The sequence below is a fragment of the Equus asinus genome, chromosome 7, assembly GCF_041296235.1.
Source record: "Equus asinus isolate D_3611 breed Donkey chromosome 7, EquAss-T2T_v2, whole genome shotgun sequence".
Lineage (NCBI taxonomy): Eukaryota > Metazoa > Chordata > Mammalia > Perissodactyla > Equidae > Equus > Equus asinus.
Window position 1 is genome coordinate 83,032,473 of NC_091796.1, and position 144,179 is coordinate 83,176,651.

General features: G+C 39.3%; 3 protein-coding genes across 8 annotated transcripts in view; 2 read left to right on the top strand and 1 right to left on the bottom strand.

The window, feature by feature from the left end:
• Positions 1 to 11,686: 11,686 nt before the first annotated feature.
• Positions 11,687 to 54,551, bottom strand: AREL1 (apoptosis resistant E3 ubiquitin protein ligase 1). 5 transcript variants are annotated; one of them, XM_014835692.3, is made up of 20 exons: positions 54,317 to 54,551; positions 39,109 to 39,429; positions 34,149 to 34,209; positions 33,021 to 33,247; positions 31,840 to 32,077; positions 27,333 to 27,502; positions 26,904 to 27,084; positions 26,451 to 26,698; positions 24,707 to 24,784; positions 23,817 to 23,958; positions 23,563 to 23,684; positions 22,502 to 22,577; positions 21,862 to 21,971; positions 21,003 to 21,182; positions 20,706 to 20,831; positions 18,812 to 18,941; positions 18,666 to 18,724; positions 16,200 to 16,289; positions 15,601 to 15,776; positions 11,687 to 15,493 (listed from the first exon to the last, which is right to left on the bottom strand). In XM_014835692.3, the coding sequence occupies exons 3-20, from the start codon at positions 34,162 to 34,164 to the stop codon at positions 15,391 to 15,393; spliced, it is 2,472 nt and encodes an 823-aa protein (XP_014691178.1). In that variant the 5' UTR covers positions 34,165 to 34,209; positions 39,109 to 39,429; positions 54,317 to 54,551; the 3' UTR covers positions 11,687 to 15,390. The 5 variants fall into 5 exon arrangements, with proteins under 5 accessions (XP_014691178.1, XP_044629950.1, XP_044629951.1 ...); XM_044774015.2 differs by having other exon boundaries at positions 26,493 to 26,698; positions 54,317 to 54,497; XM_044774016.2 differs by lacking the exon at positions 33,021 to 33,247 and having other exon boundaries at positions 54,317 to 54,541.
• Positions 54,552 to 54,580: 29 nt separating this feature from the next.
• FCF1 (FCF1 rRNA-processing protein) lies at positions 54,581 to 68,765 on the top strand. The gene is made up of 8 exons (XM_014835695.3): positions 54,581 to 54,667; positions 54,987 to 55,054; positions 56,252 to 56,323; positions 57,156 to 57,304; positions 61,382 to 61,454; positions 66,397 to 66,484; positions 67,708 to 67,802; positions 68,496 to 68,765. Exons 1-8 carry the CDS (start codon positions 54,665 to 54,667, stop codon positions 68,542 to 68,544), a joined length of 597 nt encoding a protein of 198 aa, XP_014691181.1. The 5' UTR covers positions 54,581 to 54,664; the 3' UTR covers positions 68,545 to 68,765.
• Positions 68,766 to 87,751: 18,986 nt separating this feature from the next.
• Positions 87,752 to 144,179, top strand: part of YLPM1 (YLP motif containing 1) — a 62,714-nt gene continuing 6,286 nt past the window's right edge. The window contains exons 1-19 of one of the 2 annotated variants that reach the window (XM_014835690.3): positions 87,752 to 88,811; positions 98,009 to 98,245; positions 99,164 to 99,343; positions 100,114 to 101,108; positions 116,409 to 118,529; positions 121,109 to 121,226; positions 125,964 to 126,384; positions 126,498 to 126,590; positions 126,808 to 127,003; positions 127,490 to 127,608; positions 128,502 to 128,656; positions 131,128 to 131,190; positions 131,482 to 131,601; positions 131,847 to 132,023; positions 132,111 to 132,194; positions 132,477 to 132,560; positions 135,055 to 135,135; positions 138,292 to 138,343; positions 143,442 to 143,572. In XM_014835690.3, coding sequence (XP_014691176.1) covers positions 87,939 to 88,811; positions 98,009 to 98,245; positions 99,164 to 99,343; positions 100,114 to 101,108; positions 116,409 to 118,529; positions 121,109 to 121,226; positions 125,964 to 126,384; positions 126,498 to 126,590; positions 126,808 to 127,003; positions 127,490 to 127,608; positions 128,502 to 128,656; positions 131,128 to 131,190; positions 131,482 to 131,601; positions 131,847 to 132,023; positions 132,111 to 132,194; positions 132,477 to 132,560; positions 135,055 to 135,135; positions 138,292 to 138,343; positions 143,442 to 143,572 — 6,300 coding nt within the window. In that variant the 5' untranslated portion in view covers positions 87,752 to 87,938. The remainder of the gene's footprint in view (positions 88,812 to 98,008; positions 98,246 to 99,163; positions 99,344 to 100,113; positions 101,109 to 116,408; positions 118,530 to 121,108; positions 121,227 to 125,963; positions 126,385 to 126,497; positions 126,591 to 126,807; positions 127,004 to 127,489; positions 127,609 to 128,501; positions 128,657 to 131,127; positions 131,191 to 131,481; positions 131,602 to 131,846; positions 132,024 to 132,110; positions 132,195 to 132,476; positions 132,561 to 135,054; positions 135,136 to 138,291; positions 138,344 to 143,441; positions 143,573 to 144,179) is intronic. The other variant, XR_011504678.1, reaches the window with a different exon arrangement.

Here is a 144,179-nt window from a genome sequence, read left to right on the forward strand (position 1 = left end):
CTTATCATTACCTCATCTCCCTGGGGTCTTCCTATAACCCTGGGCCAGGGCAGCATCAGTGCTGACTCAAGGATGTTTGAGCTCTCCCATCTCCTGGTAGAAGCCATGTCCTAAGGCAGACCAGGGGAACCCAAACTTCCACTTCCTTTGAGAAGATTTCCATCTCCCTTCTCCAAAAATTCTGCGGAATTTACTGTCTAATCTACTTCATCATGCTGTCCTCTAACTCCTTTCATGTTAACTTTCACTCAGTATAAGACTTGCCTTTTGACTGACTGGTGTCTTACTCTGCTCAGGCCGCCATAACAAAATACCATAGACTGGGTGGCTTAAACAATGGGAATTTATTTCTCCCAGTCTGGAGGCTGGGAAGTCCAAGATTAAGGGGCCAGCAGATTCAGAGTCTGGTGAGAGCTCTCTTCCTGGTTTGCAGAAGACTGCCTTCTTGCTGTGACCTCACATGGCAGAGAGACAGAACTCTGGTTTCTTCCTCTTTTTATAAGGACAATAATCCCATTATGGGGCCCCACTTTCATGATCAAATCTAAACGTAATTACCTCTCAAACCCCACCTCCAAGCATGTCACACTGGGGATTAGGGCTTCAGCATACGAATTTGGGTAGGGGGTGGGGGTGGGGGACACAAACATTCAGTCCATAGCAACTGGACGGTAAGCCGAACACAGTGTTCAGTGAACACTGAATGAAGAAACCAGTGGTTGAAGAAATGAATTATTGAATGAATGATGAAAAAAGTGAATGAATAAATGAATAGACTAATGAGGAAAGGCAGGGATAGGACAGGGATGGAGTGGCAGAAGGGTCAAAAAGCCCCAGAGGAGGTGAGGCTTGGGCCCAGGGAGTGGAGGGCCAGGGAAAGATGGACAGGAGGATGGGGCAGAACGGCAGGGGGGAAACAGGTGCCACCAGATCCCTCAGCCTTGTGTTTACGTAAAAACCTGGGGCTTGGGCCTGAGCTCTTTTACAGAGCCTATTTACTAGCTTTTATAAACTTTTTTTTTTTTTGCACAAATGCCGTTTGTCAAGGACATTGTGCATTTTGCTTTGATATGGCCAGTCTTGATGGCTGAGGGCTCTGCTCCACCCCCAGATGCAGGAAGGACAAGCTGGCCATGATGCCAGCACACCAGCTACAGCCTCTGGGGAGTGGCCCGAGAGGTCCAGTGGACTTGGGGTGCCCCCGGAAAGCCCTTCAGTGAAGATGCCAAGTCGTCTCCGGGTCAGAGCCAGAGGGCCGCTTTCTCCCTTCCAATGGCTTCCTTTCTTCACCCTCTGCCACCCACTCCCCATCCCTGGTTCTGCACTGGCACTGCCAGAGCCTGTGGGGCCCCACACAACCCAAGAGAGCCACAGATGCCTGCACGGATTTGCAGCCGCAAATGAAAAGCCATGGTTTGTTTTGAATGGATTGTGGCTCGGGAGAGAAAGCACGGGGATGCAAATCTGCCATGAGTGGGATGCAGATGTGAAGCAGATGTGGGGATGTTGAAGTCCTGCTCCAGCGCCTAAGGCCCACCTTGGAGAACTCATCCCTTTCCCTGTAGAAGGCTGATGGGCAAGCTGGGCGTGGACCCCATGTGAGCCCCAGCTCAGGGCCCTGTCTGCCCAGGTGTTGCCCCTACTTCTCTGTCTTTCATTTGACTTTCTCTTCCATTCCTGCAGGATATGTCTGTCCTTCTAGCCTCTACTCTGTCTCTCTGCTCCTCTCTCTTTCTCTGTCTCCCAGCCTCTGTTCCTCTCACTCTGTCTCTTTGTCTTCAGGTCACCGCCTGTCTTACTCTGTCTCTTGCTCTCAGACAGTCTCTGACTCCACGTCTATCCTCGGTCTCTGGCTCTCACTCCCTCCCGCTTCCTGGCTGCTGCCCAAGGGCAGTGCTCCTACCCTCCATGCTTGGATAAGTCTGCCAATCAGCTTGAGCCCCTGGGGTGAGGAACAGGAAGAACAGGCTAAGGGCAGACAGCAGCCTCGATTCCATGAAGGAAGGCAATTTTAAGCCAGAGAGGCATGGGCAGGCTGAGACCAAGAATTTCTCACTTTCCTGCAGGGCTGGATATTTAGTCTGAGTTGGGGCGGGCAGGTGACAACCAGCCTGGAGCTCCCAGGCCTGCAAGAGCAGCTCTGTTGCAACCCCTCCCCAGCTTGAGGTCCACTTCCATGCGACATCTCTCTCCTCCTCTCCTGGACCCTGCCCACTCCAACACCAGGGAGAGGCAGCACTGCTGGGCACCCCAGTCACCGTTTCCCCCAAGGACATAGGCCCAGGTGAAGGGCAGGCAGGCCACGACGGGGTGTGTTTTGTATCCCCCACTGTGCTCCCAAGAGCAGAGAGCTGCCTTTCTCGTTCAACCCGTGTGGGGCCTCAAACACTCTCCAAAGGCAAATGCGTTTTTTCTTTGGCTTGTGTACAGTCTAAATACTTTATCCAGTTGATATGGGCTCCACATCCAGTTGTCTTATTTTCCTTTATGGGTCTGTCCACAGCCCTCTGAGCTCTTAGGCAGGACCTCGAGACACATTCCAGAGGCCACTAGTGATCTCATACATAACTTCAAACTCATGTGCAGGCTGTGAATGCTACATAACTTTCAGGAGGAACTTGAGAGACACACTGTAAGCCATCCCAAAATAGGCTGCTGTCATTCCCAGGAGACTGGACCGCTTAGAGGGCAATTTCACAAACGCTTCTGTGGATGTGATATGAGGATGCTATCAGAACATAGCTGGGGCCCATCACCCTGGCACTCTCCAAGTCTCTGCTCAGGGCTGCCTTATCCTCCCAGCAGGCATCTGTTCCAGGACCCAGGGGCACCCTGCAGTCCCTAGCACTGGGCTGGCACTGAGGGGGCATCACCACAGCGCCACATCATGAGTCGTGGTCCCTGGAGGTACGACATCTAGTGTGTGGCTGAGCCCTTGGTTCTGGAATCCTTCATGCATTGACCAATTACACACTGATGTTGTGCTAGGCAGTGGGTGTGACTGGTGAGAAACCAGACAAGGTGTCTCAGCTCATGGAGGAAGGAAACAGGGTGGTGAGACCGGGGTAATGAGCAGGGAGGACCTGGCGGAGAGGGTCGCAGCTGGTGCAGCTCACAGCAGGTGTCTCTGACTTTCAGGTGCTTCACCCATGAAATGGGGGCAGTAACAGGGCTGTTTTGAGTATTCAATGAGATAATCAACACATAGTGACTAGTGGTGATAACAAACCACGAGTAAGGACCAGGGAGCTAAGCAGTTAACAGCAGCAGACAAGGCATAGGTGTAACAGATGCTGTCACTACTCTACTCACGTCTTCAGGTCCTCGTATCATTTCAGGACCCCCGTGCCAGCACCTGTCCCCAGCTGCTGGAACATGCTTTGGCCACCTGAATGGATGTTAGAGAAGTGTCTGGGAAGTTACTTCCCTCAGCCCCTATGGGCAGCCCCTAACCAACAGCTCTGCATGTGCGGTATAAACAGCTCCGTCTCCCTGCACCTGACATGAAAAGAGGTGTGACAGAGGAGAAATTGAGGTGGAGACAGCGGTCTGGACTTTTCTGTGGGTTGGGTTTCAGCCACGCCGTGTGTTTGTGTGTGAGAGTGAGGGAGGAGGCTGGCTCACTGTTGTTCCGGGCTCTCTTTGTCTTTGGTGAGCCTCAACCCTGAATCCACCAGGCAAGGCTGAGGAAGGACGGCAAACAGGGCCTGTGGTCAGAGCTCACAGTGAATTTAGGCCCCCAGGTTGGACTTCAAAGCAGGAGACATCAGTAACCATAAGCCCCATTGCTCCTCTTCTTTTGCATTTTTGTTTAATTTACCCCTTAATTTTTAAACCAAAGCTTCTTCTGAAAAAATTCCAGGTTTGTGTTTGCTGAATAGAAGGGCAAAGGGATTTAGGTACACGCAGGCCAGGCCAGTGGCAGGGATCAGATCATCCCAAGGGGTGGGCATGGTGGGGGCAGGAGCTTTGCCAATGCCAGAACCCGGCATGAACCAGTGGAGGTGGGAAAGGCAATGCCAGCATTTACAGGAGGTTCTATGATTTACAAAACATCTTTTACATCCATTATCTCATTTGAACTTCACACTCCCTCTGTGGGGTACACTGTGTAGGTGTTAGAACCAATCTTTTCTAGTTAAGAGAGATTAAGCAATTTATCTAAGAGTATTCAACTGAGAAATGGCAAGGTCAGAATTTGAACCCAGATCTTCCAAATTCAAACCTACAACAAACCAAAGACAGCTGTGGATACTGGTTTACGACCGTTAAAAATACTAGCGATGATAATATCTACCGTTTTTTAGGCTTAATATGTGCCAGACTGTGCCAGAACTTTTCACGAATTCTCTTATTTAATCCTCACATCCTCTGACTTGAGCTGGGTTTGAAGGATAGGGAGGTCAGATGGACCGAGATGGGCAACATTCCTCGTGGAGTGCACAGCATAAATAAAGGCTCAAAGGCAGGCAGACTGGGCTTGTCCAGACCACACTCCCCATGCCTGCAGAGCGCTGTCCTACTAGTCAGGTAGGCTCCTAGGCCCTCTCCCCAGCACACTCTTCTCTCTTGGTGGAAGAGCCTGCTCTCATATAAAGTGGGCTCTGGCATAGCTCTCACAGCAGCATCTGGAAGAGGCCTGCAACCTGTTACTACCCATATAGTTGCTTCTCTGAAGACAGAGGCTGGCCAGGGCAAGCTGGTGTGTTACTGAGGCTCCAACTTTCCAGCCAAGTGATGGGCTTGGCTCCCACCCCCCTAGCTTTGAGGTTTGGGGTGCCTGGAAGCCCATGGGCCTTGGCCAGCTCTTGCCCTTGAGCTCCTCTTCCATTCCCCACCAGGCACCTCCCCCAGCTGATCTGGGTAGGGAGATGGAGGGGCCCCTCCTGTCCTGGAGGTGGAGGTGGGAAGCACAAGCTCTGCCCTGACCAGCCGCAGAAACTTGAGGAGGCCCAGAATGGTGGGACTGGATGAAGAAGTGCCTGCCAGACTGGCTCCCCATGGTCCCAGAAGTCAGAGGCCCACACAGTCTGTCTTTGGTTTGCACGAATAGAACACTAGCAGCTCTCTTTCCAGCGTTCTCTGGATTTGACTGTCCTGTCCCCAAACTCCCCCTCCTTTGAGCTTGTGTGAGATGAGATATCAAAGGCCAGCTTGATACCTAGACTCATCACTGGACATGTAACCTGTGCCTCAGTCTCCTTATCTATAAAATAGGAACAGTAACCATCTTTACCTTGTAGATTGACGTGAAGATTAAATGAGTTACAGGCAGTGCTTAGAATAGGGGGTGGCACAGTATTAGACATCGGCTATTTCTATCACGAGTTCTGAGATTGCTTCCTTAGGCTCCCAAGTATTTTCCCTTGGGGTGCTTCTGTCACTTCAAAAGGACTGATATTTCAAGGCAAGTATTAGACTTTTAAATTTCTCCTAGTGAGACTTTGGAGGCTCCTGTGACTAACGGCTAGCATTGGCTTTTTCTTCTCTCCTTCCCAGGCTGGTTTCATCACTCTGGCTCACGGTGTCTGTTTCAGCTCACAGGCAGCTGCTAGCTGGAGAAGAGGTGTTTACTACCTCATTAGCACCTCCCGACTGCTCATTGTGGGCACTAATCACTTCAGTTTGCTCCCTGTGGAGTGTCTCTGAGCTGCCTTTGAAAAGCAGCCATGTGATGGCACAGACTTCCCCAGCTGGTCCCAATTCCCTCCCTTAGTTGTTCCCTCTACCCAGAAAGTGAAACAACTTACTGATTAGATTTTGGTGATATACATGCAGATTTTTAAAAAATAGGTCAGACCCTTAATCCTTCTGTAGCACCTGAAACAAAACCTTTCAGCAGCTTTTCCCAGAGCCTTCCTCCTCCTCTTCTTCCTCGGCCCACACCTGCAGACCTGTCCCCTCCGCCTTCCCACCCACGGTCTGGTACAGGAATCAGGGAGAAGGCAAGGGCCCAAATCTGAAGCAGATGTTTGGGACGATGAGAGAGGTTGGGGTGGAGACAATAGGAAGGATGTGGACCCTGCTGGAACTGCTTGTTGCTCTGACCTACTGCCAAGGCTGAGGAAAATAGAGTGACTGTTCCTGGTTAAATACCCAGATTTTACTCACGCCAAACTTTCCTGGGCCTCAATCCTCAGAGTCTCTGGCTTTGCTTCCAAAGTTCTCCATATCCTTGTGCCAACCACTATCTTGGCCCCCTTCTCCCACCACGCTAAGCCCCTAAACCCAGCCTGACTCCCAAAAGTCAGAACTAGAGTTTTACTTTTTTTTTTATCCCCCCATAGTTAATCCACAATGACATTGGTGGAGACAAAACTGAAGACATAGTCTGACAGCAGAGTTTTGTGCTGCTTCTGAGTGTGAGAGGCTGTCTGGAAAATATAGCTTGCATGTCAAAACAATAGAATTTTCAAGGTGTAAGGGGATCGTAAGTCAGAATTGTTGAAACCAGAACCATCGTGGAACAGGCAGATGCAATGCTGCTGTACCCATACCCACCTCCAGACATCTCCAGAGCTGCACACACGAGCCTGCCAGGATCCATTATGTCTCTCTAGCCTGACTGGGATAGCAAGTGCCAGATCTACAGAATGCCCAATTTTATTCTGTTGCTTTGACTTTTTTGAGGAGACACAGGCTAGCATCATTACGAACAAGGTATTAGAGGAGAAATCCCTCTGGGAAGAGCCTGAAGGTTTCCCTAAAGGCAATGGCCTGACCCCAAGGCACATCCAGCTGCGATCCAGCTCAAAAGCTTGGGGAATCACCTTTAACATCTGCTTAAACCCCAGAGAACAGGCATCAGCTGCAGCCCACAGCAAAGAGATGACCAAGGACTCCAATCACCCAAGTTTGATTAAGATCAAAGAAAATTGTAGCAAAGCTCAGTGTTTCTGCCCACAGTGGTCACTCCCTACCAACCTCATGGCCGTTCATGAACTTGATTTGCCTCTTCATGCCTCTGGGTTCATTGGAATGGCATTACTGTCTTTCCTCTGCCATCCCTTATCATTCTGACCATGGTACGGACCCTTCTGATTGCTGTTAGTGTCGGAGATACCTCCCTCTCCCCATCCACTTAAGATTTTAATTTCATTTACCGAGCTGCAGGCTACTGGCCAGTCCCCAGCTGCCAAAGTCAACAGCTCAGGTCTGCTTTGTCTGGGAGAGGAGGTTAAAGGGGGAGTAGGTCCAAAGATCCTGGAGTTCCTTTTCCCAGCCTTTCCCAGGACCTGCTCAGGTGACGGCATATTTAAGGCACAATGAGGGGCTTGCTCCTTGGGTCTCTTGGTTGGAATCTATCTTTGTAAGGGTTCTTGCTTCTCTGAAAATCAATAGGGAGAGTAATTTCCCTCCCTTTGTATATGTGGAAGGAGCTAGACAAATTTCACTTGCAGCTGTTACTCTATACTATGGAAAGTCTCCAAATGCATAAACAGAAATGTTCCCCCCAAAATTAAACAGGAATGAGAAGCACGGGGGTGGGTGGTGATAGGTTTGGGTACTCAAGTCTTGGGGGAAGGAAACTCTAAGGAAAACGGATTGTTTATATGTCTGTCTCCCTTAACAAGACTGAGCAGCTCAGAGGCAGGGATCACATGCTATCTTGTGTGTCCCTAGCTCCCTGCACAGTGCCTGATACACAGGAAATGTTTGCTGAAGTGCGGAGATGCAAGAAACTAAAGGGAAAAGGCAGGCCACAAACCCAGCGATGGAACTGAAACATCAGATTTTTGGGGTGGGGGAGGTACACTTATAGGAAATGAAATGACAATCTGGAGTAGGATTAGACCTAGGACTTACGAGAATGAGCACAAAATGATGACACACACATAATCTTCCTCTTACATAATAACACAACATTTTGTTTTGAACATAACATAAAAGCCATCAAAGGCTCTCCAGCTGGCTTGCAAACACTCTGATATCCCTGACTCTGCTAACGGGCAAACAGAGGAATGTCTTGGCAACTCCTTTGAGTGGGAGTTCTGAGGAGAGAGGGAACATTGTTAGTCTGTAGAAAGAGGATGGGAAGATTCAGAAAGATTCCTTCATGTGCAAATCCATAATGCAGGTGAAGTGGGGGTTGCAGAAATGGTGACCTCATCCGAGAGGTGCAGGACCCCACACCCTAGAGACGATGCTATGCTTATAGTTCCAACAGAATCACAGCCTTGTTTGAGGTGTATGTCTCCCTTTAACCCTGGAATTCTCAAAAATATTTGCCTTCTCAGTGAGATAACCACCAGAAATTTGGCCTTTGCCAAATGGTGCTGTGTTTCACGTAAGGAGAGTTTAGAGACAAAAGATTTATTTAAATGAGCCTTTTTCTGCAGACTCAGTTACCAGAGATAAACATCAGGGTATTGTGTGGCATGTCTGACCTCATTCTAATTATTTCATTTCTATACGACCTATGGATTTTCCACCGAAGTGGGATATTAAAATTTCAGGATTTTTCCCTCAGTTATACACTTAAGGGTGTCTTGCATTCTTTATGCAGGATTCATTTAAACTTGGAAGTCATTTCACTCAAGTCATTAATTGGTATTCTATTAAACTTTCCACATGCAAAAGATTTTAAAGCCATTATCAATAGCTGTCTCTTAGAGTAGGGCCTTCTCGTAAATTCCAAATCCTGAAGTGACTAACAGGTAAACAAAGGTATAGTGTTCATCTGTCACACAGAGTCACCAAGTGAACGTGAGGCAGTAAGTGAGCACTGGTGGCCCAGTGCCTGGGCTGTTTCTTAGTCTAAGCTAATCTGAGACAAACCAGCAATGTGGAAAGAGTTTGGGCTTTGACATGAAACAGACCCATGTTCAAATAACAGCTCTGCCATTTACTAGCTAAGGAACCTTGGCAATTACTTACCGTCTCAGAGCTTCAAGTGCATCTTGTGTAGAATGGAGAAAACAAGACCTACTTTGCAGAGTCACTGTCAATATAAGACAATATATATCACATTTCCTAGCATAAGGCAAGAGCTCAAAAAATGGCAGCTATTATCATGATTCAGAAGTCAGGTAGGTTAAGGAAAGTCAAGGGTAATTAGGTTGCCTATCACTAGGCTGCCTACCACATGACAGGATTGAGATGCAGTCCCCTCAAACACCTCCTCCAGCCTTTGAAGGGTCACATGAAGGAGGGACATGTCTCTTCTGACCTGAGGCCTTCTTCACAGGTGTTTGGACTAAGTGTCTTCAATATCCATTGTCTCTGTTCTGCCTGGACATGGCAAGATGAGAAAAGAGCCACCATCCCACACCAGTCATCCACTCTAGCATCCTCTACTGCCTCCAGGTTTTTATAGCCTCCCACTATGGAAATTACCAGGGCCCCAAGCCATAGTCAATATGGTATCACATACACTACATATACAAAAACTTTTTTCCAAGAGCTCCAACTTAGCCAATTTTCTTATTTAGTTAATAGCATCGTTTTGCAGGTCAGGAAACTGATATTGAAAGACTGTCTTGCCTAAAGTTGAACCATAGGAGTGAAATATCAATGTTCAAGCTCATCAATTCATGGCTCTCTATGCTTTGAGGGTCCCATTCTGCATACACTTGATGCAAAAGTGTCCAAGGGCATCTTCTTTGAGAAAAGGTCAAATTACAGGAGATGCCTATGCTGCAGGGGAGCCTGGAAACATAGGATACAAGTAGGTTCCTGTCATCAGGATGGGCCACCTAGTCAAGGACACAATGAGGTTTGTAAAAGAAATGTATCTTCTCACTTAGCTCCTTGAATAGTCCCAAACCGACTTCTTCCTAGAGTCATCCCTAAAAGATGAAGACCTAAGACCTTGCTCACTCAGAAAGTTGCCTGGTTTGCCAGATGAAGCAAGTCTAAGGCAGTCACAGCCATGAGAGACTACAAGGGCCATGTCGGCCTGTTAACTGGGAACCCTGAGGAAGTAGCAATCACATCCACAGGCTTCATCCTGCATAAATGATCCATCATCTCCTTGAAGAAAGGCTACAGGGGGAACTAGATGGGGAACCACACTGTTCTTGTAATGTGACTGGATGCTGTGGTTCTGTGCTGATGTGTTTGATCCCTGCTCCTAGAGGTACCAACAGTGTTACTATTTCATATTTAAGAAGCTGCTGCAACTGGCTGGTATTAAGCCAGGGCTCTACTGATAACCAGGACAACTTTGTTAAAGCTACCTCTGATATCTTATCATAAACCTACAGCTATCATTCCTCTTACTTCTAGTAAGAAACTGTGTCCTCCACATCTCCTTTCCAGGAATTCACAGACCATCGTGCATAGACCACACCTGAGTCCACATCTCCTTTCCAGGAATTCATGGACCATCTTGTAAAGACCACATCTGAGTTCACGGCAGAGCACCAGGTCCCTGCTGTGGCTACCACAAAGTGTTTTTATATAGGCAAAAGTTAAAGTGAATTGAATGGGAGTGGGGGGAGGTACCCATAACAAGGCATAGCCCAACTCTAGACAGCACCACTCCATCACGTATGAAGCAAAATCATCACACTATCCCCTGCAGATTTCTAAATCCAATGCGTTTGCATTCCAAACAAACAAAAAAATTAAGCTCTCCAATAGCTCTGGGATGGCTTTCTGTTAAGGGAGTGCACAGATTCAGTACACCGAGTCAGAAATATTGGCTCATTCCACAGCTTTTGAGACAACTTAGTCCTGAGTTATTTTCAATACTACTACACTTATATGATACTCAAGAAACTGCTACTGACCACCAAGGAGAATCACGATCCTCTCAGAGCCCACAAAACCTGTTCAGGGTATAAAAGCAAAAAAGCATCCAATTTAGAACATCTGGGGAAAAGTCTTCTCAGAGAGACCCTGTAGTCTTTGAATATGATTCATCAGATTCAGCATCAGGAATCTGAATTAGAGTCTCATGGGGCAATGATGGTCTCAGAAGACTTTTGTAACTAATTGTGAGGTGTAGTAATTACTATGGAGAAACTGACCATGGTTAGCATCTTATCAAGAGACCACACGGGCTCTTATTTTTTTTGCTGATGAACATTAGCCCTGAGCTAACATCTGTTGCTAATCTTCCTCTATTTTATATGTGGGTCACTGCCACAGCACAGCTGACGAGTGGTATAGGTCTGTGCCTGGGATCTGAGCCCACGAACCTGGGTCACCAAAGCAGCATTCTGAACTTAACCACTAGGCCATGAGGCCAGGCTGCCAACACATGGGTTCTTTTTTTCTTTTCCCCACCATGACTTTTAGGACAGGCTGTTTGAAAAGGGAATTGGTGAAATGATTATCATAAAAGTTGGGATAAGAGTTCCCTCTGGAGGTGTGGGATGACTTGCTCTACAGTGCTACAATGTCTTATTTCTTGACCTGGATGGTGATTACATGTTTTGCATCGTGGTTACATGTGTCTGTACTTAATAATTATTAAATTGTACATGCTTGTATGCCCTTTTTTGGGGTATCTATGTTCATCTCAAAAAGGAACTATTCATTTTTAAATAAAAGTATTACAGGATACCTAGAGCTGGTCTATTATGCTTGAGGGTCTAAGTGAAGCCAAACTAGAGGTAAGGAGCCCTCTGGTTCAAGCCACCTGGGGGAGAACCTCTACTGTGGTGCTAAGAGAAGTGTGGCTGGGCACAGGTCTGAGAGTTGTCTCTAAGACGGTTGAGAGATGTCAGTGCACGAGAGGTTGAAGTTAGTATTTATTGTCTTAATTCAAGAACAATCCCACCAGCCTCTTGAGTCTTACAAATAACTTCATGATGGACTGAAATCACTCAGTGATGAATGTTCAGTGACCCATTCAAAGCCACAAGAGCAGCAAGTGTAAACGATGTAGAACTGTCAGTAATCTGAAAATGTAAAAGTCAGAGGGATAGAATGTTGTTTGGTTTTTAAGACCTCTCATATCCCTCAGGAGCTTAATGAGGTAGGAGTAGAATGAATGCTCTTCAAGAGTAGTTTTCAAGCTAAGATTCCAATTCACTTTGTCTTGCGGGGTGTGGGGGGGGGTGTAAAAATCTGTATTTTATTTATTTTATTTTTTTAAGATTGGCAACTGACCTAACATCTGTTGCTAATCTTTTTGTTTTTTTCCCTTCTTCTTCTTCCTAAAGACCCCCAGTACACAGCTGTATATTCTAGTTGCAGGTCTTTCCGGTTGTGCTATGTGGGATGCCACCTCAGCGTGGCCTGATGAGCAGTGCCATGCCTGTGCCCAGGATCAGAACCAGCAAAACCCTGGGCCGCTGAAGCAGAGCACGCAAACTTAACCACTCCGCCATGGGGCCAGCCCCAAAAATCTGTATTTTAAAGTCAGTTCCAAAGGGGATGTTGTTTTGATTTTCCAGATTGGGAATTAACGTACAGGACACCATGATTACTTCCCCAAGAAAGGTAGTGTCCCTAATACTTTTCCTTCTAGGCCAAATCAGGGGTCTTCCTCTCTCTGCCAAGCTTATCTTTGGTTGGAAAAGAATTGGTCCCACCTGCCACCCACAAACCTTTGAGGAGCAGTGCTTTTGTCTGCTACATCCAAAGCCCTTGTGGGACGGTGGAAGGAATGCTGGGAAATAAACATGTGATTATATGCAAATCAGAAGGCTATACATCAAAGTGTTCACAGTGGTTACCTCTGGATGGCAGATGACTTATTTCCCGCATACTTTTTTATTTCCCAATTTTCTACACTGAGTTTCTTACCTAGTAAAACAACAACAGATGAATGTTTAAAAGATTGATGAGAACAAACATCCTCTGCTCATCCTCATTCCACCCTGAGCTAACTGTTTCTGGAGGAATTATTGGGGAAATGCAAAAACATTTCTAAATTTTTCTTTTCCTTCCCCACTTCCAATTTAAGTCCTGAATCACCACTTAAAGTAGTCATTTGCTCCTCAGTCCTTTTAAACATTTATTTATTTACTGTACAAAATATTTACACTATCAATGCAACTGTCTGGCCCTTTTTTCTGGCCTGACGAATTTGCAGCAGGGCTTGGTCTCTGCTGAAGTTCTAGAAACACACTGACACTCTCCTTGGTGTTCACTTGGTGCCTGATCTCCTTCAAAGACACGAAAAGCCCAGGTGGTTTGCTGGGCCCCGCCCCCCCCAAGAACCTGCACCACAGGGCATAAATAAAAGAACTGGCCAAAATAAGAAATGTGAATAGAAAATTACCCAAGAAGTAATAGCCACTCTTCCTTCTCTCCAACATACTGTACCTTTTCCTCACACTGGCTAGTACCAAAGCAGGATTAGGGAAAAAAAGGTGAAAGGCCAAAAAGAGCAAGGATAGTTTTGAATAGAGTTAGGAGAGAGGGAGTAAACTGGAAGAATAGAAAACCACAACAGTACCAAAGAGGTTTGTTCAACAAAGACCCTGGGGCTAAGGACCACCGCATGGACGCAGTTGCTACAGCAGGGCTGCAGTGGTGCCCAGGATGCTCTGAAAAGTGCTATGACTAGAGTTCAAAATGACAGATCTAGCCAAGAAAATCAACTCGAGCTCCAGCATCAGTCTCTGGAGGGCTGCTGGAGAGGAGAATGCAGAATCTAGAAGAGGAACAACTGCCAAAGACAGCAGAACCAGCCCATGTGCCCCCAGCTGGAAACCCCTCTCTGGGCCCGAGGGGCAGCATCGTGTTTCCCAGGTGAAACTTGCCTGTACATATCCCATGGGAAAACATTGGGGCAAGCAGCAGCACCTTGTCCTGGTCCCTGAGGAGTGCAGTGACCATGTGGCATGGAGGACCCCGGGGGTAGAGAGGCCCTGATGCTAGATCCTGGACCCCAAGGATGAGTTAGGTCAGCACCCATGCCAAGGACAAATGACAACTGCGAAGAAGTGAGGTCAGGCAGGAACGGTAGCAGCTCAGGAAGGCTTGTTCCTCATGATCCCTGGGAACAGGAGGGCTCAGACATGCTTCTAGGAGGCCAAGGCATTGCCATAATAAGTCCTGCCTCATCTCTGTACTGTGTACTTGCTGGTTTTGGCAATAAAGATGGCTTGTAATATTCTCAGAGTTGAATGCCCCATTGGGAATGGTAGCTTGCAGCAAAGCCTTCTTAAAAACAGAAATTTGGGAAGTTGATGAGATTTTGAATCTTGAAAATGTTTTCATTCAAATCGTAATGAAAAACGTTGTTGTCATCTTCCATGAGACAGCTGCAGGTTCTCTTCAATCATCACATAATAATGAACCAAATATATCTTTCTCCTCCTTAGTTCCCCTTGCTGGTATGGAGTGAAGAGAAGTAACTGGGACAGCTGGACGTTTACTGTCTGACATATCTCTTCTATGTATGTTCCCAGTGTCCTGACCCCAAGGACCTGTGATAAGCCCTTAAATTACTGATCCTGTTTCCCTTGCCTCAGTGCTGCCAGAGAACACCAAGCAAAGAGAGAATGAGGGATCACTAGCATGCTAATCGTACTGTCCCAATTCCTTGATCCAAAATTTTCTTCAGTAGAAAGCTAAAGAATCCCCAGCTCTTAGCAGACAGCATAACTTGCAGACAAGTGGCCAGGCCCAGGCACACCTCAGTGTAAAGAACAAACTCAGGGACAAGCATCAGTAGTCTTCAAGCCAGCCATGTGCCTGGACATGCCCACTAACCCTAAAGGAGAATCATATTTAGCACTGGAGGCTACAGCCCAGTTATCTTTCACATTCTTAGGTCTGTTTTTCTTACTGGCTCAAACTCAAGAAAAAGCTTAGAGAGTTTTTCTTTATAGATTAATGATCATTTCCAGAAATATCTGCGGGAAAGCTCCTTTCCAGTTCTGACACCACAAAAGAAGATCCTTTTGTGCTATCAGTCTCCAGTAGAGGTAGTCCAGTGCCATGGCCTGTGCCTGACATTGTGCAAAGGGACAAAATCAAAGACTGCTCATGTGGGCTGCTTCCTATCTGTGCTTCTCCTGGTTCCTGGTGACAAGAGGCAATCACCCTGCCCTCAAGAAGGACTTGCGTACCTTAGGTCAAGCAGTGAGGGCCACAGAGGGGATCTCTAAGGAGCATCAGCAGAGGAGGCTGAGCAAGGCAAGGACACCAGCTTTCCAAGGCTGAGTCCTCTGTGTGATCTCCCTCAGCTACTGAGGCAGCTCCTGCTGCTGAGATCTTCTAAGAACCAAGTGAAATTACAACAGCATGGTCCTCTTCTTGTGGCTGAGCACATGGCTCTGATTATGTACCATGCCAAAGAGGCCTGTTGGGGAGATGGGCAGGGAGGGTGTGAGTGAAGGACAAGACTTGTAGGTGACCAAATACTCCAGACACTGAGGAGCATGCAGCAGATTCTGGCTGATGATTATGTGTATGTTACGGTCAGTGGTTATGTTTGTTACGTGCACCCAGATGCTCCAGAAAGCACGGGAGCCAAGTGGATGGTCAGAGCATGCCAAAGCCCTCACAGCCCTCGCTGATGGCCAGCTGCAGCATCCTGTGTACTTCTTCATACGAGTCATACGTAGGGAGGCACAGCTGGTTAAAACTGGAAGGGCAAGGGAAGAAGTGATTAACTCACACCACCAGAAACACTGGTAAGGGCTGGAAAGACAATCTCCCATGAGAGCATGCATCGGGCAGTCAGACACCTACCATGTGTGTGCAGTTGGTAGCGTGCTATGGGTTGGAGCGGCAATAATCTGGAAAGAGGGACAGAGGGCAGCAAAGCCTCCAGGTGGTAGCTGAGAGGAGCCTGTTGTGAACTGAAGCAGCCGAGCCAACTCCTCCTGGGTCAAACTGGAAACCACGGTCCAAAACCACCTCATGACCTGGCGAGGAGAGCACAAGGCTGGGGTCACCCCAGGTCTGCAGCCTTGGATTTGACCCCTGGGGAAAGGACAGGATACCCTGAAGTGGGGGCATGCCCCAGTTACCATTCTATGAGGACCCAGGCAGGAACGGTTAGAGTTAACAACCTCTTTAGGAACTGACATTGTCACACAGTCAGGAGGGTAGTCATTGATTGCTTGGTTCTATTCTTTGCCTCTCCAATGTACTGCTCCTGTGGCGGTCAGCAAGACAGCCCCAGGGATGAGGGCTCCCTGCTGCCTGGACAACCACGTGTCTTTCCCACATATATCATCTTTCCCCAGTCAATACGTCTACTTCTCTGACTCCTCGACTTTTTTCTTCTGAAACTTTTTCCTTACCACACTGCCCAAATCCAACCAAAAGAAGTCTGGCCAACTTACCTTTTCTCTAAAATGCCAGGAGCCGCCAACCACCACTGCATGGGCTTTGAAGTCAGACACACTGATGTCCCCGGTCCCACACATTAGAAGCTGAAGAAGATAGTCAGGTGTTACTAGGACAGTCAGAGGGACAAAGACCCAACATATGGTCAAAGTTACCTATGTTAACATGCAAAATGTGGAATAAAGAAACCACGATGGGGGGGTGGTGACCTGGTGGCATAGTGGTTAAGTTTGTGCACTCTTCTTTGGTGGCCTGGGGTTCACCGGTTTGGATCCTGGGTGTAGACCTACACACCACCCATCAAGCCATTCTGTGGTGGCGTCCCATACAGAAGAAGTAGAAGGACTTACAACTAGGATGTAGAACTATGTACTGTGGCTTTGGGGAGGAAAAAAAAGAAAAAAAGAGGAAGATTGGGAACAGATGTTAGCTCAGGGCCAATCTTCCTCACCAAAAAGCATACCTTAACAAAAAAAAAGAAAACACCAGGAAAAAGACATGAGGTGAGGTCATAATGTCAGCACACTGCTTTAGGAAAATCAATTACGATAGACCAGTGATTCCTAATCAGTGTGGTAAAAAAGCACATAGCTTTTTAAAAATACATATATAGATACCTATGGCCTTACCCCAGACCTATTGAATCAGAATCTCTAGGGATGGGTTACGAGCTTGTCTATTTTGAAAAAGTTTCCAAAGTGTTTCTGATGTGCACCCCTAATTAAGGATTGCTGCTGTGGATTATTTTGAATTGAAACAAAACCAAAAAGGGAACCAAGTGTTTCCTGACAATCTGCCCTGGACCTGGCCTGGGAATACTAAGAGAAAAGCAGGCGTTTCCTTTTGATGAAGACCCCCAGCCCCATTTAGGAATTTGTCAGATGGCCTTTCCTTTTTCCAGGACCCATCCTTCTTTTGTGGATTGAACTTTTACTACCTTCTCTTTAGCACTGCCTCTACTTGATCAGATAAATTAAAAAGTATGCCAAAAAATGAGAACATTAATGACATCAGAGCCCTAAACATCTTGTTGATGTCCTATTTTGGTTCAGCATCCAGCATGTTACTTAGCAGTCTGTGAGTACTCATCCAACAGCTCTAAAGAATGATACATCCTAATCGAGAGACCAAAAGGGCCTAAATGAAGCCTGAAGAGCCTTGGCTTCTTCAAAAAGAACTTGCTAAGCTAACAAGTAACTAAGAGCAGGCTGTGGAACAACTTCTTCCTTCCTACTCACTGTCACAGACTGTTACAAATGCTTTGCTTGATGGTAAGACAATATACCAATAGCTTTCCTCAGCCAGAGAAATAACAGCACTAGGTGACAAGTCTATCGGAGATAAGAGATGGAGAGTTCATTTTGTTTGGATTTCATATATGAAGGTACAAAGTGTCATGAAAATTGCACAAGACTTTGATTCTTGTTCTCAAAGCCAGTTCAGTGAATAAGAATAAAAACTGTACAAGACTACCTAAAACAACGTTTTTGTTTCTCCATTTTTAAAGAACTTCCACCCTACAGGAAACAGTTTGCAGAAACACACTCCTCATAAAGGCCATGGGAAGTTAAAATTAATAATTTACATTGTATGTATCAACTGTAAGAAGCAGGTAAAAACAAACTGATTTTATTTCTTGCCCACACTTAATATGAACCTCAATTTTGCTAATTATACAATGGTATTTACCATCTTATAGCCATTTTTGGTTGTCACAAGATCTGAAATAAGAATATATTAACTATACAGTCATGCATCGCTTAACAACGGGGAAATGTTCTGAGAAACACATCATTTAGTGATTTTGTTGTTGTGCAAACAACATAGAGCATACTTACACAAACCTAGATGGTATAGCCTACTACACTCCTAGGCTATACGGTACTAATCTTAAGGGACCTCCTTTGTACATGCAGTCTATCAATGACTAATGTCATTATGCAGTGCATGAGTGCAAAGTGTTACAGCCCAAAACCTTGAAATATGTCACATCTTTTGGTTTGTCTCCTTCACCAGAAAGTAGCCCCATGAGGGTGGGGACTTGGTCTTATTCATTGCTATCTCCCCAGTGCCTCAACCACACATGGCATAAAGGAGACACTCAATAAACAGTCCCTGAACAAATAAATTCTATTATTCCCTTACATCAACCTTGAACGTCATAGGATTTGCAAAGACTGTAAAGAATACCAACATTCTACTCAACCAGTATCAATAATATTTGATGAGTAAGTGAATATTAATTATTACTCTTTATAAATAGTTATTTGCTGTTTTTTCATATTCTAATTTTTTAAAAGTTGGTGAAAGGGTCAATGCATGGAAAAGTGACAAAAGTGAAACCAACCCTCTCTAAAGGGCTCTCCTACCATGTCTCGTAAGAGAAGATGCACTTAGCTGGTGTCTGTGAGAATACTAAAACACTGAGTCAAGACCAGGGGTTTGCAATCGTAAGCACTTACCTCAAGCTCATTCTCATCAAAAATAGCCAAAAGGTTCTCAGGGACCAACTCATTGAGGCCTGAAACAAAGCAGTCAAGTTAAAGCCATACCCACACTGTGGATACAGGTATTTTCATCTCAAAGCCAAGAGGAGCCAAGATCTCACCTTTTAGGAAATGTTCCACCTCCTCTTTCACTTGACTGGCCAGCCGATATTGGGCCAACAAATTTAAATAGAAGATTTTATTTGCATTGGTGACTGGGGTTTGAGCTCCACCTGTCATGAGTTCTACAACCTGAAATAAGACGCAAAAGACAGACAAGGAAAGGCTGTGGATGGGAATTTATAAAAAGATACTTGTCTGGTATGTCCCAATAACACAGCATTATCGAGCTCCATCATAGTCTGCTGTGCATTCAGCTTCTCAATACACTTGGCTTTATTTAGTTACTAAGCTTCAGGGTTCCCATCACTATTGTGGTATTCTACTAGCTACTATTTCTGAAGTGGGTATCTGAGTGAATCTTCTCTGACCTGGGCAAATATTGGTGATGCAACAGGAAGATATTATGGTTCCTTGTTAGCAATATTTTAAGATCTTTATGATCCAAAATTAAACCACTACTTACCCTTTCTCTTAAATCCATGAGCCAACTGAGAATAAATAAAGCCAGACAAGCAGTGAAGAAGTCTGTTTAGGTCTCAGAAATCTAAGATGGGAACAGATATTCCCTTACATTCTTCTATTTCCAATATAAGTCAATGGAAAAAGCCACAGCTCAAAACTCAGAGATCCTGGATTCTAATGCCAACCTGAGACTACCTTGCTATAAGACTTCAGAATCTTAGCTATTTGGGTCCCCAATTTTCCTATCTGCAAAGAAAAAGCTGAACAAGCTGTACGATTCTTAAATAGAATTGGCACCCTCCCCGCCCCCAAACAACTCCTCAGGGAGCTTTCAGGAAGCCCTGAAGCACAGTTTAAAACCACCAGCTCAGAAAATCTGTGCACGGTGACCACAGTTGTCTCCACAAGTAAATGAAGGCCTCCATTTAGTTATAAAATCAGATTTTAAGGTCTTGATGACAGCATGGTAGGGATGAAAATTTGCTCCAGAGCAAGGATTCTCAATGGATCTAAATATATAAAACTTTTTCTCTTATCATTATGCACAATTCTGGGCATTTATTTTATGTGTGTAAGCATTTCTATCTAATAGCCTTACAAGTAAATTACTAAGATTTAGTATTCATATTAAATCCAATTAAAATCAGCATTCCCCGAGACTGCAGACCCTAATTCAGTACTCTATTGACTCTAGCTGCCTTGCCACACTGGGGCAGGAATATAGGCTCTGCCCACATGTGTGCAAAGCACAACAGCTGGGATTCCCAAAGTGTTCACAAGGATATCTGATTATTAGTACAGCAGTATCAGCAGTCACAATTTTTCAGTCATTGCTATTTTGCTTTCAATTATATATTACTGCAACTTTAGCTTCATCATTATCACTTGATAGTATGTGACCCCACGATGAAAACAGAATCACATTTGCATCAGAAATACTTCTGGCCAATAATTTTCTAATAAAAAGTTTTAAAATATATAGCCACAGTGTGAAAAGAGGAGTCATCTATATCACCACCGCTAATGTTGAGATAGACACTGTCACCCCTTCCAAAGCTGCTTATGCAGTGACACTTCATTATCACTTAGTTCTTTTTCTACTGGAAGGTATGAATGTGTGGGATAGACAGGGACATGTGTTTTTTGCTCCACTCAAATGGACTAAGATCATAAAGTGTGGGATACAGTGCCCTAAAGCTGTCCTGTCCAATATGATCGCCACTAGCCACATGTGGTTATTTACAGTAAAATTAATTACAATGAAATAAAATGAGAAATTTAGTTATTTGGTCACACCAGCCACATTCTGGGTGATCAAAAGTCAGCACAAATAGAGAACATTTCCATCATTGCAGAAAGTTCTATTAGACAGCACTGTTCTAGAGGAGGTTGGGAAACAGGGGACCCATAGGCTTTGGTCCTCTTTCTCACCTTATCCAATTGACCTGATTTGTTATATTTCTCTTCTGCAAAGACCAGCTCCATCTCACTCATGTCATTGTTGAGGATGAAACAAACTTTAGATTTGTAGAATTCTGGGTCATCTGTTTCAAAGTACTGAGAAGACAGAAAGACACAGAACAGAACATGACTACTCTTATCCAGAAATGAAATTTATAACTGCTTGGAACCACTTACACTTTCAACCTTAGGAATAACAAGCTCAGGGTGGAAAGATTTCAGAATTAATGGCCAACAGCCTTAGAAAATGTACACCTAAGATGTTACCTTATAATGCATACGTAGTCCTATGATTTGGGCCAAGAAAGAACGGGTGAAGCGAGCTCGGACCAACTGCTTGTACGCTCCTCCTAGAGAGGACTCATAGAGACACTTGCCCACCAGCCGCCCTGCAAACTCATACATCTTCAGGCGCAGATGAGCAGGGCGATTAGGGTTGGGGTGTACCTGTCAAAGAAAGAGATGAAAGGGCCCTGCGCCATTTTTCTTCAAGCCTAGTTCTGGAAAGACTCTCCCTCCCCAACTCCATCCCAAAGGATCAAGAATTTCAGTATTAGGATCAAAGAGCCCATTCAAATGGCATTAGTCTTTTGGGAGCCACCATTGAGTAATTCAAAGTGACAGAAGGATAAAGGGAAAGATGCACTTCCATTAAGTTGAAGAATTTTATATGAAGTTTGTGGTCCCTGGCTAAGTACGGAAGTTAATCGGTGGATGATGTAATGCCTTTTCCCCAAGCCAGAACTTCTTTCAGCCAAAGTCTACGTGTTCACTCCTGACACCTCTGCCTTGTCAAAGATCTAGTACAGAACTCAATTGCTTCAGGTATGCTTTGAGAAAGTGGCTTCATTAGTAAAATAATAATGAGTAGAGCAGCCACTGTATTATGATGCTTTTTAGTCAAATATTCCTTTGTCTGCACTTTTCTCTTATGTTACAGATAAAATAATAAAGGGAAAGAGGAAGGAGGCAATTTGATTAGTTCATATTGTAAGTATCAAAATTAAGAATAGGGCATAGGCTGTCAGACTCCCAGGACAGTTTCAGAACCTCACACCCTTGTTAGCCTATCCATTATAACATAATCCACATTTTCCACCCACCCACGTGAAAGCCGCGGACTCACTAATGCCTGGTTGTTGTCACTGAACCGGGTGAAGAGCTGATTGGTGGTATCAAACAGTGCTTTGCAGATTAGCTCAAACCATTCCCGGCGAGGCCCTCCCCAGTCCAGAGCTGAAAAGCATAATAAAAATTAAAAGTGACTATGGCCTACCACCTCTTACCACTTTTGTTCATTTATTTATCATTATAGACTCTCCACATTCCCTCCCTTCCACTACCTTAGTGTTTCCCCATTCCAATCCACCTAAACTTTGGACTTTTTTGAAATCCTACCACTTTCTGTAGGAGTAAAGGTATTCTGATCACTAAGCTAATGCCCCCCAGTGTGGAAACACAGGTGATCAGAGATTCCAGGAGATGGACATTTTTACTTGTTCTACAAAGGTTACTTTGCCTTTTTGGTTCAAACTCTTAGAGCTCCCCCTCCATGTCCCTTCTGTGCTCAACAAGCTCTACCAAGCCATCTGGCCAGTAAACACCACTCTTTGTCTTGATTCATGACTTCTTTTTCCAAAGGAAGTTGGTGGGGGTGAGATTTGTGTAGGGGGGTTGTTTTTGTTCTTTGTAGATGGGGGTAAGGAGGAGGGGAAGAGTGGGAAGGAGGGTTAAAAAAAAGATGAACATGAAATTTCAAAACTGACCTTCTTCATCCTGGAAAACCACTTCAAAGTTCTTGCTCCAATCTGAGATGGAGAAGTTCCGAGTGGCTTTCAGAGACTGAGAAGCAGGGAAAGGAAGGAAACTGTCAGAACACTGGCTGGCATCTCTTGGGTGTTAAAGACAAAACACAAGAATATTGCCATTGTCCATTTAACTCACCACCAGTACTTGAAGGTGATACATTACTCATAAATAAGCCTTAATAATACCGTCCTATATTTTAAATGCATATGATTCCAGAAGAAAGTTAAGATTTTAAAAAATAATCTAAGCCATCTTTACATCATTGCTTTATTGGAAACTTGAAGCTTTTTTTTTTTTAAACAATCCTCATTTTTTTAATGAGAAAAGTCTTGAATAAAGAAGCAAAAATGGCTCAAATTAATAATCTGTAAGCAAAAGAACCAAGGAATCCTGGTTTTCAGTAAAGTACGGTCTATCCACTAGAATCTTTATCCACAAGGCTAGGTTCAGACAGGGAGCCACGCCACAGGGAGAATGTGGCTAAGAAAAGGGGTTTCCAGTCACACCTACCAGAGCCAAACATCACAAACACTTTCTGGACAAGGACCAAGCCTTCTCATTCCCGAGGAATGTAAGAACTATGCCAGTGTCTGTGCAGTGGAGACAGACACACATCAGGTGTTCCTTTTCCATCAGACCAGAGTGACAACAAAAATCACTTCCTTTGAATCCAACAAGAGCCCTTCTATTCCTTGGATTCAATAACAACAACTTTCTTCTGTAACAGCTACTTACACCTGCCTTACATAGGAGTTCCACGAGATGGTTCAGGAACTAGTTCAGTACAGATTTTAAAGCCAATGTCAACTAGTTTCTCCCCTCAATAACACATCATAACAAATCTGCCCCAAATTTAGTATAATCGAATGCACAGAACAACAGTTTTTAACAGATATGTTTAAAGAGGAGAGAAATTTGGGTTTCATGAAAAAGATAACCTGCAGAACATAACCAAATACCAAAAAGATTTCTAGTTGGAAAATTTTGACAACTGTTGACCGAGATGAACTTTACGCACCGATTCCAATAAGGCATGTCTGCTGACCTTCAGGGTGACTTTGGAATGTGGTCTTTTCATATGTACCTGCCGAAGCTCTCGCTGGAAAAAGTTCACCTTGTCCTGAAAGGTCTCAGACCCTCCTGAGGAGCAATAAGATCCATCATGATTACAGCCTTATTACAAGACATCTGTGCAGGCCACCTCTACACCCTCAGGCACCCAGGGCAGCTGGAGTCGCTGCCTCCCCTATCAGAGTCCCTGTCTACCCTTACCTATGTTCTTATGGAGGGAGCGGATGAAAGTGGCCGCTAGGATGTTCCTCTCCTTACAGCTGAGCTCCACGGGGGGCTGAATGCCATCATCCACCACCAGTGTGAGGAGCTTATGGACAGGGTCAGGCCCAAGGTATGAAAACTAACAAAGGGAAAAAAAAAAGGAGTTAATCTATAAAACCCTCAAATTCAGCAAAAACCCTCCACATCTCTACCCTTCTGTACCAACCAACAAAAACAAGTTAAGCCTGTTTTCTCCAAGTGAGTACCAGGAGTACATCTCCTTGTTTCTCACCTCAGTACTCTACAATTCAAATTGCATTTTAAATTATTTGAGTCACAGAGACTGCCTTTAGTAAGGATCACAGGAAACACTACAACACCTTCCAACATAAAATACAAGAAGGATGAAACCAGTAAAGATATATAAAATAGAAAATGATTACCTGAAGAGGTCAGGCAAACTGGCTGGAGGAAAGTGATTTGCTTTAGATTCCAAAAGCTCAGAAAAGTTAAAATAAAAAAATTTTTAATGTACGAGAATACCGATTCTAAAAGAGTTAGCTTCAGCACACTGGGAGACCAAGCCTGGGCCAAGGTTACCAAACATGCTCTCCATTAACTTAGTCTCAGGGGCAAAAGGACACTGCTGAAGTACTCTGACTTGCTACAGACTCCCATTTCTGTAAGCACATGTCCTTCCAGAATTTCTAAATTCTTCATGCCATTTCGTGAGGAGATAACAACTCTTTCTTTATTTGGCAATGAATTCTATGTGCACAATGAGAACTTCCAAAAATACCAAAAGCCCTTCTAGGAAAAAAGAAACGGCTGAGACATTCGAGAGTTGAAGCCTGCTCGGCAAGAACTAAACCTGAGGTTCCACTTACTTTTGTTCCTGGGCACACTCGGAAGGTGTACAGGCGCCAGGGAATGATTTTCAGGTAGAACTCCTTCACTGAGAATTGCTGCAGGACCAACAGACAGAAAATAAAGTCATGATAAATAAAAAGGCTCTGTTTGGGCAGTATAATTCAAATATCAGAGTCCCCTAGCTACATAATGACCTTTTCCCTCTATGGACAAAGAGGGTAATTTAGTACTGAAATCAAATAAATAACATCAACTTTACCTTAAAACAGGTAAATTAAAAATATGACTCTGACAGGGGCTGGCCCCGTGGCCGAGTGGTTAAGTTCGCACGCTCCGCTGCAGGCGGCCCAGTGTTTCGTTGGTTCGAATCCTGGGCGCCGACATGGCACTGCTCATCAGACCACGCTGAGGCAGCGTCCCACATGCCACAACTAGAAGAACCCACAACGAAGAATACACAACTATGTACTGGGGGGCTTTGGGGAGAAAAAGGAAAAAATAAAATCTTTAAAAAAAAAAAAAAAAATGACTCTGACAATGCAATCTCACACAGAGACATTTCATAATCTTAATACTCAAAACCTCCTTCTGACAGGTGGGTGCTATTCAGACAGACTTCCTCCAAGTCAATGGACAGGGAGCACCAGTGGCCCATACCTACTGCTCTATCCCTATTTGAATGGTACCAAGGATTTGCTGGGGAGAAGGGGGTGGGGACAGGAGGGTGAGGGGAGTAGGGTGGAGTCTCATACAAAAAAGTGAATAAAAATCCCTTATGTAAGAAAAAAGAAAGGTCTCTTTATGCCATTTACAAAAAAGGAAAAGAATGCAATAATCATTTTTTAATTAAAAAAAACTATTGTCTGAACATGTAGTAGGTCAGATTTTTCCTTGATTTTTAAAAACTCTTCATTAAAGAAAATTTCAAACACTAAAGAATAAAAAACAATATAATGAACCCAACACCAGTTTCAACAATTATCAATTCATAGCCAACCTTGTTTCATCTATACCTCACCATTTCTCTCATTTCCATTCCCCAAGGCCAAATTAAGGATAGATTTTTAAATGATGAATGGTACACAGCAAAATGTTCTGAAGTAGAACAGAATTAGAACTCAGTTTTGGTTATGAGATTAAAGGAATGTAATGGGATGTTTCAAGAGTCTTATTTTTCTGAGGTCTGAATGAATAAGCAAAATACAAATACTGAGAAGAAAATCCCTAACACAAAGCGCCTCTGAGCTCAGGGGCCTTGGGAAGTTCACCTCCTTGTCTCTGCCAAAATTCTCTATTCCAATCCTGTAGCCTGATGGTGACATCCATTTACTACAGTTTCACAAATTACAGAATGAAAGATCAAATTGTTTCAAAACAGCACAAGGGGCCAACAGTAATTTTTATACTAGTGAGAAATTTTTAATGGTTAAAAGTAGCTTACTTTAAAACTCTAAGAGTCATGCCTTGAAAAATGTTCCCAGAAGCAATCAAAGGGCAGAACGCCACAGGTGCTCTAAAGTACCATGGCACACAGAATCTCGAGACAGAGATTTCTTCTAGTCCAAACCAAACATTTGCAGCAGAAGAGTTGGCACGATCTTCTGCTCAACTTTAAGCAGCCTCTCTTAGTATTCTAGAAACCCTCCAAGTCAATGATCTTGCCCTGATTCTCAGACTATTACTTTGTGGGTTCTGTTACCAAATACCAATTGCAAGCAGGCTCAGGAGGGGGTATTTTGAGGCAAGAATGGGAGTTCTAACCTTTGGGGACACATAGCAGTATACTTTCTTCGGTTTCTTCACCTTCTCAGGGGTGTGACACTCAGAGGGTGAATCTTCATCTTCTTCCTCAACAGCTGTGGAAGGCCGGCGCTGGGAAGAGCTCATGTGCATGGGTGGAAGGTGCCACGGTGTGCTGGTACAGTTGGTAGCATTATAAAGATAAGCCTCAAAATAAATGCTCACTCCTGAGGTGGACACATTGCGTTCAACAATATTCTTCTCATTCTCTGAAGTAGAACAAGGAATAAGGTTTAAAGTAGGAGTCATAGGAGAAAAAAAAAATTGCCCACCACTAGACAGTTAACCCACAGGACTCGAAGCCAAGTTTGGCTCAAATATCAAATGTCTGTGAGGTTGGTCAGAAGACTGCAGACACGCAAAGAACAAGTGACCTGGGAATAGGTCTAAATCACAGCTTTTCTTTCAACTTACCACTTAGGACAATAATGTCAAATTCGCCATTATTGATTGGCTGATTTTGGTATGAAATACAGGCATGGAAACAGCCGCGAGAATGCAGGGTGAGTCTCAAGAACACCTGGCAGGTCTGCCTGTTGGATGTCACTGACTTCTCAAATGAGACACCAGTGCTCTCTTCTTCTTGAGGACCAAGCTATAGGAGGAAAACAAAGCAACACTAAACATATATAATTTTCCCCATTTGCATGGCAATTTACTCTTTACAAAGAACTTCTCTATCTATAAGCTAATCTAACTCTCACAGTTACTAATGAGACAGTGAAGGAAGGAAGGAAGAGCAGCACAGAAGTTAGGGAGAAGGAAACAAGAGATGGAAGTGAATTAGGAAGGGTGAGAATGACAGAGAAAGGAACACACAGAGAAAGAAGCGAGGCTGCTTACCTCATGAATGGACAAACTGTAATTGTGCTCATCTCTCAAGGATGTGGAATTGTTGGTGGGGTTGTCATATTCATCTCGGGGCACTATTTGAAGGGTGTGTGGCTGCCCACAGGTCAACACAAGAGTAGAAAAATGGCACACTATTTTGGTCTTGGAAGGAACCACCATTCCTGGAACAAAGACAATGGAATTTAACGTTTAGAGAGGTGCTTTTCAGGGCACAAAGATCTGCTCAATCAGTGAGTCCTAGAGAGCTGGGTGCCTGCCCGATTCCTAGGGATAAACACCATTTGACGCTAAGAGAAAGAAAGAAAACAAGGAGATTAATTCAAATGAACTTTGGGGACTTATTTTAACAAATTCATAACCACTGGAAGCACTAAAAAAATGAGAAAAGAACTTGGAAAAAACAGAACTAAGAGTTACAGCTATCGTACCTCAAGTCCCACTGGGAACCTACAAGGGAGGCAGGTCTTAAAAATAAGTGCTGAACAATCGTAAAACAAAGAAACAAAAAACTCCAAAATATTTAGATACAAATCTAACAAAACATATACAAGAATTGTATGTTGAAAACTACAAAATGCTGATGAAAGAAATAAAAAAATGTCTAAATAAATTCAGAGGTGCACCATGTTTATGAATTGCGAGACTCAACACAGTAAAGAAGTAAATTCTCCCCAAACGATATACGGGTTTAATACAATTCTTATCAACATTTCAGCAAGATTTTTGTACATTTAGAAAATATTGTTCTAAAATTTATATGGAAAGGCAAAGGATCTAGAATAGCTAAAATAATTCTGAAAAAAAGTAAAGTGAGAAGAGTCAGTTTATCCAATTTCAAGACTTACTACATAGCTACAGTAATCAAGACTGAGGCATTGGTGGAGGGATAGACACATAGATCAATGGAAGAGAACAGAGAACCCAGAAATAGACTCCTACAAATATGCCCCACTGATCTTTGACAAAGGTGCAAAAGCAATGGAATGGTGGAAAGACAGCCTTTTCAACAACTGGTGCTGGAGCAACCAGATATCTGTAAGCAAAAAAATCACGAATCTTGGGGCTGGCCCTGTGGCAGGGTAGGTAAGTTCCGTGCACTCTGCTTCAGTGGTCCAGGTTCATGGGTTCAGATCCCAGGTGCAGATCTACACTACCCATCAGCCATGCTGTGGCAGTGACCCACATACAAAGTGGAGGAAAACTGGCACAGATATTAGCTCAGGGCTAATCTTCCTCAAGCAAAAAAAAAAGAAGAAGAAGAAGAAGAAGATTGGCAACAGCTATTAGTTCAGGCTGCATCTTCCTCAGCAAAAAAAAAAAAGAAAGAATGTTAACCCAATATATAAAAATTAACTAAGAATGGATTATGACCTTAAATATAAAATGTAAAACTAGGAGACTTTTAGAAAAAAAAAACACTGGAGAAAATCTTCAGGATCTAGGATTAGTCAAAGAGTTCTCAGATACCAAAAGTATAATCCATAAAAGGAAAAATTAACTGACTTTGTCAAAATTAAAAACTTTTGCTTTGTAAAAGACCCTATTAAGGGGATGAAAAGAAAAACTAAAGATTGAGAGAAAATATTTGCAAACTACATATGTAACAGAAGTCTAGTATGTAGAATACATAAAGAACTCTCAAAACTCAATAGTGAAAAACAAAAAACCCCAATTACAAATGGGCAAAAGACATATTACCAAAGAGGATACACAGATGGCAAATAAGCACAGGAAAAGATGTTCAACATTGTTAACCATCAGCGAAATGCAAATGAAAACCACCACACACACAGAATGACTAAAATAGAAAATAGTGACAATATCAAATGTTAGTGAAGATGTGAAAAAACTGGATCATCCAAACATTTCTGGTGAGAATATAAAATGCTGCAGGCACTCTGTAAAAGAGTTCAGCAGTTTCTTAAAAATACTAAGCGTGCAACTACCATATAACCTAGCAATTGCATTCCTGGGTATTTATACCAAAGAAATGAAAACATGTTTACACAAAAACCTGTACATGAATGCACATTGGTTTATTGATAATAGCCAAGAACTGGAAACAACCCAGATGTCCTTCAAATGGTGTATGGTTAAACAAACTATGGTACATTCACACCATGGAATACTACTCAGTGATAAAAAGGAACCAACTGTTGAAATACTCAACAACCTGGAGGACTCTCCAGAGAATTAGGCTGAGCGAAAAAAGGGTATGTAATCTTTGGTTATAAACTGTATAATTCCATTTATATAACATTCTTGAAATGACAAAATTATAGAAATGGAGAACAGATTAGTGGGCTGCCAGAGCTTAAGAAACAGGTGGGTTTTGTTGTTAGTGCTGTCAAGTCGAATCTGACTCCTAGCACTCCTGTATACAGCAGAGCGGAATGCTGCCCAGTTGGTCTTTTTGCGCCATCCTCTCACCTTCCAGCACTATATCAGACAATGCTCTGCTGCTATTTAGAGGATTTTCATGTCAATTTTTTTGGAAATGGGTGGCCAGGTGCTTCTCCCTAGTTTGTCCAGTCTGGAAGCTTCACTGAAAACTGTCCACCATGGGTGACCCTGCTGGTATTTGAAATACTGGTGGCATAGCTTTTAGCATCACAGCAACACACAGTCACCACAGTATGACAATGGACAGATGGGTAGGTGTGATGTCCTGACTGGGAAACAAACCCAGGCCATCAGGGTGAGAGCACAGAATCTTAACCACTGGACCACCAGGGCTCGCTAAAAGGTGGGTGGGGGAGGGAAAATGGATGTGGCTTTAAAAAGGAAACATGAAGGATCCTTATGGTGATGCAAATGTTCTGTATCTTGATTGTACCAAGGTAAACATGGCTGTGATATTGTACTTTAGTTTTGTAAGATGTTACCATTGGGGGAAACTGGGTCAAGGCTACACCAAATCTCTGTTTTATTTCTTACAATTGCATGAGGATATACAATTACAGTCATGTGCTGCATAATGACGTTTTGGTCAATAAGGGACGGCATATATGACGGTGGTCCCATAAGATTAGTACCATATGTGGCCTAGGTGAGTAGCAGGCTATACCATCTACATTTGCATAAGTACACTCCAGGATGTTCACACAATGACAAAATCAACTAACAACGCATTTCTCAGAAGACAGCCTCATTGTTAAGTGATGCATGACTATATCTCAGAGTTTAATTTTAGTTTAAAAATATAATAAATAGTTTAAAAATAAAAGGGCTGGTACATATTGTAAGGATATGAACTGTTCTCCAATGGTGGCAACAAAGTGGGGAGATGATAATTCATGTGTGAAGGAATCTGTGAGTGAGTCACTGGAGCAAAGGAGGAGACACATGAAGAAGGAGCTGGGTTGGGAGTCACCTTGTCCAGAGCCTTCCTTCCTAAGAGAAAGAAAGCTGAGGACCACTCAAGCAACGATATGCAAATCTTCATAAGGCCCCTCTCATGATGGTTTGACTCCAAAAGGTTCCCAAAGTCTTCTCATTTCTGTGGATACCAACCTGGCCACTATCTAATGACACCCTCAAAAGGAAGCCAAGGCAGGGCATACAGAGCAGACAGAATCTCAACAGACTAAAGAGATACGGTGCAGAAGCAGAAGTCAGATATTATAGTTTTAGGCTTTGAAGTCAGTGAGCATCTATCATCTGGCATAAAGGATATGAGGCAGGGAGAAAGTAGAGATAGAGGGCTCAACTCTTAGATACCAGAAGCTTAGGCAGACATTCTTCAGTGAGAAGTAAAATACATATTGGTAGCCAGGGTGGGATAAGGGTCAAGGTGCTTCTACTCGAAAAGGTTTCAAAAATCAGTAGAATTTACTTTTTGTCTATTCTGGCACCCTTACCCCTTAAGAACTTACCAGGCTGATGACCCAGCAATTCCACTGCTAAAGAAATGAAAACATATGTCCATACAAAAACTTGTACACAAAGGTTCATGGTAGCATTATTAATAGTAGACAAAAATGAAAATAACCCAAATGTCCATCAGCTGATGAATAGATAAATAAAATGTGGCACATCCATACAATCAATGCAGTATTATTTAGCAATAAAATGAAATCAAGTAGTGATTCATGCTACAACATGGATGAATCTTAATAGGACTATGCTAAGTGAAACAAGCCAGTCACAAAAGGCCACAGATTTTATGATTACACTTACATGAAACGTCTGGAGTAGGTAAATCTACAGAGGCAGTAGATTAGTGGTTACCTAGGGCTGGGGGGTTTGGCGAAAATGGGGAGTGACTGCTAATGGGTACAGGAATTCTTTTTGGGGTGATGAAAATACTCTAGAATTGACTGTAGTGATGGTTGCACAACTCTATGAATTTTAAGAAACATTTAACTGTATATTTTAAATGGATGAATTATATGGCATGTGAATTAATCTCAATAAAGGTGTTACTTAAACAAAAAAAGACAAAGGAAGGAAGGGATGAAAGGAGAGAAAGGAAGAAAGAAAGAAAAAAAGAACATACCAGGCTGAAAAATCTTGTAGTAGGGACTGTAGGCCACGTTTAATCCACCAAGCTTCACTGAGATTTCATAACGCCCAGCCTTGCGCACAGTGAAGGCCACCTTGACCACGTTGGAACTGGGCTCCTGCAGGACTTCCTGGGTCACTGGAATTTCCACTGCTAGTTCAACATGAGAGATGTGAACTCTCAGTCCCACAGGCCGATGTGCAGGGAAAGGCTGCCCGTTTTTGTAGAATAACTGCAGTGGGGAGCAGAGGGGCGGCACCCATTAGAGAACAGAGAGAAAAAACTGCTTCCTGTCTAATTCGAGAGAGTGTGGGCACACTGGAGGGAGCTGGCAAAGCCCAGTACCTGCCCGTTCCAACAGGCCTGCTCACAGACACAGAGAAAAACAAATTCTCTCCATGCTTCAAAGAAAACCATTATATCATGAACAAATTCTTAACCTTCTCAGAGGACAGAGAGAAAATATACATTGAATCAATTTCAACTTGACATTTTTGGAACCACAAGTGCTGCCTGCTCTGTCTCACCAGCCCTTTGTATTATATTATCACTGTTAACCCAAATGTAAAGGTAAGTCAGCGGGTCACATTGGCACTGAGTGAACCAAAGCACCAGGGAAGATGAGGGGAGTTCAGGCTATTGAGCCGAGCAGAATACTGCAGTGGAGAAGTCATCACAGGGGCGGCAAACTTTTCCTGTAAAGTGTCAGAGAGTAAATATTTTTGGCTTTGTGGGTCACACACAGCTATTGAACTGTGGTTAACCAACCACTCAAGTATGAAAGCAGCCATAAGCAATACAGGAAGATGAATGGGTATGGCTATGTCCCAATAAAACTGTATTTACAGAAACAAGAGGTGGGCGTGATTTGGCCCTCGGGCCAGTTTGCCAACCCCCATTCTACAATACCTAGTCTTTTCAGTAATATTTTTCTTATTTTGAGAAAGTAACATTAAGCTTTTATACATCTTCAAAGCTAAGCACTTATTAAACCAAAATGACAGAGAAATTCGTGACTCTTCAGATACTAACGATTCCCAAGTCCCTGGGAGAGACTGAAAAACCAGGGAAAATGTTAATATTCCTGGCCAGCACCACCAACAGACTGAACTGGGCTCTGGAAAGCAAGTGACTCAGAAACCCCAATGGGTATGGAGACAGAAACATTCCCTTACATGCACTCGGAAGGCCATGCTGTGGCCCACCTCATAGGGGTCCTTCCAATCCCAGGAGACTTTGCAAGACCGGGGATCCAGGTAATTTCCCCGCACGTAGTCATAAATAGTCCGGTCCCCTCGGCGCTCACGGTCCTCATTCTGGAGGAAGCTGACTACACGTGCGGCAAGCTCAAAGAGGAACTTAATTGTGAAGAAGAACGCAACCACAGACACTGTGATTCCACCTATGTAAAAGAGAGAACACATGTACCACCTGCCAGTTACACACTACAGCTTATGGAATAGGCTAGCCATCTCTCAAAAATTAAAGGAAACCAGGTTGAGATGGCAAAACGTCCAAAGACACACTAGACTGGGTCACTACCTCTGTGGGTGAAGAGAGGAACGTCTACACCAGGGGTTAGAGACTGTAGTCCTCCGGCCAAATCCCACCCACTGACTGTTTTTGTAAATAAAGTTCTACTGGAACACAGCCCCACCTACGCATTTACACCCTGTCTAGGGCTGCTTTTTGCCCTACAGTGGCAGAGTTCAGTAGTTGTGACAGAGACTGTACAGCCTAGGAGGCTAAAAATATTTACTATTTGGCCCTTTACAGAAAAAGTTTGCCAATGCTCATTCTATACCATGGACCACATAAAATGGCCCGCCCCCACCTTCCTGCACATGCTGGGCCCTCACAGTGGTAGCAAAAAGAATGCGGCTTCTAGTCACTCCATTTGAAAGTCTTCCCTTCCCTTATCCACTTGGCAAAAGCCCTCCCCAATCCCCACCAGATTTAAGGGTTCCCTCTTCTGGGCTCCCTCAAAGTCCTGTGCATTCATTTACTATAACTTTTCTCCCCCTCGAGAATATCTCCCCTCATGTTATGAACTTCCTAAAGGCAGACTTTTGCGTTATTCGACTTTGACTTGGCAGGAAACACTGTCTGGCACTGACTATAATTACTCAGTAAATATTTCCCAAACAAATGAATTCCACTGCCAGCTATGTGAAGGTATATTCTGGCATGACTGGAAATATTTCTAAGTCTATTTTCAAGGGGAAAGGGGGAGGACACGGAGGCAAAAGGGATGTAAGCAACCCTAATAAAAAGACAATAAAGAGAGCTCACTCATAACGTACCAATAACGTAAAACATCAGGTCCCTTCAACGCCGACAGACAGCCCAGGATCACAGCTGCAGCTGCAAAAGAAAACTTTGGTTTAGTTTTTCCTCCCACTCTCCTTATAGCCATCTCAGAGAGAGAAAAAGGAGAGCGTATGGCTTGAGCCAACTGTCTCCAGCCTTACTATCCCTGTCCTCTCTCTCTAACTTGACAGGTGCCCTACAACATATTTCAGAGAAAGAGAATGCATCATTACCCCTAAAGACTTCCAATCTACTGACCACCCTAGGAATACCACAAACAGCCACTTGCTTTATTGCTAATTACAAAACACAATAACATGGTTTTCATCTTCTTAGATCCAGGGCCCCAAGACAGTTTCCCTCCCCCACACAAAGTGGTGCTAATTAACACAAGCCAAGAGGATAATGGAGTCGCTCTCCCTGTATATTTGCCTTCTGGAAGTAATTCATCTAAATAGAAATAGTTATATAAAATGTGGATTTTTAAAAGCAAGTATTATTACCATCATGTTGGCATTATGTAATTAAAATGAACTCTGGGTCATCCCAATAATAAGCAGTGGGCATATAAGAGAAGTCATTTCTGCTGTTACCAGTCAGACGAACTAATGAGCCCTGTGGAAGATGAACTTAGCAGAAAGGCCAAGGAGAGGAACAAAAGGAGGAGACTGTACTTCTCATCCTAAGTGATACCTGCCAAGGTCAGAACAATTCAAACAGGGGCCAAAGTTTGAGGGGAAACTTTCACCGTTATTAAACTTATTTCCAGAATGAGATTTCAATCTTCATTACCCATTTGAACCACCCAAGGTACTGCCAAGGAAAACTGCAGTGTATACTGATGTTCATATCTAATCATTGAGTTTTGACCTTAGTATAGGCTATACAGGTTCTCCATTCTACACTTCACTGAATTCATTCTTTCTTTTCAAGTTAATATATATTAAGGTATCAATGTTATCTCAACTCAGCAGCTTTTATCACTACCAGAATATTACTTACAGACAAGACAGTTGAAAATTTCTAGGCTCAGATTTGGGAGGGACCAAAACAACTTTTTTTTTTTTACAAGGTGTGCTTTTATGTCTAATAGTGCCAGAAAAATTTAAGAGGGAGACAGAAAGTGGCCATTAGTTCCCTTGATAACGTACCCAATGGAATTCATAGAGAGTAGGTAATTTGAGGAATGACCATGCCAAGTTTCATAGAAATCCCTATTTAGCCTGGTGTCTAAAGTCCAACCAGAAAGGAAATCCACAGAGCAAACATTAGCACTGTCAATACACATGGATTAAGCTGCTCCCCAAAGGGTCTATTATAAAGAGACAATATACAGACATCAAATTTGGGATTACAACTACTGAGCCTCCTTCCCAAACAAGTATCTCACCTCCTGGGACCCTACACTGAAAAGCTGCTATCATGTCTCAAAAAGCATCTGTCTGTGCCTTACTGGATGTGCTGGATGACTTGGTAGGAGCAAAACCGGCAGTTCAACTATCTTATGGACTCCCTCAGTTGGATGCCATCCAATCTGATCCTGGATGTGAAAATTTGATCCTCAGCGAAGTCAGCATTCAGCAGAAAATGAAATATATGTGGCTGATGTTACAGGACTTGTGGTCTCAAGTCTCTCGCTCATTGGAGGAAAAAGAGCAATGCTGAATTTATGGTACATGTCATGAGGGCTGGGAAAATTCCTATGTGTTATCTCTGACAACCACAACAACTTCTTCTGAGGGGCAGCTGACAAGCAGTAAGGCCCAGGGCTACAACTAACTATGTGACCAATCTGGCTTCAGAATCCTCATTGCTATAAAGAGTTGAGATTTAATAATTTCTATGGCACCATCTCCTTTAGTGTGATAGGACTTCAATATAAGTTCCCACAGCCATCAAGACCCTAAAATCAAACAGTATAACAAAGAGTGTAATAAAGAAGATGAGGGCATGGACTCTAGAACTAGACTACCCGGGTTTAAGCCCATTCTCCACAACTCACAGTGTGAGCCTGGACTAGATATTTACCATGTCTATAAAGTGCCAGCTTCCTTAACTGTCAAATGGGGATAATACCTGTATGTATCTCATAGACGTGTTGTGAGGATTAAATGAGTTAGCACACGTAAACAGGCCAGAATAGTGCCTGGCACACAGTGAGTTCTCAGTTTTAATTATTATCATAATTATTATCAATACTAACAGCAGCATCACTATACTACTCCTTCACTTCAGAGGCAAGGAAACAAGGAATCTCTCTACTGGCCCACACTTTCTTCAATGGGAAATGCATTAGAATTATAAAAGGCATAGCTTCTCTTACAGTACTTCAAATCTCTGCCTGTGTGGTAGTTCTCTACAGTATTCTAATTTCAAGTCTGAAAATTTTTATAATGAAGAGTTAAAATTCATCCTAAAATAATTCATCCAACAAATATTGAGTACCTCCTTAATGTGTTAGGTACTGAGGAAAGTGTCAAACAGCCACAGTCTCAGTCCTCATGAAGCTGGCAGCAATGAGCTTGACATTGTTGAGTCCTTGTCCATTTTTTCCCACCCACTTAGTTCTCAACCAAATCATCAATACTAATCTAGATCACCTAGCCCTTTTCTAATAGGTCAATTCTACATTTCTACTCCAATTCCCTTTATTATTTAAAACTCAGCATACCAATTACTACTTTTTTCCAAACAACTCTCCTCTTCTCCTTGAAACCTCCTTGTGACCAGGGAATTAGCTCTGTCAATTCATCACTCATTGATTTGACCTTTACAAAATGTCCCACTTCTCTACAATAGCTCTCAAAAACCTCCCCAACAAAATTTACTCATCTCTCAATTTTACCCATGGTCACATTTTGAACTTGCCTTCCTTCCACATTTTCCCCTTTCTTATTCTTCCTGAATGATGTCACAAAGCCTCCCTATCTTTGGCACTCAAATCACTGTTATTCTAGATTTCACTTCTGTTCTGTAGGCATTTTCTGTCCTCTTACTGACCCTGTCGGGGCTCGCTCTGCTCTGTCTCTGCTCCCATCCCCAGCCACAACATTCTCCTTGGCCCCATCTCCCACCTTACCTTGTTATTCATCCTATGATCTATGCGAATCAGATCCTTTACACTTTTACACAAAACCTCTGAAATGTCCCATCTCCATACCTTTGCAAAAGTCATTTCCTCTGCCTAGACTATCCTCTCCCCTCTCAGTCTCTACCCACGGAAAATCTCCTAACCCTAAAGTCTAGGCAAGATCCTATATCTCCCCTCCCTGAAATCATCCCTGAGCCTCAATTTAGAAATTCCTCCCCTCCTCTGAATTCCCACACTGCTTTGTTATGATGTATCTTGTAGCACTTTCATTTCAGTCCCTTGTTTGTTTTATTTTCCATTTCAGAGTGGTAAATAACATGAGGCAAAGGCTAGTCTTAAAAATTCTCCACAGCATCCAACATAACTATATATAGTAATTGCAATAAATATGAATAAAATATCTGAATGGATATGGTCAAACGTCTGTTCTTTTCTTTGCCCAGCATGCCTACAAATCAGGAATTTTTCACATGGGACCTTCCTTTTAGATACAGTTTTTAAAGACTTCTCTAATTAGCAGTATATTCACTGAGCCAAGGGTTATAAGCTCTTCAGACCAATTCAATTCAACAAGTATGTATCAAATACCCACGCTAGAGTCATGGGTTCTCATGTACCACATGGTATCCAGTTTTATGGTCCTATCTTTCTAATCTTGATCTTTAATTTTTTTACAACAGTTTCTGTAGCACTCTCCACTTTCGGTTGCTCACACTTCTTCATAAAATTATTTTGGAACTCTTCCTGAGTCTAAGTCAAGCACAAAGAAGCCTCTGCCATACTATTTCACGCAATTCAGCTACATGAGTATTTTGTTTGTTTTCAAGTTCATCTCTTTAGTGTTCTTGCCCTTATATAATTCAGCAGATGTGATATTCTAAGCTAGCAGAATAAATGTAGTCGTAGTAAAGTAATACTCACTACCCCCTTATTGAGCCATTTATGTAGGCAAAACACTGCACTTAGTGCTTATATAAGTTAGCCTAAATAACTGCCACCATAACAACTTGGTGAAATAAGCACTGTTATTCTCATTTTACAGATTGAAAAAAAAAAGCTGGGCACGGAAAAGTTAACTTGCTGAACATCTCCCAGCTGGTTAAGTGACAGAGCTGAGACTCAAGCCAGTGTCTGACTCTGAAGCCCAACGTTCTTAATCTCATACAACACTGAATCGTGAAAAAGAATGGAGTCACAGGGATACCGAAGAATTTGGGAAGAGAAAAGATTTAAGAAAAGAGGTAAAAGAATGTATGAAAAACATTACCCAATCTTACTGTGAGGAAACTCACCATGAGGCTAAAATTAGAAAGATAAACGCCTATGGCCATTTTTTTAATCTTTTGAAATAAAAAGAAAGCATGACAAAGGAAAATGGAATGCAGTACCAATTATCTAAAACGAAAATATCACTTGCTTACTAAAAGATCCCGGGCAAGTTGCTTAACACTACAGCACTTTGGCTTACACTGCCTACAAAAGGGGAGAGGAAGGCAGAAGTACTTGAAAACATCTGTCTCAAGGGAATGTTAGAAAGTGGACCAACATACATATTCTAAAACTTTTTGCTTTTTTAGGAGTATAAAGATTTAAAATTACAATATGAAATAAACTTTAGCCCTAACATTGAAGATCAGTTGTGAAAAAGTCATTTCCCAGAAATGAAGAATTGATTTCTTCATACTCGAAGCTGTCCTGCTGGGCAGGGTGGGATGGGGTAGGGTGGGGAGAAGGGAATCCATTCTAACTCAACTGCACACTTCAACAGCTATCCCTTGCTAAAAAGGCTTAAGAACCAGTTACTGAGTCCATGTTCTGCACATCCCAATAACAAGTGAGTCTTAACTAGTCTATTGCCTTACCTTTAAACGAGGGCCCATGTTCTGAGGACGGAGTGCAGCACTCCTATTCACCAAAGCGGGTAATTTTTGGCCCCTTTCACGTTGTCTTCCAACTTCCACAAGAAAGAAAATAGCCACAAGGTCAACAGAAAGTGTCTGTCCATCAGATTTTCAGTGATGGTGTGTCACAGAAGCAGAGGGTCAGTGTTTCTGGAGTGAACTGGATGAATTCCAAGGTGGAGAAACACGGCCCCAAAATATATCATCCCTGGACTTCTCTCTAGTGCAGGGTGCAATCAACTGCCAAAGGACCCATCTGTTCTGCTGTCTCAGGAGCCTACCCTACAAAGGAAAAACGAGTCAGTGGAAGAGGTTTTTATTTCTCAAAGAGAATCCCCAGGAAACCACAAAGAAGGGGTAGAACTGGCAGTGGAAACCCTGGGACACTAAAAATAACTAAGTGCAGGTACATTGACCAAGTTTTCTCAATTGTAACTCCACAAGGAAAGTCAAGTGGCAATCTCACTGCCTTAACTGTGTCCCCCTCCAGAAAGAAGCTCCAGAATTTCAGTTGGTTCCAACCCTTCAGTAGAAGCAAACTCGAGCACAGATTTAGAGTAAGCCTCATCAAAACCACATGCTCAGTTTCAGTTTAATGGGGCTGGAGCACAGGGTCTGGCAACACGGTGAAGAGAAATGAGACGAGGACAAGTGAGGCCAGGTTACAGGGCACCTTGTGTGCTATGATAAGGAATTAGGACAATATTCAGTTGCAAAGGGGAAACCACCAAAGAGCTTTTAAAATCTAATCTATCAGCCTTTGCAGTCTGCTCCCTTTGTGCCCATGTATGCACTTCCAAGACACAGTTAAACAATGCTGATTTTATCTTTAAACAGTAAAATTTGTACTATGAGTGAGGGAAAAAAATCTGACCTTTCAAGATAAAGTCACTAAGTAATAAAGTTCAGTAAAGTCAGGCTGTAACTCAAAGATATTCATGAACTAAATGTAGCAGAAAGGGGGTCATGGCAAGGCATACATAAACAGCTACCATAAAATACATGAGAAGAGACTAGTAATCACGAAAAGAGACAGCCTCTTTCCACACGGCAGGAACTGTTCCCAATGCTTCATATGTATTAACTCACAATCCCAAGACATAGACACAATTTTCCCTATTTGACAGATGAGGAAACTGAGGCACTTTCTCAAGATTACGCACAATAAGTAGTAGAGTTGAGTCAACCCAGACAACCTGAACCCAGAATCCATGCTTTCTTTTTCTTTTTCTCTTTTTGTGAGGAAGATTGTCGCTGAGCTAACATCTGTGCCAATCTTCCTCTGTTTTATGTGGGATGCCGCCACAGCATAGAGTGACAAGCAGTGCAAGGTCCACGCCCAGGATCCAAACCTGCAAACCCCAGGCCACTGAAGCGGAGCACGTGAACTTAACCACTACACCACTGGGCTGACCCTCAGAATCCATGCTTTTAATAACTCCTCTACTGCCTCTCTACATGGGAAAGTGAGAATAAAAACCACAGAAGGCTAATAAGAGCAGAAGAGAAGAATAAGTAGAGGCCAGCAGATCAAACACGTTGGCAAACTTTTATAATTAAAAATAAATAAGTGTATGTATTTATTTTAAAATATGGTGACAGACTTGCCAAGTACATGAGCCAAAACCTGGGTCAGCTAGCAATTGGAACCAGCTTAAAGGATCCACAAACAAGAGAAGACTTACATAAACTATAAGAGATTCGTTAGAATGCTATATAAGCATTTTTAAAACGACACTTTTAAAGAATAACAACAGACGGAATTGCTCACAAATAAAATGTTACATGAAAAAACAAGCACAAAATTATTTGCATAGCATAAGCCTAATTTTTTAAATATTACATTACATAAAGAAGACTGGAAGAAACAACATAAAAATGTTAATAGTGGTCATTTCTTTGTGTATGGAATTGTAAATAATTTTGATTTTCCACCTGTACCTTTTAGTGTTTTCCAAATTCTTCATGATGCAAGAACATATAAAAAGTTCCTATTTCTAAAGAATATTTTTTTTCTAAAAAAGTGACAGAATAGGCAAGTTATCCTTTTTTCACATACGGAAACAGTATTAAAAAATTAGCTAAAGACACTAGAATGTACAATTTTTATTTCTATTTATTGTGATCTTAGTGGGTCTCCAACCCTGCGTTGAGCCATTTGATTATTAAATCAAATAACTCTAGTTCTAAATTCATCTTGACTGTGCCCCACCATGAACTACCATGCTTACCCGTCCCCCCACCCCCACAAAAATTTCCGTGTCTCTAGTGAGCTTCAAGACTCAACTCAAGTACCACCCTCTTTCCTGGTCCAATTGCCAGGCCCCTCTGAGGGCTCCCCCTACACCGGGCAGAACCAATCACTTCTTCATTTCTAATAATTCTATGCTGAAGATCCTCTATTAGACCATTTATTAGTCTGTATTGTAATTATTTGTTTATACAGTATTCTCTCCTAATGGACTGTGGGCTCCCTGAGGACACTGACTGGCTCTTACTCATCTTTGCCTTCTAGTGGCTAGTATCTGGTGTTCAGAGTCTCTCTCAGAGCCTGTACTTTCACAAGTTCCCCAAGTGAATTCTAATGCATGTTAAAGCTTGAGAAGCGTGGTCTAGACTAGAGCAGTCCGCCTGAGAAGGGACCCAATATTCTGCGTCTCTATCAAGCTCACAGATAATGCTGATGCTGCTGGTCTGCAGACCCTGCTTTCAGGAGCAACGGTCTAGAGCAGGAGTTGGCTAACTACAGCCTGCTGGCCAAATCCAGACAGCCGCCTGTTTTTGTAAAAAAAAAAAAAAAAAAAAAGAAATTGTAAAAAAAGAATGAACACAGCCAATTCGCTTGTTTACATATTGTCTATGACCGCTTTTGCACTACAAGACCAGAGTTGAGCAGTTGCAGCAGAGACATATGGCCTGCAAAGCTTTCCTACCTGACCCTTTACAAAAAACGTTAACCAATCTGGCATGGAGGTTTTAGTCTTAAAGCTATATAACTGCTTTGTATAAATGAACTCATTTTTATGAATCAAAAAAGCATAAAATCATTTTCTTCCAGTTCTATCATCCCCTCTTAGGAAAAGAGCTACAAAACCTGCAACATTATGCAAATATTTCTCCTGGCTAATTTCAACTGTTATTTAAAAGCTTTATGCCTCCCATACCCTGAGTAGGAATTTTATACAATCATTTCCCAAAGTACGTGTTTCATACAATCATGCTTGCGTTTCATCAAGGCTATAATTTCCTAAAACCAGTACCTCAGTGACAAAACACTATATTTGGGTTTCCAAAATTATTAGAATACATACCACTGACTGAGTCTCTACTTTTAAAGTGCTATTGTAAAAAGCCATGAAAAAAATGACGTGAAAGTCCACTTCAGAACTCTGGTGAACAAAGAGGTAGTGGCAGCACATATGAGTTCCAAATATCACCCACTGAGTTCCACAAAACCAGAGAGGACAAAAGAAAGACGTTGGCTTTGTAAGACATAGGCTCCAGAGTCTCTCCAGAAGCACCAGCCACAAGTCCAGGAATATCAAATTTAAAAAACAGGTAATTCAATTAGGAAAAGCCCCACAGGTTAGAGTGGTCTAACTAAGGAGGTTCCAGGAAATAAAGTGCACCCTCAGATACTTTAGATATTAAATAGTTTACATTTTCCTGTGCTTAATTTCACCCTTGGTTTATTCTCCCCACTCTAAAATCTCAACATAAAAGACTACCTCCCCCATCAAGTTTATGCTCTTGAGATATTTATACAGTTGTGTATTCCTGCTATCTCGGTTCAGCCAAGTTATACGGTTTCATTTGTATTCTTTTCTCATCAGTCAGCCCCTCCAGTCTCTTAATCATTCCTGTGGGTCTTCTGTGAACTCTCTCCAGCTGGTCCCCAGTGATCTGGTAATGAGGTGCCTCCAACTGACTGCAGCCTTCCAGAAACAGCCTTGTTAGTCAGAACAGGATGAGCTCACCCTCCTCGGTTCCATGACATAATACTCCTTCGTAGACAATCCTCCAAATCACAGAAAGCTACAATGCTGCCATATTAGACTATAACCCCATTCCACGCTTCCCAGATTTGGGCACTGGGGCATGCCAGAATGTGCTAGATGCCAGAGGATAAATGACACAGGTTCCTGCTACAGCTAGTTACTAGAGGATGAGGTGAGTGAGGTGAAAAAAGTATTTTCATGTTAAAACAAACTCATAGATAATAAAATGGAATGCAAAATATGCATGAATTTCTAAAGATAAAACATGGGAACGTTCAAAATATTCATGGATATTTTGTAATTAAATCAGAAAGGCTGCTTGGGGCTCTGCTCCCAGCTCCCAAGGGTTACATACCCATTATCCTCTAACACTAGCGGTGTTTGAGCTCAAAAGCACTACAACTCCCACTCAACTACTGTTCTATTAACCCCATTATCCCCATCCCATAAACTCACATTTTAAATAAAACTTTGCTTTTCTATAAAAAACTTTATGTTTTAGCAAATTCACTATCAACATCTTTAGGTTCTTCTGTATCATTCATTATTCATTCATTTCATATTACTTGAGCATCTGCTGCATGCCAGAATGTGTGCTAAAAGCTAAAGTCACAAGGATAAATAAGACAGGGTCTTTTCTTAACCTTGATGAACTATGTCCAACACGGGAGACGGACAATAACAGGTGGCAAGCAACACAAATGAGGAATAAATGATGTGTGGAGGGGAAGGAAGGAAAGCGGTAACTGCCTGAGAGAGTGGAGAAGTCTTCACAGAAGAGAGAACAGTGTTACTTAAGAATGAGTAAGCATTCGCAAGGCAGAAAAAAAAGGACTAAGATCCTCGGCAGAAAGAACAGCACAGGCAAAAGTACTGAGTCAAGAAAGGGAGTGATGAGAAGTTCAGCATTATGAAAGCAAAGTGTTCAGAAAGACCATCTGGGGCCAAACTAGGGTGACTGACTCTAAGTACAGTACAGTGTAGCGGTCAAGAGCATGACCTTCCTACTGAGTGATCTTGGACTAGCTACTTCTCTGTAGCTGCCTCAGATATAAAATGGAGATACACTGAGAAAAGGAAGGAATTCAGCTGCTCTTGGGGAGCAAGACTTGGAGTTTAAGGGAAGGGAGGGCTGGGTGAGACTGGAAACTAGACCCAGGTGGCTTGGTACTGCAGGAGTTCCTCGGGGGAGACAGCTCTATGTGCAAACCAGGCCCCTGAGTAGCTGGGTTATGATGGTGGTTTGTACCCAGGCCACGGCAGCTCAACCCACAATAAATGAGGAAGATGGCCGTGAGTGCATTTGAGGGACAAACTGGATTCCCAGAGAAATCCCATGTGGAAACAATGACAGCAACAATCCAAAATACTAAGTTTCCTGGGTTTTTCCAAGTACGTATGATGATAAGAACAAGAATCCACCTTTACTGAGAACTTACTATATGCCAGAACTATTCGAAGTGCTTCATGTACTATCTCATTTAACTCACATCAACCATATAAGGTAACCACATTATTATCCATACTTTATAGATTAGGAACCAGAGGCGCAGAGAGCTAAAGTAACTTGCCTATAGTCACTCAGCTGACAACTGAAAGAGCCAGGCAATGTGATTCCAGAGCCTACACTCTTAACCAGGAATACTGAGGTAACAAGAACCTCAAAAAGGAACAAAAGATATTCTTGGGATAGGAAGAATGACAGCTCAGCAATACTGAATTTGGAAATTTAAAGGAATATGACTTCACTTTAGACTTTAAGTAACAACAGAAAAACAAGAGATTATTTTTAACTAAGGGAGTAAGAGGATCACACATTTTAAAAGAAGTAACTCTAAGGACAATATGACAGAGACTCTGAAAAGGACAGACCAATAGCTGAGAGAGAGGATACTGGTCCAAGGGAGCAGCGAGACGCTGCCACGATGGAGCAGGAGAGGCTAGAGTGTGCTTCACTTCTATCAGAAGTCACAGGACCAGTGACCTGTGAGGCCGAAAAGATCAAAGAGAACAAGAAGCCAAGGACAAACCACTTGGGAGCCTCATGAATGGTGGTGGAGAATTGAGGCAGAGCAAACATGGAGGGAAAGATAATGAGTACAGACTGAACATGTTAAGTTTACGGTGTCTATAGGATATCCAGGTGAGTATATCCACAGGACAAATGGAAATAAGGATCTGAAGCCATAGAGATCCCAGTATCCTGGGGTCAGTTAAGACTTGCGGAATGGAAAAAGACTGCTGTGGAAAGCAGGTAGACCAAGAAAAGGCTAATTATAGAACCCTGAGAGGATCAACCTTAAATGTCCTGACTTCCCCCCAGGAAAAGAGGAGCTAGCAAAGAAGAATGGAAGAAACAATGAGAGACGAGGAGAAAAATTGTAAAAGTAGTTTATTGGAGCCAAAAGGAAGTTTCTAGAAACTGGTGGTCAATAGTATTAGATTGGGTAAAGATTTAGCCCAGATGGGGGATTCAAAATCAGCCCCAGTTTTTTTCCCTTAGTTAATCAGAACTCTAATTCTCTGATCTAGCAACTTCTTCAAATAAAATGTCTCATTTCCATCAATTTTCATTAATATTAACCTAAACTTGACCCAACACTGATAACTATGATAACTAGTAAGCTCTTTGCAACTCAATTCAGTGATACTATTATTTCAAATTTATTTTTTAATTTGTTTGCTTGTTTTTGGTGAGGAAGATTGGCCATGAGCTGACATCTATGCCCATCTCCCTTTTTTTTTTTTTGAGGAAGATTAGCCCTGAGCTAACTGCTGCCAATCCTCCTCTTTTTGCTGAGGAAGACTGGCCCTAAGCTAACATCCATGCTCATCTTCCTCTACTTTATACGTGGGACACCTACCACAGCGTGGCTTGACAAGTGGTGCCATGTCCGCACCTGGGATCTGAACCGGCGAACCCTGGGCCGCTGAAGCGGAACATGCGCACTTAACTGCTGTGCCACCAGGCCAGCCCCCATCTTCCTCTATTTTTTTTCTACGTGGGACGCTGCCACAGCATAGCTTGATGAGTGGTGTAGGTCTGCACCCGGATCCGAACCTTCGAACTCTGGACCACCAAAGCAGAGTACGCCAAACTCAACCACTACGCTGGTCCCTATTTTGAAATTATTTTAATGCCTATAATAATGTCAGATCTAAACTAATATGAATCCACTCTCTAATCCTGCATAAATCACTGGCAAAAAAAAAAAAAAAAACTTGTCAAAATCAGCTTTATTGAGGTATAGTTTATACAGAGTAAAAGTCACCAATTTAAAGTACACAATTAGAGTTTTGACAACTGTATAAGGTTATGATACGAAACACATGCATGATACAGAACATTTCATCATCCCAAAAAGTTCCCTCATGATCTTCTGCAGTCAGTCCCTCTCCTCCAACTCCCTGCACAACCAGTGATGTGCTTTCTTTCACTATAGTTTGTCTTTTACAGGACACCATAGGACATCATATACAAAATTGGTCTTCTGTGTGTGACCTAACACTTTTGAGCTGCATACATGTTGTTACATGTATCAGTAGTTCATTCTTCTTTATTGCTCAGTAGTAGTCCATTATATGGACATACGACAATTTGTTTATCCATTCACCACCAGATGAAGGGTGTTTGGCTTCTATGCAGTTTGGGGCTGTTACATAAAGCTGCTACGAATGTTCAAGTATAAGTCTTGAGCAGACACAAGTTTTCATTTCTCTTGGGTAAATAGCTAAGAGTAGGATTGTTGCATCATATGGTAAGCATATATTTAACTTGTAAGAAACTGACAAACTGTTTTCCAAAGCAGCTGTAGCATCTTGCATTTCCACCAGCAATGTATGAGGAACTCCAGTTGCTCAACATCTGTCAACACTTGGTATCATCAATCATTTAAATTTTACCCATTCTAATAGGTGTGAAGTGACATCCCATTATGGTTTTAATTTGCATTTCCCTAAGGACTAAAATATTCAGTATCTTTTCACATGCCTATTGGCTATTAGTAAAGCTTCTTTGTTATCCAAATCTTTTGCTGTTTTTAAAAATTGAGCTGTCTTTTTACTATTGAGTTGTAAGACCTTTATTAGATATATGTTTGGTACATATTTCCGTGGCTTGCTTTTTCACTCTTAACTGTGTTGTTTAAAGAATAAAAGTTTCTAATTTTGATGAAATCCAACTTACCAATCTTCTTCCTTGATAGTTTGTGTTTTTTGTGTCCTATTTTAAAATATCTTTGCCTAACTCAAGGTCACAAAGATTTTCTTCTGTTTTCTTCTAGAAGTTTTATCTAAAAGTTTCACATGAGAAAATCTCTCATCAAACTTTTAACAAGATTTTTTTTAAACTCCTGCATTCCATTTATCTCATAATTAGTCACTCAGTTTTATTATCCCTTTGTTTCTTTCAAGTTCAACTTTCCACATTACCAAGCACTATTTAAGCTACAGTCTATTTTAGAATTTGGAAAGATTTTTATCTTTTAACAGATTTTCCCCTTCTTCAACCTTTTAAATGGCATTTCTAAATGCAGACAAGGTTTTATTCCCTCAGATCTCCTCAAAGTGACATAAAACCTCTGGATCCCATAAAACCTCTGACATAAAACACCACCGCCAAAATTCAAAAACCCAGAGAATACACCTTCTGGTTAAGACAGGGACAACGAACTATTTACCTTTCTGGTTTTAAAGATAAGCTTTTATAAGATCATTTTTACCATATTGAGTTACTCTAACCTGGGAGGAGGCTAGAGAAAGTTATCTTATTCACTGGTTAAAAAAAAAGTTTAGGCTTATAAAAGTTAAGCTGATCAAGAGGATATGAACAGACATTTCTCCAAAGAAGATATACAGATGGCCAAGAGGCACATGAAAAGATGTTCGACATCACTAATGCTCAAGGAAATGCAAATCAAAACTACACTTAGATATCACCTTACACTCATTAGAATGGCTATAATCACTAAGACAAAAAATAAATGTCAGAGAGGATGCGGAAAAAAGGGAACCCTCATACACTGCTGGTGAGAATGCAAACTGGTGCAGCCACTATGGAAAACAGTATGGAGATTCCTCAAAAAATTAAAAATAGAAATACCACATGGCCCAGCTATTCCACTATTGGGTATTTATCCAAAGAACTTGAAATCAACAATACAAAGAGCCTTTGCACCCCTATGTTCACTGCAGCATTATTCACCTTAGCCAAGATGTGGAAGCAACCCAAGTGCCCATTAACTGATGAATGGATAAAGAAGATGTGGTATATATATATATACAATGGAATGCTACTCAGCCATAAAAAAGACAAAATGATCCTATTTGCAACAAGATGGATAGATCTTGAGGGTATTATGTTAAGCGAGATAAGCCAGACAGAGAAAGACAAACACCCTATGATTTCCCTCATATGTGAAAGATAAACAAATACGTGGACAAAGAGAACACATTAGTGGTTACCAGAGGTGAAGAGGGTTGGGGGTGGGCATATGGGGTAAAGAGGCACATATATATGGTGACCGACAAATAATAATGTACAACTGAAATTTCATAATGTTATCAACTATTATGACCTCAACAAGAAAAAATTTACTTAAAACATTTTTTAAAAAGTGAAGCTAAGACAAAAGTAATTCTACATTTCTTAACTCAATTTGGATTCTCTCTATAGCACCTTTTGAAACAAGCCAGAGTTCTTCAGACTCGAAATGAAACGAATAGAATACACGAAGGCATAATTTAGATTCAATTGCCCCCTGGAATAGTTTGCCGTTGTCAGCACAGTCCAGAGAAAGTAGCAGAAAGGTATTCAAAGCTAATGTGAGCAAAACAGGGAGAAGTGACAATTATCACTGCTCATTTTGTAACTTCCTGAGATGTGTGGAGAAAAACAAAATAGGCAACTAGCTTATCTATGCCCCTATCACAGTCTTTACTCTAAATCAAGAGAATAGCAGCTTTGATTTACAACTCTTCCATCTTGATGTTTTTTCTGTTTACCAAACTGACTTTGCTGTGCCCAATCCACAGAATTAGGACAGGCCCCTGTGTTCCCATACCATGGCAGCTTTTATGCTTAGGTGACCCTGGGCCACTGAATCTTGGCTATTAAGGAAAATTTTAAAACTAATTCTCTGAATCTGACAAGCCGTCTCCCTCAATAAGTCTAGGAAGTTGTTATTTCATTAACTGTGCATGAAGTGGCAGGCAAACGGCCAGATCGACAGCCCAGTGGGGTAGAATTGGAATTGTCACCCACGTACTTAAAAAGCTAACAAAACTTCTACCTCTACTACCATCCATACTTTCTATTCTACTCTTATTTTAAAGGAAAACAAATTATATAATCAGAAGGAAGAACAACCTTAAATGAGCATTTTATAGTTCTTTGTTTATGATTCCAGGAAGAAAAACTCAACTAGCCACGGAAACGGCAACCTAAGACAGCTCACTTTGAAACCCAATACTTATGATATTCAAAACAAAACTTCTGTTGATCTAATAATCAATGTTACCAAACAAGGATTCATTAATTTCTTCATATGTGTATTAAGAACCTATTATTATATGCCAAGCAATACGTTGGGCCCTGAGGACTCCAAAATGAGTAAGATAGTCCCTGACCCCTTAGAAACATACAGTTTAGTAAAGAAGACAGATAAGTAAATAATTGGTGATAGCTTCACATAGCAAAATCTATGAGGTGAGCACAGGGTGTTAGTGGAGCCCAGGAAGGGCCCCTCAAACAGGATCAGCTGTTAGCTTTACACCAGCCTCTTGGGAGCAAGGCCAACTCTTCCACGGAGTTAACAGTGTTTTGGGAATTAAGGCGTACAAAACACTACCAGTACTGCTTATTCTCATGGTCAACGGCTTTCTTCAGCATTGGTCAGAGATTACTGGACCACATACATGGCAGAGAAAAAACTCACTGGAACCCCCAACCTATTTATCGAAATTACACATGGTCTAGATGCAATGTGTTATCCTGGATTGGATCCTGGAACAGAAAAAGATTATTAGTGGAAAAATTTGTGAAATCCAAATAAAGTCTACAGTTCAGTTACCAGTATTGAACCAATGTTAATTTTTTAGATGTGACAAATGTACTACGGTTATGTAAGACGTTAACATTAAAGGAAGAGCTGAGTAAAAGGCACACAGGAACTCTCGGTACTATCTTCGCAACATTTCTATAAATCTAAAATTATTCCAAAATAAAATTTGTCTTAAAAAAATTACATACGGTTCCCCACTTTACACTGTCACTCCTCCTCAGGATTCTGATCATGCCTCCCTAGTCACTGCCCCAATTCAGGTAATGCTTGGTTAAAACATTTTTTTTCAAATCCTTTTCGATTCTTTTCCAAAAACCATTTATGCAGCCCAGCTGGGTTTCCTTCTTCACCAAGACATGAAAAACAGATCCCACTGGAGAGGTTTTAACTGCTTTCTCTTTTTTTTTTGAGGTTTTATTTTTCCTTGTTCTCCCAAAGCCCCCCAGTACATAGTGGTGTATTTTTAGTTGTGGGTCCTTCTAGTTATGGCATGTGGGATGCCACCTCAGCATGGCTTGATGAGCAGTGCCATGTCTGAGCCCAGGATTGCGAACCAGCGAATCCCTGGGCCGCTGAAGCGGAGCACGCGAACTTAACCACTCAGCCACGGGGCCAGCCCCCTTAGCTGCTTTCTCTTACTAATAGCTTCACCACGTACACCAGGGGGTATCATTGGAGTTGAACTTCCCTAAGTGGACAAGAGAGGGGTTAAAATAACTTAGGCTAGAGCAAAAGCAAGGGGACACTACAGAAAAAGTATGTTCTATATTATTAGATTACCTTTACCTGATCTCTGACCAAAAAGGATAATGGATAGAACATGCAATTAACAGATGCCAACTATTAGCATCTGAACACTAACAGGCAAACTGCATTGCAATTAATGTTCAGCGACAAGCTCTGAAAAACATGGTGCAAATTCCTCAACTATTCAAGGTAACAAAAATTTATATTAAAATCATATGGTACTGTTCAATTCAGGCTAAACGACAAAACATATATCTACCATGACTGGTTTCTGATAACAAACTGAATATTCATCTCTCTCTATTAAACCATAATTTACAGAACAGGATTCGAGAGTCCTACCAAGAAAACACCATCAAGCTGATATAACACCATACGGAGGCCTCAGCCACACATACAAACTGCAACAAGGCTAAATAATCTCAAAAGTTTGAAAACTACTACACAAAAGAGCATGAGTGAAGGCTAAACGTTCATGAACCCTTCAAAGAAAAAGAAACCAATGGGAGATAACTGAAATTTAAACCTAAGCTATTTAATGCCTAAAGTCATTTAAAAGATAAATGATATGCTAGAATCCATTTAAGTCATAAATTTGACCTGTGATATGGCGTGTTATAGTATTAAACATTACACAATAGTACTCTGACCTGGACCACTTACAGAAAGATGAACAGGTAGAGTAATTCCTTTAAAATATTTCCATGTGCATACCTCTCTCTGCTCGAACACCTACAATAACTTATCTGTTTACAAGTCTCTCGCCAATACAGGACTGAGCTCTTGAAGAGTAACTAGCACATTGCCTGGGGCAGGATGGGCCCTAATAAACACCTTCTGAATGAATGAACATGCAGTGGTAATGTACCTCCGAGGTATCCTTAAAAACCAATTCAATATCAATACCTTAGGAGCAGAGCATGCTGTATACCATGCTACCACATTTAGGAAGCAGTCAAGCTAATTGAAAAATAATTAACAGCAACTAATGTTTGTTGGGAAAATGACTCACATCACATGAGACACAAAAATAAGTGTAAAACTATAACTTGAAAATGAAGAAAATATCCGTGAATTTTTTTTCCCTTGATGGCCACAAAAGTGAATCTCTCTTTAACTTTCTAATATTGAAATACAAGATGTTTTTTAAGGAATCTTTCATTATTGACAATTTTACAAAGAAATTTATCAACTTAAATTAGTAAGTTAGACCAATTAGTGAATGGATGAAGTCCAAGCCCAATTATGTGTTCAAACTGTGGGTCGAATGCCTTGAGCAATTCTTTCTCTTCAAGACTGCAGAAAAACACAAAACAATCCTCTTGACTGCTGAGAAGGACTAAAATCGTTTCTTTTTCTTACAAGTATGTAATCAAAAGCAATTACTTTCTGCTCCCATCCAACACAAAGCAACACCATGTCCCCCCTCCCATCACCATGAAAACATGCTATAGAATTTGAGGACTTTCATCTTACACTGTAAGAATCTCAAATTGTAGTAAAATTACAATGCAACAAAAACATATTTTTCTAAGTATGTTCTCATCCCCCATGGTGTTCCTACATAATTTAGCTCCCTATCAAGTATTAACAATCAAGGAAATCAGAAAACTCTCAGAATAGATACTACAAACTGCTTGTTTTTTAAATTTGTTATTGTTCATGGATTCCAAAATTCAGGGTACACATTACCAGTGTTTTTCTGTCAATGCCTGAATTTAAATGGAAATTACTATTTAATTATATGTAATTTTCCTCTGAACCTATATATAATAGTAATCAGTCTCTAAATGTTTAAAATAAACAACTGATCATGTTTACTTAAAAAGCTTATTGTCTAATCACCAAAAGGTTCTAATGCATCGAAAAAGTGGTTACTGTCAGCTCTACCCATGAATGACAGCTTGGCAGACAAGCTGTTCTGAAAAGATTAGGAACTCCCAGTGACCATAAATGGGGTAAAGCAGAAGGCACACACAGGATCTGTAGATGCTTCAATAATAAAACTATTTCAACATCAAATATTCAGACCCAACAAAGCCAGATACGTCAACCACAAAGCTATCTAAATGTATGCATACCTATAAGAGAAAGGAGAAACAGGAAAAAAACTGTCTAAACTCAAATCAACATGAGAAATCACCCTGCGATTGAGCTTTCCAAGAACTGAAAACTTAATAAGGTTCTTGAGATTATCAACACATTCAAGTTCCAAAATAGAGCAACTATATTAGAATACAATTGGCATGAAATTTCAACGCCACCACATACTCTATGTTGGAAGACACAAAATGATAACGACAGAAAACACTTTCATTGGGGTTACCTGTGGTGGATACTGTTCTAGGAACTTTACATTTCAACTCACTTAGTCCTGATAACATCCCTGTAAGACAGGTACTATTGTGATTATCTCCATTTTACCAATAAGAAACTGAGGCACAGATAGATTAATTTACCCAATGTCATGCAGCTAGTATGAGCCAGAGCAGGGATTTTAACCCCATCAGACTCCAAAGTTCATGTTAACCAATACACTGTTTCAAATTAAGGGTCATGCAATGGTCAGCTTTGGTGTTTTTGCTAATCAAATAGCCTTTTTGGATTTCAAACACTAGGACAGCTTCACGTAATAAGAAAAATACAGGCTTTGGAATCAAACAGACCCAAACAAACCCCTGAACAAAGTCTGAGCCTCGCTTCCCCAAATGTACAATGAGGGTACTTAAGTTAGTGTGAAGGTCAAAGAAGGTAAATAATTAAAGCGCCAGGTACAGTATACAGGATAGAGGTTCTTAACTTTTAAGTTCACAGACACCTAGAGGGTCCACGGACGGGCTTCAGAGTCCATGAGTCTCATAAACTGTATGACATGTGTACCCATTTTTTAAAGAATTGTCCCTGGCTTGCCACAAACTTTCAAGGGGTACGTGATCCCTAAAAGGTTAAGAACCACCTGCGTACATAGCAGGTAAGCTATTTTTACCCTCTTGTTCTCAAAAACTCTTCCTTTTCCATTTAAGGACAACACACCAAGGCTTCACAATAATTATTTCCCACCATTTTCCTGGCTTGGTAACTAGTAACATACGCAAGTTTATGCCCCAATTTTCCACATAGTCTAAAGAAGGCCCTCGAACGCTGCTTTATCCCTCTCTCCACCGAGACGAATACAGGGTATTCACTCAGAGAGAAACCTGAGAATCGTCCACCTGGCTGCACGAAGCACCATGCCGGCTAGAAAAACCAAGCAGCAACCAGAGCCTCCGAGTTGCACGATAGAGACCTGACGCCCCAGAGCTGAGGGTGAGGAGTATATGTTTCCCAAAACTACCGAGCAACCCAGAATTCCATCCCCCCTACCCTTGTCCTCTCTGTCTGGAACTCTGGTGCCGGCAGGTCCCCTGGGCTCTGCCGCGTGGAGTGCTGGAGGAGAGAACGGTTCCCCGAGCCGGGAGGGGCGGCGCGGCGAAGCCCCAGCTCTGCTGCCCCGGGAGGCGGCTGCGGCAGCGCCCGGCAGAAACCCGGCCCTCGGCCCTCCCCCGGATACTCCAGTACAGCTCTCAGCTCAGAATGGGAACCGGCTCCGGGCGTTTCCGTTTCCCAAAGCGGCTTCCGCTTCCGGGCTATCCTGTGCCGGAAGCAGTATGCGCATGACGCATAGACTCGCGCTGTCGGCGATTCCGGAAGAAACAAGAGTGCGGCGTGGACATGGTGAGAGGGCAGGGTACCTGGAGGGACGTTGTCTGGCCACGTTTTGGGCGGAAATTGAGGGAGTCAGCCCTTAGCCAAATCTCGTCCACATTCTCCTTGCTTATTTTCATTCTGAGCTTAGGTTTTAAACTGCTCCGAGCGGTGCCTGTTACGCCCTGGCGGGTGGGGAGAGGGGCGAGTTGAGTCAGAGAGGATAAGAGGGGGCTAAGAGAATAAGAGGAGGGAAGAAGAGGAGGGAATAGACAAAAGAAAAAAAAAAGGATATCAGGAAGAGGCAATGTATTTCCAACTGTTTTAACTCTAAAATTTCTGTTTCAAGGGGAAGCAAAAGAAAGCAAGAAAGTATGCGACCATGAAGCGAATGCTTAGTCTCAGAGATCAGAGGCTGTGAGTGTCTGGAGTCAGCTGGGTTCATAGACTGCCCAGAGATATACGAGTCACGAGGGGATAAGTAGTGAAAGTTTTTGTTGTTATCTTGTGGTTACTTTTACTATTATTGTGTCTTGGATTTGTATAGCATGGGATAGTTGTGAAGTGTATAAGGGTCATTTAGCTCCTGAGCGAGTACGCTGGTGAATGGGATGGGAATTAAACATTTAAGTGTTCACTTTGTTCCACCGTTTTTATATACTTTTTCTACCGTATCACATTTAAGCCTCCTAACAGTCCTGTGGTAGGTCGGATTATCTTTATGTTCTTGCTATATTACACTACTACATTTCCCAGGAAAAAACGTGTTTGTTATAATTGTTGAAAGATGGTGAGGTCAGAGACCATGGTTCCCTTGTGTCTCCTGCACCTGACACTCAAATATTTTTGAAAGAAATAGTGGGAAAACACCTAGATGTCTCCATTCTGTAAATCTTACAAGAGTCTGATGGCTGTGGGAGAAGAGTGGAATCATATTCCCTACTATAAGGAGGACCCAAACATCTTCCCTGCTTTAGTGAAGAATGGTGGAAGTTATTAAATAAAGACTTGTCTTCATTTTGATTAAGAGGCTCAGAACAAAGGAATGGTGGTTAAAGCCTTCAGAGTTATTAAATGGTATTCTCAGCCTTTAGTATATATTTGTCATGCAATTTTTAGGAAATTTTCCCCATTATTAATGTTTTATTCTAGGTAAGGGTTAAATTTTGTACATGTGTTGTTTCATTTCAGCCCTTTTTAAGAGGCATATGGGGGAACCCTACGGTTAAAACATCTGAGTCTTCAGAAGATAAATGTCAGCCTATTTACCCACTTTTTGGAAGTGGATTTTGATCCTTGATATGAGAGCTTCTGGCTAAGAAAGAAATGATAGTATAACCAATATTTATTTACCCATTTATAATTTTCATAAATTATTGGCTAGGGAGTTTTAATTTAATCATGTTTTATGGATTAATTATGTTAATTCCAGGCTACTTCCCACACAGTTATTTGTGCTCAAAAAGTATATGCTGATGTTAACATAAAGAAGTCACAAAGTAGGGTTTCCTCTATACACACACACCCCCAAAAAAACTTTTAATTTTGAATGAGATTATAACTGCTATGGTTTTTTCTTCTCCCTTGTGTTTAATTTACTTTTTTTTTTCCTAGCAAAGAAAAGGATAGATTAAAACCTAAAAAAAAAGAAAAGAAAGATCCCAGTGCACTCAAGGAAAGAGAAGTGTGAGTAATCAAGAATTTCATGTTTTCCTTTAAAACTTAAGAAGAGATATTCTTTTTCTTCTTCTTTTTTTTTTTTTTTTTTGCCCTGAACTAACGTAATGTCTGTTGCCAATCTTCCTTTATTTTGTGTGAGCCACTGTCATAGCATGGCTACTGATACACAAATGGTGTAAGTCCACACCTGGGAACTGAACCTGTGCCACCAGAGTGGAGTGTGTGGAACTTAACCACTTGGCCACGGGGGCTCGCCCTAGAAGAGACATTCTAAAACCTTGGACCTCTTAGAAATCCAGGCTTGCCCTGAGCTAACTTGCTCAGTCATTTGTGAATAAATCTGGCACAACTATGCAAATGAAAGTGATATTGATGAGCATATATCAGTTCCAAGGATTTGAAGGTTTTTGGATTTCATGGAGCAGTAAAATTTCCTGTAAAATCCTGGGGATTAAATCTAGAATCATTAATTTTTTCTTTGCCAAGAATCTTTCAGAAGAAATAATTGCCATTGTTTAATACACCAGCGTTTCATAAAAGAAAGAATGTATCACTAAGAAAATAATGAGGACATATTTTCAGAATAAAGATCATTCCTTGTAAATAAATACATTTAACTTTATGAAACTTCATCACATTTTCCTTGTTTTTCTTACTTTGCCCTAGATTGATGATGGATATATAATCACAGGATTTATTAGGATTTATTTCCAATTAACAAGGAAAAAGGAGCTTAATCTATAGCAAAATGTTACAAGCAGAGACTCCTTTTTTTGTTGTTGATACCAAAGTATCAATGTAGACGTTATTTTGTGTTTTGTTTCTTTTTTACACTCAGCCCCCAACATCCTTCCTGCTTATTCTTCCAATATAACACACAGCTCGGCCCACCTTACCACATCCTGGTTGATACCAACTTTATCAACTTTTCCATTAAAGCCAAACTGGACTTAGTACAGTCAATGATGGACTGTCTGTATGCCAAGTGTGAGTACCTTTACATTTCTGTGACATTTGTACAGAATAATCGTATTTATCCAAATACATGAGAGGAATGAGGTTCTAGTTAACTGAATTGCTGGTGATTTAATTTGCTCACCATAGCAATAACCATTTTCAATGAATTGAAATATAATGCAGACTTGACTGGGAATAATTAAACTTTCACGATTCAGAAAATAGTGTGCTTTGACCATCTTTATGGACGTCAATTTTGAACATAGAAGGGGAATTTTCTGTTTTAGAATTCTGGATTTTAAAATTCTGGGTAGATGAAAATTTATTACATGTTTATTATATATTCAGTATGTATATTCGTTTACATCAAGGAGGGAACATTTCTCCATTCCACTCCAGTGTGGAAGAGCTAAATAAGACATTTTGCCATTTACAATTACAGAACCAGAAGTGATGATGGTCAACAATTTCTAAGTTTATTCAGTTTGGTATTTATTTGTACCACAAAAGATCTGAGGTAGTTTATTTACACCTAGGTATGCAATTTACCATTAATAGATTTCCCTTGTGTATTTGGATGTCCCCTCCTTCAAATGATCTGCCCTCACTGTTGTGAGTAGGAAAAAGAAAATTTAGGCCCTGTACAAGGGAATAATTTCCTGATAGTGAGATCCATTGCATTTTTTGGTGGATTTATATTCATATATTTTCCAGTCATCTAGTTAAAGGTACAAATGAAAATTAGAATTATACTTTGCCATAAAGAATAAATTATTGGAATCAAAGGAAAAAGTTTGCACCTCCTTGAATATTTAGAAGATATTCTATAATGAACAACATTTATAGAGTGTTAGTAATGTAAATGTTGTTTATTGATTTATTAAAACTGGGAAGATGGGGTAAGGGGTGTGTGATGGTTAAGAGCTAAATTCTTTAAATGCCTAAAATTAATAGATATAAAAAGTGACTGCGTAAGTTTATTATATCAAGATATGAAGGTAACCACCAATTGAGAAAAACAGCTAATGGAGTAAAATAGTCATCTCTAAGGACCAGAATTGGTGGGGTGGGAAAAGATCAGGGGACGGATATTTTTTCATTTATGCCTTTCTGTATTTCTTTTTAAAGCCATGTATGTGTAATACTTCAATTTTTTAAAATCTCTTAGAAATAATAAAGAGTAGCCTGAAGTTGGGGTACTACCATGTGTGTGTGAGTGGACTAGGGTGACCCTGTGTGAGGGAAGACACTAGACTTGTTTAGGTAGACTTTTTGTATTCCCATGGTGTTTCTTACGGTTGTCTCAGCTGCTTCTCCAGGAATGCTGTGATCTGTTTATAAATGAAATGGACGGAGGGTGCAAGCATGACCCCTTGGAGGTGAATCGTTTCCTTGACTCTAGCTCCACCACTATTATGTAGATGGCAGCTGTTTAGGATAGTTTTAGTCCTGCAGTTAGCCTTTCTCCAGGTGTGGATACCTTAGAGTACAGCTATAAGGCATACAGCCTAATGCTTACTGTGCCTTTTCTAAAAACAAGCTTATTAAGGAAAATACCACTTTCTGCAGTCTTCTGTGTAACATAATACCTCAAAGCAAAGGTTGAAGAAACATGCAAGTACAGAACAATCTCAGTTACCTAGGATATTCCTTAACTGTTTAAGCTCTGCTTGTTTAACTTTTCTTCACTTGACTTTATACTTAAAGGAAGGCCTTTATCTTTCTCTTGCCTTTAAGATGCCCTGTTGACCTTTTCATAGCTCCTTAGTTCCTTCTATTTTCATCTGATTTTCCAACAAGGGAGGATGGTTAGCTTCCCATCAGCTTTTTTTCCTGCCCATGTGTCCTCTTCCCTGTTGCTGTCCCTTTTTTACGGTGATCTTCCCCGGCCCACTTCCCTGCTCCAGATGTAAGCCCTTTCTTGCTTCACTGCTGTGTGGCTCTGAAATTGATCCTCTTAAGGTGCATATTGCCCTCTGATTTCAAGACTGTCTGATCTTACTGACTTCATACCTCCATCTTACAACGCTTTTTCTTCTGAGCGTTGTATTTTAGTTCAAAATTTGATAACTTTGTCTGCTTTCAAAAGTATTAATGTACTTGTAAGAAAAAATCTGGCATTAAAAAAATGAAAGTTCCCTGTCATGCTTTTTCTCAGAGGGAAAGTTTTTTAAAATTCATATACAGTCTCTGTGGGGTAGAGGTTGTTTTCATTTATTTTATTAATGAAAATGGGTCATACATTATTTACTATTACTCTTCGTGCTTTTTTTATAACAGCTTTGGGTATAATCCACATACCATACAATTCTCCCATTTAAAGTTTATGATTTAATGGCTTTTAGTGTATTCACAGTCAATTTTTTTTTTTTTTTTCCTTTTTCTCCCCAAAGCCCCCCGGTACATAGTTGTGCATTCTTCGTTGTGGGTTCCTCTAGTTGTGGCATGTGGGACGCTGCCTCAGCGTGGTCTGACGAGCAGTGCCATGTCCGCGCCCAGGATTCGAACCGACAAAACACTGGGCCGCCTGCAGCGGAGCGCGCGAACTTAACCACTCGGCCACGGGGCCAGCCCCCACAGTCAATTTTAAAACATTTTCATTACCCAGAAAGAAACTCTGAACCACTTGGCTATCATCCTACAACCCATCCCATTCACCCCACCCCTAGGTAACCACTAATTTTCTTTCTTTCTCTATAGATATGCCTATTTTGGATATTTCATTAAAATGGGATCATATAAAATTTGGTCCTGTTTCATTTAGCATAATATTCAAGCCTCATCCATGTTAAAGCATGTATCATACATCATTTCTTTCTTGTACCAAATAATATTCCATTGTGTGGATAGATCACATCTTATTTATCCATTTCTCCTTGCTTTTTATATTGAACAAATACATCTTGAACGTTTTTTTGTGTCAGTATATAAAGATGGACCTCATTATTTTTTTAAGTTACATAGTATCCTATTGTTTAAATATATAATTCTTTTAAACCAATATCCTACTAAACATTTGAATTATTTCCAATTTTTACCCTATTATAAATAAAGCTGTAGTGAATATCTTTGTGAATATGTCTCTTTGTTAGGATGGAATATTTCTTTAGCATACATTTTCTAGAAGCTGTATTATAATATCAAGGGATGTATATATATTTTTTATTTTAATAGGTATTACAAATTTCTGCTCAGTTATACAAATTTATGTACCTTCTAACTTAGTGTGAGAATACCTGTTTCTTTAATATTGGGTATTTTCATCTGTTTAATCTTTACCACTCTAGTAGATAGAAAATGAAATCTTGTTTCAACTTACATCTCTTTAATTAGGAGTGGGATTGAGCATCTTTATGCTCATTGACCATTTGGCTGTCTTCTTCTATGAAATGAAATGTAGTGTGTTAATTAAGAATGCAGTCTGTAGCCAGTTCAAATCTTGGCTTCACCATTTGCTATCTGGTTACTTCTTTGTGTCTCAGTTTCCTCATCTATAAAAAGGAGATAATAATAATAACAACCTTACCTGATAGGAGTTGTTCTGAGGATTAAGTGGGACATTCCTTGTAAAGTGCTTAGCACAGTGTCTGGCAAATAGCACATAATTCTAAGCTACTATTATAAGCTCTTTGTATAGTAAGGAAACTAGTCCTTTGACAAATCTGTAGAACTATTTTTCCCAATTAATTTTTATTTCACTTTAATATGACTTTTTCTTTGATAGTTGTCAGAAGTTTTATATTTTTATGTGATCAAATTTTCATTTTCTGGTTAATTTCATAGTTTCTTTTGGTTCACATTTACATTTTTTCCTTCTGGAACTTATTGTAATGTATAGAGAATGATAGGAATCCAGCTTAATTTTTTCCCCAGATGTATTTATCACAGATACTTTATGGAATCTGTGGTGTGGGGTTGGGACAGTTTCCTAGTTTTGGGGATTTTATTCTCCTCTAGTTCTTAGTGTTCATTGCAGTGTGCTTATTCTGCTGTCATTCCAAGAGTCTCATGGGTCTTTTAAAGACTCTCAACAGGATATAATTCAGAGAGAGTAAAAGCAGTTTCTTCACAAGTTCTGTTACTAATATGATTTTTTTTCCTTGGTAGGTATCCCTTGTATAACTGACTGTGTAATGGCTGAAATTGAGAAATTGGGGCAGAAGTATCGAGTGGCTCTAAGGTAGGGAGTAGCTGGTCTAGATTTGTTCTGGATTTGCATACTGTAGATTCTTTTGACCCTTCTTCATCTATTTGCTGTCCAAAAATTTCTTGTCCGATTAGTTTAAATAAAAAACATACAAAACTAGTTAACCATTTGGGATTAAGCAAGCAAATGTTTGAAGGTTAGAGATTTTTAAGCTGAAGCTTTTTGAACTAGGTTACTTAGTAATATTGGTCTTGTGGGCCTCCTTTTTAAGTTCCTCTAGGTTTTCAATTAGGAAATGTTTTACTATCAGTTTGTAATCTAGATGTCCCCTTCAGAGTCTCACACTTAAAGGATTCTAAGTTTTGAATTTACTCTAGAAAGTACTCTTTTTTTTTTGTTTTTTTGTTTTGTTTTGTTTTGTTTTGTTTTGTTTTTGGAGGAAGATTAGCCCTCAGCTAACTACTGCCAGTCCTCCTCTTTTTGCTGAGGAAGCCTGGCTCTGAGCTAACATCCGTGCCCATCTTCCTCTAGTTTATACGTGGGACGCCTACCACAGCATGGCTGCCAAGCAGTGCCATGTCCGCACCCGGGATCCGAACCAGCGAACCCCGGGCCGCCGAGAAGCGGAACGTGCGAACTTAACCGCTGCGCCACCGGGCCGGCCCCTAGAAAGTACTCTTGAGTTTAAAGTAGCAGTTCCCAAAGTGTGGTCTGTGGACACCTAGGAGTCCCACAGACCTTTGCAGGGAGTTTGCAAAACCATTTTCATAATAATACCAAGGCATTGCTTTTGTCACTGTGCTGACATTTGAACTGATGGCGGAAATGCTGGTGCCTTATTACAAATCAAGGCAGTGGGCCCAAATAATGCTAGTAGTCTTTGTATTCTTCACTGCTACCCAGTGGCAGTTAAAAAAAAAAATACTGGAGTCTCAAGCATATCCTTGATGAAGTAGTAAACTATGTTAAGTCTCAACCCTGGGGTACACATCAGTATTCCTTGTGATGAAGTTTGAAGTAGACATACAGCGCTTTTGCTCCATACCAAAGGACGAAGATTGTCTCGGTGAGAAGCATTTGTGTGCTTGTTTGAGTTGTGAATTGAACCAGCTGCTTTTTCATGGAATATCATTTTTATGTGAAGAACAACAGACAAACACTGATTTTTCAGACTTTGGTATTTAGCAGATATTGTCTCAAAAATTTATGCAGTCTACTTGTCACTTCAAGGAAAACAACTTACTGTATTAGCTACCAATGATAAAATTCAAGCTTTCAAGTGAAAATTACAGTTTTGGAAAATGACGAGTTATCACATTCCCAATACTATGGATCTTTCTGTTGAGACCATGAAGATATTAATGAGTATGATTTTTTTTTATATTATATAATGAAATGTGTCAATATTTGGAAGATCTTTGTAACTCAGTGAATCAGTATTTTCCAGATGATCAATGCATGGTATCACGGAATCATGCATGGGTAAAAGACCCATTCAAAGTAAAGGATATACCAGTGGATTTTTGTGTGTACGTGTTACCTATAAGGAGATGTAACTTATGTGCTATAAAATGCACCAAGTTTAATTGTACAGTATAATGGGTTTGGCAAATGTATACGGTCATGGGACCACCATCGTCATGAAATAGAACATTTCCATCACTCCAGAAATGTGATTCCATTTATATGAAATCCTAGTTCATATAATAAACTATAGTAATAGAATATAGATCAATGGTTGCCTGGAGCTGAGGATGGAAAAAGAAGATTAACTGCAGAGGGACACAGGGAACTTTTTGTAGTAATGGAAATGTTCTCTATCTGAATTGTAGAGGTTGTGACATGGATATATAAATTTGTCAAAACTCATCGAATTTTACATTTATAGTCAGTGAATTTCATTATATTTCATAAATACTTAATAAAGCTATTTTAGTAAAGGCAAAAGGAAAAGTGGGAATCTAATGTATGAAAGTGGTAACATTATTTAGGTCAATGGGAAAGTGATAAACTATTAAAATATTGATTATCCCTATGGAAAGAAATAAAATGGGCTCCTTATCTCACTTCCTTCAAAATCAATTCCAGGTAGATTAAGTAACTAAACTTTTATAGAAAATATAGAGAATATCTTAGTGATTTTGGAGTAGGCAGGGATTTCTTAAGAAGTCCAAACCATAATGAAAAACTAATCGATTTGACTCTATTGAAATTGAATACTTCTGTATAACAAAAGACACCATAAACAAATGAGAAGACAAGCCACAGATAGTGAGATCTTAGTAACACATGTAATCACCAAAGGGCTTATTTTCAAAATATATAAAAAACTACAAATTTGTACAAAAAAGACAAATTCCTTAAATTTCACAATAAGATATCATTTCATGCCCAGCAGATTGGCAAGAATTAAAGCCTGCTTGACAGTGCCAAGAACAGTTGAGATTATGGAGCAATGGAAATTCTCATATTCACTTGCTAAGTGTGTAAATTGGACAGTCACTTTGGACAGCAGTTTGGCAATATCTGATACAAATGAGGCTGTTCATACTCTTACAACCCTATGTCTTTCAACCTGAGGATCACAAATCTATAGGTTGTAAAATCAGTTTAGTAGGTCACAACCAGTATATCTTTTTAATGAAATAGAATAAACTATAAAATATTGACATATATTGTATATAGGAAAGGTTGAGTATTGTATCACAGAACTTTTTTCACTTTTACATGTGTGTATATATGTGCTTACTGTGTCCTAGATAAAATGCATTTCATACTGTGCTTCTGGTAAAAAACAAAGGGCCTGCCACAGAGAAGCTCACATACATATATTGGAGACAAGTATTGGACTTTTCTTTTGTGTATGGTAGCAAAAAATTGCAGGCGGCCAAAAGATCCATTAAGAAGAGAATGGATACATTATGGAATGTTCATGAATAAAATACAGGAATGAAAATGACTGAAGTAGAGTTGTATGTGTCAATGTGGCTAGATCTCCAAAACAATGTAAAACAAACGAAGCAAGAGCATATGTGAAGCATACCATTTATGTAAAGTTTAAAAACATGCAAACTATTAGTTCATTGTTTACAGGTATATATGTGTATAATCTTACATATGTAGTAAAATGTGTGGGACTGATAAATACCAAATTTAGGATATAGTTACTTGTGGGGAGGTAAAAAGAAGTTGGGATTGGAGAAGGGGCTTCATTTTTATTTGTAATGTTTCATTTCTTTAACTAGATGGTGGATACAAGGTTTTCATCATTCCTTATGCTTTTTTGTATACTTGAAATACTTCAGATAAAAAGGGGGAAAGAAGCAATTATTTTAAAAATAATAATAAAGAATAGGAGGGGAGAAAATAAAGGTACCGAGTGTACCTCTAATTTCAAGTTTGGTTGTGAAGAGAAGCAGAGAAATGGGTTGTTGAGGGGGGTAGTATAAGTAAAAAGAAGGATTTTTTTTTATTTTTTAAGATGGGGGAGATCCTAGCGCATGTTGGTATGTTTCTGAGAAAGAGCCAGCAGGAAGGAGGAGACCAATGATTTTAGGATTGAAGGGGTAACCAGAAGAGCAAGGGCCTAGGCTATTGCCTGCCTAGTTTCCAAGCAGCCAGTCTGCCTTCCTCCTAGTGTGTGCTCCTCACCACAGCCTGCCTGGTCTTTCTGGGACAAAGCTTTGCTCATGTCGCTCTGTCACTGAGAAATCTTTAACCACTCCCCATCACCAATGTCATGGAGCTCACACTTCTCAGCTTGGCGTTGGAGACTCTTCCCAGTCCACCCTCAACCTGCTTTCCAGCCCTGTTTCATCTCCTCTGCGTGAACAGCCTTCTCCCCACCAGAAAGATGTGCACACTCTTCCCTGAACACCACCAAACCATTTTACTGATGGGTGGTACCCTTTTTGGAATATGCCTGCCTCCACTTACTTGGAACATTCTTTCATCTTCATTTTATTTCTTCTCTGTGTAATTTTTTCTAAATAGACCCAACCCACATTGACCTAGCTCTCAGCTACTGTGATAGATGGAGTATTTTTGTTGCACTTGGTACCTATGTGCTGCCTTGTGTTTCTGTTCATTTGTGAGTCCTGATCATTGTGTAATAGAAACAGCATTGGCTCTGGGAATCACAGACTTCAGGGTTTTCTTTTACAAATTTGTATGAAAATAATACATGTTTGATTTGTTTATGGCAAACAATATAAATGTATACATTCAATAAAAAGTAAAAGTCCTCCTCCATATTCACGCTTTGTCCATTCTCCTACCCAGAGAGTGACACCTGAGAAGGGTTAATATATATTTTTCCACACCTTCTTCTGAATAAGTGCAAATCTAGAGAAAGAGAATCGAAGAAAGAGATTTGTATTTTCTTGAGTCATATATGTATATATAGTTCAATAGCTTACTTTGTTTATTCAACAGTTTAATATAGGTCCTTCCACAGTGGTACATACCTCTTTTTTTTTTTTAATGGGTTAGAGGCACCAAAATATATTTAGCTTTTACCTTGCTGATGGGTATTCAGATTATCTCCAGTTTTTCACTATTATAAACTATGCTGTAGTGACCATCCTTGTCTCTATATTTTTTTACTTTTGTCTAAGACAACTTCCTAAAAGTGAAATGGTTGGGTTAAAATTGGTTTGATTTTGAATCCTGGCTTTTTCCAGCTGTGTAGCTTTGAACACATTAATCTTTATGAATCTGTCTCCTCATCTGTAAAATGAAAATATAATAATTCAGAGTTTTGTGAAGATTAAAGGACCTAAGGCACACAAGCTGTCAGTCAGTTTTAATTCCCTTCTGTATAAGTTGTCTTTCCAATTAGAAGGTAAGCTTCAGGAGGACAGAGGGGCCTTAAAATCTCCACGTAGGTCATGTTACTCTTATTTCGCTGACTGAGACTCAGAAAGTTATCTAGTGGCCTGAATGTTATCATTAATTCACTTTTCTAACCCTGTAGGATTGCCAAGGATCCAAGATTTGAACGATTACCATGCACACACAAAGGAACCTATGCAGATGACTGCTTGGTACAGAGAGTAACTCAGGTATCATCAGTTTTTAAAGATTTACTTAGTACTTTAAAAAAAAAAGGTAAACTATTACCTCCGGAATATTCATGGTCTATAAAGTATCTTGGAATGTAAATAGTAAAAAAAAAAAAAAAACTTCATAGAAAGCATAGGTATCCTCATTTACTTAAGAAACTGAACTGTAGGGGCTGGCCCTGTGGCCGAGTGGTTAAGTTTGCGCGCTCTGCTGCAGGCGGCCCAGTGTTTCATTGGTTCGAATCCTGGGCGCGGACATGGCACTGGTCATCAAACCACACTGAGGCAGCGTCCCACATGCCACAACTAGAAGGACCCACAACGAAGAATATACAACTATGTACCGGGGGGCTTTGGGGATAAAAAGGAAAAAATAAAATCTTAAAAAAAAAAAAAACTGAACTGTAAATGTTTGCTGTGGTCATAGAGGAAAGGTCAAAGGCTTGAGCAGGAGACATGGGTTTTAGATCTCAGCACCTGCATTTATTGGGTGTATGATTTGGGGCACTTACTGATTCTTTATTCTACAAATCTTCTCTATAAAATGGTGTAAGTGAGTGAGTGTAGATATAATAATAGATCAGATTCCACCTCCCTGTGAATGTAAAATAAGGTTCCATTTCCATTTCCTCCCCATGCAGGAATATTGTTCCTCTCCACAATGCCTAGCCCAGAAGTATTTCTCAGTTACATCCGAGTCTACCAGGGTGCTATCTCACAAGTACCCCGGAAGAAGTAGGAGATCCCATCCTGACCTCGTGGCCAAAGAGGTAGCCTGCCTCTCCCGCTAGGAGGCCTCAGAGTAGGCCCGAGCCTGGAGATCCTGGGAAAGGCGAAAGCTGTGCCCTCCCATTTAAGGCACTTACTCTGCATAGACTCCCTCAGGGTATTTTCCCAAAACCGAGGAATTGTCCTCCTCAGATGTGAAAGTCCCTTCCACTTAATGAGACAAAAAAAAATTTGTGGCTTTTAAATAGTTTTTTTCTATCTTCTCTCCCTCAAGATTCTTGGAGCTACATTCAGTCCAGGCAGCTTGTTGTATGTTTTATAAATATGAGGTCCTAGATCATAATAGCTACTCAACGAATTGTTCTAGCCTTTCCTTTGCTCTTTACCATGAGAATGAATAATTCTTCAGACTAGCCTGTGATTGTACCATTATCCACTGTCACTAAGTAGACTGAGTGAGCTCCCTTTGAACACTCAGTTGATGTCTCTTACAGCACAAGTGTTACATTGTGGCCACGGTTGACCGGGACCTTAAACGAAGAATCCGGAAGATCCCTGGAGTTCCCATCATGTATATTTCTAACCACAGGTGAGAACTTTCTCTTGGAGACGTGATTAAAAATACATAGTTGATATCAGTTAAAAATGAGGTCAGGTTATAGAAGGATTTGAAAGAAACTGTTATATCAAGTGTTTACATAGTTCTATTTGAAGAGATGAGACAAAGTAACAAGAACAAGGGCAAAAGATAAAACTAGGATTTAGGAATGAGGCAGACACATTATTACAATAAGATTACTAGAAGAAATAGATGTGTTGCTTTAAATACAAAGCAGTAATTTAAATCAAGCTAATCTTTTTATCCAGAAATATCTTTTTTTGAAAGCCTAGTGCATGTGATTAGCCCCTCATCTGGGAAACTAAAAGCTTATTTAAAAAACAACAGCTGTTCTTTATCCTTCTTGGATATTCCCACATCAGTCTTCAGACTGTTATTATCCAGCTTTTCAGCTTAGGGAGAACACAGTATAGCGGGAAGAATGTGGGCTAAGGAGTTGGGCTTACCTGGACTCAGTGCCTGGCTCACCTCCTTGTTAACTTTCTGACTGAAGAATAAATATAATATGGTCAGCATTTTGCTGTAAATCATTCATTATGGTATCTTTTTAAAATATTCCCACTGACAAAAAGGATTCACAGTGGAAGGTGAGAGTGTGTCAATCAGTAAAGGATGGTTCAGGACCCACCTTTCTTACCAGTGTTAATTTTTTGTCCTGATCAGGTACAACATTGAGCGGATGCCGGATGATTATGGAGCCCCTCGGTTCTAATTCTTAAAAGACACAGTTCCTCTGCCCTCCTTCAACCAACCTCCTCTGTTGCCAGTTCATTAAACATGCTATAGCATGAATTATTATTCCATTCACCCACTTGCTCTGTTATGAGCTGAGTATGGTTAAATACACTCACTTTTTGATGTTGTTTTGGAAATATTTTGTATCATTTTAAAATTTGTTGCATCTTTTTATAAATCAGATGACTACTCACGCAATTTGATGGTCGTTGTTTTATACTGATTTACTCAACAAATATTTACTAAGGCTATGCTAGATACTTAATCAGATGTGGTCCTGCCCTCAAGACACTCATGTTATGGTGAGAAAGAGAAACATGTCGATGAATAAATACAGTAAAATAATGATGCTAGGATAAAAGTATGAGGGAATAGACACATATAGGAGGAAAGAATGGTTTCTTTCTCCTTGGTTGGGATGGGGAGGGAGGAAAGGCTAAAGGTAGTAATGTTTGAGTTTATCTTTAAAAATGAATAGGTGTTTGCCCAGTAAATGAGGAAAGAAAATAAGACATAGGAAGCATATGAACAAAAACATGGAGACACAGATGTTCCATGAAACGAATGTGCTTGACCTGTTCAGACAACTGCCAAAAGGTTTTTATAACTAGAACAGAGGGGTAGGGATCTGTACCCACATATGAGATTCCAGAAGTAGGGAGTGGAAAGAAGGGGACCTTACATGCTATGCTAAAGGGTTTGGACTTGGTCCTAAGGTCAATAGGGAGTTATTAAAATTTTAATTAGGGTAGATAACATCAGATTAGATATTTTAAATGATCACAAGGTAGTGTAAGAATAGACAAATAGATCATTGAAACAGAATAAAAAGTCCATAAATAGACCAAATATTTATGGCAATTTAGTATATTATAAAGGTGGTATTTGAGATCTGTGGGAAAAGGAAATTGTATTAGAAGGCCAAATAGCGCGGAGTCATTCTGCTAGAGTTAGAAGCCTGAGTCTACCAGTTAATATCTGTATAAATTGGGCAAACCACATAACCATTTGGTGCCTTCCTTGCTTCCTCTTTAAAATGTTTTGTTTAATCTTCAAAACAACCCCAAAGAGATAGGATTAAATTGAACAGAACCTGACACAAGCAAGTGTTGTTCAATAAATATTAATGATTATTATATTATAATGGTAAGTTGTCTATCCATTTGAAAAAAAATTTTAGATTTCTACCTCATACCCTTAGATCAAAGATCTGAACTTTTTTCTTTTTCTTAAGCAGTGGAAGTATCAGGGAAAAAACCACGAAGAATGTATATAACATTTGGATAGAATTCTTAAATAAGATGAAGAATGTAAAAGCCACAAAAGAGAAGACTGATAAGTGTGAATATATTGAAATGGTAGATTTCTGTGCAAAGCAGCCCCCCCAAAAATTAAGACAAGTAGCCAACCAGAAGATTTTCCAATATCTACGACAAGGGCTTGAGGAAATGGGTAGCCATGTGATGCTGACAAGAGTGCAAATAGGTGTAATCATTTGAGACAGCAGTGTCACAGGATCCATTAAAATAAAAATTGCAGATATCTTGTGAGCCCAATTCTATTTTGTAGTTATTTATAGGTATCAAACAGATGATTTCCTTTAAAATACATCATCAGTGTGATATAAATACATGCTAGTGTGATATAAATGTATAAAGAAACATTCACACGTGTACAAGAAAGCTTATAGAAGGATATTTACAGCACCACTGTTGGTAATAGAGAAAAATCGAAAAGAATGTAAATGTCCATCAAAAGGGTCTTAACTATGTTATATCAGTACTATTAGCATTTTTAAAAAATGAAGTAGATCTAAAGATGGGCAAAGGACTTGAATAGATAATTTTCTAAAGAAGATATACAAATGGACAGCAAGCACATGAAAAGATGTTCAACATCACTCATCATTAGGGAAGTGCAAATAAAAACCACAGTAAGATACCACCTTACGTCTGTTAGGATGGCCACTATTAAGAATAAGTCATTGAGGCCTGCGCAGGTCCCAACCTATCTGTGGTTTGGGGTTGCTATCTGCCTCATAAAGCAAAGTGGAGGGTTTCTCTTCTGGGAGGACAAAGTCGTCTTCTCCTCTGAAAAATCCTCCTACATAGTTAGCTTTGGCATCTTCCAGGAATAGGAGGGCGGAGACTGAGGCCTCGTAAGTCTGGGTTTTCAGTTCAGTAGAGAGGGTAGTGGTTGTAACCAGGAAGTCCAGAGTGGGGTGTGGTTCCCTCCAGATTCGTCACTGTTAACACAGCTTGGGCCCCATGGTAGTCATAGAAGTGGATTCCTTAATTAAAAGAAAATACTAATACAAAAAAAAAAAAGAATAAATAACGAGTGTTTTCGAGGATGTGGAGAAATTGGAACTATTGTGCACTGTTGGTGGAAATGTAAAATGGTATAGCTGCAATGGAGAACAGTATGGTGATTCCTCAAAAAATTAAAAATAGAATTACCATATGATCCAGCATTCCACTTCTGGGTACATATACAAAAGAACTGAAAGCAAGATCTTGAAGAGAGATTTGCACACCCAAGAAGTAGAAGCAATCCATGTGTCCATCAATGGATGAATAAGGAAAATGTGGTATATGCACATAATGGAATATTATGCAGCCTTACAAAGGAAGGAAATTCTAACATGCTACAACATGAATAAACCTTGAGAACAATAAGCTAAGTGAAATAAGCTGGTCGCCAAAAGACAAATAAATACTGTGATTCCACTTATATAAGGTACCTAGAGTAGTCAAATTCATAGAGACAATGTAGGAGGGAGGTTGCCAGGGGCTGGAGGGAGTGGGGAACAGGGAGTTTAATTGGCATAGAGTTTCAGTTTTGCAAGGTAAAAAGAGTTGTGGAGATTGGTTGCACAACAATGTGAATGTACTTAACACTACTGAACTATACACTTAAAAATGGTTAAGATGGTAAATTTTATTTTATGTGTATTTTACCACAATTAATAAAAGCAAGAGGTAGAGCTGTATTACTTACATGGAAATAACTCTGACCTATTATTAAGAGAAAAGTAGCTTGTAGAACAATTAAGTATGGTGTGACATGTGTTTTACAATTTTTTTAAACCACAAAAATACATAATTGCTTATTAGGAATATACATATATAAATTGGATTCCCTTCTCTGTTAACAGAATTCCTCATAGAGAAAACCATTGTCACAGGACTAGACTGTGGCTCACTCCTCCCACAGCCTGTAACATGGATAGGATCATCTTCCTGATTGAACCAATCAGCATATCCCTATTCCCTTTATCATTGTGATTATTTCAAACCTAGGTGATCAAAGTCAAGCCAAATAGTCTTAACCAGAGCTTTTACTGGAGGGTTGCTCTCTCTTTCTCTGAGGTAACTTTTAGGACATGTAAACTTTGAAATTGAGTGACCATATTTGTTAATACATTGGAAAAGCCTACTGGGTTTTACTTTAATTGTATAGCTAAACCTAATTCTAAATAATGTAGGATGTATGTCTCCTAAACCAATAGAAGAAATACAAAAGGGAAACTCAATTAAAGAAAAAAAAAAGAATTTGTTAAAACCCATTGAACTGCACCACTGGGCACCTGTATATTTCACAATATGTAAATTTAAAAAGAAGAAGAAATAATGGTAAATAGAAACATGAAGTAAGATGGTAGGGGAAAGTCCAAATACAGAGTGCTCATGATGAATGTGACTAGGTTAAGTTCCCTTATTAAAAGACAAATGCTCAGACTGGATATATTTTAAATCTTGTGGCTGTATAGTATTTACAAGACATGCCTAAAGCAGAATGACACAAAACAGTCGGAAATAATGGGAAAATACACTTAGCGCACAACCCGACAATCACACTCCTAGGGAATCTACCCAAGAGAAATGAAAACACGTATTCACACAAAGACTTGTACGCCAATGTTCATATTCTTTATTCATAATAGGTAAGAACTGGAATCAACCCAAGTATCAAATGGATAAACAAATTGTGCATTCATATGATGGAATACTATTTAGCAATAAAAGGAATGAACTGCTACAACAACTAGATAAAACCATTAAGTTGAGCAAAAGAAGCCAGACACAGGAATATATGGCCCAGTGGCGCAGCGGTTAAGTGCGCATGCACATTCTGCTTCCGTGGCCCTGGGTTCGTAGGTTCGGATCCTGTGTGCAGACATGGCACCGCTTGGAAAGCCATGCTGTGGTAGGTGTCCTGCATATAAAGTAGAAGAAGATGGGCATGGATGTTAGCTCAGGGCCAGTCTTCCTCAGGAAAAAAAAAAAAGTAAATTGATTGCCTGAGATGGGCATGAGGAATTGGCTGTGTACAGGTACAAGGGAATTTTGGGGGGTGATGGAAATGTTCTGTATTTCGATTGTTGTGATGGTTACTCAGATATATTGGTTTGTCACAATGCATTGAAATGTACACAAAATGGGTGCATTTTATTGTATGTAAATTATGCCTCAATAAATTAAAAGATGGCAGAAGGCTTGCAAAGAGAATATGCTGTTTGAATATGCAATATAGAAAATATTGAGGGTTTTTTTGTGCCCTAACATATGGTCTATTTCATGGAAGTTCCGTATACTCTTAAAAAGGAGGTACATTCTCTATTATCAGGGTAAGAGGTTTGATTGTTCTCCATAAGATCTACCTGATTGTTTAGGTGGTCTATATACTTTTTATTTTTGACTCTGGTCTGCCTCAAAGTGAGAGATAAACATTAGAGTTTCCTAATACTAGTATATTTTGTCTATTTCTTCCTGCACTTGTTAGTTTCCACTTGATGAAAGTTGCTGCTGCATTGTTTTGTGCATGAATACTCATACCTGTTAGATGTCTTGTGAATTGTAGCCTTCAGCATTATAATGTATCCTTTTTGTCTCATTTATTGCTTTTCGGTCTAAATTTTACTTTTTCTGATATTAAGAACAGGATCTCTGCTTTCTTTTTCTTTTCCCTTTTTGTAATGTGTTTGCCTTATGTACCTTTGCCTATCCTTTTATTCTTAGCTTTTATAAATTTCTTATTCCCAAAGTAAGGTGCCGTTGCATGGTTTATCTTGTAGACAGAATTGCTAAAGACTAGTCACTTCTGTGTGTCCTTTTTTCTTCCTTTTTCTGAATGGGAGTGTTTACTGTGGTTGTCCTGTCCCTATTCCACCAACTGTATATTTATTGTAAGAGAGCAGATAATTTGCCCGCTTGGTGTGTAGGTCTCTAGAACGAAAAAAGCCACACCTCCTGATACTGATGCTATTAGACATACTCCTTGCTGTAGACACTGCTGTGCTTCACCTGGATGTCCTGGACTTTGAGCATGATGTCATGACCAGACAGGACTTTAGGAATGTCTGTGTCGGGGAGGGCATTGTGTATCCTTAGACTGTGGTAAAGTGAGGTCAGCATTTGGTAACTAGAGGGGTAGAGTGTAGCAGTTGTTTGTGCTGTTCACCAAATTTTCTGGGTCTCTGTCTTACAACGAATGGACCCGGGTTGGGACTGCTCTTCTGACTACCTTTGAAGCTAGGTGTGGCAACATAAATGAAGATGGCATATGTCATTTCTAGGCAGAAGCTTTAAAAGTCCTTATGCAAATAGCTATGCCTTTGTCCTACCTTGATAATCATGAAGACAGACAGAGGAACCTTGCTTTGCCTGGATCCCACAGAACATCCCAGCCATTATAATGATGGATTAGCATGAATGATAAATAAGCATTTGTTGTTTTAAGCTACTGAGAGTTGGGCTGATTTTTTGTTTGTTTGCTTTTGTTAGTGTAGCATAGCTTAGCCTACAGCAACTGAGAAAGCACATGTTAAAAAGTCTGGGTTAGGAAACCAGACAAGAAAAAAGGCATCCAAATTGGAAAAGAAGTAAAATTATCTCTGTTCACAGATGACATGATCTTACATGTAGAAAACCCTTAAAAAAAACTTTTTAAACTTACAACTAATTAACAATTTCAGCAAAGTTTCAGGATACAAAATCAACACAGGAAAATTAGTTGCATTTCAATACACTAACAATGACCAATCCAAAAAAAATTAACAATCCAATCTATTATAGCATCAAAAAGGATAAACTAAGGAAGTGAAAGACTTGTACACTGAAAATTACAAAACTTTGCTAAGAGAAATAAGATAAAAAGAGGGGCCACCTGGTGTCATAGTAGTTAAATTCACATGCTCTGCCTCAGCGGCCAGGGGTTCTAAGGTTCAGATCCTGGTCATGAGCCTAGACACCACTCATCATGCCATGCTGCGGTGGCGTCCCTCATATAAAATAGAGGAAGACTGTCACAGATGTTAGTTCAGGGACAATCTTCTTCACCAAAAAATAAAAAGATATGGAAAGACATCCTATGCTCATGGACTGGAAGCCTCAATATTGTTAAAATGTCCATACTACCCAAAGTGATCTACAGATTCCATGCAATCTCTATCAAAATCCCAATGACATTTGCAGAAATAGGGGGAAAAAGCTAAAATTCATATGGAATTTCGAAGGATCCCAAGTAGCCAAAACAATCTTGAAAAAGAACAAAGTTGGGGGTCTCATACTTCCTGATTTCAAAAAATACTACAAAGCAATAGTAATCAAGACAGTGTTGAACTGACATAAGGACAGATAGATAGACCAATGGAACAGAATAGACAGCCCAGAAATAAACCCTTGCATATATTGCCAAATGATTTTTGACAAGGGTGCCAAGACTACACACTGGGGTAAAGGACAGTCTCTTCAACAAGTGGTATTGGGAAAACTGAGTATCCACAAAGAAAAGAATGACATTAGACTCTTACCTTACACCATATACTAAAATTAACTCAAAATGGGTTAAAGACCTAAACCTATAAAACTGGAAGAAATCTTAGGGGGAAAATTTCAGGACATTGGATTTGGCAATCATCTCAGATATGACGCCAAAAGCACAGGCAACAAAAGCAAAATAGACAAATGAGATTACGTCAAACTTGAAAGCTTCTCTGCATCAGAGGAAACAACAGAGTGAAAAGGTAACCTATGGAATGGGAGAAAATATTTGGAAATCATATATCTGGTTTATAAGGAACTTACAAGGATTTATAAGGAACTTCTGCAACTCCAAAATTTTTCATTGTTCATTGCTTGGATCTCATAATATATATATATTTGTAGTAAAAACACCTCACATTAAATTTACCATGTATCATTTTTTAAATTTATAGGAAACTTCTGCAAGTCAACAACAAAAAACAACCTGATTAAAAAATGGGCAAAAGACTTGAATAGACAGTTCTCTGAAGAAGATATACAGATAGCCAACAAGCACAGAAAAAGATGCTCAACATCAGTTATCATCAGAGAAATGCAAATCAAAACCATAATGAGATATCACCTCACACTCATTAGGATGGCCACTATCAAAAGAACAGAAAATAGCAAGTGTTAGCAAGGATGCAGCCCATGTCCTTTATTTTTTTTTTTTTAAGATTGGCACCTGAGCTAACATCTGTTGCCAATCTTTTCTTTCTTTCTTTCTTCTTCTTCTCCCCAAAGCCCCCCAGTACATAGTTGTATATTCTAGTTGTAGGTCCTTCTGGTTGTGCTATGTGGGATGCCACCTCAGCATGGCTTGATGAGCGGTGCTAGGTCTGTGCCCAGGATCCGAACTGGCAAAACCCTGGGCTACTGAAGCAGAGCACATGAACTCAACCACTCAGCCATGGGGCTGGCCCCCAATATCCTGTAAATTGGAACACTTGTGCACTGTTCTTGGGAATTTAAAATGGTACAGCCACTATGGAAAACAGTATGGTGGTTCCTCAAAAAATTAAAAATAGAATTACTCTGTGATCTGGCAATTCCACTCCTGTGTATATATCCAATACAAAGCAGGATCTCAAGAGATATTTGCACATCCATGTTCATTGCAGTATTATTCACAATAATCAAGAGGTGGAAGCTACCCAACTGTCCATCAGCAGATGAAAGGATAAAGAAAATGTGGTATATACGTACAAAGGAATATTATGCAAACTTAAAAAAAGAAAGGAACTCTGTTACATGCCTACAACATGGATAAACCTCAAGGACATTATGCTAAGCAAAATAAGCCAGTCACAAAAGGGCAAATACTGTATAATTCCACTGATATGAAGTATCTAAAGTAACTGAAATCATGGATACAGGGAGTAGAAAGGTGGTTGCCAGATGCAGAGGGAGAGAGGAGGGGGAGTTAGCGTTTGGAGGATATAGAGTTTCAGTTTTGCAAGATGAAAATTTTCCAGAGATCCGTTGCACAACAATGTAAATATACTTAACACAATGAACTGTACACTTAAAAATTGTAAAGATGGTAAATTTAACGTGATGTTTTTTACTACTACAAAATACGTATATTATGAGATTAAAGTAATGCACAATGAGAAGTGAAAGTTTAACTCAAATATCAAAGGAAGTCACACGCCCATTAAGAACTTCTTTGTTTACTATAGTCCTGTGGGACTTGTGGACACAAGCCCTGTTGGCTTTCAGAGGTATGTGTTTTCAGGACCTGTCCCTGGAGTGTGAGCCTTAAAATTGGGGCACTAGATCTGTGATCCAAACCCTTTGCTCCTCAGGGAGAAGCTGGGTGTTGGGCATTCACTCCCAACTGTATGGCACTATGCTGAGGGGGAGGTTCATGGTAAGAGTGTCTCAGGCTTCCTACCCATTTTGAGGTGAGTATTTTCTCATTCTCCTGATGTGTAGGAGTCACTCAGCTAGTTTCTAGATTTCTCTCAGAGGGAAATGCTCTGTGTGTAGCTGTGTGTCCATGGGAGGCGGGAAGTTCAGGAGCCTCCCATGTCATCTCTTGGTCCTTATCTATAATAAAAAAAAATTTTTTTTTTAAAGATTTTATTTTTTCCTTTTTCTCCCCAAAGCCCCCCCGGTACATAGTTGTGTATTCTTCGTTGTGCGTTCTTCTAGTTGTGGCATGTGGGACGCTGCCTCAGCGTGGTCTGATGAGCAGTGCCATGTCCGCACCCAGGATTCGAACTAACGAAACACTGGGCCGCCTGCAGCGGAGCGCGCGAACTTAACCACTCGGCCACGGGGCCAGCCCCAAGAAATTTTTAAGTTATAGAAAAATGCAAGGAAGTGCTCAAAAACTGATGGGGACTTGTCAAAAGATACAGGAGCCAGCTTGAAAAGGCTCATGCTGGCCAAATTTGAGACAATTTAAGCATCAAAATTAACGACAGTAGTGAATTATCACATTGATATTTTGGTTTTTATTGATATATATTTGACATATAACGTGTAAATTTAAGGTGTATAACATGTTGACACACATTGATTTCTAATAAAGAATCCACTAGTCCATAAAATACTAAGAATAAAATGGGAGAGATAGAAGAGCTTTTTTTGTATAGGAATATGACAGCTAATAAATGTACAAGGAATAATAGAAATATAAAACCATTGTAATAACTGACTCAGGCAGGAATCATCAGTGGATGCTATAACCGTTGGTGAAAAACTGTGCAGAACAAGATATTTGTAGAGCCTTAAAATATCACCCCACAGATTAGTATATATACCTGTACAATAGAGAAATTTGGCAGACACTGCCTTACCCAAATGTTCAAACTTCATATCACTGTTGAGGGGACAAATTGACAATGCATATCATGATATGATATACAGAAAGATACATTACCTATGTAGTATTTTTGTCCCTCAAATTAAAAAAAAGAAATTTACGTGAATCTATTTTAAGGAAACTGTCAAGTCCAAGCTTGAAGGACCTTCTGCAAGACAATTGGCTTAGATTCTTTAAAAATGTCAATGTCATGAAAGACCAAAAAAAGGGCTGGAGAACTGTTTTATATTAAAGGAGACTAACAAAGTATGACAACTAAATGCAATGCGTGATCTTTGATTGGACTCTGAATTAAATAAGAAGCTATGGGGCCGGCTCCATGGCCAAGTGGTTAAGTTCGCGTGCTCCGCTGCAGCAGCCCAGGGTTCGGATCCTGGGCGCGGACATGGCACCGCTTGTCAGGCCACATTGAGGCAGCGTCCCACATCCCACAACTAGAAGGACCTGCAACTAAGATATACAACTATGTACGGGGGGCGGGGGGGGGGGGGGCCCGGGGGTTGGGAAGTAAAGCAGAAAAAAAAAAAAAAGATTGGCAACAGTTGTTAGCCCAGGTGCCAATCTTTAAGAAAAATAAATAAATAAGAAGCTATAAGGCATATTATTGGGACAACTGGGAAAATTTAAGTATAAATTGATTGTTAGATATGTAGTTATGTTTATATTAAATTTCCTTAGTATGAACATTATATTGTAGTTATATGTAAGGATAGCATGATTCTTAGGAAATACATGCTGAGTGTTTAGGTGTGAAAGGTCAAAATATACAAATAACAGTTTAATGTTTAGGAAAAAACAGATAGATATAAACAGATAAATAGATGAAAGCGAGAAAGTGGGAGGGAGAGAGAGAATGTAGCAAAATATTAACAAATGATGTGCCTAGATGAAATGTAGTAGGGGTGTTTATTAACTATTCTTTCAACTTTTTCATAGGTTTGGCATTTTCTAAAATAAAAAATTCGGTGAAAAAATAAGATAAATGAAACATACAGTAGAGAGAAAAGAAAACTGACAGAGTAGAGCCAAGAGATGGAATCTAGAGAATGAAGGCCAGGATTAATTTGGGACAGGAGAAGAGCCACTCTGAAACTAGAGGATAGGAGGCAGGGGTGACTGCCAGTAAATATTAGCGTGTGGGTGTGTGAGCAGAAGCTGAAGGAGTTTGTGCCTACTGATCTCAACTCCCTGTGAAGCTGAAAGCAAGGCCATTTATTGAGAGACAAGGCTTGGGGTAGTGGTGAAGGATTGACGTAGCAACTGTAGCAAGTGGGAGAGGTCAATGACATACAAAGTGATGGCAAAGTAAAGTGGAGGACCCAGGCAGGATTGCAGAACCTGAATTAGTAGTGGCACCAGCTGCGTGTTATGTGGTTTCTCCAGAACCATTCAACAGAAGAAAGTGGATGGGTGACATGAGCTATAGTTGTGAATTTATAGGGCAACTACAACAGTAGAACAAGGAGTTGAGGGTGCAGGCAAGAGAGGTTAAGTTGATGTAACAGGTTCAGGAATTGATAGGAAAGTGAAATCATGAAATGAGTGGTGAACTGAGGGAAAAGGAATCAATCAAAGGACTGGAGGGCCAAGAAGGTTGATTAATAGGTACATTAAAAATTAGGAAGTGAGAGGGCTATAGAAATAAAAGACTAAGATAGGTAATTAGAATAAGATATCAGAGGTAGAACTATTCCAGCAAAGATCAAGGCTGATGTTGTGTTATGAGTACCAACTGTGGATGAAGATTTTGAGATTGTTATGATGAAAGAACTTTGAGCCTAAATCGTTCAAGTGATTCATCTATCTGTATACTGAACAGAAGCCTAGCATGAATAGTACATCCACAGGGCAATTCTAAGAGATGGCTTCCATATAAATTGCCAAATTGATACTTCATAATCAGCAAACTTGACTACTGTTAATTGAGTCCAAGGGTAGGGCATCTTACCCACAAACATCCAATCTATAGATTGGCCAAAAACTCATGAGGTGGACTGTTGGGAAAGTTCTGTCCTAAGGAAATAGATCCTCTCCAAGGAATTTAGATCTCAAGATGTGGACAGTTGAACAGGTATAGCAAGAGTAGAGACGATAAAGAAAAGAAAAGCAGGGGTGCACCAGACACAAGAGTACCATGCTGGTAGAGTCCTGGGATAGGAATTGATCAAGAACTTCCTAATGCTGGAAGAGTGGCAGCTAGATCTACATTGGGTCCTAAGGCCCATCCAGTTCCTAAACTGTTCCAATCTCTGTGAAGCCTACATATGCAGCCCTTCTTGTAGAATCAACTGCGGTTTCTGATTTTCTGTGGGGTGCAACTGTGAGGGTCCTATTTTTACATTTATTGTTAGAATGTATCACAGGCTTCAGTTAGAGTGCTTCCAGTGCAAGTAGTAGAAATCCTAACTCAGTGTGCCTTAAACAATAAAGGAAATTCATCTCAAATAACAGGAATGTCAAAGGTGCAGCTTTATGCACAGTGCAAGCAGGGCTGAAGCTCCATGTCGTCCCTCACTTCAGGCCTCCCTCTGTTGGCTTTGTTATCCACCTGGCTTCCTTCATGGCCTCCAGTTGGCTGTAAACAGCAATCAGAGCAACATGCTCCTTGTTCACATCCATTGGAGAGGAAGAGGGCCTCTTCCCAACCATATAATAAAAATCCTTCCTTTCAATGTGATTGTACCAATTTTGGGCAGATGCGAAACTTTTGGGTGGCCAAAGAAATGCCACGTGATTAGGTCAAGCTAGAATCTCTGAACCAATAATGGCAATCACCACAATTGACTTAAACCAACTGGGACCTACTCTTTGAGCTGGGGATGGTCATCTCTTTCTGAGTGACATGGGATATGTAAGGGGAGATGTGGACATCTGAACAAAATTGGGATTTTATTAAGAAGGAAGAAGGAAGGAAATGTTTACTGAAGGCAAACAATAGTATTCACTACACCTCATTCTCAAACACTCAAACCTGCATCTGAGGTGGAACTACACAAGTTGAGCTATGTTTCAGACTGGAGGAAAAGTGTCCAAACAGTTTTTCAAAGTTTTCCTCAATTAACCCGCTTTAATATTTCTCCATTCTCCTTTGATTTTCCCACATAAAAATATGTAATACTTAATACATTCAAAGGTGTACATTTATATTAATATTTAAATATATATTATATGTGTGTTTAAATGTATACCTTTGAATGTATGAAATTGTGTAATATATATGGATAATATAAAATGTTGCATATATAGAGTATATTTGTTATAAAGAATATTTCTAAAATGAACATACTTGCACTCATAACCTGATTTAAGAAAAATGGTATTGCTCGTAACTTTGAAGCTTTCTATGTAATCATCTCTATTGCATTCCCTTCCCTCGACTCCACCCCACCTCTGAGGCAATCACTGTCCTGCATTTTGTATTTGTCATCCTCTTGATTTTCATTATAGTTTTACCCATTACTTGTATACCTTAATAATATGTTTGTAATGTGTATGTTTTTGAGCTGCCTATAAATAAAATCATGCTGTATATGGTCTTCTTTTTCTTGTGATAAAATATACATAAAATTTAGCATTTTAACCATCTTCAAGTGTACAAGTCAGTGGCATTAAGTACAATCACATTGTTGTGCAACCATCACCACCACCCAACTCCAAAATTTTTTAATTTTCCCAAACTGAAACTCTTTACCCATTAAACAATAACTCCCAATTACCCCCTTCCCCCAGATCCTGTTAATCATGATTCTATTTTCTGTCTGCATGAATTTGACTACTCTAGGAACCTCATATAAGTGAAATCATACAGTATTTGTCATTTTGTCACTGGCCTATTTCGCTTAGCCTAAGGTTCAAGGTTCATCCATGTTGTAACATGTATCAGAATTTCCCTCCTTCTAAGGCTGAATAATATTTCATAGTATATATATACCACATTTTGTTTATCTATCCATCTGGCAATGGACACTTGGGTTGCTTCCACCTTTTCGCTATCAAGAATAATATGGCTATGAACACGGGTATCCAAATAGCTGTTCAAGTTTCTGCTTTCACTTCTTTGGGGTATATACCCAGTGTATATAGTCTTTTGCAACTTTCCCTTTTTGCTGAGCTATGTTTGTGAGATTCATCCAGTTAATATGTATAGCTGTAGTTCACTCACCATAATTGCTGTAGGATATTTCATTGTGTGAATATTAAACAATTTGTTTATCCATTCTCGTATAGAAGGCCATTTATTTCTGATTGTTGCTATTACAAGCAGGGCTGCATTCTTTTCTTTGCCTTCTTGTATGTATGTACAAAGTATCTCCAGCCCAAGATACATACTTAGAAGTGAGATTGTGTCATAAGGCATTGTGTATCTTCAGTTCTATCAGATATTGTCAGGTTACTCTTTAAGTGCACATCTGTCCTCCCATCAACAGTGTGTGAGAGTTCCTGTTGCTCCACAGCCTCATTAGAACTTGGTATTGTCAGTGTGGCAGATACTGCGGGTTGTCCCCAGTACCTACCCTCCCCTTCTTCCTTTAATAATAGTTCTCATGAGTTTTGTCTGTGTTGCCCAGGTAGAAACTTTATCTCCCAGCCTTCCTCCAGCTAGGCATGGCCAACCAACTAAACTGTAGCCAACAGGATGTAACTGTATCTCTTCTGGGTTGTGACCTTAAAAGACATGCTCCTTAAAAGATATGTTCTTCTAACCCATTCTACCTCTCCACTGGCTAGGATGCAAATTTGATGGCAGGAGCCAGAGCAGCCACCTTGAACCCAGAGACAGAAGCTTCATATTGAACATGACAACTTAGGGCTGGTTACCTCTGAACTGTTCTGTGAATGAGAAACAAACTTTTGTTTAAGCCATTGTACTTTATTGTCTCATTGTTACAGCAGCTTAGACTGCATCCTAATTAATACATTAGTCCTTAAATTTTAAAGTCATTCCCAATTTGGCTGTGCTCAGAAAGCCTGTGTTTGTTCTCTCTCAAGATCTTTTTGGTGATGATCTTTTTACATTTGATCTATACTGCTAAACTCGTTTTTATGCGCCTGTCTTTGAGCCCGTTTGCCTGACAATGGAGGCCCTTGCCCAGGGTAGTATATATTTGTTGTTTTTGCTTGCCCACATCCACTTCTCCTTCCTAACAGTTCTTGGAGTTTTAAATTTTCCTAAATTGGGTGCAGTTCTATTAGAATTTAGATCAGTGTACCTGGTCGTTTCACTATAGATGCTGAAGAGAGCACTGGAGTCTCATTCTTCCAGATCCTTCCTCTCACCACCCCATTTATCTGAGACAGCATTGAAAGTGGCTGAAGGGATAAAAAAAAAAAAAAAAAAAGAGTTGAACCTTGTTTCTTACACCTTCCAGAGCTTTGATGGTAGAATAGCTTTGCCTTGGCTTTATTCCTGTTCCTAGACCTAGTTAATTACCTTCTTGTCTATTTTGTGACTTTTACAATATCTTTTCAACACATTTCTTTTAAAATTTCAGCTGTTGCTATCGATAACATCCAAAGAACTGTAATAGATACAACCATGCCCAAGTTCCAGGTTCTCCTAAACTGTGCAGATCCATTGGGAATGATTGGAAGGACTGACCACATGCAATTGAGATTACTTATGAGCACCTTTGGGTTTCTTTAGGGTAAAATGAGAACATGACTCCACGGCATTAGGAAGGGGAAAAAGTACTCACATTGTCAAGGTTATGTATGACCAGGTTATCCTGAATCTAGACACTATCCATTCAACATCCTAAGGGTGCATATGCCCAATAGCAGGTAATCTGCTTCTAGATCCTATTTAGAACTGGTACAAGCTGCAAGAGCTAGCAGGGATTTTTATTCTACAAAATGACATGCAAATCACCAGCCACTCAGAATATGGCTTCAAACCAGTAACCAATCAAATGCCACCTCCTCCTCCTAGCCCTCTTGCTAGTCTCCCTAGTAACAGCAAGAATGAAACACGAGGAGAGAAATGCAGCTGGGTTATAAACTTAGTCCAGAGAAGACTCCTGCTAGTTGACTTTGACGCTACTGTCAGTTAACAGCTGACTCCCTCTAGAGTCTCCCACACAAAACGTTTTGTGTGATTTGTGCTTTAATTTATCCCTTAGTTAATTCTGCATAAGAACGCCTTATGTTTTTATTGTTCTTTACTTTTTGCATTCTAGATTAGTAAAATTAGTCTTTTAAAAATGTGCCTGGGGTTGGTCATATAATGTGAAATAAGTGCTACTAAAGTGTCATGAGGACAGCATTACACAATGAGTCTTCTTTTAAAGAATTTTCTGAAGACAGAGGTTCTGTATAATGAAGATGGCTGTGATTTTTGAAAATTAGTTGTGCAGGCTAGAAGGTTTGAATGGCCAGCTATATGTTAGTTCCCTGAGAGTAAGACCCTAGAGGATAGCATTCCCTATAACATCTAGAACAATTCCTAAATTTATCTTGAAACAATGAGGGGAATGCGGAATGGCATGCTTCAACAGCGGTGCTGTCTCCCAAGTAGGTGCTGAAAGACCTGTTGCTGAGGCAGAGTTTCTGGATAGAGGACCTGACAGCTAGAACCTACCATGCCGGGTGGAAAAGGAAAAGGCAAAGAGAAAGCTCTCTACCTTCCTCCACCTCATCTCATCTTTCTCTGTCTTCCACTATCATCTTTTCTTCTCCTTCCCACCTGTGTTCTTTAAAACTTTTTCAAAAATGGTAAAGTACAGCACACAAACAAGAAAGTACAAAGGATAAATGTACACCTTAATGAATTTTAACAAAGCAACTATTTGTGTAATTACCACTTACTTGGTTCAAGAAATAGGACATTGTTGGCACCTCAGAAGCCCTACTCATGCCCCCTCTCAGTCACTACCCTTTTCCTTCCTCCCAAAGGCAGCCACTACCTTCATTTTTTTAAATTGAAGTATAATTGACAAACAATATTCTATTAGTTTCAGGTGTATATCTTAGTAACTCGATATTTATATATATATTATGAAATTATCACCATGATAAGTCTAGTTACTATCTGTCACTGTAAAAAGTTATTGCAACATTATCGACTATATTCCCTATGCTGTTTTACCTTCACTTTTAACATTATCATTTCATCTTGCCTATTTTTAAACTATATGTAAAGTCAGTTATACAGTAAATATTCTTTTGAACTGCCATCGTTCAAAATTTCCTGGAAAGTACATTGATTGAACTCTGCAAACAGAAAAGTGCACAAATCATAAATGGTACAGCTTGATGAACTTTTCACAAACTGAACCTACCTGTGTAACCAGCACCCAGATCAAGAAACAGAAAATCACCAGCAGCCCCATTTGTGTAATTACCACTTTGTGCCCCTTTTCAGTCACTATCCCTCCACGCAAGGGTAACTACTGTCCTGAATTCTAACATTATGTATCAGTTTTGTCTATTTTTGAACTCATATATGTGAAAACATATAGTATATATTCTTTTCTGTCTAGCTTCGTTTGCTCAACATTATGTTTGTGAGATTCATCTTAGTTGTTGCCTGTGGTTATAGTTCATTCTCATTGCAGTTTTGTAGTCCATTGTATAAATATACTGCAATTTGATTATCCATTCTAGCATAGGTGGATGTTTGGGTTGTTTTCCAGTTTTTAGCTATTACAAATACTGCCGCTGTGAACATTCTTGTACTGTCTTCTGGTGAACATATGTATACATTTCTGTTGGTTATACATCTAGGAGTGGATTCCTGGGTCCTAGGCTATGGGTCTGTTCAGCTTTAGTAGATACTGTCAAATAGTATTTCAGAATGGCCATCCCAATTTACACTCCCACCAGCAGTGTATGAGAGTTCCATTCGTTCCTCCCCTTAGCTTGCAGCTGCGTAACTGTAATCTCTGGCTTCACCATCACATGACATTCTGTGTGTCTGTGTCTTCACGTGGCTAGCTTCTTCTAAGGATACCAGTCATATTGGATTGAGGCCTGCCCCACTCCAGTGTGACCTCGTCTTAACTAATTACACCTGCAACATCCCGATTTCCAAATAAGGTCACATTGTGAAGTACTGGGGCTTAGCACTTAAATGTATCTTCTTTTCGGGGGAAGACACAATTCAACCCATAACAGATGTGACAGTAGTAGACATCTATTCTTGATCTCAGTGGGAAAACTTTTAACTTTTCACCATTAAGTGTGATGTTTGCTGTAGTTTTTTAAGTAGATACCCTTTATAAGATTAAGGCAGTTCCCTTTTATTTCTGACTTGCTAAATTTTTAAAAATCATGTTAAAAATCAAATACGATGTTGAAATTTACGACGTTTGTTTCCTGCATCTAATGAGATGATCACCCGATTTTCTCCTTTAATTAGATGTTTTTATTTTTTTAAAAAGAATTTCAGTTGAAAATGTTAACAATACAAGTAACGAGGGTTTCTGAGTTAGTAATGTTCTGATCTGGGTGCTGGTTACACAATTGTGATTGGTTTGTGAAAATTCACTAAGCTGTATACATACAATGTGTAATTTTATGTATATATGTTATACTTCAGTAAAAAGTTAAAAGAAACACAACTAAATTCCTTTTTGGGAAGGAGCAGCTCTATCTTCTGGCAGATACTTAGATGCCCCACTTTCCGCTCACATCCATCTCCTAAGAGAGGTGAAGATCTGGGTTGCTAAGATGGAAGCAAGGTCAAATCTTTAAGTGGTGCACAACTGACATACTGAAGCACTTAATATTCTCAGTTACAGAGTTTTTTCAGAATTCGGTGTGTATCAGCTTTGTTTTTCAGTGATTCACTCAAGCCAAAGGAGTTCATGTTTAGTTTTATGCTGAGAGATTGGATTATTTTCCAGGTCGTCCTCTCTAGACAATCTTTGTATCTGGTCTTTGCTGTCTTTGCTTTAGCTGAGATTCTCCAACATGAGTTTTTATGTGTTGAATTATTTTAAAGAATTCCATTTCTCCTCTTTTACAATAACCGCAGACTTTACCTTTTATATGCCTGCAGAAATCCGTGTAGTCTTAAATTCTGTCGTCAAAATAGGTCTCTAATCTTCACAGATTTGTTCCCAGACTTTTTTGTAGACTTGAATAAAGTCTATTCATTTAATTTGATAAAAACTGACATCACAATTTTTCCTCTTTTCATTCAGGACCATGGTAAGGCTCTTCATTACTGCCTGTCTAATTTTATCCCAGTTGGATATGATTCTGTATGGTTCTGTAGTTTTCTTCGTATGAATTCTACATATTTCTTATTAGAGTTATTCCTACTTGTTTCATGGTTTTTGTTGTTGTTGTTGCGATTGTTGCTATTGTGAATGGAACCTTTTTTTTTTTTTTCATTCAAAAATGAAGCCGTGGAGCGATAAGATCTCTACCACCCGCTTCAGCTGTGAGACTCTATGGTTCCTCGGTTCTATGAGAACAGTCTACTCGCACCTACATTATCCCAACCTGAAGGAAGATGGCAACAGAGAGTTGCCAAGCGAAGGGCCGCTCTATCTCGCCTTTGTTCTCCTCTCGGTGGCTACTGCGCAGGCGTAGTCGCCGCAGGACCGTCCCCGCCTTGCCGGTCGCGGGCCCAGCTCGGGAGCGCCGGCGCACTGGCGCGCTCCGTTTACACGCTCCGGGGCCTGTAGGCGCCGCGAGTTCCGGTTGTCGCCGTCGCCGCCGCAGCTCCTGGAGGTCGGTTGCGACGAGTAACGGCGCCGGGACGAGCCCTGCGCCTTCTTCTCCGCTATGTACCCAAATTGGGGCCGGTATGGCGGGAGCAGCCACTATCCGCCGCCGCCGGTCCCGCCGCCGCCGCCGGTGGCCCTTCCTGAGGCCTCGCCGGGGCCGGGGTACTCGAGCTCGACGACTCCCGCGGCCCCCTCCTCCTCGGGCTTCATGAGCTTCCGCGAGCAGCACCTGGCGCAGCTCCAGCAGCTGCAGCAGATGCACCAGAAGCAGATGCAGTGCGTGCTCCAGCCCCATCACCTTCCTCCGCCCCCCCTGCCGCCCCCGCCGGTGATGCCGGGGGGCGGCTATGGGGACTGGCAGCCACCGCCGCCACCGATGCCCCCGCCACCTGGTCCGGCCCTCAGCTATCAGAAGCAGCAGCAGTACAAACACCAGATGCTCCACCACCAGCGAGACGGGCCTCCTGGTTTGGTTCCCATGGAGCTGGATTCCCCCCCTGAATCGCCACCTGTACCGCCGGGGTCTTATATGCCCCCGTCTCAATCTTACATGCCCCCGCCTCAACCGCCACCTTCGTACTACCCCCCGGCCTCGTCTCAGCCCTACCTGCCTCCTGCTCAGCCGTCCCCTTCTCAGTCCCCACCTTCTCAATCCTACCTGGCGCCCACCCCTTCTTATTCTTCCTCTTCCTCCTCCTCGCAATCCTATTTGAGCCATTCCCAGCCCTACTTGCCGTCTTCTCAGGCATCTCCTTCCCGCCCCTCCCAAGGCCATTCTAAATCCCAGCTACTAGCTCCACCACCACCGTCCATCCCTTCTGGGAATAAGACAACTGTCCAGCAAGAGCCTTTGGAGAGTGGGGCCAAGAACAAGAGTGCTGAACAGCAGCAAGCTGCCCCTGAGCCGGATCCCTCTACGATGACTCCACAGGTAAGAAAGCATCTGCCTGAGCGGCATCTTCACCTAGAGGACCCTAAGTGAGCAGGCCTCAGGGCTCTAACCAGTGCTTAGCCTAATTCCAACACACAATGACTAGCTAATTTACACTCCAAAGGATTCCATAAGATTCAGAGGTCTGACATCCCAACTTTTTAATTAGCTAAAGGTGGATTATTAAAAGAGCAGTGTTTGAAGATGTTTCTAGGCACCACAGAGTTGTGGGGTGGCTCAAGAGTTACTTCTCAGATACATTCTTTGGTTTTCTTGCTGTTGCAAAGGGCTTTGTTTTAAAATTGTATTTAAACTAAAATTTCCGTTTGAGAAGCAGCATAAAAAAGAAACTTCTCAAAGGACTGACACTTGAAATGCATATAAACCTTATGACCAGTTAGCTTCTTTAAAAAAATTATTTAAGGGCCGCTGATAGCTGTCAGCTTCCTGAATTAAGAGGTCTCAGCGAATGAAGGATGGAAATCTTGTTCTTATCAGGAGAATCCTAATTATGCTTATAGATACCTATGCAATACATAGAGGAGTGTCTACACATTTGACTCTTTTGGGAGTCTGTTGGTCATTTAATAAGTTGACCCATACATCCTTTTCTCACAGCACTTAAAGATAGCTTTGAGACATACCCAGTTTGCTGCATTGTATTGTTACCATTCACTCCAGAGTAATAAATAGCCTTGGAATTTGGCCAAAGTAAAAAAAAGTTTGTGATATCTCTTCATTCATGAGAGAGCCATTCCTCTAAACTTCTGTTTGAAGTGATAACTTCCCACAGAACAGTCAAAAGTTGATAGGGTAACAGTAATAAATGAATTTTTCCCTTAAAAAAGAAGATAGAGCTAAAGTGGAATAAATCATTTGTTATAATTTCTTAAAATATACACTTCCAGCAATTACTAGTCTACCTAAGGGTCCATAATGAAAGAAACAATCTTTTCATCTACAAGCTCAGATTTAGATATAAAAGAATTCCGGGGGCTGGACCCGTGGCCGAGTGGTTAAGTTCGCACGCTCCACTGCAGGCGGCCCAGTGTTTCATTGGTTCGAATCCTGGGCTCGGACATGGCACTGCTCATCAAACCACGCTGAGGCAGCGTCCCACATGCCACAACTAGAAGGACCCACAATGAGGAATAAACAACTATGTACCGGGGGGGGCTTTGAGGAGAAAAAGGAAAAAATAAAATCTTTTTAAAAAAAAAAAAAGAATTCCGAAAGAAAGGGATGCAGTATTCTCATTTTGCCGTGGTTTGGCGTTAGAAATTAAGAACAGGAGAAAACACTTGAGATGCTGGGGTAAAACAGTAGAATAAGTGATTCTTTTGGCTTACACCAGACCACCACCTTACCAGGTTATTTCCCCCAGATTCCTTTGTTATGGAGACAGAATTTCTGTTCCTCTTCCCACCCTACTCTGAAATTTCCAGTGCTTTTGTTGTCAAACACTGTCAGAGTTGGTCCAAGCCAAAATATGACATTTGTGTCCTCATCTCCACTAGATTGTTTTTCTGGCGTTTTAGACAAGGGAGTTGTTTTTTGGCGGGGAGAGGGAATCAGACCAGTCCTTAACAGAAATGCAAAGAACACTGCTTTTGCTTTTCTGCCTTTGTACCCTTGTCTATAGTGAACTTATTTTAGTGCTTTGAATATTCAGTGCTTCCAGTTCTTTCATGAGAGCCAGAAAGAAAGTGGTGGAAGATGAGGCTTAGGAGGTGTGAACCGGCCTGATCAGGAAGGGCCTTCTAAGCCTGTTTAGGCTTCCTTACTTCTGTCTAGAATTCATCCCAACTTCTTCAGCACTCTCTCTCCTCTTAATGTTGTATTGCTTTCAAGGCACATCTCATATGTCAGGGTCTCCATGAAGCTGTGCCTGAACTCACCTATTTGGTTTGGTTCTGTTCAGGTTGTAAGTCCTTTGCAGACCAGGACTAACTCACTCATCTTTTTATCTCCTGTAGCACCTAGGACAGTGCCTTGCAAATTATAGGCTCTCCACAAAGATTTGTTGAATAAGATAGAAGAGTTGTCAGACTTAGGATAGTTAGTTGACTGGATGATAAACATTTTCTTCATGCCAGTGCCAATCTCTGACAACCTTTTTGCATATTCATTATTCTTTGATTCATATTTAATTTGGGGGTATGTCATTAAAAATTTTTATGGTGAAAGATTTTAAACACACAAAAATAGAGATAATGGTATGATTCCTCCGACATACTCATCATTCAGATTCAACAACTATCAAGGGCCGGCCCCATAGTAGTGGTTAAATTGGGTGTGCTCCCCTTCAGCATCCTGGCTTCACAGGTGAGGATCCCAGGCATGGACCTATGCCACTCATCAGCAATGCTGAGGCAGCGACCCACATATAAAGCGGAGGAAGACTGGCACGGATGTTAGCTCAGGGCTAATCTTCCTCGGCAAAAAACCCCAAAAAGCAGCTATCAAGATTTTGTCGTATTTACTTCACGTAGGCCTTTTTTGTTGTTCTCAGGAAATATTTTAAAGTGAATCTTAGATCTCATGTCATATCATTCCTACGTTCTTAATTAGACATCTTTAAAAAAAAAAGAATCTTTTCTTAGGTAAATACATTATAACACCTAACAAAATTAACAGCAGTTTCTTTGTATCATCTAATACCCAGTCTGTTCAGATTTCCCCTGCTGTCTCATCATACTGATGGAACTAAAAATAATTTCTTGCTATCTTCCATGTTAAAATTTCCCCGTGGAGTCAATGATGTTTTGTTGGTTCAAATCGGAATCCAGTATAGACATTTTTGGGCAGAATAATTCTTTGTTGGGGGGCTGTCTTGTGCATTATAGGATGTTTAGTAGCAACTCTGGCCTCTACCTACTAGATGCCAGTGGTACTCCCACTGGTGACAACCAAAACTGTTTCCAGACACTGCCAAATATCCCCCAGAGGTAAAAATCATCCTCAGTTGAGAACTCCTGATTTAGATCACTCTCTCCTATTCTCTTTTTCTACCCCATGCCATTGAACTTGATGAAAAATCTGTGTCAGTTGTCCTGTAGAATGTCCCACATTCTGGATTTGTCTGCTGTCTCATGGTGTCATTTGACTTGTTCCTCTCTCTTCCGTGTTTTTCGTAAACTAGAAGTTAACTCTGACAGCTTCTTAGATTTAAGTTCGCCTTTTTTTGGCAAGTATACTTCATAATCGAGGTAGTGCTGTTTTCTTCATTTGCAGCCCATGAGGAGGCGCGCAATGCCTGGTTGTCCCACTGTTTGTGAGTGGTGCTGAGATTGATCAGGAGGTGACAGTCTGGTCCCTCCACTGTAAAGCTGCTCATTAATCTTGCGTCTGATGTTTGAGCTAGTGGTTCATCCATCGATGATCTTTGCCAGAGTCAATTATTTCTTCTTTAAGTGGTTGCACTATGGTGATTTTTTTCTGCCATTTCTTCTACATTTACTATATGGAATTCTGTACAGAGAAACTTTCATTCATGAACCAGGACTATTTGATTGGCCATACAGTTAGTATAGGAAAGACACGATAAATACTTGATATTCTTCCATTTAATTTCTATTTGTAGAGTAAAGCATTGTTGATTTAACGGAATATGTCTTTTTTGAAGAATTAACTTTTCTGTGTGTTTAAAGGACTAGGTAAAGTGCATAGTAGTCTTTTTTCATGAATTGTGATTTTATTTATCCTTTTATTCTCAAAACTTAATAAGGTAAAGCTGTTGACTTTGATTAGAGTTTTTAGTCATTTAATGTTCATGTATTTATTGCATCACAGCCATGTGCCAAGTACTGTGCTTAGTACTGGAGTTGCAATGATGGACAAGATAGATATGGTACCTCCCTCATTGACTTGTTCCAATGGGGGGAAAAAGACACTTAATAAGTAATTAAGAGAAGCACAGGATGCTGTGGGATTATAAAATATAAAATATCACTAGTTTGTTCCACAAGGAAACAAGGAAAAGCTTTTTTTAGCTCACTGTTGTATTCACAGTGCCTTGTTCAGGGTCTAGCACCTATTAGGTGAAGAACAAATACTTTTTTAAATGATTGAATATAGCTGGGAGCTCTAACCTAATTGAAGAGGCCTCCCAAGTGAAACCTGAAGAATGGGTAGGAATTAACCAGATAGACTTGAAAGAATTAAGTTCAGTAAAACTTAAAGCTCAGGGTGAGAATGATAGGCACAAACCAGATCAGGGAGGGTCTATGAGGACTTTATCCTAAGGGCAGTGGGAAGCCATTGAAGGATTTTACACAGGCAGTGTTACAGATTGACCTTTCTGAAGCTCAGTCTGCATGCACTGGGGAGCGTGGAATTGAAAGGAGCAAGAGTGATTTAGAGAGAAGGGTTAATAGAATGATCCAGGCAAGAGAGAACAGTGGCTTGGACTTGGATGGTGATAGTGGAGATAGATTGGAAAGACTGGAGAAATATTTAGGCGCTAGAATCCAATTAGAGATTGAGTAGTAGTGGAGAGGGAGGCGTCAAGGATGATTCTGGGTTTCTGGGATAAGCCACTGGGTGGATTGTGATCCCATTTACTAATAAAATAGGAAAACCTAGAGGAGGAGGAAGAACAGGTCTGAGAATGAAGGGAAAATGATGAGTTAAATTTTAGACATATGTACTGAATTTGAGGTCCTTGAGATATAAGATTCCAAATGGAGATGTACAATTGGAAGTTAGATACAAGTCGAGTCTAGAAGTGAGATCTGGGAGACATGATAGACTTGTGAGTCATCAGCATAAAAATGGTATTTGAAGGCACAGAAATAGATGAAGTCTCCTGAGGAGTGTGTGTAGAGTAAGAATAGAGGTTAAAGGACATTGAGCCTTGCCCCATAGAATCACAATATCTAAGGGAACCAACGGAAGAAAGGCCAAACAGATGAAAAATCAGGACAGTGCAGTGCCACAGAAGTGAAGAGAAGATTGTTTCTAGAAGGATGGAGCGGTCAGCTGTGTCATGTACTGCTGAGAGGTCAAGCAAGATAAAGACTGTGAGTTCTCTTTTGCATTTACTGACATGTAGATTATTGTTGACCTTGGCAGGAGCAGTTTCATAGTGATTGAAGCCATATTGCATTGATTTGAGGAGTGATGGAAGGTGAGGAGATGGGGATGGTGAGTATAGACAACTCTTTCAAGAAGTTTGACTGAAGGAGAGAGAAAGAGAATGAGGGCAGGAGCTGGAGGAAGAGGTGAAGTAAAGGAGTTTTATTTTTTAAGATGGGACTAAGATTATCTGGTGACCTTAATTTCTGGAGTAGGATGTGAACCTCAAGCCTGGTGGCATAGTGATGGTTAAGTTTGTGCGATCTGCTCCGGCGGCCCAGGGTTTACGAGCCCAGATCCTGGGTGTGGACCTACACACCGTTCATCAAACTGTGCTATGGCAGCATACCATGTACAAAATAGAGGAGGACTGGCACAGACGTTAGCTCAGCGACAATCTTCCTTATGCAAAGAGAGGAAGATTGGCAACAGATGTTAGCTCAGGGCCAATCTTCCTCACCAAAAAGAAAGAAAGTAAATATATTTTAAATAAATTTTTAAAATGAAAATCCAATTCATTATTTTACCAGGTTCCCCCTCTCCCTCACTTTTAGGATATATGACATGGAACATTTAGTGTTACAGGCATTTGCAATAATCAACCTGGATGGGAAAGGCAACCTTCAAAATTAGTCTTTAAAATATCCCACACGTTCACTTGTCACACACACCCTCTCTCTCCCCTACCCTCCTCCTTTATATTTTCCTACTTGGAAAATCAATTAGTACCTAGTTTATCGCTGTACCTATGGCAAGTGGTCAGTAAGTTCTTACTAAATAAATTAGCACCTTTTTTCGTAATGATATTTGTGAAAAATAGTTCTTATATCCTTTTTACTCCCTTCATTCAGTCTCTTTTTGAATGTCACATGCTATGACTTTCCTTGACCTGTGAACTAACTATATGAAGTTCACCTTCATTAGCAAGTCCAGGCAGGTTTAATTCCTTTCTAAAATAGAGATAAATCACCCTTCTTGGGGTCACTGAGGACATTTCTGAATGATGTCATCGTTATTCATTTTTAGAGCTTTAAAAATGTGCTGAAGCCTAGTCCTAGGATTGAATTAGATCTGGTTCCTGCTATTGGGTTCATAGTAAATAGAAAACGACCTATGGTGCATATTGCAAGTATCACAACAAGTACTTGAGCTCCTACCAAGATTCTTCACCCTAGACTAGGTCTAAGACAAAGATGGGAAGTATGAGAATAAAGTGGGTGCAAATCGATAAAGAATCTGGACGTGTGCGGTCTTCCTGTCTGTAGCCATTGGCTTCTAGTTTGTGATAGACAGTTTGCATGTTTGTATCTTTTAGTGATGCTTTCAAAGCAATTTAAAAAAAGAAACTTTTAACTTTTACTTGAAAGAGACTGAGTTTATTAATTTTTTTAAGCTGAAAGATAAACTTGTTGCTATTTTCAGTACTTTCATAAAATAATGGAAGAAAATTGAAAATGTTTTAATACTACGTCATTGACTGTTATGGTCAGTGTGCTGTTTTTTTATGTTGAACAGTAAAAGTAATTCTATGATTACTGATGATTAGCCAAAGATTATATGTATGATAAACAAAAAAGAACCAGTCATGACCCAAACTTCAAGATGGAGTTAGTTAGATGGCATTTTTTTTCTCAGTGAATTGGAGCAAGTTTCAAGTCATAGAAATGAGTGTCCTAGAAGGGAAGTCCTCAGTTGATCAACAACCGTTTATTGACATCCTACTGTGTGTTCCAACACTATGCTTAAGCACCAGATAGGGTATAAGAAAAGCATAAGATCTCTCTCCCAAGAAGGTTACATTCTATGCATGGGAAAAAAAGATAACAAAAAGTATATTTCGTGAGACAAGAGTATGATGTATATTTTATGCATCTGTTTACATGTGGAAAATTGGAGAGGATATACAGTAAAATATTAACAGTATAGGAAATCCTGCTTATCCAAAGATAATGAATCCCAGTGAACAAAAGTAAAATGAATCCATTTAATGTAGGGACCAAAAGTTTATTGTGAAAAATAAAAAATTTTGATTTAGGACAAAATCTCGAAAAAAGCTCAAAATCATGAAGAACAGCTGAGTCTTAGAATGAACAAAGAATAAATAAAGTATAGATTGGATTTCTTTACTATAATTTTTATGACAAAATTATATGGCAACATTATGTATCATCTTTTATTTTGTTTTTGGATATATTGAAAAAACATTTTAGGGATTTATCAGTTTTCCTGGGGACTAGTTTTCAACCTTAAATATTCATATTATTCTCTTTTGCAGTTTCTATCATAAAAATTCTTTTTGGTTATTAACTGGGAGGACTTCTGCTAGATCCTCAGCTATCAGTAGTGAGTTCCAGAGTTCTCCAACATCACTTTCATAAAATCCTGCGTCCTTATAATTGTAGTAGAAATATGTGCTGTTGTTAACTATAGAAGTCCATAGGGTAGTTCATTAGTGAATATTTTAGTGTTATGACAACTATTTTTTCCTTATACAACCTTGTAACCATAGGGATTACATAATGAATACTGGGATAATGAAGATCCTATAGTTATTTCTGAGTGGTAAGACTTGTTTATTGATTTTAATTAATTAGTTATTGCTTATTTGTACAGTTGATTCTCTTTATTTGAGGTATTTATGTTCTATAAAGTCACCAGGAGTATGAATTAGTGACTACTGAACCACTGCTCCTAGGGGAAATACAGGGTCAGGTTCCTGTGAGCCTCTGGTCACATTTTCAGCAACAAATCAATATGTAACCGTGTTTTATGCATGTTTCTGTTTAAAGGCAGCTTATTTAATATATATTGTTGACTTGTTAACATTGAACTCTTGGCCAGCAGCACTGTAATACGTGCCTGAAGGAAGCTTATCTAACACATATTTCTCAGTAAAGCACATCACAGCCTTCTTGCACTTAGGAAAACTACGTAGCACTTGAGCGCTATGCTTGGGGCCATTTTAAATGTTAAAATCACCAATGAAAAAACATAGAAATGTGGAAAATGTGGTCCTAAGTAGACCATGAAAAGGACACTTACAGTATGACAGCTACATAAAAAGGCAGGGCATGGCCCTGTTCTCCCTCAGGGGACATGCAGGTCAGGCAACTCCAATTTTTCACTGCTGTATGCATGTCTAGAAATGACTGCCAAAGCGCCCTGAGTATTGATTGGAGTCAGAAATATATGTTGGCAAGTAGGGATATCTACAAGTACAGAATCCCATAAATAAGGAGGATCAGCTATATTTTCTTTCTTTCTTTCTTTTTGGTGAGGATTCATCCTGAGCTAATCTATTGCCAATCTTCCTCTTTCTTTTCGCTTGAGGAAGATTAGCCCTGCCTAACATCTGTGCCAGTCTTCCTCTACTTTGTATGTGGAATGCCTCCACGGCGTGGCTGATGAGTGGAGTAGATCTGTGCCCGGGATCTGAACCTGGAGAACCTGGGCTGCTGAAGTGGAGCATGCATAACTTTAGCCACTAAGCCACATGGCTGGCCCTTGGCTGTATTTTCTAATTTTGTTCCATGTTAAACTTACGATTTTTAAAAGTGGAAGCACAATACAAGGTTCCAGAAAATTAAATTACAGTATAATTTGGAAGGCAAAGTGAGACTTTTAAAATAAATAGAAAGCATTTTAAAACGGTATATTCTCTTTTATGCATATATACTTGGGTATGGCTAGACTAGTGATACAACAGGTATTTAAAAGAGGGAAGAGTGCTGGCAGAGAGAGAAGAGGTAGGACTGTTGGGTTATGTTCATTAATTATAAGACCTCCATGGATAAATCCGAAGCAACTGAAGACAGGTTAAAAACAGGTAGCTGTGAATACTGAAAGGATTTACTCTGATCTTTTATCAGAAAGACTGCTATCACCTCCAAAAGCATGTGTTTTAAGAGAGTAGAGAAATATGTTGAATTAACATGTATGGTTTAACTTAAATGTATAAATTTAGGGGAGGAATTGAAAGATCTTGTTTGCTTATTTGCCTTTCTCAACCCAGCTTTGGCTTTTCTTACTTATACACACGTGAACACAGACACAAATGTAGCTCCAAGTTGTAGATATGCAGGATTTTCAAGTAAAATTCTCAAAAATGCTTTCTGTTGTAGGAACAGCAGCAGTATTGGTATCGACAACACCTGCTTAGTTTGCAGCAGAGGACAAAAGTGCATTTGCCGGGGCACAAAAAGGGTCCTGTTGTAGCAAAGGATGCACCCGAGCCAGTAAAAGAAGAAGTTACGGTACCTGCCACCAGTCAAGTACCAGAACCCCCTCCGTCTGAGGAGCCCCCGTTACCACCTCCTAATGAGGAGGTAGCACCTCCTCTCCCACCCGAAGAACCCCAGGTAACCATAAAATTAATTGTTGGTGTTTATTAAATTATTCAGCTTTTTTCCTGATTCATTTATATACACCTTTGTCATAAATGGATATATATTTTCATGTTTTAAGAACATGGAAAATTCCGTTTATGGAATAATCAGACGCATGCCTTACCATGTTTAGAAAAGGCATTTTTTCATAGTTTAAGTGAGAGTGAAGAATTAGACACTCCTCTAAATTGAGTATAAGCACTAAAGGGATGCCAGGGTGTTTTCATATTGGCACTTCAAGGCGATAGTTAAGAGCTTCAGTTTGTATTGTCAGACTGCCCAGGCCGTAATCCAGGGACTGCCACTTGTTGGTAGTGACTCTCAGCAGCTTAGTTAATCATTCTGTGCTTCAATTTCCTCATTGCAAATTGGGTATATTCAAATAGTAGCTATCTCATAGAGCTGTTGAAGCATTAAATGTGATAATCCTTGTTGCTTAGTATACTGACTGCACAAGGAAAGTTCTCACGTTGGTCCAAAGGTCATTGTTCCCCCAAGAGCCTTATGTGGAAACTATTGAACCATAGTGATTACACTGTAGTCCATTGGTGGAAAGTGAATAAGAAAGAGATTTCTCATAGAGTGAAAAGGATAGTAACTGTAGATTACTTTGTCGGGGAAATAGTGTCCTGTTTAGGAAGAGTGAGATTTGTTAGTCCAGTGAAGACTATGGAATTAACAAACTCCTTTGTATTAGTATCCATGATCAAAGTATAAATAAAGCTAGATATGTTATCTAAATATAGAATAGCTTTTCTCAACCAGCCAGAGTTGTAGGAATTCTGGATTTTATAATACAAAACAGTACTTCATATAAAATATTCAGTTTCTTATTAATTTGGTTGCTGTTTTATGACCTGCATAAAAATGTATCTTCTCTTTTATCTTTAGTCTGAGGACCCAGAAGAAGATGCCAGATTAAAGCAGTTGCAGGCTGCAGCAGCACACTGGCAGCAGCACCAGCAACATCGAGTCGGCTTCCAGTATCAGGGAATAATGCAGAAGCACACTCAGTTACAGCAGATCTTGCAGCAGTACCAGCAGATTATACAGCAGCCACCACATATGCAGGCGAGTGCTTCCTCAGCTGACTCATGGGAAGTTGCCCCAAGATGTTTAAAGAATTTCTTATTACTGGAAGAGATTTAAGTGAGAAGAGGAAGGATATCAAATGTTGACAATTAAATGTTTTGCAATGTTTCCCACATTACCTGGGGGCTTGGGAAGTGTGGTATTATGGAAACGCTCTTGGGGAGAGGCAGGTATAGTGGAGTCTTCTGATCATGTCAGCCTAGGCAGATGTTAGATACCGCTGCTAAGGGATTTAAGAACCAGGGATTCTTATGTAGCTTCGAGTTAACCTATGTTTTAACTACAGACCACTACAGTAACAGACAAGGAAAAATCCACTAAAAAGATCAAAGCAACCACCACAAAATACCTAAGCAAATACACCATAAAAGATGAAATGACTTAAATACTTCTTTGTCTTCTATCTTTGAGATATAGACTTGTGTCTATATATCTATAATAATAGATCATTTTTTAAGTTTGTAAAATGATCCATAGTTAAAAGCTTGAAAAATACTTATTGCTGAGATAGGTATTTGCTTTAGTGTTTGGTTGATTTTTTTCAACTCCGTGATAACTTTCATAAATAAGTCAAAGGAAGAAAGAAGAATGATCATTGTTAAAAGGATTTAACAAGCTTATCCTTAGCCTCCCGAATTCTTTAGTGTTTTAGTGTCCCACGACTTCAAATGCCCTTGATTCATTAATATTTTAACTTATGATTCTCTTATATGAATGTCTTGAAATAATTTTTATCCCTTTATTTGTAGACCATGTCTGTAGATGTGCAGCTGCGGCATTATGAGATGCAGCAGCAACAGTTTCAACATCTCTACCAAGAATGGGAGAGAGAGTTTCAGCTGTGGGAGGAACAGCTCCATTCTTATCCTCATAAAGATCAGCTTCAGGAGTATGAGAAACAGTGGAAAACATGGCAGGGACATATGAAAGCCACTCAGAACTATCTCCAGGAGAAAGTCAATTCATTTCAGAACATGAAGAACCAGTATATGGGGAACATGTCTATGCCACCTCCTTTTGTTCCATATTCTCAGATGCCTCCACCTCTACCAACAATGCCCCCTCCGGTATTGCCTCCATCATTGCCACCACCAGTGATGCCCCCTGCCCTACCTGCTTCAGTGCCACCACCTGGCATGCCCCCACCTGTGATGCCACCTTCCCTACCAACCTCTGTGCCCCCACCTGTGATGCCTCCATCTCTCTCTTCAACAGGGCCACCACCAGTTCTTCCCCCACCTTCCCTCTCTTCTGCAGGGCCACCACCAGTTCTTCCCCCACCATCTCTGTCTTCAACGGCACCTCCACCTGTCTTGCCCCTCCCACCATTGTCTTCAGCCACACCTCCTCCAGGAATACCTCCCCCTGGGGTTCCACAGGGGATGCCTCCTCAGTTAACAACAGCCCCAGTTCCACCAGCCTCTGGTTCTCAGAGTTCACAAGTTCCAGAGAAACCTAGACCAGCACTGCTTCCCACTCCTGTGTCTTTTGGTTCAGCCCCACCCTCCACTTACCATCCTCCATTGCAGTCAGCTATTGGCCCATCAGAACAAGTGAATTCTAAAGCTCCTATGAGCAAATCTGCTCTGCCATACGGTTCATTGTCATCTGAGCAAGGACTTGGGGAGTCTTCGGCTGCTCCGTCTCAGCCAATCACTGCAGTCAAGGACATGCCAGTGAGGTCAGGTGGACTGCTTCCAGATCCTCCTAGAAGCAGTTACTTGGAAGGTCCAAGAGGCCCAAGGTAGGTCTGCCTTTTTTTGGTTTGGTTTGGCTTTTTTGTTGATTTAGGCTGAGTAGGCCTTGATGGTATAAAAACCTTCATTTATACAATTTTTATATTCTCTTTATACTTCTAATTTGTGTACATTCCTGGTATACAGTTAATAATGTTAGTGTTGTTCACTTATTAGACATGACGTAATGAAATCTAGAAATGGTAACGTGGCCCATTTCTTTAATGTGACTGCTTTTATGCTCTATGTAGAGATCATAGTCCAGGATAAATGTAGTGTTTTAGAATAACACTTATCAATTTCTTACTGACTTTTCAGCTTCAAAAATGATATTTATTAAATTTATTTATCTTTTTTTGCTTTTCGTTTATTTGACAAATAACTGAATTGGTAACTTCTCTTTGTTACATAATATACTATCTGTTGGAGATAAAGATGAATAAGCCAATATTCTAATAAAATAAGGCAGTGAAATTTAATGTAAGGGTAAATAGGACTTTTATTTTATCCATTTGTTCAGCAAACATTTATGAAGTTCCCGCTCTGTGCTTACAGCAGTGAATATAACACAAAATCTCTGCCCCCGTGGAGCTTAAATATCCTTTATATTTTCCTCAATTTGGGAGGTGTTTTTCTTTTGTCTGAACCACCTTTTTATTTAGAAAAGCACACAGAAAAATTTACTAGTATTTCTAAAGTTTTTCTCTTTACCTTTTAAAAAGTGTTAAATTCATTTTTCCAAGTTTGTAAAAGTATATTTTTCTTCCCAGGTTGACCTAAATAATAATTTTGCTATAGAAAAACATTTTCAATCAGATTTTTTTCCAATTGAAAACTGTAGTAGAATACTCTATAAAACATTAAGACAGTGCAGAAAACTAGTTGAAAAAAGTAAAAGTCACCTAATTCCACCATCTGGAGATAATTTTTAAAATATATGTCATAAAAATGGGATCATACTGAGTATATTGTCTTACAACTTGCTTTTTCCACTTATCAGTACATTACTTAGTTTTTCACCTCAGTGTCAATGGATCTACATCATTTTTAATTTAAACTTAATTTCAGCATTTGAAAACAAAATATCTTTTATTTGTTCCTCAAGTTTATAATTCTGAAAACTACATGGCACAAAACTCCATCCACAGTCAAAGCTAATTAATTAGAGGCAATTGACATGAATTCCTCTGGGTCCCAGAAGCCTTGCCAGAGGCCTTCCATGCATTATTTCATAGGGTCTTCTCAACAACCTGTGAACTTGGCAGGTTCATACCCTCCATTTACTCCTTACAAACTGGGACTGAGAGGACTGGGTAACGTGCTCAGGATCATGTAACTGGGGGAGTAGAACCTGAGTTCATTCCCAGTGAGAGCTGAGTCCACAGGGTCCTCAGAGCAAAAGAACTAAGTAAGCACTGTATTTAATGTCATGATTCAATGATATTCAGTTATACTGTCAGTGATTACAAATACATTTGTAGTCTTGATTTATTTGGCATGTGTGTATTTTCTTGATTTGAATTCCTACTTATCTCCTGGATGGAGCATTGCATTTTAGATCTGGTGACTAATTTGCTATCAGAGAAGTACATTCTTAACACTTCATGAAACAGATTTTCTGCTTCCCTTTTTTCTATCGTGTTAATGTTTTCTCTCTTTTGCCTACCAAATCTTGACTTTGTAAGTTTAGGTCCTATTTAAAGTTCTTTCTTGCCTCAACGTACAGTTAATAACTTCAATGTTAGGAGGCTCTTGGCAGCTATCTGGTGCAGTATCCCCACTACAGCAGCTCACATTTGTGGTGCATTTTAGTTTGTCATCCTGGGTCTTTCACATACTACCTTATTTGTTCTGCTCAGTGATCTCATGAGGTAAATAGATAAGGGAAGCTGAGATTTGGAGAGGTGATAAATAAATTGCCACGGATGACATAGCTATTAAATGGTTGAGGTAGGATTAGAATCCAAGGCCTTCTAATTCACTTTCAAGTCAGTTGTACTTCTTGTGACAAGCATTTGATGGACTCTGCTTGAACATTGGCACTGTGATAAGGAACGCTGCCGTGTAAGATGTTGACAATTCTCTACCAAAGTTTGTTTCTTACATTGAACCTAAATATGTTGCTGTAACTTCTACCTGTTGATTCTACATCTGCCTCTGTGGTGCAACACATGATGAGTTATCCTATCCTTGTTCTTCAGAGTGTTCCTACAGTTATTTAAAGATCACCCTCTAGTCTCCCTGACCCTGCCTTACCCACTCTGCTCTGCCATCACATAAACTCAGATTCTTTTCTTTTCACACTAACATTGGTGCTAGCCTCTTCTTGCTGTACTTCTTACTGTCCTTTGAAGGGCCTTTGGTTTGTGATTCTCCTTCAGAATGAACACTTACTTCAGATGCAGAGGACCGCAGACCTCTTACCAACTTCGTTATGAGTAACATGTTTATATGGCCGAACAAATTGCTTTTTTTGGGTCAGCACTCTCAGAGTACTGACTGATGTTGAGCTTAAGATCAGTTTGACTTCTCAGGTCTTTTTCACGTTAGCTGTTATTAAGCTAAGTCTCTCTCATCCCGAACTTGTGCAGTTGTGTTTTGTTTTTTTCTTTTTCTAAGACTTTATCTTTACATTTCATCTAATTAGGTTTAGGCCAACATTCTAGTCTGCTGAAATCTTGATGAATGTTGGTTACATTGTTTTAGGTGTGAGATATCCCTCCCCAGCTTTTTCACCTGCAGCTTTGATAAGGGTGGCTTTTTTTGGTCCTGGAATTAGATCCTGCTCACATTCTCTACCTTGTTTTAAAAAAAAAAATCTCACTGTGTCATTGCCATTTCTATTACTCTTCTATTTCTTTTGCTCACTTAGTGCATATAAAGTGTAGTGTGTGACTATGCCCAGGCGTAGTTCTTTTATCTCTCTTGTAACTAGGTAAAAAAAAATATCAGTGGGAAGCTGGTTAGTAAGTGAAAGAGACTGAGGAAAGAATAATCCACACTGTTAAGGAAGCTTGTGAATTTCTTTTATTAGTTGAATTCAGGTTTTGCTATAAACACATAACTGATATGGTAAGCCACTCTGTTTTTTAAAAAAAGCTGTGTAGAAAAACAAGAATTCAGAACACAGATAACTGATTTACCAGTAGCACACTATTAAAATACTGTAAATTACTTTGAGCTTTTGAAAAATCCAGATTTAGGCTGCTTTCTAAAAGCTGTGAAGGTTTCCAAAAAGTCAAATGACATAACTGCATCACGTGTAAATAGCATACCACATTGTTGAGTGTCTAGGGCAGCTGTTTTAAACTGTGTGTATGTGTATTATTGGATTCCTCAAGTCTTCTAGGAGACTACTGCTGCTCCCATGCACTGTATTGTCAGTGGATGTTGGTTTCCCAGAAGCTTTTATTTTTCAGTAATAAAACTTACTTATTGAAGGGTAACATACAGAGATGTGCACAATCGGAAGTGTATAGCTTAGTGAATTTTCACACAGTAGGCACAACCATATTATCACTACTCAGATCAATAAATAGGAATTACTGGTGTCTGAGAAGTCCCCCTCACACTCCTTCCCATTTTCCCTCACCCCGAGGATAACCACTGTACCAACTTTTTACACCACAGATTAGTTTTGACTATTTTTGAACTTTATTTAAATGGAATCATACTCTATGTACCCTTTTGAGTCTGGCATCTTTCACTTGACATTATATTGTTAGATCCATCCATGTTGTGTAAAGCTGTAGTTTGTTCATTGTCATTCCTATACAATGTTTCATTGTATGACTATGTCTCAATCTGTTTATCTAGTCTACTGTTGATGGGCATTTAAGTTTTTTTGGTTATTATGAAAAACATTGCTATGTGTCTTTTGGTGCTGTATATCCCTTTAGATACATGCACTTGTGTGTGTGTGTTTGTGTGTGTGTGTGTGTGTGTATTTAATTTTGTTTAGATATATACCAAAGATTGGAATTGCGTGATCTTAGGATATGTATATGTTCTGGTTGATAGATGTTGTAAAACAGTTTTCCAGAGTGGTTGTGTCACTTTACACTCTCACCAGCAGTGTTTCTGTGTTCTTGTTTTTTGTATCCTCACCAACACTTGGTGTTGTTAAATTTTTAAGCTTGAGCAATCTTGGTAGATGTCTAGTGGTATTGTAATATGGCTTTAATTTATACTTCCCTGATGATGAATGAGGTTGTCTTCCTTTCCATTTGATTATTGTTCAGTCGGATTTCATCTTTTATGAGATGCTGATTCAGGTTTTTGCCCTGTTTTTCTATTGGGTTATGTTTTTTTCTTACTGATTTGTAGTTCTTTGTATATACACTAGATATATCAATTCTTTGTCCATTACATGTCTAGATTGTCTTGACTGTTTCTCACTCTGCAGTACTTTCTGCTTTCTTATCCCTCAGTATACCAGAAAAGTAGTCTTCACCATTTACCATCCAGGTCCAATGGACCTTTTTTATTTTTTAAATTTTACAGTAACTTTACAAATAATTTACAGAAGTAAGAATAAAGGGATAGTGAAAAACAGCTTATGAGATGCTTTAATAAAAATTTTAAAAGAGTAATGCTCTTTGCATCAAGTACATTTTGGCACACAAACATCATAAAAGGTGAAATAAATCTGTCACAAATACTTTTAGCAAAGCAGAATGGTCCAGGTTCTTGCCACAAAATATTATGTGATAAGTCCTTTCTGTTTAATAACTAAGTGGATGGCAATACCACATTTTCTTTCTGTCCGTAGAAATATATTGTTCACTCATCGAATCTTGAGTTTAAGAATATTCATCTGGGATGTTATCATCTGAGGACTCATAGTTGGAGATTTCACGTACATAATCAGTTTCACATCTTTATTGGACCTTAGAGTGCTGCTGTCTCTGCATTTATCTTTTGATTCATGTAACAATTTTGACACAACAGCTTTGTCACTTTTCTTTTCTTTGTCATTATAGTCAGGAAATGAAAATTTCTGAATTCTCAATTGCACTTAATGAAGCCTAAAAGCAGGCTGCAATATTCTGGGCAACGCAAGGGGAGCGGGGGTGAAGCTGACTTCACCTTTGTTTCCTCCTTCTAGGCAGTCATCATTCTTTCGTTTTCTTTGTATTTTAATATTCTTTAGCTTATAGTTGGTGATAATTGATAAGTAATGAGTAATAATGAATTCTAGGATAAAGAAATCACAGTGTTTCAAGATATAGAAAAAAAATCACTAAAATCCCATAATGTCTTAGATTTATGAAAGGATCTAATGGACCCATATGGTAATTGCAAGATAATATGTTTTGTTCTGTATTTAAAAAGGTAAATTTTCTCTTTGTTCTTGGGAAGGCCTGTAAAAAAAAGTCATGAAATATCAATCCTTACAAATAGAACTGTTTAAAAAACCAACAACTCCAAAACTGTAATTGGATGCAGTGAACCCAGATAAAGCCCAAGGGTTAATGATGTCTTTTGATTAATAGAAATCCTTGATTTTAATTTAGTAGTACAGTTTCTTGATCTTTTCCTTTATGGTTAGTGCTTTTTTGTGTCCTGTTTAAGAAATCTTTGTTTAGTCTAAGGCCGTAAATACATTATCCTATTTTATCTTCTATCTTTTATTGTTTTATCTTTTATTTTTAAATCAACAATCCGTATAGAAATGAGTGTTTTTGTTAATGTATGGTATGAGGTAGGGGTCAAAGTTCCTTTTCTGTATGGCTATGCACTTGACCCCAGAACAATTTATTGAAAAAACTCATGCTTTCCTTACTAGTTTGCAGGGTCTCCTTTACCAATAGGCCAAGTGACTATATGTTTAGATGTTTTACTGGCCTTTATTCCTTTGGTTTGTCTGTTCTTGCATCAGTGTCATACTGTTTTAATTATCGTAGCTTTATGGTAAATCTTGAGATCTCTTAGTGCAAGTCCTCCAGTTCTGTGTTTTTACATCAGAGGTTCGCAAACTTTTTCTGTGAAGGGACAGATGGTAAATATTTCTAGGGTTCGTGGGCCGTATTTTGTTGCTGTCAAATATTTTTCTTTCTTTCTTTTCCTTTCCTTTTTTCACCTTTAAAAATGTAAAAAATCGGGGCTGGCCCCGTGGCCAAGTGGTTAACTTTGCACTCTCTGCTTCGGCGGCCCAGGATCTCACTGACTTGGATCCCGGGCGCAGACATGGCACCACTCATCAGGCCATGCTGAGGCAGTGTCCCACATAGCACAACCAGAGGCACTCGCAACTAGAATATGCAACTATGTACTGGGGGGCTTTGGGGAGAAGGGGAAAAAAAAAGGAAGATTGGCAACAGATGTTAGCTCAGGTGCCAATCTTTAAAAGAAAGAAAAATGTATTAAAATAATTCTTTAAAAAAAAAGTAAAAAACCACTCTTAACTGGATTTGGCCTATGGGCCAGTTTGCTGACCCCTGGTCTAGATTGTTTGACTGTTCTTGGTTCTTTCTATTTCCCATGTGATGCTTAGAATCAGCTTACTAGTTTTCAAAAATCTACTCGAATTTTGATGAGCATTACATAGAATCTACTGACCAGTTTGAGGAAGAATTGACATCTTTATAATATCAAGGCTTCTGTCACATCCGCTTTTGTGTGTGTGTGTGTGTGTGGTGAGGAAGATTGGTCCTGAGCTAACATCTGTTGTCAGTCTTCCTGTTTTTCCTTGAGGAAGATTGTCCCTGAGGTAACATCCATGCCACTCTTCCTCTATTTTCTACGTGGGATGCATGACATGATGAGAGGTTTCTAGTTCCACACGTGGGATCTGAACCCATGAACCCCAGACCACTGAGGTGGAGCACGTGAACTTAACCACTATGCTACTGGACCAGCCCCATCACATCCACTTTTTGATTGGTTTTAGGGTTGGAATTGTGGGCTTTTTCTGTTTTGTAGCTGTCTTATTAGGATCAGCAAGGGACTGTGAACACTATGATTTTCTTTCAGCTTCCATTTGTCATGGTTCTTCCTGTTTATAGTGATTACTTCTCTTTGGGGGTTTTGATTTTAGGCTCTTGGTTATACATATTGGAAAACAGGCATTATTTCACATGAAAACTAAAAGGGCAGGAATTTGGTTCCAGAATTTAATGTCTTGTAATTCCCATGATCTGCGGGTTTGAGGATGTTTATGTAAATATTATGATAATCAGACATTACTTTGTTTAAAGGTATTTGTATTTCTGCATATCCTGTAAGTTTTTATACCAAATTTGGAGTATATTTTTTACATCAAATTTGGAAATTTTTATACCTAGGTCTAATGGTTTCATACCTACTTTTAGGGTTTTTATTTTTTAGAGGTTTATGAAATACTTAGCTGTACAAATAAAAATGTTCTAAATATTTAAATACCAAATACTTGTTTACTTTTCTTTTCATCTAACCAATGTGCAATGCATGTGTTTATATATGATTGTATTTAGTGAATATATACTATGTTTGTACTTACTGCAAATACATGTTTTTATATGTTAAAAAGGTCGTAGTATTGCACTGTATTGATGTAAAGATGGCTTATTTTTGTACATATTTTTAATATGAGTATCTTAATATATTTACTCCAAAGATCTGAAAGCTCTTTACTTTTATAAATCAAAAAGGTTTTGATAGTCTAACATTTTATAACATTCTTGAACTTTGAAAATTTGAAAGTACAGTATTGATAAATATAAGTGCCATTTATATGTAGTGTTGAAAGTATATTTCAATTCATTTAACATTTTCTGACCCCCACAATAAAAATAAAATGATGACTCTTGGCTGTTGATCAGCAATTTAATCTGAAAGCAAAGCACCCTCCCCTTTCATGATGACTGCATATTACACGTGCAGGCGTGAGGCCTGCAGTAATGTGTTCATTACTTTTTACAACCTTTCCGCCATGTTCTCTTATCCTTACTTATTTGCACACCTTTTAGTATCTCCTGCTTCCTTTATCCTTTCCTCTTGTCTTTACGCATGTGCTTCTCTTTGTCTGGAATCCCTTTCTTGTCATTTTTTGCTTTACTAATTCCTATTTTTCCTGCCCCAGGAGTGGCACTTGAATAATTATATATTGAGATTCTTCAGTGAGTCAAACACGGGATACCTCAGTAAGCAAGAACAGCATGTCCCATATTTATCAAATTCTGTTCTAGTTGTTGATTTACTTGTCTCAGTCTTCCTATGGACTGTGAACTCCTTGAGGCTAGGCATCAGTTTATTTCCAGCACTAATAGTACTTGACAATTAGTAGGTGCTCCGTAAGTGTTGCTTATGCCAGATGTCTCGGTTACAGATAAAATTCTCAAGGCATTCACAATTTAGTTAGGAAGGCAGTGTATTCATATTCACAATTTGATTATAATACCAGATAGCATGACAAGGACTCTTACTGACTCTTGTACATTGTGGGGGATAGTCTTCTCTTGTTATACTTATACGAAGTAGTAATTGCTGAATTGAATACAAAGCAGATGATTTTACACAACTTTAATGATCCCAGGTGTTATTTCAGGCTATTTGGGTTAATAAGTGTAATTCAAGAAAAGGAACCAAACCATCACAAGCCCTGAAACAGCATACTTGTTTTCTCTTTAAATGTGAGGTCTCCATCCTTAGCACTGAGAGGTATCCTTGGACACGTCTCTGGTCAGCTCCTTTTCCTTTTGCCCAACAATAGCTGTGCCAAGCCTTTCCTATTTTGCATAGACCATATTTGCTAGTGCTGCTGTCTCTGTCTCAGCAAACGTTTTTATTTTGCTTCGTATCTTTAATTTAACTTCCTGCATCACAGAAGAAATCCAGGCTTCAGGCCCAGGAAAGCTCACCGTCTGCCCTCACCTTTACTTTACTGTACCATCCTCATCGTCCTTCTTGTAGTCTCACAAGAAGCCATTCTCCTGGTTAGGGCTAGTCCTCTCTCTATGCTCTTTAAAGAAATATGTTTACGTTTTTATCAAAGTGATACGTAAACGTAGTTTTGAAAAAATAAAGAAAAACACCACCCACTGCCCCAAGCCACCCTAGATGTGTTTCCTAATGACATCTTCTTTTAATTGTTTAGCTGTTTCTTTTGGTAGTTACCTTCATATCACTAAATAATATGCTGCTGCTTTCTTGTACATTTTAGATATATATTTACTTCCTGTTCTGGTAGATAAAGGTTTAGTTCTTACACTATTCTTTAACCCCATTGTCCAATATATTTATATCACTACTTTTAGATAAATCAGTAAACATTGTTCTTCATTGTAGAGGTAAGTAGTGTACTATGATTACATTTTCTTTAGTGTAATAACTTTTTTCTAGAATCTCCAGTTGTCCCTCATCTTGCAACATGTTTAAAATAATCTTCCAACTCCAGTCCCAAAAGCACCATCTTTTTCTCTTGAGGAGATCTCTCTCACAAATTCGTGCATCCTCTTGCTTTTGCCTGGGTTTATTGGCTGGTTGGTTGCTCTCAAGATCTGTCATATGGCTGTTCTCCAGCATTTCCCTTGACTGTCCTCCTAGGTTGGATTCACTATTTATTGGGTCTCATGGCTTCCTATTTGTGGTTTAGTGCCTCCTTTTCCTGGAGTGCATGCTCAAATAACGTACTAAGAAATTGTGGGTTGAAGGTAAATTTTCTTAGTCCTTGACTGTCTGAAATGTTTTTATTCTAACCTCACACTTGATTAATAATTTGGATATAGAATTTGAAGTTGAACTTATTTTTTATTATAATTTAAATTAGAAGCAAAACAAAGCAAAAACAGGTTACCCATTTCTCCCACCCCTTCATCCTCCACCTCTGACAACCACCAATCTGTTCTCTGTATCTATGACCATGTTTTTTATTTATTTGTTTTTAGATTCCACATGTAAGAGAGATCATACTGTATTTGTCTTCGTCTGATTTATTTCACTTAGTATAATGCCCTTGAGGTCCATCCATATTGGCACAAATGGCAAGATTTCATTCTTTTTGTGGCTGAATGATATTCCTCTATGTGTATGCGCGTGCGCGTGTGTGCACATACACACATATACCACAGTTTCTTTATTCGTCCATTGATGGACACTTAGGTTGTTTCCATGTTATGGCTATTGTAAATAATGCTGCAATGAACATGGAGGTGCATGCATCTTTTTGAGTTAGTGTTTTTGTTTTCTTTGGATTACCACCCAGAAGTGGAATTGCTCGATCATATGATAGTTCTATTTTTAATTTTTTTAGGAACTTCCATATTGTTTTCCATAGTGGCTGTGCAATTTACATTCCCATCAACAGTGCACAAAGATTCCCTTTTCTCCACATCCTCAGCAATACTTGTTATTTGTTGTCTTTTTGATAATAGCCCTTCTAACAGGTATGAGGTAATGCCTCGTTGTGATTTTGATTTGCATTTCCCTGATGATTAGTGCCCAGATGATTAGGTATATCTTTTCATGTACCTACCTATTCAGATCTTCTGCCAATTTGTTAATCGGATTGTTTGTTTTTTGCTATTGAGTTATATGAGTTCTTTATATATTTTGGCTATTAGCCCCTTATCAGGTATATGATTTGCAGATATTTTCTCCCATTTGGTAAGTTGCCTTTTCATTTGATTGGTGGTTTCTTTTGCTTTGCAGAAGCTCTTTGGTTTGATTTGGTCCCACTTGTTTATATTTGCTTTTGTTGCTTTTGCTTTTGGTGTCAGATTAAAAAAATCATCACTAAGACCTATGTCAAGGAGTTTACCGCCTGTGTTTTCTTGTAGGAGTTTTATGGTTTTAGGTCATATATTCAAGTCTTTAATCCATTTTGAGTTAATTTCTGTGTATGGTGTAGATAGTGGTCCAGTTTCATTCTTTTGCTTGTTGCTGTCCAATTTTCCCAACACCATTTATTGAAGAGATTGTCATTTCCCCATTATATATTCTTGGCTCCCTTGTCATAAATTAATTGACCATCTCTGTGTGTTAATTGACCATCTATGTTTATTTCTGGCCTCTGTATTCTGTTCCATTGATCTATATATCAGTTTTTATGCCAATACCGTACTGTTTAATACCGTTTACTGAAGTTGAACATAATTATTCCTCAAGGTTTTAGGGTCATTCTATTTTCTTCTGTCACCTAGTGTAGCTGTTGTGCTATTCTAATTCTTTTCCTTCTTGGATGACTTCTCCCCACTGCCAGAAACTATTTTTGTTTCTTGTATTCTAAAATTTCAGAGTGTGTTTTTGTTTTATTTTATTAATTGTACTGGATGCTTAGTGAGCTGGGCCCTTTCCATCTGGAGATTAGAGTCACTCAACTCTGGGAAGTTGTGCTATTCTTCATTAATTTTTTCTCTTGTTTTCTGTTGTTCTCTTTCTGAAACTTTTCATTAGTAGGATTTTGGACCTGCTGGGTTGATTATATTTGTCTCTGTTCTTTCTCATTTTGTTGTACTTGCTGAGATACTTCTAATCCTTTTTTGCATTTTTTATTTTGAGAATTTAAAAAGAATTTCTACAGTTCTTCTGGTTCTGATCATTTTTTATATATAGCAAATTGTTCTCGATTTACGGGTACAGTATCTTTAAGAATTTCTCTGAGGACACTAATTTGAGGGTTTTTTTTTAAGTTCTCTTCTGTTTTTTTTTTTGCAGTACCTCTGTTTTCTCCAGATTCATATCCTTTGGTCCTTTATCTTTGGTCTCTCTTTCATTTTGGAGACATTCCTCAAATGTGATCCTTGGTTGTCCATTTATATTTAAGAGTGGGAGACACTCACAAGCTGATTGGGAGCTCTGTGCATGGAGGTGAGGGCTTATCAACTTTGCTTTAGGTGGTAGGGCAAAGAATTGTCTGCTAATGCTAGGGGACCCTCAAGTTCAAGAGTTTAGAGACATTCAGTCTACGGAAAGTCTGGTTGATGGTTCTGAATATAGACTTTAATTTACACATTTTTACCCCCAATCTTACTGCAGTCCTTCTCCAGCACCCCTGGGATCTGAAAATCCTGACCCTCTCTGGGTTCCTGTCCTGTGGACAAGCCAGCCCCATTTTAGTTGTATCTCTTTCTGCTCCATAACTCGAAACTGCAGCTTCTTCCTGGTCCGTATTGTTACCACTCATGTTTGTTTTTTGCCTTCCAGAATTTAAAAACAAAATTCTCATCTGCTGGTGGCCTCCTCTCTCTCTTTATAGTGGGTTTATGTATTTTTAAATTCTTTGTGATGACTCTGCAAAGTGTCAGCTTGGCTAGGCTGAAGTTACATTTCTTAGAGTTCCCTTTCTTGCATGTTTCTGATTAGGGTGGGTCACAGGGATATTTTTGCATCTAGCATGAAACATTTATCCCCGAACAACCAAAACATTCTAACCCTTTCCCCGGAAAAGGATAAAAAGTCCCTTTTTTGTCTTTGGGGAAATCTTCATTCTTCCTCTATCTGGTTCACACTCCCTTTTTGATATTCTGTAACTTAAATTCTGAGATATAAAGTTAACTATTATTAATACATTCTTATGTTAGATGATAAGGAAGAAAAATCAATCAAAAATACTTGACTAATACATATGTTGTATATAATTAAACATATAACATCAAATTAAGGAAAAAATACTCGTAACTATCACAGTCCTTATTTTTGCAATTGATCATCTAATCATAGTTGGTGTTTATAACTACCTTCTTCCACTACCCATTCCATATTCCCTTTGCTGTCAGCAAGCACCTCAGCTGGTCCTGGTTCCTTGCCTGGTGAGTTGACCCAAACTTCCATTCTTGAGAAGTCTGGGCTATTCACAGTCCTGCCTGAATTAAGTCATTGTAGTTTTCCATTGACTTTGATCACAGGATGGGGAAGTACTAAGAGATATCCTAGAGGTTTTCCTGCATTCCAGGCATATTCCTCCTTATCCTCATTATGGAGTAGTAACCCAGTTTCCCCTTGAAACTCAGGCTCAATCACCCCCAGCCAGTACAGGAACTCCCTTCTTTGCCTGTTGATTCAGAACCCAAAATGGTCAGGTAGCAGTCTCACCTTAAGTTTGGTGGAGTTGTTGTTGTGTCCCCTGATAGAACCATTTCTCCCTTTGAAACTAAAGACTTCTAGGGGTTGGCCCAGTGGTGTAGTGGTTAAATTCGGGTGCTCCACTTCGGTGGTCCTGGGTTCACCTGTTTGGATCCTGGTTATGAACCTACACACTGCTCATCAAGCCATGCTGTGGTGGCATCCCACGTAGAAGAACTAGAAAGACGTACAACTAGGATATACAACTATGTACTGGGGCTTGAAAAAAAGACTTCTAGACCAGCAAAGTCTAACATCACAGGGATGTGAAGTAAATATTTTGCTGAAACTGGATTTATTATTCTTCATTGATTTCCCAAACAAATGAAAGGAAAACCCTTCCATTTCTCATTAAAGGCATGAAAGGCATCACTGTCCACTCAGTCATCTAAGCCAGAAACCTTGGAATCATCCTAAATTCTTGCCTTTCCATTATCATTTTAATCCCACCTGTTAGAAAATCCTATCAGTTTTACCTTCCGTCACATCTCTCACTTTTCTCTCGTCCTCTACATCCTCATATCAGTCACTGCCTTAGAACAGGCTTCATGTTCACTTACCCAGTTGTACAAACAACCTACAATAAACTTGTCTCACCTGTCCATCTGCTACTTTTCTACTAGAGCAATCTTTTAAAAATCAGGCCATATTTAGTGGCTCTAAGTACTTATAAGGTAATCCCAACTCTTTACCCAGCTGAATTTGTTCATCTGTTGTAACAGAGATGCAAAGTCACATGGCTCTAACAAGTTAGAAGTTTATTCTCTCTCAGGACTTATGTGATGGCTCCACAGTGTCAGGAATCCAGGTTCCTTCTGATTTGTTACTTCACCATCCCTTAGTATGTTATCCTTGTCTACATGGTCCAGGATGCTTCACCACCATGTCAGAGCCAGCATGAAAAAAGAAATGGTGGAGAAGAGGATGTGCCTTTCCCTTTAAGGGTACAACACAGAAGGATGTGGAAATCATTTCACTCTCAGCCCATTGGCCAGAACATGGCCTCAAGTTCTAGCCGCAAGAAAGTTTGGGAAAGAGTCTTTGGTCTGGCTTGTGTCCAGCTAAAAATCGAGAGGCTCAATTACTATAGAAAAAGGGGGAATGGATATTGGAGGAGCACCAGTAGTCTCTGCCACACAAGGTATATAAGGTCTTCTGGAGAGCGACACTTGCCTGCCTCTTTACCTTATCTCTTAGTGTGCTACTTTTCCATTCCTCCTTTCCCAGCTCTCCCTGACTCTGTCTCCTTTTTGCTGCAGCCATGCTTAACTATTTGCACTTCCAAATATGCTATGCTGGTATATTTCTCTGCCTTTCCTTGTAATAGTTCCGTAGCCTTAGCCCTTGCCACTGACTCCCCTCTTCTCCAATACTCTCTGTTAGCCTGATCTCAGAGAATTTGTCTTTCAAGACTTAATTTAAGCATCTTCTATTGTGTAAAGGCTTTATTGGACAGCACCCCCCTCCCACTGGTAGAATTGACCATTCTCTCCTCTGTTGCTGTTATAATGTACAGATAAACTTTAGTCATTGCACCTCTTGGCACTTATTTACACTTAGATTCTCTTTCTCCTTGAGCGTAAACCCTTTGAGGGCACAGATGACATTTTATTCTTATAGCTCTTGGATGCAGTGTAGTACCTGACAGACAGGGGATGTGTGCTATATACTTGCTGAATGATTGAGTGGGTCCATAGCAAAAACATCTCTGTCCAGATTTTATTTATTTTTTTGTCTAGTCTTTAAAATGTAAGGGCACACTCTTAAGATATAGCTGGGGGCTGTTTTTTTTAAACTTCTGTCCATTAGTCAAGATGATAACGCTAGCTCCAACAATATTTATAATCATCCTATATTATCTTGCTTCATATTTAGTTTTCAGTTACATTTTAATTCTAAAAGTACTCTCAGAGTTAGCTATGTCATTTTTTTGTTTTCATTTAAAATGAGTGGACTTTTCTGTCTTCTAAGGCACAATATTTATAATTACTTTTTAACAATTCAGTATATCAGTGACTTGCTGCAGGAGATGTGTCGAAGTGAATTAGATAATACTGACCTGATTTCTGAAGCCTGTCCTAAGACTTTCTGAGCACTGCCACCGTAGCATGCTGGTTCTAAGATACAGATATCTCAGGATTTGTTTAATGACTGAAAGAGTCATTGTTGTAAACAGATTTTAAGGCAAGATTGCCTTCAATATTCTTACATGGAGAATTTTTTTTCTGCTTTACTGTCTTGAGTAATATCTTTTGTTTTACTTGTAGATTTGATGGTCCTCGAAGATTTGAGGATTTAGGGTCAAGGTGTGAAGGACCGAGACCCAAAGGGCCTCGTTTTGAAGGAAATCGCCCCGATGGGCCAAAACCCAGATATGAAGGTCACCCAGCAGAGGGCACTAAAAGCAAATGGGGAATGATTCCCCGGGGGCCAGCATCTCAGTTTTATATTACCCCCAATACGTCCCTAAGTCCTCGGCAGAGTGGACCACAGTGGAAAGGCCCCAAACCAGCTTTTGGACAGCAACATCAGCAGCAACCTAAGTCACAAGCAGAACCTCTTTCAGGAAACAAAGAACCATTAGCAGACACCAATAGTAACCAGCAGAAGAATTTTAAAATGCAATCAGCTACATTTTCCATTGCTGCAGATGTAAAGGATGCCAAGGCGGCTCAGTCAAATGAGAATCTAAGCGACTCTCAACAAGAGCCACCTAAAAGCGAAGTCTCGGAAGGGCGCATAGAGCCTTCTAATTGGGACCAGAATTCTCAAAATATGGAAACTCAAATGGACAAAGCCCAAGCTGTTTCTCAGCCTGTACCTCTTGCAAATAAACCTGTACCTACTCAATCTGCTTTTTCCTCAAAAACAGGGGGGATGGAGGGAGGAGCATCAGTAGCAACATCATCATCATTAACTGCAGATAATGATTTTAAACCTTTGAGTATCGGTCTGCCCCATTCAGAAAACAACCAAGATAAAGGGCTGCCTCGGCCAGATAACAGAGATAATAGGTTAGAAGGCAATCGAGGCAGCAGCTCGTCTTACAGAGGTCCGGGGCAAAGCAGAATAGAAGACACACGGGATAAAGGACTAGTAAATAGAGGTCGAGGCCAGGCAATCAACCGTGGCCCAGGGTTTATCAAGCAAGAAGACTTTCGTGATAAGATGATGGGTAGAAGAGAAGACAGTCGAGAGAAGATGAGCAGAGGAGAAGGCAGCCGGGACAGAGGGTTGATGAGGCCCGGAAGCAGTCGGGAGAAAGTGCCGGGTGGTCTGCAAGGCAGCCAGGACAGGGGTAGAGCTGGCAGCCGAGAAAGGGGACCACCTCGGAGGGCAGGCAGTCAGGAGAGAGGACCGCCTCGAAGGGCTGGGAGTAGAGAGAGAATACCACCCCGAAGAGCTGGGAGCAGGGAGAGGGGACTACCTCGAGGGCCTGGCAGTCGGGAAAGGGGACTGGGAAGATCAGATTTTGGTCGTGACAGAGGTCCATTTAGACCAGAACCGGGAGATGGTGGGGAAAAAATGTATCCGTATCACCGAGATGAGCCTCCTAGGGCTCCATGGAACCATGGAGAAGAGAGAGGGCATGAAGAGTTCCCATTAGATGGTAGAAATGCTCCAATGGAACGAGAAAGACTTGATGATTGGGATAGAGAGAGATACTGGAGAGAATGTGAACGTGACTATCAAGATGATACACTAGATCCATATAACAGAGAGGACAGGTACTCAGCGCCACCATCTCGATCTCATGATGGAGATAGACGAGGCCCTTGGTGGGATGATTGGGAGAGAGATCAGGATATGGATGAGGACTACAACAGGGAAATGGACAGGGACTTGGACAGGGATGTGGATCGGATTGGAAGACCCATGGATATGTATGATAGAAATATGGATAATGAGTGGGACAGAGATTATGGGAGACCGCTGGATGAACAAGAATCACAGTTTCATGAACGGGATGTTCCATCTCTTCCACCTTTACCACCCCTCCCACCTCTTCCACCTTTGGATAGATATCGGGATGATAGATGGAGAGAAGAAAGAAATCGAGACCATGGGTATGATCGAGATTTCCGTGATAGGGGTGAGTTGAGGATCCGAGAGTATCCAGAAAGAGGAGATACATGGCGGGAAAAGCGAGATTATATTCCTGACAGAATGGACTGGGAAAGAGAACGGTTGTCAGACAGATGGTACCCATCTGATGTGGATAGACATTCCCCCATGACAGAACATATGTCCTCCTCACATCATTCTTCTGAAATGATGGGGTCGGATGCAAACTTAGACTCTGACCAAGGCCTTGGAGGGGTAATGGTTCTCAGTCAGAGGCAGCACGAAATCATTTTGAAAGCTGCACAAGAACTGAAAATGCTTCGGTAAGTTTACTACTTAAGATCATTTCTTTTAGTCAAAACCGCATTCAGACTGCTCTTTTTTAAAGTGATGTGATATATATGAATGGAATCATTTTATTTCCAGTTCTTATCACATAATTTTAACTTACATTTCTGGTCATTCAGTGCTGTTTTAGGGTTAGGATGGGTCTTTAGGAACTGTGTTAATTACAAAATTGTGTCCTGAAATGTGAAAATTTCATAGCCATTCTTGGCTTTTATAGATGAGTTGCTAACATGCCATGCCTGTGCATCTTTCAAGTGTCAAACTTCAACTTCCCAGTGCTCTGGGTTTCACAGAGCTCATAGGTAACATCCTCTTTTTCCAGGAGTCAGTTTGTTCGTTGATATCAGATTTGATAGACTTCATATTCACTAATCTTTGATAGACCTTTGGAAAGTGCTGTAAGGATTTATACTTTTCTCTGTTGACGCTGAGAATGGTTTACCTGGAAGCATCCTCAGATTTGTCTAACCATTGATACTTTCTTTTTGGGATGTTTTATCTTTCATTAATAACTGGAAGCAGGTATCTCTACTTGAGGATGTTACCTGTTTCTATATAACCAGGTATTTTCTTTGTAAGATGGAAAATAGAATTTGGATTTCTTGACTTACAATCACCTAACTATGTATAGGTATCTACATAATGCTTCCCATGTAGTAGCAATAATAACAAAAGCTAACATTTATTGCGTGCTTACTATGTGCCAGGAACTGTACTAAGTGCTTTGTATATATTAATTCACTTAATCCTTAAACCAGCAATATCCTGAGATAAGAATTTAGGAGTCATTGATTGCCAGCTTTTTGAGCAATTTCTTAGGAATTAGCAATGTTTTGAGAAATTAAATTAATCGTTAGGTTTTGATATATTCCAATGTATTATGTTTCCTTCATTTTTCAATTCTGGTCTGTGTTTGTGGACTATACCAGTTGAAATTATGACTGAAGCTTTATGACTAGAAAAGTATGATAAGGAAAAAATACCTGTAGGTAAAGATGAAAGATCAGGTGTCTCATGCAGCAAAACAGATTTCCGTGGTTTATAGAAGATATGCTCTAAGAGTTTTGACTTTTCCAGATTACACATGAAGATGTGGAAAGTGCACCGTAGAACATTTAGCTGCTACACTGTTCACTTTTAAATTATAGGCACCTTTAATTTAACACCTACTGTGTGCTGGGCACTGTGCTAATAATTTAGCACATATTATCTCTGTCCTCCTGTCTCAAATCCTTATATCTCAAAGGTCTGCAAAGATAAGTAGTAGTATTCCACTTCACAAGTGACACTAAGGCTCACGGAGGTTAAGTCCACTTGGCTAATAAGTGGCAAATCCAGAATTTGAACCCAGTCTGTTCAACTCTAAAATCTATTTTGTTTATGGAGAACACCAAACTGATTGGTGTTGCTAAGCTGCCAAGGTTTCTTTCTTTTTCTTTTTAAAATTTCCTTTTCATCCATTATTGCTTTGCATAGAAATGCTGGATAAAAGGTGTTTCTTCTTCTTCATCCATTTTTTAAGCTCTTTCTGGGCAACATAAACATAATTGAAGTATATGAAGTGGTGGATAACAGTGGTCATAGGTGAATACAAAAGTAAGCTATGTTGTGTTGGTATAAAGTCATGATTTACAAGAGACAGAAAATAATATTTTTATATACTTGACCCTTATTTGGTGTCCATTTACAAAATGTAGGGAGAAAATTTAAAAGGTCTGAAGAGGTTGTAGTAGATGTGTTTAAGGTTGGCATTGTAAGGAAAAGTAAAAGGAATTTGACCAGAGATTTAAAGAAAAACTTGAAGGGTTACATAATTACTCATTAGGACTATGAAGTGTTGTTTTTAAAGGTATAGACTGACAACTCTTCTCACTGTATACAGCAGGGGTCATAAACTAAAATGCCCACAAGTACCAGACAGGTAACAAAAGTGAACAAAAGTGGGCCAGTATAACTCTACTGAATGTGGTGAGGCTTGTGGCAAACGGCTTCAGTGATGGGCAGCCACTGCTCCACTCAGCTGATCATTGATATGTGGGAATATAGGCCCAATGTTACCAAATCTCTTTAAAATTTGAATTTATATGTGAAGCATTTTTGCTTTGTAAATGATGGCAACTAATTCAGATTTTAAAAACTGATGTGAAAGCCAAATTAAAAAAACCTTTCTAGGTCATATTTGGCCCACGGGCCACCATCTTGTGACCTCTGGTCTACACAGTATTGAACAACAACAACAGAATGGCTAGAGAGGTTTTGGTTGGATGAAAGAAAAACGTGACAAGTAGATAAGATATTAGAATAGGCTAATGAGACACGTTGTAGATCTATTCCTGAAGATTTTCAATAATTTTAAATTATTTATAGGTCATAGATGACTGATCAGTTAGCTATATAAATGCCAGAGGGTGTTACCCCAGAGGTGCTCTGTGGGCACTGTAGAGGGTTTTAGAACAAGGCTTTTAGGTCTTTTTTGTTCTTCGATATTAATTGTAGTCATTTAGGAATGCAGTAGACATGCCTTATGTACATTGGTGGTTTTATTTGTTTACAGAGAGCAGAAAGAACAGCTTCAAAAGATGAAAGACTTTGGGTCTGAGCCACAGATTCCTGACCATCTACCACCCCAGGATTCAAGATTGCAGAATACATCAAGACCTGGAATGTATCCGGTATGGGAAAATCTGTGCTCAGAAAATGAAGTGGTTCCTGCTTTGTATGTTTGTGTGTTGTTTGATTTTTTTATATTACAATAAATGTAAATTTCCTCTATAAAAAATGTACATTTTGGAAAAGTAAAAAGCTAATGGTAATTAACCTTTGAAAAATCTCATAAATATGGTCAAAAGTGTGACAGAAATGCTTTTTTCTCCAGGTTTTGATAAGTACACCAAGCACACCTGTACTATCTGGCGTCATGTTCACAAAATTATAGAATGTTCCTAATAATCCCTTTTGTTCAAATAGTCTTGTTTTCCATCTGGATAGTCTAAGGGCTGCCCATGAGCCCTACTCGTGTGAGCCTCATAGTCTCCCCACCTCTTCAGGCTTCTAAGGCTAGTACACCTTCAGCTAGGGAAGGGATCCGACATCATGCCCCAATTCAGGCAGCAAAGAGAGATATTTATGTTAAAGACTTGTATAATTAAGTTCTCCATTTGTTTTGCTTTTGTGTGGTTGATGTTGTTTTACCTTTGTGGTGGACTTTAAAAATGTTATGCAAATAACTACAACAACACAATGAGAGAGAAAACAACACTATTGAACCATTTCATCAAATTAACTCTTTTCATTTCTCAATGTTCCCTTCCATCTTGGTCTAACACATAACATTCAGACATAGTTGTTGATATCAACAACCACCTTGATGTTGACTCCCCAAATCATATCTCCTGATCGACATATGCATCCGTCTGCCTACAGGGTTTGTCTCTGTGGGTGTGTCTCCTGTCAAACTCAGCATATTCAAAATGGAGCTTATTATCATTCTCCATTAAACTTGTCCTTTCTCCTCACCATCACCTTGTCACCTACACTTGAAACCTGAAAATCAGCCTACCTCTTTCCTCTGCCCTACCCTTCCGTATCCAGTCATTCTATTAATTGATTTTACTACATTGTTCAAATATTGTATCCTTTACTTTCCCACAACTTCAGTTCTAGCCTTCATCAGTTCTTGCCTAGACTATGTCAGAAACATCCTAATTCATCTCTCTTCATCTCATTCCCCTCTGATCCACTCTCCATTCTGCTGCCAGGGTGATTAATTTTATTTTTTTGAATCAAATTTTAAGATATAATTTACATACAATAACATACCGATTTTAAGCCTACAGTTTGAGTTTTGACAAATGTATACCAAAAGATTAAGAAATTTCCGTTACCACAGAAAGTTCTCCCATGCCCTTTTGTAGACAGGATTACCCTTACACTCCACTTTAGGCAGCACTGATGTGACTTCTAGCCAAAATGGACATTTTCAAACATAAATCTCACCATGTTGCGCCCGTGCTTTAAAACTCTTCATTATTCCCCCATCGCTTTCAGGATAAAATCTAGATTCTTTTGCATGGCCTTTGATGTTCTTCCTGAGCTGCCCTGACTTGCTTACCATTACTTGCTACTCCGCTCGCCTGTGCTCCACCTTCACTCCACGTGGAGCTTCTTACAGTTCTGTGAGTGTGCAGGCTCTTACTTCTCCATGCATTTTCACCTGCATATTCTCTAAACCTAGAGTTTCTTTTCTTTCTCTTTCTATCCCCTCCTCCAACTAGTTAATTTTTGTTCGTTTTTCAGAATTCAGCTCTGTATCTTCTCTTCCAGGTGTGTAAGATGATCACCCTCACATGTACCCCTGTAACATCTTGTATGGGCCTCTTTCATAGCCCTTATCATAGTGTATGTTGATTGTCTGTTGTCTTGTCTGTCTTTCCTTCTAAAGTGCGCTCATAAGGATAGGAACTGTGTCTTTTGTCTTTGTATCTCTTAGCAAATAGTAGAAGCTCCAGATTGGAGAGCCACATTTCTGCTTTATTCACTTAATAAATCGTAAACATTTGTCCATATTGCTGCATGCTATATATATATATATATATATTTTTTTTTTTTTGCTGAGGAAGATTTGCCCTGAGCTAATATCTGTGCCAGTCTTTCTCTACTTTGTATGTGGGTTGCTGCCACAGCATGGCCACTGATGTGTGGTGTAGGTCTGAGCCTGGGAACTGAACCCAGGCTGCCAAAGCAGAAGGTACCAAACTTAACCACAGGGCCAGCCCTACATGCTTTATTTTTGATGCATAATAATTTATGAAAACTATTCCGTTTCTGTTGGACATTTGTGTCTGATGTTTCACTCTTATTAACACAACATTAACGAATGTCTTTATATCAAATTCTTATTTTAGATAACTTCTTAAAAGTAATTTTAAATTCCCAAAGTGAGATACTTTAATTAAAGAAGAAGGACATTTTTAATGATTCCTGTAATGTAGCCAGTGGTTCTCTAAAATAGTTGTATAATATCTATACTATAGCCTTGCAAGCATAAGCTATTTAATATTTTTGGTAGATGTAACAGTTTCAATACAATTTTTTAATATGCATTTTTGATAATTAGTGAAAGTGAATATTTTCAATATTTGTTAGTTATGTTTCTTGTATAAATTCTATTTTTGTCCTTACACATTTATCTTTTTGACTCTTCAGGTTTTTCTTACCAATTTATATTATCCTTAATATAATTTATATATTAATCCTTTCTCATATAAATACTGTGGGGGTCTTCTGTTTTGTTTTTTACAAATGTATCTGTTACTTTTACTATGTAGTATGAAGAAAACACTTTTTGTTTTATTTGGAGACATTAGTCCCAAGAGTTCTTAAAATATTTAAAACATGTCTGGATAGCTGTGCTCCAGATACAGTAGCTTTGTCCTATATAGACATTTTCTTAATAAAGAATAAAGTACCATAACCTACAAGTTTAACTTTAGGTAATAGCCATTTGTCTTTAACTCTAGCTTGTAGTGGCCTCTAGTTAAATAATGTTGCTTACGTATTAGCCAAATTCATTTTGTTACTCAAAAAGTTTGTTTTTAAAGCATAGCTTATGTATGAGTAAATACATAAGTAATGTATATTGTTGGCTCTTCAAGGTCTAAAATAGCTGCCAATGAAGAACAAAAAAAAAACAGGAACAATGAACTAAGAGAAATGAATAATGATTGTTTAAATCAGGCATGCAAAGATTAAAATAAAATTTATTTGACAATTGGGTTTCAGTATTGGATAGATAGGAGCTATCTGCCAAGAGGTTCTACTGTCTCCTTCATATGCATTTCTGTTGACATTTGATGACTGCTTTGGGAAAATGAATATAAACATTGCACACTGCAGTGGTGCTTCATGAAGAGATTACTAAATATCCCATTCTGTTTCTTTGTTTTGTTGTTTCCCAGTGCTGATGTGTATTGGTAGCAGCCCTGCCACAAACTACTATTGTCAGCCAGATAGCTGAGTAGAAATGAGGAGGCTAGCTAGAGTTTTGTTTCTTTCACTGGAAATTCACTTTTTGTGGATGAGCTAGGTCTCCAGAGTGGGAAGATAGTTTATAGCAGAGGTTCTTAACCAAGTGGTAAACATCTGAATCATTCATAGAGGTTTTTGTTTTGTTTTGTTTTTAAACTAATGCCAGGACCTCACCTACAGAAATTGAATAGGTTTGGGGTGGGCCTGGGACATTGTATCTAAGTGGCTAACACCCTAATTTTTCTGGAAGGAGAAGAAAGAAAGGGTGGTACATTGAGGGAGGGATGATGGTGTTGAGGGCAAATTTTTTTCCTTTTTTTAATGACCTAATTGAGGTATAATTTACATACCATATAATTTGCCCATTTTAAGTGTATAATTCAATGATTTTTAGTAAATTTTCTAAGTTGTGCAACCATCATCATAATCCAGTTTTAGAACATTTTTATCACCCCAGTAAGATCCTTTGTGCCAATTTACAGGTAATCCTCATTCCTACCCCAAGTGCCAGATAACAACTAATCTACTTTCTGTCTCTATAGATTTGCCCATTTTATTTAAATGGAATCACGTAATATGTGGTCTTTTTGTGTCTAGCTTCTTTCACTTAGCATAATATTTTCAAGGTTCATCCATGTTGTAGTATGAATCAGTACTTCATTTCTTTTTATTGCCAAGTAATAGTCTGGTGTATGGATATTCTGTGTTCTGTTCAACATTTGGTGGACATTTGGGTTATTGAATAATGCTGCTATGAGTATTTATGTACAAATCTTTGGGTGGACATGTTTTTCTTGGATAGATACCTAGGAATAAAATTGCTGAATTGTATGGTAAATTTATGTTTAACTTTTTGAGAAACTGGTAAACCATTTTCCAAAGTGGCTGCACCATTTTACATTCCCACTAACAATCTAAGAGGGTTCTTGTTTCTCTACATTCTTGCCGTCATTTCTTATTGTCTGTTTTGTTAATTATAGCCAGTCTACTGGGTATGAAATGGTATCTCATTGTGGTTTTTTAATTTGCAGTTTCGTAATGCCTAATGACGTTGAGCATCTTTTCATGTGCTATTGACCATTCATATATCTTCTTTGGAGAAATATCTATTTAAACTTTTTGCTCATACTTTGCTTTGGATTGTTTGTCTTATTAAGTTACAAGAGTTTTTATATTCTGAATACAAGTCCTTTATCAGATACGTGATTTGCATATATTTTCTCCCTAATGGTGTATTTTAAAGCACAAAAAAGTTTTGAATTTTGAGTGAGTCCAGTTTATCAAATTTTTCTTTTATGGATTGAGAACCAGATTTTAATTTCTACTGATATGTGAAAACATGGTCGTATGCTTGTCCACTAAGCCTTTACTCTGTTCTCCAGCCTCCAGGGTGCTATAGACCACCCCCTCCTATGGGTAAACCTCCAGGTTCAATTGTAAGACCCTCTGCTCCACCAGCAAGATCATCTGTTCCTGTGACCAGGCCGCCCATCCCAATACCGCCACCCCCACCCCCTCCTCCTCCACCTCCACCTCCTCCTCCAGTGATAAAGCCACAAACTTCAGCTGTGGAACAGGAACGCTGGGATGAAGATTCCTTCTATGGCCTCTGGGATACAAATGATGAACAAGGACTGAATTCGGAATTTAAATCAGAAACTGCAACAATTCCATCTGCTCCCGTGTTACCACCTCCACCTATTCACCCTTCCATTCCCCCTCCTGGCCCATTGCCTATGGGTATGCCACCAATGTCCAAACCACCACCAGTGCAGCAGACTGTTGATTATGGCCATGGCCGAGGTGAGTAATGGTGGTAAGCTTGTATTGGGGATTCTAAAGGAATTGTTAGCTTCAGTTTTGGCTTCCTTAAGCTTCGCTCTTACAATGTTTCTATCCCTGATTTTGTTTACCAGATCTATCCACTAATAAAGTTGAACAGATACCCTATGGAGAAAGAATAACTCTGCGCCCAGATCCACCACCTGAAAGATCAACTTTTGAGACAGGTAGGAGTCCTAGAGAGATCAGTATTTTTAAACCTTTTAGGGCCTAATTATTACATGATTTTCCTTTTGGTGAGATTGTGTGGGCTTCCCTTTAATATAGCTATAAGTTAAATTTAGGGTAACAATTTATACTAATTCTAAAGTTAGATTTGAACTTTTCTGCTTTTATTTCAGAAAAAGGGATATAGTTCTTATCCTGTACTAATTGTTTTTATAGAGCATGCAGGCCAGCGTGATCGTTATGATAGAGACAGAGACCGTGAGCCTTATTTTGATCGTCAAAGTAATGTCATGGCAGATCATCGAGATTTCAAAAGGGATCGGGAGACACATAGAGACCGAGACCGGGATCGTGGTGTTATTGACTATGACCGGGATCGATTTGACAGAGAACGCCGACCTCGGGATGATAGGTATGCTATGAAAAATATCTTTGCCAGGTGTGCAAATTACAATATACTTAAGTTCAGCAAAAGTCAGGGTTTCTAAAGGAAATTTAGTAAATAAGGTATTCTTCTCATGCATGTGTGTGTATAATTTGAAGAGGGAAGAGCAGTTCTGGACCACTTTTCAGGAAACTAGATGCTCAAGTTTGCCAGCTTGAATTCCAGAGAATTAAATGAGAGATGGAGATAGCTAGCAAGGAAAGGAAAAAATATCGTCAGTAAAGGTGTAGGCATTACTTAACCTGTAGGCAAACCATTTTTCCAATTCGTGAGCTCTTTAGATGTGTCTATGCAAGACAGATCTAACTGGAAAAGCAAAATAAAAATATAAATATTGACTATGTGGAGTTAACTACCCATAGAGAAAACTGGGCAGATAACGGTGTTGCATGTTGAGACAGAAACCTCCAAATGTTTTTTATTTACCCAAGTACTTTCTGTTACACCTTCTAGGACTCAGTCATATCGAGACAAAAAAGACCATTCCTCATCCAGAAGAGGGGGATTTGATAGGCCATCCTATGACCGGAAGTCTGACCGACCACCCTACGAAGGACCATCCATGTTTGGAGGTAGAGCAATGCCTTACTAACTATAAGAATGTTGAGAATGTAAACAGTGGGAGATGCTTTCCATTGTAGCTGTGGATTTAAACTTTCAGAATAAAATGTACTTGCAAATTTCTCAGAGATGGCAGCATTCTCATCAAAAATAGTGTAATTAATGAAATAAAACAAATTGCTTTTTAATATTATTAATGAAATTTTGGAAAACAGAAATAAAATCACTTATAATCTCACCATCTACCATACCACAACTATTATAATTTTGTATATTTCCTCTCGTTCTCTCTTCACATACATATTAATGAAGTTGTAATCTAAGTATAAATACACTTTCTTTATCGTGCTTTTTCCCACTGATATTGTACCATATACATTTTTTATATGTAAATCTATTAATGGCTCTATGATATTCCATAGAGTGTATAAAATATAGGGCCCTTATTGTTGGACATTTGGGTTGCTTTTAGTTTTTTTCTGCTATAAATTACACTTAAACCAGAAACTCATACCTATTTATAAGGACAGGCTTTCCTAAGCTGGTCACTCTCGTACTTAAAACTATAAAGCAGAGCCTTGGATGGACTATAAATGATACTTGGGACTATCTAGCAAAGTATATATTCTTCCATGTCCTGTTGCTTAACCTTTTTCCTAAATTTAATACAAACAAGGATGAATTCACTGTTTTTCAGAACATTCTATTTGCTTGAAATCATATCTATATTTTTTCATTTTCTTCATTTTGATAGATTTACATTACCTTAAACTTTCTCTAATTAAGGTTAAAAGTGGCCCCTGAATCATCATGAAATATTATTACCTTAGGATGAGTGGACAGAGTTAAAATTTAAAATAATTATTATATAAATAGTCATTTTGTTCAACTGCTGGCATTCTAGGAGAACGAAGAACTTACCCAGAGGAGCGAATGCCCCTCCCGGCTCCTTCTCTAAGCCACCAGCCACCTCCAGCTCCACGAGTTGAGAAGAAGCCCGAATCTAAGAATGTGGATGATATTTTGAAACCACCTGGCCGAGAGAGCAGACCTGAGAGAGTGAGTCCTATGTAGTTGACTTGTTTTCTTGCAAATCAGAAGCTAATAAGAGATCTCTTTAATATCCTGAACAGAATTTCTCTACTTTTCTGTGACACAGTAATAATATTAGATTCAAGGCATCTTAACCATTTCCAAATCATCATATAATCTCATAAACTGCCTACCCTATAGAATCTGAGAAGTTAGAGCTTAATTACTTCACAAAAAAGATGTTGAAAACTTGAGAAAATAATTCATAAGAGCTCAATTAATTGCATTTTGAAGAGGGGAAAAGTGGATTTGGTTTTATGGTATGTGGAACAAAAGGGGAGAATTAGGAGATTTGATTAGTTTAGGCTTATTTCCCTAGTGACCTACAAATGTATATGTTCTTAAATTTATCTTATATTGCAGAATAATTAGATTCTATTTCAATAAGCCAGTACTGGAGATTTCCATCAGATATTTTGACTCCATATATGTATATAAGTCATTGTTTTAAAGTCAGTTTCATCTGTTCTAAGTACAGCTACTCCAGCTTTTCTGTGGTTGCTGTTTGCATGATGTATTTTTTTCCATCCTTTCTCTTTCAGTCTATTTTTGACTTTGAATCTAAAGTATATCTCCTATAGACAACGTATAGTTGGATCATGTTTTTTTATGTAGTCTGACAATTTCTGCCTTTTAATTGGATTATTTAATCCATTTATGTTTAATGTTATTATTGATATAGTTGGCTTAATTCCATATTTGGATTGGTCAATTATATAGAAATACAATTGATTTTTGCATACTCATCTTATATCCTGCAATATTGCTGAGCTCATTTATTAGTTCTAATAGATTTTTTAGTGGATTCCTTGGAATCTTTCTATATACAAGATCATGTCATCTGCAGATAGAGATGGTTTTACTTCTTCCTTTCCAATCTAGTTGCTTTTTATTTATTTTTCTTGCCTAGTTGCCATTGCTAGAACCTTCAGTACAGTATTGAATAGATGTGGTGAGAACAGACTTCTTGTTTTATTCCTGATCATAGAGAGAAAACTTTCAATCTTTTACTATTGATGTTAGCTGTGGGTTTTCAATAGATGCCCTTTATCAGGTTGAGGAGGTTCCCTTCCATTCCTAGTTGTTGAATATTTTTATCATGAAAGGATGTTGGATTTTTTTGAATGCTTTTTCTGCATCAGTTGACATTTTTGTTTTTTATCATATTGTGTGTGACTTTATTCTGTTGTATGTGATTTTTGTTCTTTATTTTGTTGATATGGTGTATTACATTAATTGATTTTCAGATGTTAATTTGCATCCCTGGGATAAATCCCACTTGGTCATGGTGAATAATTCTTTTTATATGTCGCGGATTCACTTTCCTAGTATTTTGTTGAGGATTTTTGCATCCATATTCATAAGAGATATCTGAAGTTTTCTTGTGATGTCTTTTTCTGGTTTTGGTATCAAGATGTCTGCTTAATTTGAAATGCTGGCCTCCTAACAGTGAGTTGGGAATTGTTCCTTCCTCTTCTGTTTTTTGGAAGAGTGTGTGAAGAATTGGTATTAATTCTTCTTTACATGTTTGTTAGAATTGACTGATGAAGCCTTCTGGGCCTGGACTTTTCTTTGCGGGTAGTTTTTTGATCACTAATTTATTCAGTCTCTTCACTTGTCATAGGTGTGTTCCCATTGTTTCTTCTGGAGTTAGTTTCATTAGACTGTGTCCTTCTAGGGATTCGTCCATTTCATCTAAGTTATCTAATTTGTTGGTATACAATTGTTCATACTATTCCTTTATAACTGTTTTTTATTTTTGTAGAGTTAGCAGTCATGTCCTCTCATTTCTGATTCTAGTAATTTAAGTCTTCTCTCTTTTTTTCTTAGTCTAGTCAAAATTTTGTCAATTTTGTTGATCTTTTCAAAGACCAGCTTTTGGTTCCATTGATTTTTCCTTATTGTTTTTCTGTTCTCTATTTTATTAACTTATTCTCTAATATTTATTATTTCCTTCCTTCTGCTTGTTTTAGGTTTAGTTTCTTCTTCCTTTTCCGATGTCTTAAAGTGAAAGGTTAGGTTCTTGATTTGAGATCTTCCTTCTTTCTTAATATGGGCATTTATACTGATAAATGTCCTTATAAGCACTCCTTTATCTCCATCCCATAAGTTTTGATATGTTGCACCTTTATTTTTATTTATCTCAAAGTATTTTCTGATTTTTCTTTTGATTTCTTCTTTGACCCATTGGTTATTTAGAAGTATGGTGTTTAATTTCCACATTGTTGTAAGTTTCCAAAATTTTTCTTAGTATTAATTTCTAATTTTAATTCATTGTGGTCAGAGACATACTTTATATTATTTCTATCCTTTCATATTTAGGGTTTGTTTCATGGCCTATCATATGGTCTGTCCTGGAGATTTATAGGTCATTTTTAACTATAAGATCTCATTGTAAAAAAATCCTCTCTGAGTGATTTTTTTTCATTGTGTTTCAGATTGTGGTTATAATGAGAGGATTGCCTGGCAGTGGAAAGACACATGTTGCAAAACTTATTCGAGTGAGTATGGGAAAGCCAAAGGATCAGTTGCTTTTGTTAGACACTTGTCTTCTTAGCAAGCAGTGTCATATCGATACAGATATTTCCCATTTGGTCCATTCTAGTTGGCCCATGTGGTAGATGCTGTCCTGTATAAATTTTGATCTGCTTAGACAAATATTTTTGCCTCTGCTTGACTTGAAACCCTCAGAAGATTGCATATTATTTAGTCACGAGAAGGAACTTTGGTGTGAGCATTCATTAATTTATTCCATAAATTCTCTTGAACTTTCTTGACTGTGTGATTCTTAGGATAAGGAGGTAGAATTTGGAGGACCTGCACCCAGAGTTCTAAGCCTGGATGATTACTTCATCACTGAAGTGGAAAAAGAAGAAAAAGATCCAGATTCTGGGAAAAAAGTGAAAAAGAAGGTATGGTATATTCCTCCCAGAGTACATCCTGATTCATTAATAGTATTGAAAGGAAAACATATTCAGAGAAAAATGTGGCTTTTTTGAAGAAAAAGAAAGACCTCCCTCTTTTTTGAACACAAACTGTAGTACTCAGGTGTGAAGGAAAGACTACAAAGTCCTCTCTATCCAGACACTAGCCGGGGAAGAAGTTTAGGATGATTCTTTGCTTTTGCTAACTCCCTATCTCTTTCGGGGGATCTTAGGTAATGGAATATGAATATGAAGCTGAGATGGAGGAGACTTACCGCACCAGCATGTTCAAAACTTTCAAAAAGACTCTGGATGATGGCTTTTTCCCCTTCATCATCCTGGATGCCATCAACGACAGAGTTAGACATTTTGACCAGTTTTGGAGTGCAGCAAAAACCAAGGGATTTGAGGTATAGACTTAAAAGAACTTTAGAGTACTTTGTGTTACCACGTAAGGGCTGCATTTGTTTGCCTAATCATTATTTATTCTTTCTTAGGTATATTTGGCCGAAATGACTGCAGATAACCAGACTTGTGGCAAGAGAAATATTCATGGAAGGAAGCTTAAAGAAATAAATAAGGTGATTTTTGGAAACATAGAAGGTGGTATATTCTAAACCTCATTTTGTCTGTATCATAACTGTTTTCTGAAGTTCTTGTTTATCCCCTCTACTTTCAGAGTTTCCTTTCTACCTGCCTTAGGAAATCTTTCTTATCCTTTGTATCTAAGTGAAACAGTTGGCCTTGCTCTTCCTAGAACTAGCTTGCTAGACACAGTATTAGTTAAATTTGTCTTGGATGCTCATTTGGTCTTTCTTTGAGTAGTTTACAGGCATAGCTTGACCTTCTGAATCTCTCAATAGATGGCCGATCACTGGGAAACTGCACCTCGTCATATGATGCGTCTGGATATTCGTTCATTGCTGCAAGATGCTGCTATTGAAGAGGTGAGTGTCCTTTGGCTCAAAAGTAGTGCAGAAATGAACTGTTTTTCACCTTTTTTACTTTGGAAAAATTTTAAACTACAGAAAAGTAGCATGAATAGTTTAAGAACATCTGTGCAACTTTCACTGAGATTCTCCAATTGTTAATATTTTGCTACATTTTTCTCTATATAGGTATATATGTATTATTATTATTACTACTACTGTTATCAATATTATTGTGGAATGATTTGAGAGTTTAGTTGCAGAACTCATAACCCTTCACCCTAAATGTTTCAGTAGGTATCTCCCAAGAACAAGGGCATTCTCTTATAAAACCAGAAGTCTCAATTATCAAGTTCAGGAAATTTAATATTGATAAAATACTGTATTAAGTAATATAAATTTCCTGAATTAGTCTCATATATAATCCATATTCAGATTTCGCCAGTTTTTCCCATAATGTGCTTTATAGCAATTAAAAAAAAATCCAGGGGTCAGCCCCATGGCCAAGTGGTTAAGTTTGCACACTTTACTTCGGTGACCCTGGGTTCGCAGGTTCAGATCCTGGGCGTGGACCTACGCACCGCTCACCAAGTCAAGCTTTGGCAGCATCCCACGTAGAAGAACTGGAATGACTTGCAACTAGGATGTACAGCTATGTACTGGGTCTTTGGGGAGATTAAAAAAAAAGACGAAGAATGGCAACAGATGTTAGCTCAGGGTCAATCTTCCTCACCAAAAAAAAATGTGTATATATTTTTTTAAAAATCCAGGATCCAATCGTTTTAATATAAAAAAATAGTTTCTCAGCCATGTTTTTGTCATGAAAGATAAAGAATTTTTGAAGAGTATACTCCAGTTGTTTTGTAGAATGACCCTCAATTTGAGTTTTTCCAGTTGTTTCCACATGATTAGGTTTAGGTTAAACATTAGCAGGAATGCTACATAAGTGATGTGTCCCCAGGAGCTATATCATGTCATTTCATTTCATTATTGGTGGTTTAAATGTTGATCACTTGGTTCAGGGGGTAGCCATTAAATTTTTCTACTTTTTTCCTTTGTAATTAAGTAATCTGTAGGGAGATAATCTGAAACTGTTAATATCCTTTTCCCAACAAATTTTTGCTCATTGATAATTCTTCCCTACATCACTTATTAATTTGGTGAAAGTAAATCTTCATCATGGAAAAGGAGAGATTTTTCTCTTTTAATCTGTTGTGTACTTCTGTTTCATTTGACCTCCTATGAATGAGAGTTATCTATACTCAATGTTGTCATTATATTTTTATGTGTTTTTGCCTCCCATACCACTCCCCTTTCCTTCTGGCTTCTGCCCCAACCATTCTCCAGTGACTCTCTCACCGAAGATTTCTATGAACTCTTTGGAAGAGAATTGGACAGTTCTCTTCTCCTGTTGCTTAATTTTGCAACCACATGTGACATAGTTGACCTTGTCCACCTTCTTGGAAACATTTTTCTGTTGGCTTCTGTGAGTTCATCTTCTCCTAGTTTTCCTCAGGCCTCTCTGACTATTGCTCTTCAGACCCCTTTGCTGGCTTCTCTTGCTATCCAGTTCTTAAACGTTGGGGTTCTTTAAGGCTCTATCTATCCTAGGCTCTATTTTCATTCTGCACATTCTATATAGGTAATCTTAATCTTTCTGGTAGTGGCTTGGATTTGCACTTACATGCCCTTAATATTAAATTGTAAAGACTGTTATGAATTTTATCAATATCTTAACAGTAAATATATGTAAGTGGAAGGATTATGAGTGATTTTTATAATTCCACTATTATTTTCCAAATTCTTCACCAAAACACATCTTTACCTTAGTACACCTCAAACTCAACCTATCCAATATGTAATTCATCCAGACCTGTTCCTCTTCTAGTATTCTCTATTTTAGTTCTTAGATCCACCAGTCACTTGGTTGCTGAAACCTTAACTTTTTACTTTCCATTATCCTTGATTCTTTACTCTCCATTAAACCAACATTCGACCCTATCCCTCCGCTATGTAGTCAGTCTTCACGTTTTGTTAATTTTAACTTAAAAATACTTATCTAATCCATCTACTCTCTGTTTGCATTGCTACCATTCTGGGTCGAGCTACTATCATCTTTTCATTATACCCTTTCCTACATTTTGAAATTTGAATCATGTGCATGTTTTATTTGGTTGGAAAAATACTTGCTAAAGTTTTAAAAAGAAATCCTAGTAATCCATAGGCATTCAAAACAGAAAACCATCAACTTAGAACAGATCATTATACTCAACTTGATATGGAATTATGAAGATGGATATCCCAGGAAAAGGAAAGGCATTCTGTCTTTTATCAGTTCTATTTCAAAGTTTAGGGTGTTAAAAATTACTTTGTATGTAACAGTGAATCTGTGATAACTTGTTCTGGGCAACTATACTCATTTCAAATTTCAGTGAGGGACTCAACATTTTCCTAAATGTTAGCTCAATCTTTTTTTTCTCTTTTTTTTTTGATGATTATTGGGGTGGTGTAGGTAGAGATGGAAGATTTTGATGCAAATATCGAAGAACAGAAGGAAGAAAAGAAAGATGCAGAGGAAGAGGAAAGCGAACTGGTAGGAGACAGACCAACCACTTTGAACAAAGTGTCTCTTTATTAAAATTCTTAAGGGTTTAAATTCAGATCTGTGGTCAGATTACTACTGTTGATATGCACCTTAATGGTAAAAGTTTCCATGATCATCTTCAAGGAGACTTTGGATACTTTTTATTTTTCCCCTGACCAAAAGAGCCTTCTACTGTGTTATTACAAGAAAATTTTAAGAATGCTAAGAAACGTACACTTGTATTCACTTATCTATTTGTGGGTAGCATTAGGAGAGTATACTTTTTAAGAAAATCAATTAGATATGAAAGGGCCTTCTTAAATTCCAGCAGATAATGTGGTACAGCCTACCCAACATATGCATAATTGTCTCTTCTTTGCTACAAGATCTCAAAATTGAGTTTCTGTCAACTGAAGGAAAGGAACTTATTGAATGTTTTGCAGAGAGTTTCCACTGACTGCTGGATTTGTTCTTCTGCATTTTATCCTATTAAGTGATGGGGAAAATGATTTGACTGTGTAGGCAATGCATTTTGCTTAGGCTGATTAGAGGCTTATGTAGTATGAGTTCAAAGTTCCCGTGTACCTACTGTAAATGCTTTTGATCACACCTCTGTAGAGATGTTTGTCTTACCCTGTCATTCAAGAATATGTGACCTATAGAGTTATGTTACTTTTCAGTGTTTGCTAATGAGGTACAGAAAATAGCAATGCCTTGGAATAATAGTGTTGCTTTTTTAATTCAAAATATTATTTGGTTTATTTAATATTTTAGCCCTTGCTAAAGCTGCTTCTCATATTCTTCTGAAAATGTACAAAGCGAGAACTCTGATTCTTACCCCCTAGAGAATACAGGCTCTCTAAGGAGTGGTCTCATCAAACCCGTGTGTGATATAGAGGACTCTGGATAGAAACTGTGTGTTCATATAGAGATGGTGTCAACCTCTACATTCTTAGATTTCATATGTGGATTAAAAAATAAGCTTTAAAGTTAATGACATTTGAGTCTCAGTATGTTTTTTTTCTTTAAATGAAGTATTTTTCTTAATTAGGTTGTATTTTGACATATATGATCTAAAATGTAGGCAGGAAATTCACATAAAGGTCCACGCTGTTCTGGAATATGGCTAATGACCTCTTTAGCTCCTTACAGCGTGTGTACTAGAAAATGATCATGTGAAAAGTCTATAATGTTAGCTTTCTGAAGCTCCGTCTTCCTTTTGTGGAGATTTCAGTTCAGGATATGGTTCATAACATCTGACTTGCTTAGGTTCAGGGCAAAACTTGGAACTTCTAATTGAATTTACTCTTATTTCTAAAATTGAAACACACTGTAATACTGTATTTTTACATCAGGAAAAATGGCAAGGAAGCCTTAGCCCTCTACCCTGCTGGACTATCTCTTTTATTTCCAAGTAGCCTAACATTTCAAGCAGTGAGAAGATGATATAGTTTTAAGGAAGAACAGGGTGGTTCCAGCAGGGGGAAATTAATATACTCGTTTTGCTTATCTTTATGTTTTAAAACTTCTCTTAACCCATTCAAAAATGCAGAATCCAGATCTTCTACTGTTGGGTTCTATTCCAAGAGTAAAAGATTCTTGGAAAATTTTAACCAAAGGGTTAAGAGCAAGTCTCATGTCATTTAGACCATTTTAATGAAATTCTCAATAAACTGCATTTTCTACTCTGTACTGATTACTACAGCCAGCCGGATGAAATCCAAACTTTACTTGGTTAAGAGAATCCTTTTTGGGGACCACTGGTATGATATTTTGCCTTCTTTAGTGCTTCAGTGAACCTAGTAGATATGGCTCAGAATTTATGAATATATTATTCTAGTGATGCTTAAGGTTTTCAGATGATTTTTGGTATATAACTTGTACACATTTCATCAGTACTTATAGCACATCACTTCAGATAGCTTTGTCTTGGTTTGTTCTAAAAATGTATCTGGAAAAGATATAATTTATAAACTGAAATACTATAATAAGTTAAAATTGAATTATTAGTCTGGCTTAAAGACTAGAAATGTATAAAACCTACAGGTTTCCTGGAAGAATGATGATGCTCTAGTAAACTCTTACACAGAAGCTATTGTCATGATATGTTCAGCATACTTTCCAACTTACCTGCGTGTCAGACTGTTCTATGAACTTGAACATTCCCAATAGTAGAGAGATACATTGATTCTTAAAAGAAGATGCTGACACCTTTGATGAATCTGTCCTATAAAATAAGTCCTAATACTAAAGTTCTGTATGTTAGAATCTAATAGAGAACAGAGTCCAAATAACGAAAAAGGGGAATCATACTAAATTATGTGGAAAAACCACACACTTGCTAGGTGAATAAACTGAAAGGATTACTACATAGTTAAATAGGTACGTTGGGAAATTTGAAAATCTTATGGGACTTTATTTGAAATAAACCACCCAGTTATTTTATTCAATAAGATGTAAATTGCCTGTGGAAATTTCTGGTTTTTCATATAATAGGAAAATGTAATTTTAAAAGACATCAGAAATAATCATCTAGTTTCCGACTGATGAAAAAAAATGCTCTGAGATTGATTCAGTAAAATTAGCCTGTGTAAGATCTAACTGGTAAATGAATTGAGTCATTTTAAAATGAAGTTGAACTTCATAATTGTGTTCAGTGATACCAAGTTTTCTCCTTCCTTTTGAGTATTTAAAATTATACTGAAATATAAAGTAACAGTCTTGAAGAACACTCTTTGGACCTCATGGCTACTATCACTTGAGAATAGCAGTTGTATTTAGAAAATAACCTATCTAATATTATAAGTCTTCTGCTATCCTGAATGATATTAATATTATCACAGTAACGACCGTACATTCTTGCCATATTTGCTATACAGCTGTTGTTCAGACTACGATTGTGTGTCCTGAACTGTAGCTGCCTCAAAGCGCCTTCATTACACTATTCTGGAGTGACTCCTCTGAAATCTGGGCAGTGAAGTTTGGTGAATTTGGTAATTCAGTTTCTTCAAAGATAATGAGACTGTGTTTTCTCTAGGAATATATTTGTAACTAGTGAGTGGAAACTGAATCCATTCCCAGTTTTAATGCTTTTCCAATTCAAAAGTGATATGCATGTATGTGTCTCTTTCTAACCCTTCGAGCTTCTCTCTGTGTACGATTTAGGGTTACATTCCGAAAAGCAAATGGGAGATGGACACATCTGAGGCAAAGCTAGGTGGGTATTTCCTTTTTCCTGTTTTTATATGTGATACCTCATGGTAATGGTCATAGATCTTTCTGCTGTAACAAGAACAAATTTCCCCAAATCTCTGCTTAAACCAAGATTTCTGGCCTACTTTACATCCTCAGTCTATTTTGCTAGCTTTCACTTTAACTAGTTATATCTTGTGACAGAGTGAAAGAAGAGTATTTTAAAGGATCAACCTTCAGTTCCATTTGAGGTTTTTAGAGTAAACAGAAATATGTGATAAATTTAGTAATAAAATACTTCTAAAATCTATTATATTAAAATCCATTCTTTTATATTAATGAGAAATGTTGGTGCTGAGATTTCTGCTTTTGTAAGAGAACATTTAACTGCAATCCAAAGTTGAACCTGATTGTGAATATTTTGGGCAATAATAGTAGTAATAATAAATATTGAAGTTTAAAAATTAATTAAAAGGCAGTTATTTTCCTTGTATAATTAGAGTTTCTGGATGGAGGGAGGTAGGGATATAATTCAGGTTTTTGAGGAGCCCTCTCTATAAGATTTCATTAAAATTTTTCTTCAACTTTAGTGCCAGATTACATGGTAAACTGGTTAAAATGATTGTCTAAAGCAAAAATTGGAGTTGCTTAATGTGAGGTTATCTGTCAAGCGGAAAATCATACATATCCAATGGATTTTCCTCCAATATTTCATGGTAATACTGCAGAATGTTTTCAGTTTGGTTCTTTTTTTGACCTTAAGAGAGCCATTTAATATGTTGATTAAGATATATTAATAAATCATCTAAGAAAATGTGATAAGGACTTTTTGAAAGATTGACCTTACTAATGTATGAAGTATGACTGTCAGTTTCTGCGTTTCTCTTCCTGGTATCATGCAAAACTGAAGTAATGATCTAAATAACTTAAATTTGTAGAACAAATTTGAGTCATTTAGTTGCTTCACTGTTTGGGACACATTGTCTGTGTTTCTGACATCAGAGGGGTGTATTTTACACACAGTTGCGTAGGCTCTGCCTTTCATTTTACGTAACTCTTCATGTTAGCAATTGATGTTGACCTATTTTAAAAGGTCCTATGTTAAAAGATAGTTCCATAAACTGTAGTATTAATATATTATTGGGATAGGTGCTTTGTTGTAAAGCCTAGAATTTTCTTCTAGCGTATGTTCTGTGAAATTATATGTGGTTACTGACATATATTCTTCCACTAGTCTTCCCCTCTGTGGGAAATCCTAATAAAAACCAACTATCTCCTTCCCTAAACCTTTAAGTGTTTAAGCGTAATTAAATATGTAGGAAAATAATCACACATTACTTTTTTAATAATAATGCTTTAGATCTGCTTATTTTGACATTAGATTAAGTCTATCTGAAGTTTGGTACTTGTAGAATAACTTGTAAGGCTGTAAGATCGTTTTCGTCTTCTCCAGTTCTCTAAATAGTGATTATCTTTTGGGGTAACAAGAGATTATAAATAGAGACAAAGGGATTATAAAATAAACATTTTAGCTAAACATATAATCTTCAGAGGCCTTATGTGTAATATGTCATCTAGGATAATACTTTTTTAAACTTGAACTAGTCCATTTTCTATTTTCCTTTCTAATTTCTAAAGAGCAAGGAAAATGGAATTCAGTTATGATGATTATTCAAGAAAACATGATATTAATTTTGGTACTGATTCTGGGAAAAATTCTTGCCTATCTACCATTTGCTTCTCAGAAAATACGTTTTATCCAAATTCAGTGCATTTCAAAGACAATGTTAGATAGTGAATTCCAGAAATTGATTTGTTAAATAAACCATTTCAGTTAAAGGCACTGAAGATCTAGTAATGAATCTAGAAAATAAATTCTATCATGTTTGCAGTTGGGTTTTTGTTTGTTTTTAATAAGAGTGATGGTGATGTTTCATATAATGACTTGCATCTTGCACCACTGTGTTATCTTAAGAGCTAACCCACCTGTGGAGGAAGGCAAATTAAGTGTGAGCATTCTTGAAATTGCTTGCTTCTTTGAGATTGGTCCATGGAGCCAATTGAGAAGAAGATTCTTGTCTAAAATATGAGGATCTTCATCTGAGAATTAGCCCATTTATGTTGCCTTCCTTATCATAACAAATTCAATAGATTTGATTACCAGGTACAATTTATTTTTCTGAGTACTTTACTTACATTCTTACGTTAATCTTGGTAACATGACTATGATGAGTGGAAACATATTAAGATTTAGCAGTGTTACACATTGAGCCAGAAGAGCTGAATCTGTAACTGAGGAATTTTGATTCACAAATGAGTTGACCAATGAGAAAATACTCACTCACCTGTAATCTTTCAAACAGCTAGTTAAATCTCATTGCAGATTCTTGATCTATGTTCATTAAGTATAGTATACAGTTCAACCTATGTGGGAGGGTTAAATTGGAAGTGGTGTAATTTTAGAAAAATTCAGAAGTGGCCTGAGCTACATCTGGCATGAGTGTCATGGAGTTGTTGAAGCCTGCCTGTGGCCCACCTTCAGTTACACCTAACTGGCTCTTTCCCAGCTGGGACACAGGCACCCTGATGCAAGGGTGGGTGTTACATGCCGCATCAGATGCTGAGATTCAGCATTGAAGCTACTTAAATTCCAATAACATTTTGGTTTCCCAAACTGTGAGATACCAAAAGAATATTTGAAACTGTTATCATCCTAATTTAGGTTTCTCCGTACTTAAAAAAGCACAAAGTGCTTTTGCTTTTCTCGTCTCTGTCATTTGTCTCTGCTTATGAGTTACTGTGTATTGGCCTTCTACACGTCAGGCAGTTTCATCTCTTCACAATTGGAATGCAATTATTATTTTTATAGGCACATAACCCTTGTATGTTCACCATGAACAAATTTTCAGAAATGCTATTTATGTGTAGAAAATACATAGATGTATCTTAAAATTTTTCCTGTTGTGCTATATTATAATAATATATACAGTTTTGAAGATGTGGTAAAGTTCTGTGACCTGCCAGGTTGAATATATAAACTTCCATCTTCATCTTAAAACTTCATCTTTTGAAACTCAGACCTCTGAAAATCATTAGTATTGAGTGTGTTGGACACCAGTCGTCTTCTGTCATTAACACCCCAGATTCCTCTTCCCTCGCCTTATGCATACATCTGTGTGTTGGGTTTCCAGGATGCCATGTGGAAGAGGTATGAACCTTTCTTCAGCCCCAAGAAGGAAGCTTTAAACATGTTGTGCAAAATAAAATTTCAGATTAAACATTACAAACAAGGGTGGTCAGACTAGAAACACATGCTCTTGTGAACTTCCGTGTTGCAAATATGGGACTCCTGGTTTTGTAACTCCTGTCATATAACCAGTGTATGAGGAAAAGTTCTTGCAGTTTTCACACTGCCCTTCTGCATTGCTGCCTGGCCAAGCTCTATTCTTGGAATTGAAATATGAAGTTTTTCTTTTGAAGTATGTTAATATTGAAGTTGATCTTATTAAGTTTAGAAATCCTTTCAGGTTTATTTAATAATAAGTGTGTTGGAGCTTCCGGCTCTTCTGGTAATACTGTACACTGTTGAACTGAGAATGGTTTTATTGTTTGTGAGACTTTCTTGTTTTTCTAATATCATATCCTGTGTCCCTGTGCAATCAAGGGGTCACTTCTTTAAGAGCTTGTATAATATAGCCTGTCATATACATGTAGATAGAGCCATTTGGTACAGCATGTACTTTACAGAGGTGATTAGGACTATTTCTGTTGAGCTCATCCATGTTAAAATTTTCCCAATGTGATATAAAAATTTCTTGAGTTTTGTAAAATGTTGTAGTTTGCCTTGCTGATTTTTCACTAATATTGCTCTTATGGGGAAAGGGTTTAGGAAATAAAAGCTTTGCCAAGTATGCAAAATCTTACTGGTTTTTGAAGCCTGTATGGTATGGTACCGTTAGTTGGGTATGAAACTTCTTCATTTGAAGCATAAACTCACCCTTCTTCCTGCTACTGCTTTCATTATACTTTTCTTCTCATATCAAGTTCTCTCCAACCTGGTGCCTAAAATATTTCCGTTATATACACTCTGCACCCTTTATGGAGTTCAATGAAGTGTGGTTATTGTGTGTTTCTGAAGTTTTTAGGTTTTCCTTTACTGACCTGCTTAATATCATTGTGTTTATATAACTACAGATGATTCAAAACTTTAGTGCTTCAGTATAGCTAAAAATATATATAACTCATAATATTTCACATGTAGAATTCACAATCAGTATTAACAACCAATAAAAACAGACCACACATTTTCATTGCGTATTCTTCTTGAAGACATCTAAACTCATATCTCAAAATTTCTGAATCAGCAATCCCTGTTCATTTAATTGATTACGGTTTGGGGCTCTTGGAAAGCCTAGCCCTCTGAGATTGAGGATTCAGAAAGGAAATTCAGTTCCGGTCACTTTGGCTCACTAGCCCTTAGTTTCAGAATGGTCAACCTCACTTCACAGTTTAACCAAAGAAAATGGTGATTTGTACAATCACTTTACTTGTAAACGTTAACTCATGGCAAATACTCTCACAGTGGTCAAAATCTCAAGAAACTGTTAATCTAAAAACTTTTTAAACTTTAGCTTGGCTCATTAAGTTCTTGGTACTACCTGCTTTTCATATGACACAGTATCATACATGATTGTAGATCAAATGGGTAGTGTTAATATTGTGCTAAAGAAAAGAAAGAATGGAAGAAATTGTTTTTAGAAAAACTCAACTTTGCATTTTCCTTCAGAACATGAGAGCTGAAATGTTGTGATTGGGGGAAGGGGAGGTGGTGCGAGGACAAGGACTCCAGGAGACAAGTGCCTTTTCTTGTTCTGCCCATATTTCTTACTTAAACCAACATCATAATGTAATGGCTGCCAGTATGGACACCAGATAAACAATCGAAATTACACAGAACTTGATATTATCTCAGCCAAGAAGATAGTTTGGATCTGCAAGTGATGCTGCTCTCAAAAATGTGGATGTGCCCTCTCACAGTGTTCCAGCCTTCTTTTCCCTTGTTTGTGTGTTGTGTGCAAACTCACACTCTCCCTTAATGCTGCGGCTCTGTGTTTGTCCCTCAGACAAGTTGGATGGCTTGAGAACTGGTGCTAAAAGGAAACGAGACTGGGAGGCAATTGCCAGCAGAATGGAGGATTATCTTCAGCTCCCTGATGATTATGATACTCGTGCTTCTGAGCCTGGGAAGAAGAGGGTAAGAGACTTTGTCAATAACCACTGACAGATGGAGGGCCCGTTTAGGCATCTGGTTTTAGAAAGCTATAGGAAAGTAATCATATGAATGCTACTTTTTTTAGAGTAATTTAGTTTATACTGTATCATGTTACTCATCCCAAAAAGCGTCAAACCTTACAAATTATTAGAGCAGAATGTACAAGTAACTTAAAAAATGGGGAACAGGGGCCAGCCTGGTGGCACAGTGGTTAAGTTTGCACGTTCCGCTTCAGCATCCCAGGGTTCGCTGGTTCAGATCCCGGGTACAGACCTGGCACCACGTGGCAAGCTATGCTGTGGCAGGCATCCCACATATAAAGTAGAGGAAGATGGGCATGAATGTTAGCTCAGGGCCAGTCTTCCTCAGAAAAAAAGAGGAGGATTGGCAGATGTTAGCCCAGGGCTAATCTTCCCCCCCCCAAAAAAAAAGTGGGGAACAGAACCTCACATGCCTAGCATGTTGTCGACCTTAAAGGAGTCTGGAGTGGCCACTTCTGCCATTATGTCATGGGGCAAAAGAGCCAGATAACAGAGTAGAATGTTGAAGAGATTCTGTGGGACTTCTTAATGGATTAGATGTAGAGGGT

Excerpts from the sequence above, each read along its gene's own strand:
- FCF1 (XM_014835695.3), top strand. Across the intron at positions 56,324-57,155 it reads GCACTCAAGGAAAGAGAAGT|CCCCCAACATCCTTCCTGCT; the intron begins GTGAGTAATCAA and ends TTTTACACTCAG. Across the intron at positions 67,803-68,495 it reads ATGTATATTTCTAACCACAG|GTACAACATTGAGCGGATGC; the intron begins GTGAGAACTTTC and ends TGTCCTGATCAG.
- AREL1 (XM_014835692.3), bottom strand. Across the intron at positions 22,578-23,562 it reads GACATGCCTTATTGGAATCG|TCTCTGAAAGCCACTCGGAA; the intron begins GTGCGTAAAGTT and ends CCTGCTTCTCAG. Across the intron at positions 20,832-21,002 it reads GACTACGTATGCATTATAAG|TACTTTGAAACAGATGACCC; the intron begins GTAACATCTTAG and ends CTGTCTTCTCAG.